Below are 144179 nucleotides of genomic sequence, written 5' to 3'. Positions count from 1 at the left end.
GATATAAATAATAAGGGGAGCTCGAATATAGATTAACGCTTCAGATTTACAGCCATTTCAACCTCATTACTGCGGCAGGAGCCTGAGGAGAGAACAGAAAGTCATTGTAGAAAATCACGAAAATCGGGCAAGAATGGAAATTAAGTTACAGTCATAGGAAAGTAATGGTTGTGGGGAATGGATTTTGGATGGATAGTTGACACTGAATAATAGAAACGAGTTTTTATTATTATCATTATATTTTATATCATCTAAGAGGGGGATTCAAACAGATTGCGAGCAGAGACTTGATGATACGAGTGATAAGGAAAGGGAAAGATCAGAAGATCAAAGAGTCGAGTTAAACAGGAAAAGTTATTTGGAGACATTGGAATGCTAATCTCTGGACTGAAGCAGGAAGCTGAAGTTGAGTGAATTAGGTGACAGATATATAATTGGATTAAGAGAAGTTATATGAAGGTATGCCGTGGATAGGAAAAAGAGTTTGAATAGTTTCATCGCTGTTTAAGTAACTTACACTCCCCCATTTTCTCTTCCATGAACATGAGCTGATCACTCAACGATTCCACCTGATCCAAACTGCGGATTCTTTCCCAGAATTCCTGAACCTGGTCTGGTCGGATTTCTGACAGTTTAACAGGGAAGAGTCTCTGTACTGCTGACATGGTACTGTCTAACCGCTGAGAAAGAGTGTGAAAAGTAACAGATTAAACAAGGCTGAAACAACTGACGCACATCAACAAACTACTAGCCAGCGACATTGTGAGCAGACACCGAGCCAGGGGAGTACAGCCCGGTGTGGCGTCATATCATGTTATGAAACGTCTTATCATACAGCTCTCACCTGCTCTAGGGAAGTTACGAGACTGCGCAGGTCCTGAATTTCATTCGAAAGTCTCTGTGAAGCATCTGGAAGGGACATTGAGGCAACAAATTAAATTAATAAACTTGGTTTCTTCAAACAAAGGACTTTCCTTCTATCAAAACAACCTAATTTTAATGCCCCTGGGTGCTGTTTTACCTTAAAGGGATACTTTAATGTATAGTTTAATGAAGCAGTTTTGGTGTATAGAAAATCACAAAAATCAGGGATCATGCCCCTACAGTCTCACTGCTCAATTCTCTGCCATTGAGGAGTTAAATCACTTCTGTTTCTGTTTATTTATCAATAGTCACATCTATCCTTAACTTGCTTAAGAAGTTTTATCTCCTGCTCTGTAAATTGAACTTTAATCACACATAGGAGGCTCCTGCAGGGTCTAGCACGCTATTAACAGAGCAGGAGAGAGGAAATTCTACATTAAACCAAATGTGCAATAAAGGAAGTATAACCATTAGCTCTCACTTTACAGGAAGTGTTTAGGAAGGCTGTGTAAGTCACATACAGGGAGGTGTGACTGGGGCTGCACAAACAAAGCGATTTAACTCCTAAATGGCAGAGAATTGGGCACTAAGACTGAAGGGGCATGACCTGTTTACCAAAACTGTTTCATTAAACTAAAGCTGTTTAGATGCCTATATTGTCTATTTAATCAAACACACGAGGTTCCTGTCGACTCTAGAAGGCTATTAGCAGAGCAGGAGAAAGAAATTCTAGATTAAACAGACTATGCAACAAAGAAACTTAAAATATCTAGGTTCCTTTTCAGAAAGTGTTTAGGAAGGCTGTGCAAGTCACATGCAGGGAGGTGTGACTAGGGGCTCTGTAAACAAAGTGATTTGACTCCTATATGGCAGAGAATTGAGCAATGAGACTGCAGGGGCATGGCCTGTACACCAAAACAGGGGTAAATCATTTCTGATCATTTCAGATCAGTTTTTAACCTCACTATTTGGTCACCGGCCTATGACCGCTGTACCTCCTCTTCCTATTCGTCTGCTCCTGACACTCTCAGCCTATCATTGGCTGCCCTTACAGAGTTACAGTGCATACTGTACTTTAATTATTAATAATAAGTATGGTGTCATCAAAACATTTGTTTTGTTAAGGAGCATGATGGTATTGAATAGATATTGTAATTAGTGCCAGTCCTTAACCAAGAAGAATACATTTTCCTTTCACTAATGTTTACATGTATCCTGGTATATAGATGTTGATCCTGCTGGGAATGAAACTTGCTGCTGAGATGTTTGCACCTGTACTTCACTTTAACTGGCAGTATCTTTTAATTTTTACTAACAACATGCTAATAATTTCAGGAGTCATTTTGCAATATTGTTGGTAACTGAGAGAACTGTCTATAGTGCTTAGGGGTTTATGTCATTACGTACATTTCGCAGATATGGAACGCTAATGAATGTAGCAGCTACAGTGTATTGACTTACATCTTTACCTTACTTATTGGGGAAGCTATTTAATACTGAGTCAGGTTAGGGCACTCACCCTGAATATTTCTAAAGAATTAATACTAAGATCATATTTTCCAGTGGTGATTTGCCCATAAATGAACTTGCAATCACAGCTATATAGGGCTAAATAAATAATCAGCTATATAAATAATAAAGATATTACCAATTCAGCTTGCCCATGGTCAGACTCACAAACATATTAATAACTAGTTATGAGAATCAATGTATTGTGAAAAATGGAGGGATTAAAAAAAAAAAAAAAAAATCAGATTGAAGAAAGAATTACAAAACACAACACCGAAGCCAAAATGGAAAGTTCTCTATCTTACAACAACTTTCGGCCTATTGATTTCTTATCAGTTCAATATAGCGAAGAGCCTTTGTGGAACACGATTTGAATCTGCTGAATCCAGTGACTGATTTTAGACATTTGATCACACAGTAAATCTTATCGTGTTGTGGGCCCTATCAGTGTTACAGAGGTCCGGGCCTATGTACATATACGCATTTAGTCTCCCCCTAAAATCTTCTTATTCCTCCCTCAGACGACTTGGGATGTGAACTCGTAGTGTCTGAATCCACTTGCCTCAGCCGCACACAGTGTCTTATGAAAATAGGTACCTTCGAGTTAATTAGAGCAGACTGTACAGGAAATGCCTGACTGGGCACATTAAGAGGCTCCATTCAAAGACACAGTCACTGTTTCTCCATTTCAGGAAACTGTTGCAGGAAGGCTTCCCGGTACAAATCTCCACCGTCATCACTGCTTCAGAAGGACCAGTGAAGATCCCACATAGATATGCCTTCTTGTATATTCACAAGACTCTATTAATAATAGACCACAATATATAAATTGCACACATAACTGTAACTGTATTAGTAGCACACCAGAGAGCCAGACTGTGAATTGCTATATACAGGCCTTGGTTGGGTCTTGCAGTGACTAAAAAAGGTCCTTCCAACACCATCAGCAGATAGACACAACAGAGGGTATTTGGCAATACCTGAGCACTATGAGAAGAGCACACTATGGTGAGTATAACTTATAGTGAAAAAGGAAAAGAAGACATGGTAGTAGTCCATTGCCACATCTAAGATCGATCACCACCTCTAGATGCATCTGTGCATTACTAAGCAGTCCAAACAGTAATACTGGGTCTTGGAACCCTTTGCTGACTGTTGGAGTGTTGACGCTCACAGGGGTCCTTCACAGGATTAGATACAGTTGCATTCTGGGTTTTCTGAATGTGTTGAGAATGATTTTTGGGCCTGGTGCCAACCTCGTTGCAAACCTTGCCTCCACCATGTGACGTATATTGGGTCTGTGAAATCTTTACTGTTTTTCTGTCTAACTGTCTTTGAAATTATTTCTCAGTAGAATTGTTGTTGTTCTGCATTCAGTCTATCTCTACTATGTCCTTATCGTTCTCTTTTCAAATTTATCCTCTGGTATCTTGAATTTTGTTAACTTCCAGATGGCGTATGCGAGTGTCTAGCTCCCTTACTGGGAACCATAAATTCAAAGGATTTTCCAATGGCTACTTTCCAACATATTTGATACCAGATAAGAAGAACCGTGTTAAAAAACAGTTGTTTTTCTTTAGCACTCACTTTGTATCACGTTCCAGCTCCACTGATACCTCTTCTGCGTCAGTACTCTGTAACTCTTTAAAATCCTGGAACTTGTTGAGAAGAACCTCCGAGAAGAACCGGATTATGGATTAATTAATCTTGTCTATTCCTGCTTATGACCGAGGAAATCTCCTGCATTATAAATTGCCAGGCAAAACAAAAATAATAACACTGACTGACTGGACTCCCTGTGCTATTTTACTAAATGATCCATTAAGTTTCACATTTGGACAATTGAATATACATACTGTAGGCCAAATGACCTGCAGCTTAATTTTATCAAATTTCCGGAGAGAAAACCTGTAATCCACACCTTCTGGGAACTAAACGATAACTGGACCACAAAAGGCCTTTAGGTAGATGTCTATGTAACTATGATAGGATAAAGAAAACACACTTTAGTGTTACCTTGGATTCTTAAAAAAAAAATATTGGAATCACACAATTAAATACTGTAAACACTCATTGACCACGTATTACCATGAACCAACATTTCTTTATCTCATATTAATTCATATGCGTTTACCTTCAGCTTGCTGCGCCGGGATGGGTGGAGGAGACTTGGTTTTCACACAAGACTTTCCATCCTCTTCGAGAGTAAATCCAGAATGACATTCACAATGGAAACTGCCCCGAGTATTAATACACCTCTGGGGACAGACTTCATTAGGACGGCGGCACTCGTCAATGTCTGCAAAAGGGTAGAAAAGTAGAACTGGTCTTATTTTAGAGAACCGTGACAGTTGCCAATCTGTTTAGGGAACACAGCGATGGTATGGCATGGTAAGAGAAAGCTAACAGAGACCTGATAGATGGTATATCTGTGGCAGAAAGTGATGGGGTTGTTGCCCAATAACAACTAGAAAGTAGTATCTAACTTACCCACATGGCAATGTCTCCCTCCCCAACCAGCACGGCAGCGGCACATGTTAGGCTTAATGCATGTACCTCCATTCTGACAAGGCTTGCGACACACGGCTGGAAATTGGAATTAAGAGATGTGATTGAAGACAGATTGAATTAATAGTACAGGGTGTGGTGGAGCTAATGTGAAAAGGGCAAGAAAGATTGCATTTAGAGACTAGTAAACATCCTGCGATTCTTTTTACACAACGTTTTGTCTGAGTAAACTAAAAGTTCTGAGTTGCTCTAATTGCTTTTATGAAATTTACCAAACTGGTGACACAATCTGATTCTTCCGATAACAAATGAGACAGGATAAAGGGGCTGGTTTATTTGTTAAATGTTAGTAGAATAAGCTTCACGTAGTTTAGGGTATGGTACATTCTAGCCCAGGCAACACAGACCATTAAAATGTTGGGAACAAAAGCAAACAGGGTTGCTAATCCATCTGTGCCAAACACAAATCTGTTTAGCTTCACAAGACTAACAGAAATTGTTGGTCCCTCGGGACTGAGGCACAATCACTGGTACACCCTCTATAGTTAGGATTGCCTGGTAGAAATAAACCTCAATAGTAATAAACAGCTAGTTTATTATCTGCTGGTACCAATCCACCCTCTGCTTGTCTGGTCCATACTGAGCATCCAGACTAGGTTGGGCAGAAGAAGACTTTTCAGCATTCTACCCAACTGGGTGTCCATTGTGACCATGGATGGTGCTCCAATATATTTCTTTGGGGCTTTTTGAAATTCATATCTAAAGATTCACATATTTTTACCACAACATTCACTTTTACAAAACACAAGTGAGTTGTGGTAAACTGCAAAAAGTTTGTTTTAATAGACAGCATATTTTCCAGATAAAGACTATCTTTAATCTCTCCCCACCAGTTGGGGTATTTCTCACCTTCGTCGCAGGAGTCTGAAGAGGGGTCATTTTTCTTCCACCCTGGACAGCATATAGTCTTTACTTGGATTACCTCTCTCTTAACCTGCCGGATGGACACCGAGTATACCGTCCTGAGTTGAAGGGAGGAGAGATGAAATATAAATGACTGCAGAACTACTTATTGTGCAGAGACTCGTCCAGCAAAGTGTGGACAGCTAAACACATGCCGATTACACTCAATACACTCCACCACTCTCAATAAACAGCAGAGAAAGGACAAGCCAGAAACACGTTTTGCTTAAAGGACCACTCTAGGCACCCAGACCACTTCAGCTTAATGAAGTGGTCTGGGTGCCAGGTCCAGCTAGGGTTAACTAATTGTTTTATAAACATAGGAGTTTCAGAGAAACTGCTATGTTTATCAATTAGTTAAGCCTTCCCCCTAATCCTCTAGTGGCTGTCTCACTGACAGCCACTAGAGGCGCTTGCGTGATTCTCACTGTGAAAATCACAGTGAGAGCACGCAAGCGTCCATAGGAAAGCATTATGAATGCTTTCCTATGTGACCGGCTGAATGCGCGCGCAGCTGTTGCCGCGCGTGCGCATTCAGCCGACGGGGAGGAACGGAGGCGGAGAGGAGGAGGAGAGCTCCCCGCCCAGCGCTGGAAAAAGGTAAGTTTTAACCCTTTTCCCCTTTCCACAGCCGGGCGGGAGGGGGTCCCTGAGGGTGGGGGCACCCTCAGGGCACTCTAGTGCCAGGAAAACGAGTATGCTTTCCTGGCACTAGAGTGGTCCTTTAAAGTGTAGGCTTCACCACTAACAATTTAGGGGGATGTTTTCACTGCCGGGTGCTTATGTCCATCAAGGGAGAAGCTTCCATGGACAGTAGGAGATTTAAAATAATGTATTGAAAGGTCCATAGAATAGGACATTTTCATTAAGTCCCTTCTCTCTGATCCAGTAATAATAAGAAAACATCAGAAACGGAGAAATATGAATGGGATTTAATCTGAATCGGAAAACCAGTTCTTAAAGTGGACTGTCACTTCTTTACAAATGCCATCAGTGAATTCCACATCCCATTTAACCCCTTAAGGATCAAACCTCTGGAATAAAAGGGAATCATGACATGTCACACATGTCACGTGTCCTTAAGGGGTTAACTTGTGTTAACCATTATTTTATCTGATGATCCGTTTACCTTCAAACGTATATTAAACATTTAGTAACTGACTCATGATGCATTCCAGTTCCAGCCCACGTTGCGTTCGAAGAGGAGAAACTATACTTTGCTGTTTCTCCTCCTCCACTTACTGTGTTCCCTCCGGGTGATAGACCATCTCAGCCTCCATGACGCTATTAGATATACAGGTGTGAAAAAGCGATTGTGCAAAAGTTCTATTTAGTGCCAGGTGGATTAGCTCTGAAAATGGTGAGTGTTCCATTTATACTAGGGATCTCTCCCAGTGTTATAAAGTTTCTACACTATTGTGTGTCATTTATATTTTAAAGGTTCACATATGGCGCTACAATAATCACGTTATAAGATAAGTGTTTCTGGATTTTTAGAAGTGACACTAATAAGCACTGTGTTGCACTTTATTGTTTGTGTATATATAAGCAATGCACTACTTTCTGTTGAAGTTGTGAAAAAAGCCTCTTTGCTGACTAATGGGTGCAAATGGTGTTTTTTTTACAAGATAAAAAAGGACAGCGCTAATAAAAATAAATAATTGAGGCACTGAGATCCAGGTAAGTACAGACTGTGAATTTGTACATTTAATGTAATTTTTCACAATTTACAAACCTATATTTATTAAATAATAAGTGGCAGTTCCCTTTAAGATTTTTCCTCTTTATCTGTTTTCTAATTACTTCTATTGATCTGCCACTGCACCCTTCCTTTACCTGTAGGTACTGCAGGCTCGGTTCCCCCGGCAGGTAGTCAAATAGGGTTGGTATACTTGCTGAATGAAGGTCTCATTGTATAGAATCGGGATTTTTTCCACCTCCTTGGAACACACTCCTCTGAGAAACCAAAACAAGAAAAATACAATTACCACTACTTTATGTAAACATTTATTTCAATAATATTAGAAAGACAAATGTAACTGTATTTTAAGTACACTTTATCCTAACCCAGTGATAGCTAACCTTTACACCCCAGATGTTTGAGAGGATTATGGGAAACGTGATATTGAGACATCTGGCGTGCCAAAGTTATCCGTCACCAGCCATCATCTGTAGTCATCTAGTGACCTAGATAGGTCTTACTCCTGCTGTAAGCCATAATCTATATTACTGGCCATCCCGCAGAATATACACTGTCTGCTGAGGCAGGTGAGGGTGAAAAACAGATATTCTGTTAATATTTTATATTTAAGGCCAGTTTCTAAAATATATTTTTTTACAATGATATAATACAAATATAGTATTTTAAGGAAGGGTCAGGGGTCAGAAATATTAAGTAAAGGCCTGGCCACCTGTCTCTAAAACGTGCAGTTTACTGTAGTAGAGAACTTAGATAGTCACAGCTCTCTCTAATTGTGTGATCTAGATCAGGCAGATTGAACGGAATTTCTAGCGAATAATCCCTGTTTATGTAAGTTACAAATTTCACAAATTCTTACTCACATACATTGTAAACCTGATACATTCGCTCAGTGCTGTCTTGTCAACCTAGCACAGTGAATGTTTAATCCAGACCAGATACATATCCCCTCAGTATCTAGAATTAGCATTAGCCAGGTCCGTGCCATGTGCTATTATCATCACAAGTCTCAGCAGAAGCCTGGGAGGGAGCAGACGGCTAATTATTGCACATAAGTATTTTCTGCAATAGTCCCAATACAGTGACTTGTTACATACAGTCTGACACAAAACAGACAATATACATCAAAATATATAACCTGGAGTAGGAGTGCTCACTCATGGTCCAGAATTCTTGGACTTGTAGTCTGAGAAAAGTTGGAAGACTATGTATGTACATCCCTCCAGGTATTGACCTGACCTATTCAGATCTATAGGATTCAAATACCCTCACTCAATAATCTTTAATTCCTCCCTCCCCCATGCTGATGATGTCCTAAACTGTAATAATATATATAATTACAGTTTGCGTCACTTTGTTGAATAAACATCTTATCTTCATAAGACTCTTTTAGTGCAATATTAAACATGCCAATAAAGCAGAACTAATTCACATTATTTGCTGCATATTTTCATTGGACGAATAGCCAGATATTGATATTTAATGCATTTCTAAAATGGTGCTGAATATTAGAATATTTTATAAATACCACACAATAATTTTATAAGAAATCTCTCATTAAATCATGTTATATTATTGATATTATAGTTTGCAAAAATGCTTTTTTTTAACACAATCCCCATTTAACCATACGAGTCTGATGCTTTATATATCTGATATAACATCCGTCGGATTATGCTACCATTACAAAGCTGTCATAACGTTGACAATAGAGACAGTGTTATGGCCTCACCTGATTTGGCTTGAAACTGGCATGGGTGCGATCACTCCTGCTATGAGAACAATCAGAACCCACGAAGACATGGTGAAATGCACAAGGGTCAGATTTCGAACACCTGACAACGACAAGTGAACAGACACAATGTATCTGTGTGTTTTTGTGTGTGTTTGTGTGTGTCAAGCAAAATAAACACATACTCGCACAGTATGCTGTGCACAGTTGCCATAATTTACTGACAGGTTTAAATTCTAAACTTTTTGGAGGTCAACGAATATTGTTGTCTTGTTGTGTGCAGAATGCGCATGCTGCTTGAAATGAATCAATGAGTTAGGTATCCAATAGGAACTTTTTGTGGTTAATGAATAACTTCCCCCTGGCAGCATGTGAAGTCTGCATACAGATGGACAGCATTTTTCATGAACCTCCCACCAGGTTGTGCAATTTATAGGCAGACTTGTTCAAGGTGGCAGCTCTAGCACGCAGGTATAAATGCACATAGACACACAATCAAAAACGTCCTCATACACTGCTGCACAAACAATATTTAGAAATATCTAGAATCAGCCACAAACTCACTGTGAGAGCCCAGAGTCCCTTCGATTCATAGACCAGTCTCATGCTGAACACAGGACACTGGAGAGGGAACGTGTGGGAATAGGAAAGCACGCCCCTGGAACACAATGACACCCATCTATTATTGCAGAGACACCCCTTCCCGTTTCGAGACTCCCCTACATTATCCGAGAGACACCCCTTTCCTGTTGTAGACACCCCTCTGCTCTTTCAGAGACTCTCCTTTCCTTTCTAGATACTCCTTACTAATCACAGAGCACACGTTTTCATGTTCCCAACCTTCTCTGGATATTCTGGAGACCCCTCCAAGCACCTGCTGGTTATTCTAGAGACTCCTCTTTCATATTCCAGACAGACATCTTTTAGCAAATCTTAGACTCTGCAATTCTCCTGGGTTATACCGTAGAATCCTAGTGAAAATTTCCGTATAGCTATGCTTTCCAAGAAATGCCCTTGTAACTAAAAGTATATTTATTAAATAGTCACTCGTTTCTCTGCCACCATATAAATATTTGAATACCAATCGGAACATACAGACACAAACTTATAGTCAGAACGCACAAATATTTTTTATAAACTCTGGAATATGATTATGTTATAACTTCTACATTTCAGTAAACAGAATTATACATATACACATATAAGATGATATATAAAACTCTAAATATAGATAAAACTATATGACTGTTTCCACTGTGTTGGTATCCTGAAAAAGGTATAAAATCAAGAATTACATTAGAAATCTTGTACCTTCGTCTTAGTCAACAAAAATCCTATCTGACTATATTTAAAAATTATCTGAAATATCTAAACCAATTCTAAAAAGGACGTGATGATATTTCTCTAACGTAAAGCCATTATTTGTGAAAGATCTCCAGAAAAATTCTTCTTATATACCTTAATAAATGGAATACTCAAAAGTGTCTAAAGTAATAGATGTCGGACTAAAACTCCTTCAAGATCTCCAGAACAATCCAAGCCGTATCCAGAATAACCAGGGCAGTTGGTTTTGCAGAGTTTCCCCAGTATAGTGCTGCCCCTATCCTTCAGCATGTCTGTGATATCGCTCGTTGAATGAGTCTGTGTGTTCTGGGATATTGCAGTATATCGTCATGTAGCAAGTGGTCGATTGGTGTCTAAATGTCTTGATGTGTCAGCTCCTCTTTACGAACACTATCTGGAAATACATCCCTTTCCTGCTCTCTAGAACTTCACACAAGCAGCCGGAACTTTGAAAAAAAGAAAAAAGTGAAAGCGATGAGCTATACAATGCCTTGTCTGATATATTTACTAGGGGTGCACTTCCTGCAGAGCAGCGAGGCCTATTAATGAAGAATAATAATATACACTTGTATACGAATTCTACTTTGTGCACACTATTTCTTTGCTCTTCCAGTCGCTCTCCCTCCTTCCACTGTCACCCTCCTATAACCCCTTATAACTCCTCACATTCTCTGTACTGTTTCATACAGTAATACAATAATTCTCCTTCATTTACTTTATCTTGTTTCTAGCCCGATTTCCCCTTATTCTCTCTGCCTTTTTCATCAGTGCCTCTCCTATAGCCCCTAATAACCTTTCACATTCTCTTTAAATTTGGGAGGGGGGGGGGGTGCCGATTTGTACAGTATAATAATTTCTATTCACTTTCCTGAGTCAGGAAGGTCTTTGGGCCTTTTTGAAGACTAGTCCGATGGATAACAGTAGCGGGAGGGGAGGTCAATACCAGCCTATGCCCCTTATGTCTGGAATTTTAGCACAGGGGGAGATGAGACAAGGAAATATGTTGTGAGCTCACTGTGGCAACGAGCCCAAAATCTGCCCCCGGTGCCATGGCCAGAAGCACAGATCTTAAACACATTACTGACCTTACAACTCGCGCACTGACTGCCCATTGTCAGTAAACCCCCACCCACCCTTTTATTATTGCTCTATATTCACCCCCTCGTACAGTTTCTCACCATTATCCCGGCATTAGTTCTAGCAGGCTTTTTTTATATTGTATTTACCGTAAAATGATAAAAGTTAAAAAATAATTCTACAAGAATATAAGTTCCTTATCCTTAGAAGGTTGCCTCACTGGAAATATTGATGTGCGAAAAATCTTTCAAAAATTAGTTTGTACATACCAAATCAGCCATCCGGTAATCACTATAAACCCCATTCAACCCGTTACTGGGGTGTCCTCCCATCATTCAAAACAATAAAACGTCAGAGTATTATAGGTTACACACTTTAATAGCAGTATAGTGTTTTTTGACAGCATCAACTGCCCGACCAATATAGTGTAGTTAAATGGCACCAATTATCAGAGCAAGAGGGGCGGGGCCTGACAGCCAAGATGGCCGGTCGTGTTTTCTGAAGGCTCCTGCAATTGAGGGCACAAAAACGCCAATCTACTGGTGCCAGCAGCAAACGGAGACCAGAGAACGAAACAGGACCACACGGGGCACACAATGATACTTGACCCGCATCGAAATCACACGAACATACCTGGACCACGAGGCCTACTTCAGAGCGGAGCCTGCAGCTTGGGGGTGGCGGCCGATCCACCGACACAGGACACGCTCGCAAGCAAACAATCGACACGGCACTGCAACCCCCCCTCTGGACTTGTGGGAGATATCCCGGTCCTCGCTGGGGGCGACTACCCCCGCACTACAGCCTGACACGCAACGGCTCTGGAATGCCCCTGAAACTGAGGCGAGGATGGCGCCCATGCAACCCGGAGAGAGCACAAAGGAGCCAAACACAAGCTTTACTAACCAAGCCGACTACACAGCACGGCTAAACAAAATTTTCGCAGCATTCTGGCGCAGGCTGGCATGGCGCCTACACATTCAAGCCGAAATCAATCGTGAAACTCACCCCTCACCGCAACCACGAGGAGGGCACAAAATGGCCGACGCAAAGCGAGCACAGCAAAGCAAACGCTCCTGTCCACCCCAACAAGTCCGACAGCGATCCCACTTAACCGCTCGGAGCAACAAATCTCCTTCTGGGCAGGGGAGCATACCGTAAGCAAAATCCGACCCACCGTCCACAAATCCAAAGGTACATCGGGAGAGCGAGGCTCCAGAGGGCCCATGGTCCCCCCACGTATGGGAGAGGGACCCGAGGACACAGGGAAGTGCTCTCCGCTACAACCCGGGCTGGAGTATCCGAGCATGTGCAGCCCCACCATGACAGCCAGTCGGGACGGGACCGACCAAGGAATCCCCACAATACACCCACAGCACCCCAGAGATTACTTACCCAAGAGACTGTACTGCCCTGCACGCAGTCGACCATAGCGGCTCCCAGCCAGACACCTTCATCAACTGCAACACCCCCGCAGAAGCGGGGCATCGGCTGAACGAGCCACACTAGCGATGCACCAGCCCTCCACCGCGAGGCGCAGGCAGGTCAGAAGACTGACACGCGAGCTATACATACTTGCACACCGGGACTTTCTCCTGCAGACACCGCTGACCACGTCTTACTTAGTATGCACCCCTCAGATGCATCTGAACTAATGTTACTTTATGTTATTTATTTTTATTTTTTTAATTCTTTATTTTTGTAGTGCACGTAAAGGAAACAGGCAAGCTTGAGGTGCCCCAAAAGCAATCCTCAGAAGATTTCCACGCTTAACATGCGGGGTATACGATTAACTGGCACATTTTTATATTTTATCAGGCTTAATGAAGTAGCTTTAAAACATCAGTTGAAATGTAAGTATATTATGTAAACAGGATTGGTTCATGCGTGAATTAGGTTAGTGGCAACATAGATAGTACAGGTAGTGTAGTAAAACGCTAGTGATAACATTTGGCATATATATATGTAGCTGCGTGATATTAAACAGGTCGCTTATATAGTATAACCAGCTAGGGCAGAGTCGCTTATAAGTATACTAGTTGCACTTATGGTTATAAATACGTGTCTTGCATTTAATGTGATATGTTCGCCTCATGCGCATAGCGGTGCGATTGACATGTTGCGATGCAATGCAAACTAGTAGTTATGGTACATGTTTAACTTGCGCATTAAACAACATAAAACTAAATAGCAAAATTAGGCAGAGTAGAGCTAAGCACAGGCAAACAAGCGTAGTGAGTCTGGCATAAAGTGAGCTTTAGGAACGCTCTGTGTGGTAGGACTTAAGGATCTGGCATTTGCGTAGGCTGTGGAGGGAGAGAGTCTCTGCATAATGTGCAGGGTCTTGGGTTGTGGGCCTCACCCCTTGTCTGTCTAGATTGCCTCAGCCGATGCCCGTCCTGGAGGCCATACGTACGACATACATTTAATATTATAAATTTTTGACACAAAACCCTGCAGTGGTCTAGAATAGCTGTCCGGCTAGTGCATAACCAGGAAGAACTGAGGGTACAAAACTCTGGATCGTAACAGCCGAGTTATAATAAAATTTGAACTTGAAGAGTCATTGTTCCTGGGTTGTGCGGTCGGGTGTTGCGTTACTACCATGGTGGGTGGTGTAAGTTCCCGCATTTGGTTGTGTCTGGGGTGCCGCTTCCTCGGGTTGCTTTTGTACGTCGGGGCGTTTGGCAGACATTGATGAGCTTTCGCCCGTCTTTCGTTTTGGATGTTGGGCTGGGGCGATGTTCTGCGGTGTGCCGTACCTGTCATCGGATGTAAAGCGCCCCCTCTCCTCCTGTATGGCAGGCATATGGAGGCGTTCTGCTTGCTTTGTGGCGGTGAACTCCGAAGAAGGCGTTTTGTGGCTTTCCGTCTGCGGGGGTGTTGGGCTATTGCCGCTCTTCTAGTGGGTCTCTGCCCCGGTGGACGTGCCGTTGTAGCTGTTACCCCCTTTGGCGCTGTCTCGCTGAGTCGGGGCTTCTGCCGCCCCAGTTCAGGTTGTCGCCAAGTTTCCCGTGCTTTCTGAGCCTCCTGCGCCGCCGCTGTCAGACGGGCTTTCCATTTTGCCCAGAAGCACTCAAAGGCGGTGTCCAGTGCTTCCGCAGGACCAGAGGTGGGTGAATCGGGTGCCCATGGTTTTGCAGGGCCGGACCTTGCTTACTGTCGGCGGCCATCTTGGCTGGGCCTCGCAATTTCTGCCGGTCCTGGTTATGTCCTAGAGCGTGCCAAGGGTGAGCGCTCTGTGCGATTATGTGGACCGGGATGACCCCCTCCGGTCCAGGGGGGGGGTAACGCGGGCCCGTGCATTCCGAGGTAGCCAGTCTTGGCGGCGGGAGAGCGGCCGTCCCTCCCGCGCCTGCCATGTGAGTAGGCCTCTGACGCTCGAGCGGATAACTTTTTCCCTGTTGCTTGAATGGTGTCATAATGTTCCGCTCGGTGTCCCCTCTGATTTGGTGGCCTTTGTGCCACGATCGATCGCCGTGTAAGGTATGTAAAACCGATTTGTTTGTCGTTTGTTGCAGGAGCTCCTGAGGTTAACGTCTCCTCAGCTCCATGCACAGGCCCCGGCCCCCACTTTATGTTATTTTATATTTTAAGTTTGCAGATTTTACATGTCCAGTTAATAACAATATGTCGCTGACTTAATACCATGCCTACAAGGAACAGTGTTCACACTTTCAACCAGCCAGGCAGGGTAAAAACAGATCTAATTGCACATGTTAGACTTAAAGCTTGTTGATAGACCGACGCAGGGTGACCCTACCGTAACACAACTCAGTGGATGGGCGATGCTAGCCAGCACTCAGAATGTTTATGTACCTACAGCATGTTACTAGCCTATGTTTTCCATGCCTACTAGCCTAAACACCTACAGCATAAAGTGTCTAAGCATAGTTATGTAAACTTAAGGATATAACTGTTCAAGCCTGTTTATAGCATAACTTCACTATTGACGACAATGCTTAAAGGACATATCTACTAATGCAGATACTTGCATGTCATATATCACTAGATTGTCTTACAACGTTTTAAAAATGTTTTAAAATGTGCTTTCACCTCAATGCCACATGTGTATAAATCTGTGATATTGCTGTGATTATGTTTGCTGTTGTGGCAACATATATCATCTTGTCAAACCATGCACAACAAAAAAAAAAATTATAATATATATTTTTAAAATCAGTACCATCCATGTTACTTATAATCAGAGTATATTCACACGCCACCAACTGCCCGACCAATGAAGTGTTAATAAATAGCACCGAATATCATAGTAAGAAAGATAAGTACCATACATGTTATTTATAATAATAGAGTATATTCACACGCAATCAACTGCCCGACCAATATAGTGTGATTAAACAGCACCGAATATCAGAGCAAGAAAGACGAGTACTGTCCGTGTTATTTATAATAATAGAGTATATTCACACTCCACCAACTGCCCGACAAATACAGTGTGATTAAACAGCACCGAATATCAGAGCAAGAAAGACGAGTTCTGTCCGTGTTATTTATAATAATCAGAGTATATTCACACGCCACCAACTGCCAGAGTAATATTGACGTAGGCACATTGACTTGAAAGAGTGATCTAGTGCAGTCATTCATATCATATCATAGTCATATCAACTGACAGAATACCCCGAAGGAGTCATAGACTGTGATCTGCCCGAGCAATTGTCGTACTCGTACACCAAACACAATGTGTCGAGTCACTTCTTCCATAATGTGTCAAAAGCCACGATAGACTGACGTCTGCAAACTGTGCTAAGCTGTATTTATTGTAGGCAAACTGGTAAAAATCATTATCTGACGTTTTCATTGACGGGATTTTGGTTCATGTGGTGTTTTGCACACCAGCTGTCCATAAAATGAACATATTATATACTTTTCCATATATTAGGTTGGCTCTCTCAGTTAATCACATGGCACAGATGGCACACAATGCCACCATTGAAGTGGGCAGTATGTGCATGATTTATATATGAATTTCCTATCTGATTCACCAGCTTTACCCTCTAGCCAGAGGTCTGTTCCCTGAACTCTGTGCTTCTCGCTTTCCCTCTCTCCTCCCCGCTCTCCCCCATCTCCATCTATCGTCCAATATAAAGGTCACAGTCTCTCTGGATTAAACTCCTTCTTTGTCTGGTTCACAATGGAAGTTTCCCTGCATCCTCGTGTCTGAGTAGATAATCATTTATTATATTGAAACAGAGCTGAAATCTCCCACAGACACAGGTCACTGGCGGGACACAGACACACACAAGCAGGGGCACCGTAATACTACCTCTACAGACAGTGAAAACAAGGCTGACAAAATGATTACACATATAGGGACACAGGAAGAGGGACTTGTGACATTCTCACTCGAAGGTTCACGCAGAGAGAAGGAATATTAACTGCATAAGGTCATGCAAGGAGAGGGACAGTAATATTCCTATTTTATGTGGGACGTTGCTTCGGGTAGAATTAATAAAATGAAAAAAAAAACGGCTGGGGCACAACATATCATGGTTCTAGGTATTTTATTTTTTCGGAGGGATTTTCTGTTCTAAACTAATTGGGGTGATGTTTCTAATGCTGTGTTTAGTAAATAAAGTACAAGTGGAACCTGACCTTCGTGGGTTTTAGAAAGTTCTTTTAAGACTTTAATACAGGCCTCGATAAAGGCTGTAGACATGGTGAATACTATGGCAATATACCATGCTCCATATTTCTGCTCAAACATGTTCGACCACTGCGAAAGAAAATAGCATGAAACAGGTAGACCTATCTCACACAAATCCCATTTAATGCCGGGTGTGCATGAATGTAACCACGTTGAGATATTTCCATGGAAAAAAATCGCAAGACTTGTTTGAGCGTTACTCTTTGATGTAAATTGGTTTAATGAGTCAGACTGTTGGGTCACAGTAGGTGAATTGCTTGTAGTTATATGACAGATTATAATATGTACCAAACGAACACCCAACACAGCAGGTTCAGCTATTTTGTCTTCAGATTTGAAATTAACTTTAAATTCACTTCAAATTCACTTGCCACACTAGGTCACAAGCTGAACTCGACCATTCTCAAGTGGTGATGTCCAAAGAGTCTTCTCTACATGAATCATGAGCTTGTCCGATGGCCACCGGCTAAAATATACAACTGTAGCTGACTCGAAGAATTTTTCCAATTAGCTATTGTGTCCTATAATTTGAAATGCATTTTGTATTTCTGAAATCTACACTGTGTAAGTATATGGAGATTTAGTAGTATGCGTTTGTGCAATATTATTGGACTTGTTTTTGAAGTTTAGAGATGGAGGTTGCGATCCCAGGGAAGAATTTTTTTTACATTTTTTTTTTTATAAAAGTGGGATAGACTGTGACCACGTTACTCGCCGCACAGAATGGGAGGCCAGGTGAACCAAATGTTATATTTTAGCAGAAATACTCCTTCCATTCTGGTCACAATGTTTAAGATGTTTGGTTCTGATGGTCAGTATTTGTGGCCAAAGATGACAGGGAAACTCTTTTCATGTTTCTACCCCCTTTGTTACCCTTTATAGAATATTGACCATTGGAGACAAGATATGTTGATACATAATTGTACTGTCAGTATGAACAAATGTATGTATTCTGCTTGGAATAGTACTTAATGTGTACTGATGATCACCCGCTGTCAAATGCCTTCATGTGTTTCTTTAAATAAAACGTTTTTAAAAAAAACCTGCTTCTATATAGCTGCTTCTATATAGGTATGTAATATTGATAATTCACAAAAAGTACAAATGACTCATGGTAATATTAAATGTATGCTTACTAATGCAAGGAGCCTATATAACAAAATGGGGGAACTAGAGGCAATAGCATACACTAAACAATACGATATAATAGGCATAACAGAAACATGGTGGGATGAGACACATGACTGGGCAGTTAACTTAAATGGGTACACGTTATTTAGGAAGGATAGGAAAAACAAGAAGGGTGGTGGGGTATGTTTGTATGTCAGCCGTGAGTTCAAGTCAAATCTTAGGCATGTGGAGTGTGACGAAAATGTGGAAGCTTTATGGGTATGATGTGGGATTATTTAAAAATCCTTATTGTACTTGTATTCAATAATTGCACTAACTCCATTTTAACTTTATACTGTGACAATCCTCCATTTTGTCCCCCTAACCTGACTTCTTCAATCCTCCATTTTGTCCTCATAACCTAACTTGTTCATTTTAAAATCACCTTACATGACAGAATTTCCCAGCACATCTAATACAATAGAACAAAGACTGTATTTTCTATAAAGATATGATTAACACAGGAATTGCTGACTTTTCCTTAGATTTGCAACAAAGTATAATTTGAAGGCCATGCGAACACAGTAGTAATGAAATGTTCTATTCATAAGAGACCTTGCACCTGGCCACGAGGCCTGAGATCACCGACCGTGTAAAATGACGCTCAAGACCCCTTGTCCCCCACCCGTGTCCAGAACAATCCAACCTCTTGGTGGGTGGACACGGGATTAACCACTTAGTCTTTTGAGCCAATTAATAATATTGATAGGTGGACACTAATCCCGACACTTGACAATTAATCCAATTAATGATGTTTATTTACTGATATTCTAATAAGCAATGATGACGTAAAATGTCTCTTAAAAGGACCTGCGTGTCCGCTTTTTAATCACTTGCCAATAAATTTTCTCGAAGTTATTTTAACCTGAACCTTGTGTGTCAGACTTAATTACTTCAGCGTATATACGCAATTTATTTTATTGATTTGGACAGGAACAGATAGACATTTAAACATTTTGGTTTACTGCAAAAAGTACCATAACAACTTGGCGCCCAACGTGGGGCATCGGGCTATGTCCGGCCGGTGAGCCGTCCTAAGGAAGACAAGGGTGGACGGAGGAATCCAGGGGGAAGGAAGGGAGATTGATCACCTCCAGATACACGGTAGAGACTTCTGCAGAGCCACCGGTACGTTCCGGCCCCTTTGATTGACCCGTCCACGTGTCTGTGACTGCTTCCCGGGAGGACATCAAAGACAGGTAATATCTTGCCCGGTGTCTCGTTACTCATTTGTTTACCTGCATTTTAGTCTATCTGTTGCCTGGGTGTGTTTGAATTGTGTTTGAATTGTTTGCCTGTTTCCCCATTTTGAGATAAAGGGGGGGTGGACCTGCAGGGGATTTGCCTGGGGTTCTGTCTTGCTTGTTTTCCCCTTTTTGGGATAAAGGGGGGTGGACCTGAGGGGATTTGCCTGGGTCTTCTGTTTTGTCTGTTTATCTGTTTGTATTTTGCCCCTTTTGGGATAAAGGGTGGTGGACCCGAGGGGATTTGCCTGGGTCTTCTGTTGCCTGTTTTACTCCTTTTAGGAACCACGGTGCCGTGGTTGTAGGGAAAAAGGGGGGTTGACCTGTGGATGCGTTCCTGGGGGTCTTCTTTGCCTGTTTACCTCTTTTAGGAGCCTCGTGGCTGTGGCTGTAAGGAAAAAGGGGATTGTTGGAACTGTGGATTTTGTGTAGACTCATAATTTCCTGTGATCCTTCTCGTGACACTCTGAGAGCTTAGCTAGCCTCATTGTGCACGTGGTAACCCACAGTTTCGAGTACTGGGGCTAGTGGAATTCCAATTTTGGTAACCACTGTCCCGAGTACCGAGGCTGGGGGGATTCCAGTTTTGGTAAACCTCAGCTTCGGCTGGGGGGATTCCAGTTTTCTCTTGGTAACCGCCGCCCTGAGCGCTGGGGGCTGGTGGAATTCCAGTTTTTCTGTTTATTTGTGGTAGTGAGACTTATAAGTGGGTTTTATAGGGGCACTACGGGGGTTGAGGGAGGTGACTTTGGGATAAGCACATGAGTAAAGGAAAGGAATTACTGTTGATTTCATTTGAACTGTGATGCATACACTGTATTTCAACTGTATTGTTGTCTTGTTTGTTTAATGAGGAGTCTCATGTACTCCTGTGTCTGTCTCTAAGGATTTTTCCTTGCCTTTCATCTTTTTCTACACTTTCTATATTATTATACTATCCACTCCCATTCCTCTTAAAAGGGAAGTGATTGGTCACACACTTCTCACCTCGCTCCAATCCGTGTCTACCACCCCGGGTAGGCGGATTCAGTGACTAGTCTACGTTTTGGGAAGACGCACCTGAGAAAGTCCCACGATTCTCGGGTGGCAGTCGAGCATTGTAGACGTTCGTGTTCAAATTTCCCTCTCTCTCTCTATATCTAGGACGCTGGTATAGGGGTAAAGGGACTATGGGACAGGATTTAGATAAGCCCAGCAAGGGCTGGTTAGCATGTGATTTGGTAGAGAACAGAGAGGGTGAAGAGATGGTTAAAGGTGTTGAAAAGATTGCAAAAGTATGTAAAATTGCTGTACCGACATGTGGGAGATTGCAACCAGAAAGTTGGCGCAAGTTACTAGCAGAAATGAAAGGCAAGCTTACAGATAATGGTTTATTAAAGACTGCTGAAGCATGGTACAGAGTAGCGAAGGCTATTCAGTTAGAAGGTTGGGTTGAGGAAGAAGTAAATCACAAAGGTGTAAAATTGTTTGTGTATCATAAAAATTGTGTTGCTGGGGTTTACCCTCAGCCAGCGCCCCAAAATGGCGCCCAGGGGATGTCCGTCCCCAAGGTTCAGTCAGCCATAGGTGATAGCCAGCTGACTATGTTCCCCACTCCCGATCCTCCCGAATCCCATCCCATCACCTCCCCTGTCTGCCCGGTCCTGAATTCTGATGGATCTTTCTTTACCCCTTCCCTTTCTCTAACGGTCTCATCATCCTCAGCCATCCCCACGCTTCCTTCCATGCCTAATCCTAACATCTCATCTGCCGCCTCCTCCCTGCAATCCCTCTCTATGGTTAATCCCCTTCCATCAGCACCCGTCCAGCTAACTACCCCTCCCTCCCATGCTACGACTCCTCTTTCTGCATCCATCCCTACTAATCCTGTCCTGTCTCCTCCGATAACCAGCTCCGCCCCAGTCCAATATCCTACCTCCTTAACCGTACCTGCCCACCCTACTCTTTTGCCCTCCCCTGCCTGGCCCTACCCCTTCCCATATCCCATGGCCCTGCCCTACCCCGGTTACCCTCCCTTTCCCCAAGCCGCTCCCCAGGTTCCGGTCATGCCCAGTCCGGCCCAATCTGCCCCGGAAGTGCCCATATCAAATATGGCCGCCGCTTCTTCCCTTAATCCTGAAGCAACTCCTTTCCCCGCCTCCAATATGGCGGCTCCCAGTTCAGCCCTGATGCCAGTAATTCCCGGCGACTACCTGTCCCCAGGTTACGACTCGCTAGCCACCCCTGCATCTGGGGCTCATTCCCAGCCACCGACCCTTTCACCTCACGCGGGACCTGCACCGCGTAGAAGAGTCAATATCATAGAATTCGATGATGACGAGATGGACAGGGTGTCCCATGTCTCATCGGAACTTGCTGCGGGAGCCCCATCTCATCGTTCTATCGATGATCCCTTCGGCCACAAGGGTCGGGGAGAACAGGCCCCTCCTAAATATGTAGCTTTTAACCCCACTCAAGCTAGTGCTCTGATGAAATCACTCCCGGACCCAGAAAAGCAGCCTATGCCCTTCTACCGAGGGATAGTTCAAATTCAAAAGACTTATTCAGCCGCATGGCGTGATTTATTGAGCATTTGTGCTATTAAAGCAGGGGATGCATATTGGCCAAGTATGGCCCGACACCTCAGTACAGATCAGCTCAACAGTGATGTTGATTACCCCTCTGGAGTAACTTTTTGCACCCAATTAAAAGAATGGGCTAAGGACAAACTTGCAGATCAGGCTGCTGGCCTTACTGATGTTATTCAAGATAAAGGAGAATCAGTGGAAAGGTTTCATGCAAGACTGTATCAAATGTTTACAGATTTGGGGTTTGATCTTACTGACAAGATTCATTCACAAATGCTGTCAGGTGCGTTTGTCCAAGGTGTTAAGGACTCTATACGCAAGGGAATCATTGCTGCACGCCCTGAATATAAGGTTGTTCCCCTGGACACCCTACTTTTAGTTGCTAGAGGTTTGGAATCCGCTCAGACCCCAAGAAGATCCACTTCAGCGCCTCTCATGGTATCCCGCTCCACCCCAGTCCCAAAAGGTACTAGACCGGAGGAGGGGGGACATTGTTTTAATTGTGGAGCCAAGGGGCACTTTAGAAGTGACTGCCCAGAACCTAAAAAGGAGCCAAGGGAGCCCAGAAAGCCCTCCAAACCTGCCCCAGCTCCCAAAGCCACCAAACAGGTTCCGATAATTGAGGAACCAGATGATTAGGAAATTGGCAAGCCTGTGTCTGCAACCCCTGTTATGGCAGTGTCTACAGGGGATAAGGGGGGGCCACTTGCCACAGTGACTTTGCCCATTGAAGGCCACCCTACCACATTTCTAGTTGACACAGGTGCAGCCCGTAGTGTTCTGCGAGAACAAGACCTGCCAGACCCATCCTTTCTGTCAAATATTGACGTCTCTTGTGTTGGAGTGGATGGCCAGCCAAGACATAGCCCTCTAACAACTCCATTACGAGTTGGCTCTAGCCTGCTTGCTCGCTTTGTGGTATCCTCCACATGCCCAATTAACCTATTAGGTGCTGATGTTCTCTCACGCCTGCAAGCATCCATCACCTTTACCCCGGATGGGCAGGTAGAAATGTCCACACCTCTATCTGAATCAGACACCTCAGCCTTGTGCTCCTTGCCTCTAATGCTGCATTTAGAAAAGCCCCGTGAGAAAGCAGCAGAATTAAGGTCCAATTTCCCAGAGGCATTAAAGATACAGGTGCCCGCCAAGTTATGGTCCTCAGGCCCAGAGGACATAGGTCACCTAAATGTTCCCCCTGTGGTGGTAAAGCTCATTCCAGGAGCTAAATTACCAAGAAAACCACAATATCCATTAAAACCAGCACAGGCCGCTGCCATTTCTACCCACATCAAGGCACTCTTGGAGAAGGGTGCCCTGGTGAAATGTAAATCTGAATGTAACACCCCATTATTCCCTGTGAAAAAGAAAACTCCAAAAGGTGAGCCAGAGAAGTACAGGATGGTTCAGGATCTCCGTGCTGTCAATGAAGCTACCGTCCTGGACACCCCTCTTGTACCAAACCCCCATACTCTGCTCTCTGGAGTCCCACCATCTGCAAAATTTTTCACAGTCATTGACCTAGCAAATGCTTTCTTCAGTGTCCCACTGGACCCATCCTGCCAATACCTGTTTGCTTTCACACATGAGATGCAACAGTATACCTGGACTGTCATGCCCCAAGGGGCACAAAATTCACCAAGTCAATTTGCAAAGGCCATGGCCACCATCCTTGACCCATGGCAAGCCGAGCACCCAGAAGTTGTTCTGCTTCAGTATGTGGATGATTTGCTGCTCTGTGGAGATGATATACCCACTGCTGAAAAGTGCTCAATTAGCCTGCTTTGTTATTTGGCAGAACAAGGATGCAAGGCTTCCCTCATCAAGCTACAGTTCTGCCAACCCTCAGTAATTTTCCTTGGACATTGCCTATCTCAAGGTACCAGACATCTTACCCGGGACCGGGTAAGAGCCGTACTGGATATTCCAACTCCACGAACTTCAAAATCTCTCCATGCCTTCCTAGGCCTTATTTCCTACTGCAGAGCATGGATCCCAGAGGCCTCCCTGCTCATGCAACCTCTCTATGACGCACTTAAGTCTGACCCTTTCTGTTTAACTAATGAAGCAATAGACAATTTCAATGCTCTAAAACGTGCCATTGCTTCTGCTCCTGCCTTGGGCCTGCCTGATTACTCCAAACCTTTCAAATTATTTGTCTCTGAAAGACAAGGCCATGCAACAGGAGTTCTCACCCAAACTAATGACTTAAGAGGCCGCCAAAGGCCTATTGGATATTTCTCATGTCAACTGGACATTGTGGCCAGAGGGACCCCTTCCTGTCTCAGGGCTGTTTTTGCTGCAAGAGAGCTCATAGAAAGAACCTCAGACCTGGTCCTTGGCCACCCTCTGGTTGTTTTGGCCCCTCATGACATCTCTGCCATCATCAACCAAGTCCAGCTCAAGCACGTGTCTCCTGCCAGACACCTACGCCTACAGTGTCATCTTCTTCTACCTGACAACATTTCCATTCAAAGATGTCAAGTTCTTAATCCATCCACTCTTCTTCCACTCCCTGAGGGGGGTATCTATTATGGATTTGTCACAGATGAAACCTACATTTACCTGCTTTGTGGATGTATCAAGAAAGTCATGCATCCACATTTGACATTTTATGAAGATGAGAAGCCTCTCTGTGAAGGCCCAGATTACGCCTTCTGTACCATGTGGTACAAACCAGACATTACTCCCGAACCTTGCTATGAAGACGAGCTTTACCACTGGACTGATGTGAAGCTCACTGCTCAAGATTTCTATTGTGACTCTGAAGGCAATAGCATGGTCTTAATCCAACTACCTCAACAACTTAACTACCTCTACCGCCATTGGGATACTGCTATCCCACATATTCCTGTTACCAAATTGAAGACAAGGTCATGGAATGACCTTGGGCCCATGGCAAAGCTATGGGCCACCATGGATGAAGAACAGCTACAGGAAAATGGTATTGTCAAATACCCAACAACTGACCTTCTGGAAGCATGGCCGCGCCACTTCCTAGAAAAGGAATTCCAAGATCTGGTCATAGTGAATGATTATGACCCCGAAACACCTCATGACTGTTTTGAACAGATGAAAATGGAGACAGTACACCTACCAACTGTGCATGAGAATCCATTACAAGATCCAGATTTTACCCTGTTTGTGGACGGCTCAAGATATGCTGATGAAGAAGGAAGATATCATACAGGATATGCCGTAACCACAACAGACGAAGTTATCAAATCATCATCCTTACCGCCAGCAATGTCTGCGCAAGAAGCTGAATTACAGGCTCTGACTTCAGCATGCAAAATTTCCGAAGGAAAACGTGCCAACATCTATACAGATTCAAGATATGCTCTGGGTGTGGCACATGACTTCGGCCTAATTTGGAAGACAAGAGGATTTCTTACCACCGCCGGTACACCAGTCAAACATAGTACTGCAATTAAGGAGCTAATGGACGCCCTCCTACTCCCTGAAGAAGTGGCCGTTTTGAAGGTAAAGGCCCATGGGAAACTGGATACAAATGAAGCAAAGGGCAACCATTTGGCTGATCAGGCTGCTAAGCTAGCAGCCAGGGATCTGCAGGAAGTGGATGAAGAAGTGTCCGGACAAGAAGAAGAAGAAGAAGAAGTCCCTATTTTTGCTCTGCAAACTCTTCCTACTGATTTGCGAATTTTGCGGGAACAGCAAGCTGCAGTCACTCCTGAAGAAACCCAAAAATGGAAAAATAAAGGAGCTGTCCAAAAGGACGGAGTATATTACAACAACTTCAAATTTTGCCTTCCAAAAAATTTATATCCAGCAGTTGTCCAATGGGCACATGGGCCTGCACACCTGTCAAAGGAATTGATGGCCGCCCTCATACAGAAGTATTATGAAGCACCCGGAATCACAACACTTGATCAGCAGCTTCTGTAAGGCCTGTGTTATTTGTGCAAAATGCAATCCAGGAAGACCAATCAAGGTGCCTGCAAAACACCTGGCAAAGCCCATGTACCCCTTCCAGCGAATTCAAATTGACCACATCCAAATGCCCAAGAGTGGGCCCCATGAATATGCACTAGTCATAGTAGACATGTTCTCAGGATGGCCAGAGGCCTACCCAGTGGCCAATATCACTGCGAAAACAACCGCAAGACGCCTACTTACAGAGATAGTATGTAGGTTTGGACTCCCAGAAGTCATTGAAAGTGATCAAGGCCCAGCCTTCACAGCAACAGTGACTAAAGAAATTTGGACTGCTCTAGGGGTGACCCTAGCCTTCCACACCCCTTACCACCCACAAAGTAGTGGTAAAGTAGAGCGCATGAATGGCACTCTAAAAGCCAGAATGTTAAAAATGTCACAAGAAACAAAGATGCCCTGGCCAGAAAGCCTGTCAATAGCTTTATTTAGTGTTAGGCACACACCTAGAGGGAAGCATTCACTGTCCCCATATGAAATTCTATTTGGGACAGCACCCAGACTAGGTTGTTATTATCCGCAGCAGTTACAGCTCCAATCAGATGTTTTAGTAGATTATGTAACTGAACTTGCAAGTGCCTTGAACAAAATACATGCCCAAGTTTTCTCTTCAATTCCAGATCCCGATTTGGATACAGGTACCCATAACCTGCTTCCCGGAGATTGGGTTCTGGTCAAGAAGTTCGTGCGGAAAAATACCCTGGAACCAAGATTTGACGGTCCATTCCAAGTTCTCCTGATTACCGCAACCTCCGTCAAACTGGCCGGCAGGCCAAATTGGATCCACGCTTCCCACTGCAAGAAATCTCCAGCCCCTGAGGAAGCAGATACCGCACAAGCATGTACCTCTGGTACACCTTCTCCTTAATCAGCCTTATAAAGGCCCAACAAGTAGCCATCACCAAAGATATTAGTGGGTATACCTTCTGGTACAATTCATCATGCACCCATGTGGCTACTTATACCTTTGACTATTGTGACATTGTAGAATGCCCGTTCCCCACATCACAAATCCAGAGTATTTACAGAGATATCCCTCATTCAAAAGACCCATATGTTTGTGTAGTTGACAAACAATGGGGGCACAATTGTAATCATTGGGGGGCAGCGGGATGGAATGCCGGGCCTGCCTGGGGTTACAAACCAAAAAGTGCCTTATCTAAAGTAGATGAACAAGGTAGATCCCTTCTCCAGAGAATGACTTTGAGAAAGCCTGGGGGAGGTACACCAATGAAATTAATCCTTAACATTGAGCATCCAAGCCCAACGGATGCCGACCAGTATGTGATGGGAATGTATTGGAAAAAGGGTTCCTACCGTAAATTAGGGCATTTCTTCCTAAAAGATATGTGCAACTCTTCCGAGTGGCAAGGGGCCACCCATATGGTCCCTAACCCATTAAAACCTCATATCCAGACCTTTCAAGACATGATGGCCATTGCTAACCCCACCTTTGAAGATACCATGGCCGCTGAAACAGGTTTTAATGATGTAAATTTATGGTTAGAATGGATGAAATATAATGCTAATAAGCATAATAAGACTGCATGTTATGTGTGTGGTGGTGCCCGGCCTCACCTGGGTACCGTACCTCTAATCCTGCCAGTAGATATAGAGGAATGTGTTTTAAGCCTTTTTGCCTATCACTATGATTTTAACAGGTCCATATGTAGTGCATGGACAAAGGAGTATCCTCTCCTAACCAAGGATGTCAAACCCCCAGACGGTATTACCGTGTATAAAGGTAATTACACTTGTTATGCTAATTATGATGGAATTGGTAGATTCTTGGGTAACTTCTCTAAGGGATATTGTGCTACCTACAGGAGTGTCTCTATGGACTTGTTGCAGTTTCACACCAGGTCATTAGGGGATATCTACTGGTTGTGTGGGGATTTACAGCTGAGATCCAGAATGGACAAGGAGTGGTGGGGGGAGTGTACTTTGGCTAAAGCTATTATGCCTATACATATTATCTCTGACACACACCTCGTCACCCATGAGTCCAGGCACACTAAGGTTAAGCGTGACGCCCCAGTGAAAGGAAGTTTCGATCCTCATGTTTATATTGATGCTATTGGGGTGCCTAGGGGGGTGCCCAATGAATTTAAAGCAAGAGATGAAGTTGCTGCAGGATTTGAATCACTTTTTGCCATAGTTACCACTAACAAGAATTTAAATTGGATCAATTACATTTATTATAATCAACAGCGTTTTGTTAATTATACCAGAGACGCCCTCCAGGGGTTGGCCGAACAGTTGCAGGCCACATCCCAAATGGCTTTCCAGAATAGAATGGCCCTAGATATGATCTTAGCCGAAAAAGGAGGGGTTTGTAAAATTTTACCTGACACCTTGACCTGTTGTACCTACATCCCAGAAAACACAGGCCCTAATGGTAAAGTTACATTAGCCATAGAAAAATTAAATGACCTGTCTATAGAGTTGAAAAGGAATTCTGGGATACAAGATCCCTGGGAAAGATGGTTTGGTTGGATGACAGGATGGCAAACGGCTTTAATGCATATTGGTATGGCTATACTAATTTTTCTTTTTCTCTTTGCTCTTCTCTTTTGTTGTATCCTCCCATGTCTGAGAAAATCCCTCCTGAAGACTGTTGACCAAGCGGCACCCACTTTCACCCATCTCGAAGTTGATGACCAAGAGCTCCAAGACATCAACTCACCCTGTCTGCCGCTGCAAACAATCCCTTTTGTTGATAAAGTGCAGGAATTCTAGGAAGGGACTAACTTAGGGACAGCATCTGTCAGTGAATGGTAAAGACCCCGTGTTGGAGAAGTGGTGGGTTAGCTGCCATGGGATACCCATGGGTGTGAAGTGTTCGAGAGCCATACTGACGGATGAGTTAGCCTATCAGGGTCAGAACTAGGGACAGCCTTGCACTTTGCATTAACACCTAGCTAGCGGCCACAGGGTTTCTGTGCCTTTGGGTTAACACGTCTTCCTGGTACTAACTTAATAAAGTTTTTTATCTCTTAGAATCTAACATTTCATAGGGGGGACTGATGTGGGATTATTTAAAAAACCTTATTGTATTTGTATTCAATAATTGCACTAACTCCATTTTAACTTTATACTGTGACAATCCTCCATTTTGTCCCCCTAACCTGACTTCTTCAATCCTCCATTTTGTCCTCATAACCTAACTTGTTCATTTTAAAATCACCTTACATGACAGAATTTCCCAGCACATCTAATACAATAGAACAAAGACTGTATTTTCTATAAAGATATGATTAACACAGGAATTGCTGACTTTTCCTTAGATTTGCAACAAAGTATAATTTGAAGGCCATGCGAACACAGTAGTAATGAAATGTTCTATTCATAAGAGACCTTGCACCTGGCCACGAGGCCTGAGATCACCGACCGTGTAAAATGACGCTCAAGACCCCTTGTCCCCCACCCGTGTCCAGAACAATCCAACCTCTTGGTGGGTGGACACGGGATTAACCACTTAGTCTTTTGAGCCAATTAATAATATTGATAGGTGGACACTAATCCCGACACTTGACAATTAATCCAATTAATGATGTTTATTTACTGATATTCTAATAAGCAATGATGACGTAAAATGTCTCTTAAAAGGACCTGCGTGTCCGCTTTTTAATCACTTGCCAATAAATTTTCTCGAAGTTATTTTAACCTGAACCTTGTGTGTCAGACTTAATTACTTCAGCGTATATACGCAATTTATTTTATTGATTTGGACAGGAACAGATAGACATTTAAACATTTTGGTTTACTGCAAAAAGTACCATAACAACTAGATATCTGCTTGGGGCAAACAAAGGGAAATACGTTATTGTTTGGGATATGTTATAAACCACCAAATGTAAATATTAATGAGGAAGAACTGCTGTTAGAGCAAATTGGTAAAGCTGCAAATCGGGGTAACACGTTAATTATTGGAGATTTTAATTACCCGGACATAAATTGGGATAGACGGACTAGTACTTCAGCAAGGGGAATCCGGTTTTTGAATGTGTTAAATGACACCTTTATGTCACAACTGGTACAAGCACCAACTGGAAAGGATGCTTGTCTGGATCTCGTTATAACAAACAATGTTAATCTTTTAACCAACATTCAAGTAGGGGAGCATTTGGGAAATAGTGATCACAATATGCAAATTTTTGAAATAAACTCAAAAAAGCAAAAGCATGTGGGGTATATTAAAACGTATAATTTAAAAAAAGCCAATTTTAATAAGATAAGGGCAGCTCTACAACATATCGACTGGCATAAACGCCTTAGTGATAAAAACACTGAGGAAAAATGGAAACTATTCAAACAAATATTAGAAAGGTACATTTCACAGTATGTACCATTGGGTAATAATATAAAAGAAACAAATTAAAACCAATGTGGCTTAGTAGAGAAGTAAAACAAGAGATTAAAAATAAGAAAAGGGCTTTTAAAGCATTTAAATCGGACCAATCAGAGGCATCCTATATAAGATAGAAGGAAGCCAATAATACTTGCAAAAAGGCAATTAAAGTGGCTAAACTAGAAAATGAGAAATTGATAGCCAAAGAATGCAAAACCAACCCCAAAAGTTTTTTCAAGTACGCCATGCTGCGCCAGTCAGCATTTCCTTGAATCAATGCATCTCAATGGGGAGCGTTCATCGTCTCCATGCAGAGTCTACATAGCAGGGTTAAGACGGCCTCTAGTGGCTATCTACCAGACAACCACAATTGGTGTTTCCTGCTGTTTTTACAGAGTTTGCTTCAGTAAAACGACGCTGGACGTCCTCACCCTTAGCATGAAGAATCAAATCCCCCTTAGGAAAACATTGAATTAAATGCGCTCACCTCCTCCACCCCCCACCCCCCCACCACACCTCCCTCCCCACGCCATTAGGGGCACTTTAGCGTTAGGAGTATAGTTTTGTCTTTCTAACGCTATAGTGTTCCTTTAAGCTGTAGTGTTTCTGGTGACTACATTGTCCTTTTAAACAATGTTCTGTTTCATTTGCCAATTCATTAGTAAAATCAATCCCACAGAAGGGCAAACAGCAGACATCATGGACAGAGGGGAACAAAATGGCTGCTCCCATATACTGATATATGGAAGGAAGAAAAAGAAATAAAGGAAGAAAAAACAATAAAATTAAATAAAGGCAAGCGGCAAGGAGGGGAGTATATTCATTAAGATACAGAGGGAATAAGGAAAGGAAAACGGAAAGAAAAAAAACATGGTCACTTTAAGTGATAACTACTGATAGCTAAGCTGACACGAATGGTCACAATGACAGGAGTGACAGAAACTGCTGGTGTCAGGTGACAGGAAAGAAATATTATTACTATATTTATTAATAAACTGAACTTGGCCAGGGAGAGCGTCTTGGTGATGTCATTGGCTGAGGAGACCTCATTGTTCCCAGGGGAGAAGTGACATCATGGGCCTGAGGTGTGAGACAGGAAAACCAGAAGGAAATTAGACAATGAGACACGGGGCCCACCGCAAGGACGCCTTTATTACGGGGGCAAGAAACGGACATGAAATCAGAGGCAGGACAATTAAGAGAGCAGTAACTCATGGAGTTTCCCTAGCATGCGTATAATGAAGTCGAGGACTACAGCTGTGGCTCTAGAAGCCGTCCTCTGGATACCGATAACATTCAGAACCTAAAGATAGCTCTGATTGAAGAGAGTGCGACCAATCGCAGATAAAGTGACCACATTATCCTGTTACTAGAGGAAGGGAGGACACAAAATAATCCACCTTCAAACGCTGTTTTCAAAGCTGTTTGTGTATACCCATGGCAGGGTCACCTGGGGCCTAGTCACTAAACTGATATGTACGAAGAGCCGATAAACCGTTTTAGACCAAACTAGCTGATTTGGAACAATTTTACAACAGTTTTCTTTTTGTGCAGCTCAGCTATTTTGGCCTAGAATTTCCATTTCTGTTGCCAGTTCTGGCTTCACAGGAGTTTTGTAGCTAGCCTATTACTAGGTTTCCGGATCACGGTTTTGGAAGACAAATATGAATGCTTCTTGATGTGGGGCTGTGCATGAAAAGGGCTTCAGGTCGCATGTAGCATTCACATACTGTAAGTGTGCAAAAACGTAATCTATTATAGCAGGGATACGAAAGAAAGTTTCTCCTGCAGCATATAAATGCTACATACGGCAGGAAGGGCTTTGCAAAGTCCCTGGGCACAAAAAGAAATCCAAAAAAATCCTACAGAGAGGAAAAAATCCTAAAAAAGAGTCCTACAGCAACACAGGGGTTTGGCAATTCTAATTCTATTGACAGTGTCCATCATACCAGTTATGGGGCGTATTCACTAAACATACAAATGTAGTGAATTGAAAACCGAATCTCAGAATTGACTGATTAAATACAAGAGGCAAAGCGTGATTTGTGAGCAAATACAGTTCAAAGACAGAAACAGAAAACAGTTTTTACATCGGACAGTGATCGGACAGGGACTTGTGTTTATTATGCCTACATCAGTGCAATCTTCTCTAAATAAAAAAAAGTAAGGTTGGCCTATGAGATTATCAAATGTGGCCGGACAGGGAGGGGGTAACCCTCAGGGTATGAAGTGAAAAGGGAAGAAAAGACTGTCCTTCTGATATAACTAATATAAGGATGTAAGTAATAGACAAGATCTTCCTAAATTGTTAGGAGCCACAAAGTATTTGGGGTTATTTTTCCAAAGGACTTTGGTGTATTAAAGCAAAAAAAGGGGAGTTAAAACAATACTTTAATAGGGAAATAAACGATCCTAACTGACACAGTCACCAATATAGATAGCAGTAGTGTGATGGTTAGCTAACAGCTAGCAACCAGACTTCCTAGCATAGAAAAAATCGGGATGTATAGGTAGGGGGGTAGACATGAAGGGGAAGACACAACTTAAAATGTGGACACAGGCTGTGTGATGATCCAACCCTGTGTGCACAGATATATATAATATTAGTTCCTAGTTAAGGTCAACAAGTGGAATATCAGGCTACACTGTAAGTGAAGACAAATGTCAAACAGGTGTAGCGCACTATACTTGTAACTAGGTAAATACTCCAATGAATGTTTCGAATAAGGTAATGTATCAAAAAAACCTTTGCCGAAAACAGATAATAATAATTAATAATAACAGATAAAAATAATTATCTGTTTTCGGCAAAGGTTTTTTTGATACATTACCTTATTCGAAACATTCATTGGAGTATTTACCTAGTTACAAGTATAGTGCGCTACACCTGTTTGACATTTGTCTTCACTTACAGTGTAGCCTGATATTCCACTTGTTGACCTTAACTAGGAACTAATATTATATATATCTGTGCACACAGGGTTGGATCATCACACAGCCTGTGTCCACATTTTAAGTTGTGTCTTCCCCTTCATGTCTACCCCCCTACCTATACATCCCGATTTTTTCTATGCTAGGAAGTCTGGTTGCTAGCTGTTAGCTAACCATCACACTACTGCTATCTATATTGGTGACTGTGTCAGTTAGGATCGTTTATTTCCCTATTAAAGTATTGTTTTAACTCCCCTTTTTTTGCTTTAATACACCAAAGTCCTTTGGAAAAATAACCCCAAATACTTTGTGGCTCCTAACAATTTAAGAAGATCTTGTCTATTACTTACATCCTTATATTAGTTATATCAGAAGGACAGTCTTTTCTTCCCTTTTCAATCTTCTCTAAATGTTGCTCAAGGAATCAGATATCAGCCCTATACTGCCACCTAGTGACTATTATAAGAAAATGACAACAAAGATTCAAAGGGATTTGATTTGTTTGTTCAGCTGAAACTCATTAGTGCACAAGTCTAATGACTACCCCAAGACAGTGATTGTTAAAAGACCTCTGAAGCACCATAACAACTGATGAAGCTGTTTTAGTGCCTGGAGCGATCCGTTAAAAGCAGTACTCATGATCTGTGTGTCCCAGTTTGCATGCTCTGTTACACGGTCCTTCGTTATTCCACTGCCTCTTCAATGGAGCCAACTGAGAAAAGTCCCCAAACTTCACAGCTAGATTGTCTCATTTTGCCGGTATGACACCGTATCTGCATAGTGTGCACTGGGAGCCCTGGGTTTTACTTCATTAGACTGTAAGCTCCTTTGAGCAGGGTCCTCTTCAACCTATCGTTCCTGTAAGTTTTCTTGTAATTGTCCTATTTACAGTTAAATCCCCTCCTCTCATAATATTGTAAAGCGCTACGGAATCTGTTGGAGCTATATAATTGGCAATAATAATAATAATAACAATAATTAGTGATGTGCAATGTGGCCATATCCCCTCCCTCCTGAGTTAATATCTCTCAGAAATGATAAACTGGATTTCCCAGGGTGCTTTGCCAGCCGTCATGCAGTCAGAGTATCATGGGATACGTAGTTTACACACAGACGGATTGCCAAGGCTATCTATCACTGCCCTCACGTTAATTGGTTTCCATCCTAACTAGAGCTCCGAGGGATACAAGTGCAGATTAGATGCAAATATGGGGCAAAATTCAGCTCGAAATAGCAACAGATAACATTTTACATACAAAGCAAAAGGATGGACTGTTTAGATTAAAGTGGTGCAACATTTTGATTTCCTTTTGTTGTACACAGAATTTTTTTTTTTTTTTTTTGACAATCTTTATTTTCCTTTTTCATGTAACATATGTACGGTATAGAACAACAATGTCGAATAAACCTTTTGGCATTGTTACATCTCGACTGTCAGTATACCAATATTCAAACGAAAAACATAGGAAAAAGAAACTTTGTTAGAGGCCGGGTGTGTTAATACAATTGAGCAGTAAGCAATTATGTGTGTTCAGGCCTTCAGAGCGCTTGGGCAAAAGCCAAGCGTGCCCATGCAGATACTGTTTTTCTCTACCTTGGGTGTGTAGAAGTCAGAGGAGATGTTGACATGCTTATCTGTATAGCTAGACATATGTGAGGGTACGCTGGGTACCAGTCAAGGTTGTCAGGTGGTACGCAATAGTGTTGGCGTCAACATTTTATAAGGTCTCAGTTTCCTGAGTGATCTATTAATATGCTTACTACCACTGTGTAGATAAATGTGCCCCTATTCCGGGCACGTCTGGGTCAGTCGTCCGGGGTTCGTCCGTCGTCCAGTCGTGGAGGGGGGTGGGAGGTAGGGGACAGAGGGGGGGGGGGCTGATAGAGAGATTAGCTCTGTATACGCCGGCTTCCCGCGGGCCCCTGCGGTGCCACACTCAGGTGTGCTGCTCTGGTGGCTAGGTACATTTCCCAAGGGTACCAGGTCCGTGCACATTGCTCCTGTCTATCATGGAGGTCTGCAGTTAGGGATTCCATTGAGTGGATGTCTTCCACCTTTGTCACCCATTGCTGGAGAGTAGGCACACCCTTCTGTTTCCACATTACCGGGATAAGGGCCTTAGCTGCGTTGAGCAGTGGCAACGTAAGGGATTTCTTATATGCTTTAGTGGGTGTGGGGGTGTGGTGTAATAACATCGTTAAGGGTTCTAGGGGCATCTCTGCTCCTGTGATTCTGTTTATCTCTACCCTAATCTTCTCCCAGTATGTGGTGATCATGGGGCATGTCCACCAAATGTGGTAGTACGTGCCTATGTGTGCTCTGCATCTCCAGCAGGTGTCTGGGGTACTCTCATTCATGCGATTAAGTATGTCAGGTGTTCTGTACCAACGGGTTAATATTTTATAATTCAGCTCCTGGAACTTTGAGCTGATAGAGCTTTTATGTGTGAGGGTGTAGATCTTGTCCCAGTCCTGTGAGGTAAGGATTTCCCCTGAGTCTCTCTCCCAGTGGTCCTTAAATTTGAGCACCACGTCCCTACTGGTTTGGGTTTTGAGCATGGTGTACAGGGTGGAGATACCTCTGTGTACGTGTGTTCGGTGTACGCACAGGTGTTCAAAGTAGGTGAGGGGTCTAGTCAGATGCCCTCGTCCAGGTAGGGATAGGAAGTACGTCTTTATTTGGTGGTATCTAAATTGTTCAAGTAACGTCGGTAATCTGTCGGGGCACAGGTTCGCTAGTGGTTTAAGGCCCTGCGTGCCGAGCCATTGGTGTAGGTACATCCAGTCTGCCTGCTGGAGGCCTGCTAGGTCTTGTGGGGTTAGAGCGTCGGCCAGGTCCGGGTTATGCGTGATGGGTGTTAAGGGGCTAGGAGAACTGGTGAGTTGCAGTCGGTAGCGTATAGTCATCCACACACGGAGCGTGGCGTCGATTAGGGGGTTCTTGGTGTGTAGGTCAGTGTATGTGGCTGTATGTAAACATAGCCTGGAAGGTAGTTTCCTGTCCGTTTGTTCCAGTTCCAGGGTCACCCATTGTTTTAGTGGTAGTAGTGCGTGCCAGTCCGTCAGTCTATGCAGGTGTGCGGCGCGGTAATACATCTCTATGGAGGGCAGTCCCGTGCCCCCCATCTGTTTCGGTAGTTCCAGTGTTGATTTTTTTGTACGGGTTGGGCGGGAGTTCCAGACGAATCTGCGGTTGTACACAGAATTTAATGCATTTACTGCAAAATGATCAAGTTAGAAAAATATCTCGTATTTGATCCACTTTGAGATTGTTTTTTCTAACTTGGTTATCTTGGTCCCAGTTTTTACAAGCTGATCGTCAGTTCGTGACAATTCACTGTTTAGTGAATAAGTCCTTTTCGACCCTGACTGACGCAGAGCAGCAGTGATTTCAGTACAGCCAGGACATTGGTGATTGTGTCTCTGAATTCCTGTGTTCTGTTACAGAACCAAAGATGCCGGATGACGTGCCGGTTTGGCTCAATCTACCCATGATTTGGTAGAGTAGGTAGTGAGTGATTATAGAACTCATCCCCCATTAACGTAAACACCAGCAGTGAGCATCCGGATACTTTTCTATAATGGAACGTTCTAAATTATGGTAATAGCTGCTTGATCCAAGGAGACATCTGACTGCTATTTTGGGGTCAAGAAGGAATTTTTTCCTAGTTTGTTGCAAAATTGGAGGCACTTCTTTTTTTTTTTGCCTTCTTTTGGATCAACAGCAAAAACATATATGAGGAAGGCTGAACTTGATGGACGCAAGTCTCTTTTCAGCTATGTAACTATGTAACTATGGTCTCTTTGTACCAAAGGTTTCCAGTACGGATCATTGGTATCTATTGGGTATAATGGACTTTCAGGGTTATTCACTAAAGTCCGAATGGCCACTAACCGAATGGGTCAAAACCATCCGGCTGAATTGAAGACATGGAGTGGCTGAGGGAGGAAATGGGACACTTGGAGAGGCTGGGAAGGGGGGAAATGGGAGATATGGAGAGGCTGAGGGAGGAAATGGGACACTTGGAGAGGCTGGGGAGGGGGGAAATGGGAGATATGGAGAGGCTGGTGAGGGGGAAATGGGACACATGGAGAGGCTGAGAGGGGGGAAATGGGACACTTGGAGAGGCTAGGGAGGGGGGAAATGGGACACATGGAGAGGCTGGGGAGGGGGGAAATGGGAGATATGGAGAGGCTGGTGAGGGGGAAATGGGAAACATGGAGGGGACATGGAGGGGGAATGGGACACACGGAGACCATGGGGAGGGGGATGAATTAGCACATGGAGGGACTTGAAGGATGGGACACATGGAGGGGCTGGAGGGGTGAATGAGACACATGTAGGGTTTTGGGGAGGTGAATGATACACATGGAGCAGCACTAAGAGACACACTGAGGGGCACAAAGCAACACACAGAGGGGCTGGGGGCACAAAGAGATACACAGAAGGGTTTGAGGGACAAACAGACAAACACAGAGGAGTTAGGAGGACAAGGAAAAACACACACAGGGGCTCTAGGACAAAGAGGCACACAGAAGGGCTGGGGGGGACAAACAGACCCCATAGGCTGGTGGGGAGGGCAGACACACACCGGGGAAGATGAAAAAGAGACACACAAAGGGGTTGGGGGAACAGGAGCACAAAGGGGCAGGGAAAAGTATGAGGCATGCCACACCAATCTGACAGCTACAGCTGCAGCCAGCCAGCCAGCAACAGTAATTAAGGTTACAAGAGCCAACTTGGGCTAGATATCAGAGACAACTCCATTGTAATCTCTAATGTGGCCTTGAGGGCACTCTTTTTAACATACAGGGTCCACCCCGGGTGCCAAATGCTGTTTGTACATCTTCCAGTATCTGTGTCAGTGCTGTACTTTAGCTCATGCACACTAGAGTACAGCACAGAGGTCTATGGAGGCTCCATAGTTCCCGTTTCTGCTGGGATTGGATGAACGTTAACAGCAGAGTTCTGCCTTTTGTAAATCTCAGGCCTTTACTATAAAAGAAAATAATCCTATTTTGTGCTATGGAATCTTTGAATTGAGTTGGAATTTCAGTGACATTCCACCATAGTCAGCATCAGTATTTATTAAAGTTTATACCTTTGTGAAATACAGTGAAGAAGAAGTGACACGCAGGCTCTCTTGTTAGGATGGAGGGTTATTAAATCGTGTCCCAGATGCCATACTATTTGCTGTACAGACGTTTGTTCAGAATAAAACGTGGAGAACACAAAGCAGTGTTTATTAATCTGCTGTTGAGTTACATCAGAAGGATATCAGTTAGCGCACATATTAATTACATTTAGAAGCTTACAGTTAGCACAGATCACTGGGACAGTAGGATAATGAAAAGGAATTGAACAATAGGAACAGTCAGGCGCCAGTTTACAGTCATGCGGAACACACACCAACTGTAGTACTGAATTCTCCTGTCCTGTCGTCACCCCATGATACCCACGGAAAATGTCAAATGTTTATTTTATCATCTTTTATATCCTGCTGCCCACTTAAACCTTCATCATCCAGATCATTGTCAATTTAAAATTTTTTAACTTCCATTATATTACCTTCAGAGGCCTCTGCCCATTGTAGCACTCTCCATTAAATATATCTCTACATTCACTTATTTCCCGATTAATAAATGTATCTAAGGGGTGCATATTGCATCTTTTCCTATCTGAAGAGTCCTATGTCCTATATCCAAAAGGTGCCATCTGAGTCTAATTGTATCAGGTGTCAGAGAGGCAACTCCATCTCCAGCGTCATTGGGGCATCATTAGACTGATTGCGATGGCTAATGACAGTTCTTGCACATTGGATACTAGTCGTCAGCACGTACAGCATGCTAGCAACAGGCGCCAAATGGTGGCACGCCTCCTCCAAGTCCTTCCTTCAGCCTGTTCTCCCCTACCACCTTCTCCTGGCAGCTAGGGGGAGTGACGTTATAGGAGGAGGCTTTGGCTGAAGGAAGAACTTGACCTCGTTGCTGGAACAAGGGTCATTACATGCTTTTCTTTAAAAACAAACAAACCATTTTTAACCAGCATGGGGAGCAGGGTAGGTTAGGGTACTCGAACCGTGGTTGGAATAACCGTTTAATTGATATGAAGTTGTTTTGAAGAAGGAGAGTCCCTTTAAGTCGTGTAATATTCAGAGATTTGTTTTGTTAATAAACCTAACAAACCATTTTTACTCCATGTAGGCATTTTATCTTTACCTTTTGTGACATTTTGCCCTTTAAATGGTAAACTAAGCTGAGAAGGTCCCTCATTACGGCCCTCAAACATGTCCCGTTGCAATAAATTGTCTCTTCACCCATTGTTTAACGCTGCACACAATATTGTTGTTTTACAAGTCAGAATAATACACACGACAAGCAATAGTTAAATGACTCTTGCGTTTGGGCTGGAATAGGAATGCCAGGAGTTTGAGAAAAACATTTTTTTTTTTGTTCTTGTGTTCAGTCGATGTCTAACTGAGGACTTAACTAATATTTGCTTTTTTCCACTTGATTTCTGCAATACCACATGATGAGTTCCAGTAAACGCTCTGTGTGAACTCAAGGGGGAGGGGGAAGGTCTGGAAAAGGGTCTATCCAAGTCTGCAGGGAGCAACTGAGCCTCAGCAAGTTTTTGGAATAAAATGTCGGATTTTATTATATAACCAAAGGGGAGGGATGCGAAGATACATTAAACAATCCATTATTACAACGAATACACAATATTTCGTACATGCTGTTACATAAGGATTAAGATACTAACATTTCTAACCTAGAAAGGGAAGAGATATTCAGGGAACATTTCAAGGAACCGTTAGTACCAGGGGAAGAAAGTCTCAACCTTGGAGGAATTTCTGAAATTAGGCAATCTGGATGATTGTTTACCTTTCCGAGCTACAGTTATTTTCTATGATATTAACACTTGAAGAATTTATATTTAAATAACATATTCTCACAAGGCTGTGTTTCACATGTTTGTGCGTACATCTTGGATGTCATGAGAAAGGCAAGAAGGGATTGCTGGTATAAAACGTCCGCACCAGGCTGAGATATTAGGGATTAATATTGGTTGCAGGTTCTTCTGTAGTCCTGTACTGGTGTTTTGTAAATCACAGGAGCTGTGCCAGGTGTTAGGAAATCACTCACGGTCAGCATATTGCCAAGCTGTGCAAATTCCCAAAAGGATTGGGTAACTGGTTAGAAAATAACAAAACAAAGAAGGCAATAATTCATATAAACCTCCAGCGTGAAGCGTATGAAAGATTGTACACCCACAGGAAAATATTGCTGAAGTTCTCGTTTCGGCTTGTGCAATTAATTTTGTTCCCAATTCGGACAAATTCAGCAATTTGGAAACTTGCAAATTTTCTAATTCTTTAAAAACCGAAACTAACTGAAATCGAACAAATTCAGGACAAGTCTAAACAAATTATTCCAGATCTACAAGGATCCATTGGGATAGCAAATTAGGGACTTGTCTACTAAGCAACTTAAACAGCAAAATTAACAAAACTGACTTTGTCTTAAGTTTGCTGTTTCAGCTGTTTAGTAGACAAGTCCCTAATTTGCTATCCACGGGTTGGATTGTCATAAATAATGACATTAAATTAGGGACTTATCTACCAAGCAACTCAAGCAAATTTGAGAAAAACAAATTTTCTTTTTTGTTTTGCTCTTAAGGCTGTTTTGAGCAGTTTTACTGAAAATTGTAATTTTCAGTAAAGAAAATTAGGGACATATCTGCTAAACAACTGAAAAAAGCAAATGTAGGGGGCGGAGCCAAACACCGTACCAGAGCAGTCGCCATTACTCAGAGCTCCGATAAAAATCGTCTAAAATCCGCTGACATCGGGTCCACACAACGAACCCGGTGATCTCAAAAGGCAATGCAGCACTCAGACCACCCCTCCAATAAGGCTGATGCCGTTCTTTTCAACACCCGGCACGAAAACTCGTAAACGAGGCGGTAAGGCCTACCGTGCGGGCGGACAATACGGAGAGCGAGAGGAGAGGGACTGGCCGTGGCAAATTTCTGCCTTTGGAGACCTGCAGTCATACCAGCTTAGGGCAGGTGAGATGGGACGAAAAACCCCAAAACCGACCCCGGCCGCCATGAAACCACGGCTGGACATCAGCCAAATGCTGCAAACACCCAGGGTATCCCAGGCGCCCACCCCCTGTGGGGCCTCACCAGTGCCCTCGGAAGAAGAACTCACATATAACAGCCCCTCACCTGACCCCCATGGTCCAGAACCCTCACTGGCACCAAAGGACTGTACCCCTGCCACGAAAGGGGATATTCAAAGCATGCTGGCAGGCCTCCAACACAACCTTAAACTAATGTGGGAAGCGGATCTGGCAGCGCTCAATACAAAAGTCCAAGCAGTGACCGCACGCACTCAAGCCACGGAAGGGGACATAACAGACTTGAAACACAGCATCCACACAATGGGCGACAAGATCCAGCAAATACAAACTGCCCAGGAAAATCTCTCTAACCACGTCCACCTACTGGACGACAGGAGCCGGCGAAAAAATATAAAGATCAGAGGGGTACTAGAATCTGTGCCACTGGAGGAACTGCCCCACTATGTTAGACGCCTAGTGACAGAGATACTGCCGACAAAACAGGCTAAATCTTTTCAATTTGATGGGGTGTACAGAATCTCCAAGTCGCCGCAGGCACCCAACACAGCACCACGAGACATTATACTCAGATGTCAAACAATGTCAGATAAACTAGGGCTATTGGCTGCACTTCGGGGGAAGACCCCATTGGAGTTTGAATCATGTCGTCTTTCATTCTTCCAAGACCTAAGCAGAGCCACGCTCCTCTGGCGCAGGGACATGCAAACGGTTACCAAACCGCTACATACAGCTGGAATTACCTACAAATGGGCAACCCCCAGAACTTTGTGGGTGACTGCAAATGGAGAACAACACAAAGCCACGAACCCCCAGGATGGCCAAAGTATACTGGACTTTTTGGGACTCTCACGCCAGAGTAGCGCGACGGCTACACAACCTCACCCTCAATCGGCGAAAGCTGACAAAGCTCCAATCTTCCGGCCCAGAGAGGCGAAAACTCCAAAGACATGAACTGAGACCCTTCATCGGCTCCCTTTCCTTGATCCAGTGGTCCGGTACCAACCGTACGGACCTGTCTTACCTCTCGATTATGTTTAATACGTTTATTATCAGTTTATATTAAGTTTGGTTATGATTCAGAAAATGCAAACACACTGATCCCCTGGGGCGGAGATGGGACCCTCACGGGGATGCTCTTAACTGCCCTGGTAACGACCCCCCCCCCTCACCCCTAGGATATGGGGACATGCACACAGAGAGCCGCCAACATTTAATCCACACCAGACTGCAACTAGCGCCATGGCGCTATACAGCAGCACACATCAACCTAGGCTCTACACTACTACATAGGATTGAAATAGATGTGCCTGTTTAATGGCGAAAAATAGCGCTAACACTTGGCCACAATATATTATGAGGGTGCGTGTGCGTATCGCCCTCAAGGCCATCACTCGTTATGACATCCCAGAATGTAATGTTATGTTCTCTGTTATGATATATCTTATGGTTCCATGACATGTCACACAAATGGAGAAGTTCTCTCACCCTAACTAGCCTTGCTTCCCAGCAGCACACATACTCACTCTATTCCACTGTGAAACCAATAACACTAGACTAACTCACTGTGACGCGGCTTCTCGTGTAAACGCGCACAGGCTCCCGATACACTACATGGAAAAGTACCATGCTTAGAGTTGAATCAAATGTTATGCTGTATTTTGAACCATCATATAACAAAATGTGCCACTCTTATTCATGCTACACTGCTGTTTTATTCTGATGTACTTGAATGTGTCTGTTCAAGCTGTGTTGGCAATACAGACTTCACAGTATTTACCTGCATGTCAAAATAAAAATTTACAACAAAAAAAAAAAAAAGAAAAAAGCAAATGTAATTTACATAATTGAATAAAACTGTAAGATATTGAAAAAAAAAAAGTATATTAAAGATTTAGTAAATAACATTGTAATCCCGTTCAAACAAGGCAAAGCCAGGGAAGAGGAGAAATCGTAACAAAATGCAAAATATGAGCTTATAACGAGGATTGACAGAGAGCTAAAATGGCGGCACCCAGTTGCAGGATAAAGAGTTGGAATTTCTACATTTATTTTTATTTTTTTCACATCTCACAAATACAATTTGTTAAAAATAATGATTAGTAAATATCATATTAAATATCCCGGGGAGTGATAGCACCCTTTCAGGATCTTGACTACAAAGGTGAGGTGAAGGCCTGCAAACCAAGCTTGCAAACTAGAGGAAGTGGGGTTAAGCAAACTCCAGAGAGTTGCATGAAGTAATAACACCCTTTAACATGCGCCAAGCACAAAGTACAAAGTCTGCTGTTACCAGGAACTAAGGAACTTGTGCTCTATATATGTAGTCCCAGTGGGGTAGTAAAGCACTTTGTTCTGATTATGTTATGTTTACTGAAATGGCTCTGTCAATAAGAAGTATTAGGCTTATTTATCATTACAAGACGGACATGCAGGGGGTCATTTAACCAGGCTATTTGATTTATTTACGTGATAGTCTGTGTGTCATTGCCTACTTAGGGATATGATGTACAGATATTTTACACATTACACACTACCCTGTTCATTTAAATAAATGGCAGCTTTATAAATACGCTCTAGTTTCTTATTTGTCTAATCTAATAATAAGAAATGATATATATTAATATAGTGACATAGTTTTCCATGTTTCTCGGGGTATTAAAGGAGAAGTGTCACTTTTAATATCATGTTTACCTCTCCCAGTTTATAACGTAAATATGTTTGTGAGGGCTGAAAAGAAAAAATGAAATTTAGAAATGCACACTGCAGCCCATTTTTATACACTGACAATGCACTTGTTCCTTTTATCTTGTGGAGCTGATCAGTACCCTTCATGCCTTATGTATATTAATGTCTCACTGATATTAAAATGGAAAATTTAGTGAATCTTTAAATCTGTCAAATCTGCTTCAGACGCCTCCATCTTGGCTGCCTGTCAATCATTGTTATAAGCTCCGCCCTTCTCATCTGGCAGCCAGTCAGCATAAAGACATAACAGAGACAGAGGAGGAGACCCAGAAACAATGTATCTCTTTCTACTCCTATGTTACGTGTGCCTTGGCTGTGCCAGGACCAAAATGGATTGTGATGTCAATTGATAAATCTTTTCAACATACATTTAAAGGGAAACATACATCACTCTAGTTATGGGTAATATTCAATGTTTTATTCAATGAAGTCATTCCCTGAGTAGTCATGATTTTGTCTAATTTATTGGACAGAGCTATTCTTTCCAACCAGTATTTTTTGTCCCCCATTTTATTTTTGAAATCAGTAAATAAATATCCCATGATTAAAGACAGGTGTATAGATCTCTATTGACATTATTGCACAACTAGCTTTTTTTTAAACTGCTTCAGCAGTTCCCAAAAATGTTCGTTTCACTTTCAATTCCTGCTGTGTTTGGAAATTTAAACTCTGATTCCCCTTCTCCCTCCCCTATTGCATTCAGTCTCTCCCTTATCTCTCGGCCCATCCTCCCCAATATATTTCTTTATCTATCACTCTCAAAGCCAGTCTGCCATTCCTCCTTCTCTCTACAGGGATGGCGAGACCCCTTCTCCTGTGCTGCCTTGTGTGGGCAGCCATATTTTCCATGACAGCAGGACAATCACCCAAGTGAGTACAAAACCCATAATACACCTTCATTACCCCATTACCCTTCTCGTTGTGTTCTATTGCTTCAGTCCCCCGCTCCCTCTTTAACATTTACCTTCCCAACTATTGTTCTTTTAAATTCATATTATTCAACTAAGTAATGTTAAATTAATATAGTATTATAAACTAAATCTAACCCATTACACCCCACTTGGATACCCTAATTAAAACGTTCAATGTAACAGTCTGTGAGTGTCCGCTCTCGTCTTTCTTTTATCATTATATATAATTCATATCTAAACTCATAGATAGCCATAGTCTCTTTCTTTCTCATCCACATTATGTATTTCTTAATTCACTGCATTATTTAACCTTTCTTTTATTTTAATTCTCACCCTTTTCATTTTTTCACTGTGTTTTTGGCAACCCTTTTAGCTTCCTGGTTGTGGCCCCCCGATTGATGCATGTGGGGGTTGAAGAAACAGTCTGGGTGCAGCTTGAGTGGCCACCAGGATCAAAGCAATCCCCTGGTGATGTCAAAGTTGAGATCTTCCTCCGGAATCAGATTACTACACAGAGTTGTTCAAAAAATGAGATCATCATGCTGAACAACCGGAATGATTTCACAGCTTCAAAAACCCTGCAGGTGAGAAAAACATGAAAAAATACCCAGAACACACACAAAGAATTATAGCGGGCCATCTAGGGCGACTGTGATACTCTAGGAATAATAAAAAAAACAACAAAGGGTTAATATTGAATGCCTACAGAAGTAGTAGTCGGGCATCAGTAATGGGGGAAAGTATGCAATCAATACAAAGACTGGATTAAAGGTTTAGAAGTTAACCTTCCATTGTCCTGAGCCAGTTCACGTTTAGGAGATTTATTGTGGTAAACATTTATCCTAAAGGATATGCTCTCTGTCCTTATTCTATGCTATGTTTAGTTATTTAGATTGAGAGAGCAGAAATGGATAAAACTCAATAGGAAAATGTGTGTGTGCTTATATATATATATATATATATATATATATATATATATATAGTTAATACAATGTTAAACAAAAATCTGCACACCAGTCAAGCCATAAGACTTGCTTTTCCCACAGATGTCACACATTTGCAGTGATGTTACTACCGCAGCTTTGGAACACAACTTGCCAGTAAAAATATATAAATATAGATAGTACTTCTGAAACCTACATTTAAAAATGAAATCAATATGATTCCTGGTGCCTGGTGCGTAATACAGGTTAAAATAAACACACTAAAAATGATAATACGTTTGGGATTTATTTTTTTTTAACAAAAAAGCTTACATTTTATTTGTCAGTGTTTCAGTGTTATAAACCACTTTCATCAGGACAACATTAATATTTTCACTGCACATGTTTATACCTTTTACAATAAACAAGAAACAAGTACTCACCCCCAAAAGCTCAGCGTGCCCATAAACATTGGCACACAGCCAGCCCACCTGAGGACTTGGGAGTGTCCCCCCCACCAAAGTCTGAATTCACGGCGGTTTGTGTGCCTGCTGGTTTCCATGGCATCGAGACACTGTCTGCCCAAGTAGGGATTAGAAAAAAAGTATTATTTTGCAATCCACTGAAAACAAAGTAGCAATCTATTGTAAAAAGCAACATCAATTAATATCTACCATATACCAATACAACTATTAAAAAGCCAATAATGACCCCTGATTGTTAAATATTTTGCTTGTTAAGTGAATGCAGACATGGTGAAAGGTTCAGCTGTTCAAACCAAACATTAGAATGGGGAAGAAATACTTTGAAGTGTCTTTGGTGATGGAATGAAGGTTAGTGCCGAACGAGGAGGTCAGAGTATCTCATGAACACAAACAACAGTCTCTAGAGTATATGGAGAATGGTGCATAAACAAACACATACAAAGAAATCAAACAAACAAACAAACAGGAATGTGACTGAGTGGGAAATTCAGCAACTGTGCAATACTCTCATGTTGACATAGACTAGAATAGAACAGAATTTAGGCTTTTCTGGAGTCCCAGTAGACTTTTACCCACTATTAGAAAGGCCGAAAAAGTGGTCACTGGGTGTAGATTGCAGTATTGTTTATATATTGAGTGTTATGTCGTAGCATGTAAATACAAAAAATAACAAATAAACATGTAAAATACAATTTATTTTAGTAGTAATTGTGACATTGGTGCCGTTAACCCTGAGTGTGTGAGTTTTTACATCTGTATCTATATAATTGTGTTAATAAACGATATATTTTGTTTTATGGTTGACCCTTTGGGTACAGGCGACTGTGTGCTGGGCCCGGCTGGAGAGATGGATGATATAGGCTTCAGTATCTTAATTTTATTCAAAGACACACATTAGTATAAGTACACAAGTGAGGAAGATGGGCACTCTGTCAGAAAATGCTGGGGGCAGTGTCCCAAATTCCCAAATAAACACACAAAGAAGAAATCAACCTGGGTTCTTGGATACATCAGAAATAAACCAGGCTGGTACTGCGCTTAAAATGAGGTTCATTAGTTCATTAGTATTCCACATAACTACCAACTATGGATGTTCCTGTCCTACTGTCCTGTTTTTTCTCTCCTAATGTCCCATTTCTGGTGACAGGAGAGAAAAGTCCACATAAAGTGATTGAGAACGTTCTGTCCATACGAGATGGCAGCGGTAGCATTCTGCACATGGAACTCCCGATTTGGCTAGCTGTTATGCTGGGATGACACCCTTTTTACTTCCCAGAGCATCACCAGAATAATGTCACTGGAATGACCCCATGCTGGCCCATCCACATCCATCCTGATGTCATACTCCTAAATATAGGCACCTATGTAGCATGGTGATGTCCTACCAGGAGTCTAAAGCAGAGAAGCTTTTCTCTTGTTCAGGTTGGGCATTTGGGTTTGGATATTCCTATAATCGCCCAGTGTCAGGGCATAATAATGTGACAAATCATATTATACAGCACTTTAGAATACACTGCTAGTGGTTAATTAATTAGACTCATTGGTGGAATATCTTATTAGTGTAGTAGTGTGCTTTGCATTGGTTTATAATAATACACCAACATTCACTCAGTGACTATATCCCTACTATTAGGTATGGTCAGGGTCTTGCCTCCCGTCTAACTGTGTGTGACCCAGCCTCTGTCCCTCGATCTTCATTCTTAAAATGTTCATGTTCTCTGTAAACCTAGCTCACCCCTCAGCTGCTGAATACCTGCCAGTTGGACAAAATGAAGAGTGACAGATATGTGCAGTTGGTTGCAAAAATGGAAACTGTATTTGGAAAAGATGCAAAAGTGGTCAACATCCCAGTGTCCTATAAAAGAGGATATATATTTATACAGACAGACAAAAGTATCTATACTCCAAAACAAAAAGGTGAGCCTACTAAAACTTTGGTGTCTGACATATATTGGTATATTGCCCAGTCGGAAGTCTATTACATTTGTAAGCCTTAATTGCAGAGAAACGTAGGAATAGGGGGTAGAGTGAATAGAGTTGTCCCACCCATAACATGTCTAGAAAAATAATGTCCATCTTTATAAGAGATACGTTATTCCCTACATATGTTTCAGGATTTACATAGACCTCATTGGGAAGTTATCTAATTTTGTTATTGAGAGACAGATGTATTCAGTCGTCAGATGACCCATTGATTTATAAATCTGTTCCATCATTGTTTGGTGTTCCTGACAAAACTCCATCAGGTAGCACAGGCCAGATCTAGACATATACGTAACCCCTGGCTATTTTATTTCAGTACAAGCTAGACTGTACACTTTAGATCATATGATGAGACCGACGGAGGAACTCGTCACTGTTGCAATCACTGTGAGTACACATTCTCCCAGCCAAAGTCATGATGCCCAATGTTTATTTGTACAGTATTAATCTACCCGGACTTGACTAAATATATCAATTTTATGTGTATTATGTAGACATAATGTGCACATGGTAATTAGGAGTAAACCTTGCTGGTCATGAAAAAGATAACTCTTATGACGTTGCAGACAAATTGGACCAGTCATGATTCCAATCTCAAGAAAATCCTCTCACAGAGTTTATAGTTTAAACTGTAGAGCGGAATACAATATGGGGGTCATTTTATACCGGCACCTGATCATTTTCTTTTATGTTTCACCAACTCCCAGAATGCACAAGGTATGAAAGTGAGGGGGATCTCACTTCTTTCCAAGGGAGCAGTTGTGACGCTATCTGCTCTTGAGATTCCAGATATTGCAAAGTAAGTAATGATCTCAAATGGCACAACGATTAAAAGGCAATTACCATCCGCGTCAAATAATCTACGACAATACAGTTTAACACAAAAAAATATCCTAACGAAATAACCTACCACGAACATACCAAATCACAAAAATATACTGCCACAGAAATAAAATATCTCTGAAATACTCCAACACAGAAATACAATATCACATAAATATACTACCATAGAGATATTACATCACAGAAATATAATACAATTCCTTTACCGTAGCAACCACTGTACCCAGAAATGTCAGACCACAGAAGGAGCTCCCACAGAATTATTTCATCGTTATCATCCTTTAACCACAAATTAACACAGGAATACTTTGCCCGTGAAATATTCTGCTACAGTGGGTCAAGACTTGTTACATTATATGTCCTATTTTATTTAAATCATATAAATGTTGTGGGTTCACATTCAAATTTTCTACGTTAAAATGTTAGTAGGGTTATTTACAAAGGTGGGAATTCCACGTGCATATCTGTGAAATGCGTTGGCAATTGCCTTGCAAAAACGTCTCATTGAACTGTGATTGGGACGTCTGTGATTGGAGCTTTTGCAAACAGTTTTTAGAAATATCTCCAATGAAAAAATGAATACATAAATGCATGCATGTTTTCATTTGGGCTATACCTACGAAATAGTGATCTATCTATTTATTGGACCGTGGCATGTCCCTTTAAAGGGACTAATTCATTTTTTTTTCTGAATGCCTATTAATTGCCCTTTTCCTTTTAGTGCCCCTTCCTTTCATCTGTCCATATTTCCATCCATACCATTGCAAAAATCTTATCATGTCACTCATTATGATTGATTTTTGTTTATCAAGGTCTGGTGTCTGGAGAATCTCTGCCTATTTCAGCTCTGCCCCAGAATCAAATTTTACAGCTGAATTTGAAGTGAAGAAGTACGGTAAGCTTCTATAAACTTGACACAAAGAATGTTCATTTTTTCGTCAAAAAATTTTAGTCAAATTTAGTCGACTAAAACTAGACTAAACCTAAAACAATTCAGATAACTAAAATACGACTAAAACTAAAATGGCTTTTTAGTCAAAAGACTATGACTAAAACTAATTGAAATTTGCTGCCAATTGCCACAGCCAGGCTCACTTTTTACTTTTCGTGTACTTTTCGTGTACTTCACATACTGTCTATGTTTTACCCAATATTTCTGTACAATAGAAACAAATAAATGAAAAAACAAAACTGTGTGAACATACGTCATTTTAAATGTTTATATATCATTGAACATCAACCTTTAAGAAAACTGCTATCTTGTTTCGACTCAAACTAAGCATTACATGTATTTAAGTTACCGATATCATCAGTGAAAGGAATAAGGTGGAATGCCTTATTTAATTTGTTTTATATTTGTATTTGATAACCTTTGTTTTTCTTTTTTTTTTAATCTATCCTCTGTTCATCCTGTTACATTTCCCCCATTCCAAACATTTTCTGCAGTTCTCCCTAATTTTGAAGTGAAGATAATTCCAGACAAGCCTTATTTCCTGATATCCAGAAATGATTTTACTTTCACTGTGCAGGCCAGGTAATGTGTTCGTGTGTGTTCATTGTGTATACGTAGCTACTGATGATGTTATCGCTTGCCCTGTTTTTAAAGCAATGTAGCTAAATTGCTGATTTTTGGAGCTCTGTTCTTGTATTTCTTTGTATAGATCAGTGATTAATAGTTCAACCGATTCATAGTTTAAAACGTATAACAATCGCATTTCTGGGGGGTTCTTCCTGTTGTTGTATCTTAGTTTATGCATAACCGGCATCAGTTCTGAAGCTGATTCTCTTTTCTGATTGGCCCAGGTACGTTTATGGGGAAAATGTAATTGGCACGGCCTATGCACGTATAGGCATTATAAATAAAGAGGGACAGCGAACCATGCTGACCGGTCTGGAGCAGCAAGTAAAGGTGAGGAAGGAAGATGGAATGCAGAATGTAGAAGACAATCAGTGGTTGGCTATACGGAGATTATTCCAAGAAATTGTGTTTTTGCCTGGAAAGTAAACATGACGGTTTGTTTTGGGCCGAACTACTATTCGGTCAAATATGGGCCAATCGAGTGATCAGCAAATGCTTTGATTCATGATTCTGAATTCCGCCAACGGCACCCAAAAAGAGTTGTTTGATAGAAAAAAAAAGATAATTAATTGCTAAGAAACAGCTGCTATATGATTTTGTTCACAGACCAAGTGAACAATAGAGGTAAGAAGAGGAGGAGTAAATATATATATATATATATATATTGATACACAGTTGTAATTCAACCCCCATTGAAAATAAGGTTTATTGTCAAAATGTACAGACTTTCAGCTGTTTGCAATGAATAAATCAAACGAAAGCAGTTGAATTACCTCAACACAATGAATGCGTCAAGTGGTTTCCCAAATTCAGCTGAAAATGCAACTTATGACTTCTCCAGTCTCAAAATGATTTAACACCCTAAATAGAATCCCTCACAACTGCACAAATATGCAAAACAGGTGTTACCTCAAGCACACTTGATGCAACTAATCAAGGGCTTCATTAGTTGCACTAGGTGTGCTTGAACTGGAACACTTGAAATGCCTGAACTCGCTAGGGGTTTGTTGAGTGTTACATTTGATTGCATGTTAGAAATATGGCTAAGTCAAAAGAATGGTTAACAAAGTTAAGAGAAGAGATTGTTGCCCTTCACAAATACGAAATAGGATTAAAAAAGATAGTGAATGCACTGATTGTTCCTAGAGACACAGTTGGAAGCATAGTTTGCAATTTGAAAGTTGAAGAAAACTGTGGTTACACTAACTGGATGGGGAAGAAAAAGGAAGCTATCAATAGCTATCAAGAGCTGCAACCAGTTTTCTGAGAAAGCCGGTTGTGAAAACCCCTCAAGTGACTGCAAAAGACCTGCAGCAAGACTTGGTGGTGACAGGCACTGAGGTTACACAGTAAGGAGCGTACTAAATACAGAAGATTTCAATGCCAGAACTTAAAGATGTACACCACAACTGACCCAAAAGCACAAGAAAAGCAAGCTCCGATATGCTCAAAATCATATAAATATCACGGAAGTATTGGGGTTTTGTTCTGTGGAGCAATTAAACAAATTTGGAACTTTTCGGCACAATGGATCAGTGGTATGTCAGGAGGAAGAAGAATGAAGTATGCTGAAAAGAACTCTCTGCCTACAGTGAAGCATGATGATGGTCCAGTGATGCTCTGGGGTTGCTTTGCCTCCTCTGGCACTGGAAACCTACAGTGTATGGAAGGCAAGATGGATTCATTGAAGTATCAGGAAATCCTAGGAGAAAATGTAATGCCATCTGTGAGGTTGAAGCACGCATCACATTCTACCAAGGCTTGGTTGCAGAAGAAGTCCTGGAAATTTCTACAGTGTCCATCAAGTCACCTGACTTGAACCCCATAGAAGATCTCTGGGGAGATTTGAAGAAGGCGATTGCAGCACTCAAACCCAAGAACATTACTGTACTGAAGGTCATTGCTCATGAGCAATGGGCTAAGATTTCTGAGGAACGCTGCCAGAAGCTGGTGTCTGGCTATTCTCCTCGTTTGCAGCCGGTCATAACAGCAAAACAGTGCTCTACTGAGCACTAAAGATTCTTGCCATGAAGGAATTGAATTATTTTGAGACTGGAGAAGTCTTCATAAGTTCCATTTTCAGTTGAATTTGGGGAAACCAGTTGAAGCATTCGTTGTGTTGAGCTATTTCAATTGTGTGATTTGTTTATTGCAAACAGCTTAGAGTCTGTAATTTTGACAATAAAATGGGGGTGGAATAATTCTGATTACAACTGCATTATATAGTTAATAAACATATAATTTATAAATGTAGATTAATTTTTTACCCTACTCCTATGTCTGTCCAATGGTTACTTTTTCTCACTTCATCTGTGAACCAAACAGAGTTAAAATGATCCTATCAGTGTTCTGCAAATTATATACAGAATATTATATTATCAGTGTACTGTAACAGAAATCATTAATATTATGTATATATTGTGCAGCATACCGAGTGACCTCTTTTCATTCCTTTCTTGTTCTTCTGATGCAGTTCCCAAATTAAAACCTCGGTTTTCAAATTCTGCCAATTTTCTCGCCATGCACAGTTATAGTAGAGAGTAATGATCAGAACATTGTAGTATTACTGTTAATGTTGGGAAGGTAAATGACATCTGGGACAATAATCAATGATAAGTTAACCGTTAAACTTTAAACTAACATTGGCATTTTGTTACGGTAAATGGGGTGGTGTTGCAACCCTTCTTGCTCTCTGTGTCTCCATTCCTAGCAACCCTGCCGGCCTGTACCGTGCTCAGTTCTAGGTAATTCAACGCTCTTGCTTTACACTGCCACTCTTTCACATTCCAGTATTATAACCATATAATCATAACCCTCAGATATAGCTTTTGTCATTGATTTCTCTAATCAGGGTCGGCCTTAGGTGTCTAGGCGCTCTGTGGTGCCCCCCACCCCCAACCTGTCTCTGTTTGGACCCCTTCAAACTATTTCAGGAGCATTCACAATCTGTTGCCTCCACCCCCTTCTACAAAACCCCTGCATTTCTTAACCAAAACCCCAGGCCAGATCTTCACCAAACCCCTGGACACCACTTCATCAAACTCCTGGCCACCCCTTACCCTTCATCAATCCCCTCCCACCCTTCATCAATTCCTGCCACCCCTTCATCAGTCCCCTGCCCCGCTCATCAATTCCCTCCCACCCCTTTATCAGCCCTCTGCCCCCCTTTCATCAGCCCCTGACCCCCTCATCAAACCCCTCCCACCCCTTTATCACCCACCTGTCCCCCTTTATTTAGCCCCATGCCCCCCTTTTCAATCCCCTGGCAATTAATCCAACCCCTGGCCACCCCTTCATCAATCCCTGCCACCCCCTCATCAGTTCCCTGCCCCCCTTATCAATTCCCTCCCACCCCTTTATCAGCCCTCTGTTCCCATTCATCAGCCCCCTGCCCCCTCATCAATTCCCACACAAACACCTTTATCAGCCATCTGTCCCCATTCATCAGCTCCCTGACCCCCTCATCAATCCCCTCCCCCCTTTTCTCAGCCCTCTGCCCCTATTCATCAGTCCCCTGACCCCCTCATCAATCCCCTCCCACCCCTTTATCAACCCTCTGCCCCCATTCATCAGCCCCCCAACCCCCTCATCAATCCCCTTTATCAGCCCTTTGCCCCCATTCATCAGCCCCCTGACCCCCTCATCAATCCCCTCCCACCCCTTCATCACCCACCTGCCCTCCTTTAATCAGTCCCATGCCCCCCTTTTCAATCCCCTGCTCCCCTTCATCAGCCCCTTAATACATCCCCTGTCAATTAATCCAACCCCTGCCCACCCCTTCATGAGTCCCCTGCCCCCTCATCAATTCCCTCCCACCCCTTTATCAGCCATGTGCCCCCATTTCATCAGCCCCCTGACCTCTTCATCAATCCCCTCCCACTCCTTTATCAACCACCTGCCCCCCTTCAACAAAACCTATTTAAAGGGACACTATAGTCACCTGAACAACTTTAGCTTAATGAAGCAGTTTTGGTGTATAGATCATGCCCCTGCAGCCTCACTGCTCAATCCTCTGTCATTTAGGAGTTAAATCCCTTTGTTTATGAACCCCCCTGCATGTGACTTTCACAGCCTTCCATAAACACTTCCTGTAAAGAGAGCCCAATTTAGGCTTTCTTTATTGCACGTTCTGTTTAATTAAGATTTTCTTATCCCCTGCTATGTTAATAGCTTGCTAGACCCTGCAAGAGCCTCCTGTATGTGATTAAAGTTCAATTTAGAGATTGAGATACAATTACACTCACAGTAAAGGCTGCTGCTCCCTGAACCGAGCTGTCAGTTCACCTCTCCGCTGATTGAAGAGCACCGAGCGCAGCCTTCACTCACTGAATTGGATCCTTCTGCGGCTCCCTCTGATGACAGAGCACGTCGACATCACGCAAGTACGCGGCGTCACGCCACCACGCTCCTCCTCCACACTCCATACAGAAGTGAATTCCCAGCCGCGGCTCTCTGCTTATAATTTGCAAGTCAAGTGCAAAGCAGTATTATGCACTGTATTGCTCTGCACTTTAAATACAGAACTCGGCCGGCCTGCGAGCTGTGTTGGACGCCCGGTAGCCCTGTTGCCATGGCGCCCTGTGTGGCTGCACAGCTCGCACACGCCTACGGTCGGCCCTGTCTCTAAGCACACACAAAAAAAAAAAAGAAGAAAAAAGTTACTTGTACATTATCCCACATCCCTGTGCATATTTACATAGCTGGAGGTTTTAGCATCCCTCCAATGGCCATTTAAGTGTAAGAGGGTTTGCCTTGACGTGGCAGGTGAGCTTACACTTTAATGGCCATTGGAGTGATACTAAAAAAAAATAGTTACATCCATATAAATTTAAAATAAAATGGAGCTTGTCATGAAGAAAATAGGTAAACATACATTGTGGGTGATTTTCAATATTTGATACAGTATTATAAATGCTAGAAAAGTCAGTTACCTTTTAACCGCGTCATCCCAAATGTCTTCGATCAACATATTTGTTAGATTTAGACATCAGTCCTTGACACTAACAGGGTTATTACCTAAAGTAAATACAAATATTGGGCATTACTTTCAGGGATAATTAGTAACATGATAATTTAAATTGAATCTCAAACTTAAGGTCGAACTTGAAAAATTCACTAAATCAACTGTGATTTCAGTCTGGCTACTTTGGCCCTAAATTTGACATTTACTTTGAATTCACTTTGAATAACCATTTTAGTAAGTAACCCTGAGAAAATTGAAATTACCAATATTTGTATTAGTAAACCTTACACGCGTCCCCTACACAGGGCCGGATTAAGAGTCCAGTGGGCCTGGTGCTGACAATTATGATGGGGCCTAATTACAGAATCTTATCGACCAAAAACACTAAAACAGTCATACCTCCCAAGCGTCATGTATCTGATGGAGTTGGTGTTGGAGGGAAACTCAAAGGATGCAGCTATGAGAAAACACATACTCTAAGCTAATCTCTCTCTAATCTAATCTTTCAAGTAAATCCATACCCCCTAACAGCAGTGTCCAGTGAAGCAGGAAGTCAATGGGCGGGGTAAAAGGATGGGCCACTGATGCGAGTCACGTGACCAAAACTGCCAAAAGGGGCGAACATGCCCAAAAAGGGGGCATGTCTGTTTAAAGAATTGGAAGACCAGCCTGGCATCAGTGTCCCTATGTATCACAGTGTCAGTGTCCCCATGTCGCCCAGTCCCCTACCAGGGATAGGCAACCTTCGGCTCTCCAGATGTTTTGGACTACACCTCCCATGATGCTTTGCCAGCATTATGTGTGTAAGAGCATTATGGGGGATGTAGTCCACAACATCTAGAGAGCCGAAGGTTGCCTATCCCTGCCCTAGTCTCCCAGTGTCAGTGTCCCCATTTCTCCCAGTGTCCCCATGTCTCAGTGTGTCCCGTGTCACTAGGATACTAGGGGAAACTGAGAGACCGGGGGGCACTGAGAGACCCGGGGACACTGTGAGACATAGGGGCACTAGTGCATACACACATGGGGACACTGGGAGACATGGAGACACTGAGACATTTGGGGACACTGGGAGAAATGGGGCCACAGACACTGGGAGACATGAGGTCACAGACATTTGGGGAAACTAAGACACCAGGGACACAGAGACATGGGAACACAGACACTGGGAGACATGGGTGCACTGAGACACTAGCTGGGAGGCATGGGGACACTTGGGGACACTGGGAGACATGGGGGAACTTGTGGACATAGACATGGGGACACTAGGAGACATGGGAACACAGACATTTGGGGACACTGGGAGACATGGGGACATAGACACTGGTAGACATCGGGTCACAGACACTAGGGACACAGAGACATGGGGACACAGACATAGGGACACTGGGAGACATGGGGACACTGAGACACTAGGGACACTGGCTTGGAGACATAGGGACACTGGGAGACATGGGGACACAGACATTTGGGGACACTGGGAGCCATGGGGACACAGGCACTGGGAGCCATGGGGAAATTGGGAGCCATGGGGACACACAGAAACTGGCCAGGAGACATGGGGATACTGGGAGACACTGTGTCCCTTGTGTCTCTGTGTCCCAATGTGTCTACCTATGTCTCACAGTGTCCCCATGTGTCACAACGTCCCCATTCTCACAGTGTCCCCTAGTGTCTGTGTCCCCGTGTTTCCCAGTGTGCCCTAGTGTCTCAGTGTCCCCTAGTGTCTCAGTGTCCCCATGTGTCCCCTAGTGTTTCAATGTCCCCATGTCTCCCTGCTGCCTTTCCCCCCATCGCTCACATATCTGAGCTGTAGTCTGTCTCTGCAGACTGGGAGCTGCTGTCTGGACTCTCTGTGCTGTGTAAATGCTCCCCCGCGGAACAGTGATTAGAGAGAGGCAGGGAGATGCTGTAACTTCCTATCCCTCCCTCTCTCCATACACAGTGATCCCTACTGGCCGGTGCTGGTATTGCAGAGTAATCTCCGTTTCTACTGAGAAAAATATTTGCATTTGTATTGCCGGTATTACTGCAATACCGTCAGGGCCAGGCAGCCTCAAATACCGGTTCTGCGTTAAAATACCAGTCAGGTGGCAAACCCAAAAGTAGTGTGTTTAAAAAAAAAAAAAATAGTGAATTTTTTTTTTTTTTTTTTTAATGGGCCTGGGCCTGGTGCTGCAGCTCCATCAGCCCCTATATTAATCCGACCCTGCCCCTTCACCTCTAGCATATTCATTATTTTCGTACATTACTGTAGTGACTGGTATTTTTATTAGTGGGTTGGGAGGAAGCATCCAGTTAGATGATTATTACAGAACCAGGTAATATCCCACTAAATGTCTCTCTTGTCCATCTTGCAGTTGAAAGAAGGAGATGCGGTGATGAAGATAAATATGCCGGAAATTGTAGCAAAATCAAAGGAGCTCAAAGTGGCTTTAGAGGGTTATACGCTATACATTGCAGCCAGTGTGGTAGAGTCAGCTTGTAAGTACACATTTAAATGATTAATAACAATGTATGTATCTCAAATGTAATGTAGAACAAAACCAATTAATCTTATTTATACAGGCTTAGGGGTATTATTGCTGCTGAGCTCTGTTTACACTCAGACACATTACTGGGAGTATTATTGCTGTGGAGCTCTGTTATACACTCAGCCACACCAACAACATGGAGCCTATGAAAAATAGGAACATTAGGACAAAAAAGAGGGACAGAGGGATTTGGGTCCAAAATAGGGACTGTCCCTCTTCAACAGGGACAGTTGGTAGATATGTTTACAATCCCTTTGCTAACACCAGTAATACTTACTAAGCAACCTTCGTGGGGATCAGAATACATGTGTATATTGCTCCAATGTGACATTTAGAAGCTGCTTGTGCTGGATGAATTGGGAGCTGGATAAGAGGGATCTTCATTCTCCTCCACATACGATGAATGTCAAATTTCAGATGCTCTATAATAGAGATAAAAAGTTCTGCGTTATACAATCTGACTTTCTAACCCTGTTCCATGCCTGTCTGTAGCCGGCATTTTTGAAGAGAAGGAGCTCACCTCAGTTAAGATTGTGACTTCTCCTTACAAGATAAATCTATCCAAAACTAAAAGATATTTCACCCCTGGGAGCCCAACGCCAATTGTGGTAAGCATTATATGTTCTTTAGATGATCTTCAGGGATCTTTTTGTTTATGTTATTTAGTTGATCCGAACAAGTCTGGAATTGTTCCTGCGCTATTTCACTACAATTTGGGGTTTCTGCAGACCATTCAGTCTCAATAAGGGCAACATTCTCATCAATATGCTTTTGTATGGCATAATTTCAGTTAAATTCAAATAACAGAATATTTTCTTTTTACACACAGACACACAAACACACAGATAAAATTTGTATCTTGTAATACTTTTTTTATTGGACTAACAGAATTTTTTTAATGACAAGCTTTTGGGAGAACCTCCCTTTCTCAAGTCTAAAGCATTTCTGAGCAAAGACGACACATAGAATTCAAAGTTGAGTTGTAATACATGTATTGGTGCTTGTGTGGATGTGTAGGTTTGCATGTACATATATTTGTGCATTGTGTTGTATTTATATGTATATTGTTGTATGTACTTGTGTATACTTGTATACATATACACTATGTGTGTATATGTATTTGTACATGTACGTGTGTGTCTGTGTATGCTGGATATAGACATTCATACCTATCCTGTAACTCTTGGATGGGAATTCACTCATTCTTTATATTGATACGCCCCCCTTCTGCACTGTTCGCTTGTTTTTCCCCTCTCTATCCCCCCTCACTCTGTGACCTTCACACAAGATATTTACGACCCTCTGCAAGAATGGTGTCTATGTTCTATCAAACCTGTGTCTTATCTGCACTCATGTCGCTTTAACCCCTGCATCACCACTCAACTTTGAATTCTATGTGTTGTCTTGCTCAGAAATGCTTTAGACTTGAGAAAGGGAGGTTCTACTGAAAGCCTGTCATAAAAAAAATGTTGTTAGTCCAATAAAAAAAGGTATTACAAGATTTTTAAATATCCATATATACATGACTCCAGATTATGATTAATCCCTTTCTTTTTATGTCCTCTGTCATTGAATGTTAAATTATTCTATCTTTATTGTGTTATTCATGCATTGTTTTTTTTACTTGCCAGTTCCTGGTGCCCTTCTCTCTCTTTGTACCTGACTCTTGTACCATCTCCCTCTTTTCTATGCTTTCTTTTTTCTCTAGAACTCTTCTTTCTGCCCTTATTTCTTCCACTCTGCCTCTCTCTCACCCACCTTCCCCGTACTGCTCTCCTTTCTCTTTTTTTATCGATTTATTCCACCTCTTACATATTTCTCTCTATATATCTTCTGATCCATGCATTTCATCCTCTCTTTCCTACATTCTATTTTTCACTTACTCTACCACATCTCTCTTTTTATCTATATCTAACCCCTTTACCTCTCTCTTGTTCTTTCTTGGTTTCTTTCAATGTGTGTCTCTTGATGTCTCTCTCTGTATTTATTCCTCTTGTTCTCTCTCTTTCTTCCTCTGTCCATCTATCTCTCCCTCTTTTCCATCTTTCTACATTTTCCTCCCTGCCTCTCTTACTTGTTTTGTCTCTTACTCTTTCTATCTATTTCTAACTATCGATTTCTTTCTTTTCTTTTTCTATTCTCGTCTCTTCCCCTCTCGTTATTCTCATCCTCTCTGTGTCTCCCTCTCTTTCAGGTAGAGGTGTCTAACGTGGACGGTTCCTCTACAGGCGTTGTAAATATTGAAATCTCTCAGCCAAAAGGTGAAAAGCAGAAGCTTAGATCAGACAGCAGTGGAGTTTTGTCATTTAATATAAACACAAGTGATAAAGATAAAACCTTGGATATTGAGGTAATGAACACTTTAGCTGCAAATTCTGACAACATGTGTATCTTAGAGTAAAACTTCACATTGCACACCCATTGGCATGAGACAGATTGTTTTTATTGTTATCTGGAGCTCTTAATCATTTTTATTTTACATTTTCTAACCTGTGCGTGTATGTCTTGACCCTTCAATACTTAAGGCTTATGGCTCTCTCCGTGTCTTCTGTTAAACATCTTCTGATCTCTTCACAGGTTGCTGTAGTCGATAATCAGAATTCTGCAGTTGAAAAATTAAGCCTCATTGCCTTTTCTTCTAAAAGTAACAGTTTTCTTCACATGAGTGTTCCGTATCAGGTTGTGAGCCCCGGGGAGGCGGTCATGGTCTCAGTATCGTTAGTCACAGCAAACCCCGAAAATGTGAAGAAAATACATTACATGGTGAGCAGTGTTAGCAAGGGAGATTAATAATAAGACCTCCATATGATTTACCCAGAAACCTTCCGATTATGCTGTTTCTCTACTTCTTTTCTTACTCTTCTCTTCACTTAATTACAATTATTTATATATCGCCAACATATTCTACAGCGCTACAGAATAGGAAACAAGACACCCGTTTAATTTTAACAAAACATGTATGAAATGCGGGAACAGTAGGTGAAGAGGGCCCTGTCCAGCTTGTCCAGATCAGCTTACAATCTAAAGAAGTGAGGGGAACCCTTGTGTTTCTCGAAGTTTCACCATGAGTCTTTGTAACTTTTCTCTCGATCTTTGGGCTAAACAACATTCATTCTTCTCTGACATATTCTCCTCCTTTATCCTTCTCACACATTCCCTCCTACTTTCTCCTTTTTTGTTTGATATTCTCCTCGTCTCTGTTTGCATTCTCTCCTCCTCTATCCTTCTCTCTCATTCTATAACGATTTCTCACATTATCTCCTGTTTATCCTTCTCTCACATTATCTACCACTTTATCTTTCTTTTCATTGAGTTTTCGTTCATCCTTCCCTTTCATTCTCATTCCCTTGATCACTCATATTGACCTCCTTTTATCAATCTCACTCACTGGCTCTCTCTTTCCTTCTCTCTCTTTTATTGTTCCTTCTCATTCCTTTCCCTTTTATCAATCTATTGTGTTTTCTTCACCATTATTCTTCTCTTGTTACCTACTTTATAATTCTCTACCCCTTTACTCATCTATTCCCTCCATCTTTCTTTCACCTCTCTTCTCCTAGATCCATGACTCTATATCAGGTTTACCTAGATATTATAGACTCTACCCTTTCCCTTTAGAAGGTATAATATAAGAAATGTAAGCTGAATACAATACATTCATTTATAGAACTTCACATATTTCCACTATCTCTAACTGCATATTGTGCACTCTAACTCTCATCTAACCACATTTGTTTCTAATACATCATATTTCATAAGAGTCTTGTGTCATAACTATATGCCAAGTGGTTTAAGGATGGACTATCGAAGAGCCCCATATCCTGTTGTGCTCAGAAAGTCATGGTGCTATATAGAACTTTATAAAATGCTATGTTAAAAGCTTAGCATCACTATGTAACAACCAATATAATAAATGTTTATGGTCACTTTTGAATTATTCAATTTAATTCTACCCAATCTACTTTGCTCCCATAAAGGTACTGAACAAGGGTCAGATTCTCTTCCTAAAGTCTATGGCCAGAACTAACCTTATGACTATACAGATCCCTGTGACCCCTTCCATGATTCCCTCCTTCCGTGTCATTGCCTATTATTACCAGAGTTCTGATATCATCGCCAACTCAGTTTGGGTGGACGTGACTGACGTTTGTGAGGGCAAGGTAATATATGACAGTATGTCGCTTGTTTTATATTCTAGTACATACATCGTAGATAATAAAGCTGACTTGAATCTCATCGTGCAGTTGGTGATAAGAAATAACGAAAAACGCGAGATTCAGCCACGGGGACCCATCAAACTGGAAGTGGAAACAGATGATGCCACCACAGTGGGTTTAGCCGCCGTAGATACAGCCGTATACGTTCTGAATTCCAAGAACAAGTTGACACTAGACAAGGTTAACCATTATCTTCAATCTTGTTCATGTAATTTCTAATATAATCCGTGTGTATAAGTTAAATGTATTTATGTGTCAATAACTGTTTATATGTAACTGTGTTCGTTTTTAGTATTGGGAGAATGTAATACATGTGGTATGTTTATATGTTTCGAGTGACCACCTTAGATGTACTTTTAATTATATCAGTACTGATAAAAACATATCAAATACACCACAAGACAGGGAATAAGATATTAACATCATAGCCACCCCTCCACAGCCCCCACCATACAAGAAGACACCTTCCTACACACTTTCTCATTCAAGATTCTGAACATAGTTTGGGAAGTGGACTGACTAGAAATCCTCCGAAGAGTTCTGCCCCCTGCTGACTAAGGTAGTCACCACTTTTATCAGAATATAAGGGAAGGAAATAGTGTTGTAAAAGAGAAGACGGCAAACAGAAGAAAGGAAAAGGGACGTAGAGGAAACCTTAGAAGACTGTAGTTAAGCAGTAATTAAATAGTAATCGTATCTGGCTAAGGGACCCGGTGGGATTAAAAAAAATTGAGATCTGATAAAACAACACAATCAATGTAGTAATTTGTAAGTTATGTTATTTTTCAGAAGTACCGTATTTATCGGCGTATAACACGCCCCGGCGTATAACACGCACCTCATTTCCAGAAGGAAATTCCAGGAAATTCCCCCCCCTCATCCCATAGTGTTCCCCCCCCTTTCCATAGTAATCTCCCCCCCTCCCATAGTATTCTCTCCCCCCTCCCATAGTATTCTCTTCCCCCTCCCATAGTATTCCCCCCCATAATATTCTCTCCCCCCTCCCATAGTATTCTCCCCCCCCCATAGTGTGTCCCCCCCCCCCCCCCCTCCCATAGTGTCCCCTAGTGCACTTTCCCTCTGTCCCATATTTACTTACCTGTCTTGAAGCGTGGGCCGGCTTCACAGCGCGCACCGCGGAACTGGAACTTAAATTTCAGGTTCCGGTTTCCGGCGGGACTGAAAGGAAGTGTGCACACAATAGTGTGCACACTTCCTTTCAGTCCCGCCGGAAACCGGAACCTGAAATTTAAGTTCCAGTACCGGCGGGACTGAAAGGAAGTGTGCACACAATAGTGTGCACACTTCCTTTCAGTCCCCCTGGAAACCGGAACCTGAAATTTAAGTTCCAGTTCCGCGGTGCGCGCTGTGAAGCCGGCCCACGCTTCAAGACAGGTAAGTAAATGTAGGATATCGGCGTATAACACGCACCCATGATTTTCTCCCTATTTTCAGGGAGAAAAAGTGCGTGTTATACGCCGATAAATACGGTACTTTTGAAAAGTCAGGTGGGGAATAGATTCCCACTGTTTTGCTATCTTTCTAGTAGCTATCAGAGCAATCCTTAAATACAAACACACAAAATTAAGCCCTGCACTCAAACTCCCACTACTTCAGGGCGACAGCAAAGGCTACAGTATACATCAGTCCAAATACATAGAATGTTGCACACTATCCCAAATCCCTATGCACAGTTAAATAACTGGAGGTTTTTAGTATTACTCCAATGGCCATTAAAGTGTAAGCTCATCTGTCCTACGCTAACAATTTACCTTGCTGCTATCAGCTAAAAGGCAAAATCACTAATGAGACAGTTATTTTGTAAACCCATGCACACTTATTAACCCTTAATAGGGAACACATGGAGTGTGCTCATGACTGCACAAACCCGTAACAGGTCTGGACAGTATCACCTGAGGATGCCTTATCTTCTATCTCCTCCAGATGTTCAAAGCTATGAATGGTTATGACTTGGGCTGCTCTCCAGGGGGAGGCAAGGATTACAGCCATGTGTTCACAGATGCTGGACTGGCATTCGTTTCCTCTGCTGGATACAGTAACTTACAGGGTGAGAAGACTTTGTAGCCAGCCATGTCTAAACAGACAGCTCCTTATCACAGGTCAAAGACATGCTTTATGTCTGTCTGTTCCAATGTTCCGAACTATTCAAGGTCTTAGGTTCCACTATTTCTCAGCCTGATTCCAGGGTGCACATAGTTGGATTATTATTTTATTTTTTTTCTTAGATCCAAACTAGCTTCCTGTCAGGCAGAGTGGATTATTCTGCAACAGAATAAGATATTTAGTCTAACTATTGCTTAAAGGACTAGAAGAAATCACATGCAATATTATTTTGTTAAAGGTGGAGGAGAACTCAACTAGAAAATGCGTAATTTTTCCACTTCTGGGATTTGTGAATGAGGTTTTGTCTATGATTTCAGAGATAATGCATGAATACTCTGCAAATCTGTACAATAAGGTTGCTCAGGTGCATCAATAAAAAAAAGATTCACTGACTGCTCTTAAAGGAACATATTCATTCTCCATATGAACCGTTTCTGAGAGTCAGATAATGCTCTCACTGGATTATTTACTAAAGTGAGAATCATCAGGAATTGAACGTGAATTTAAAATTTAAGGTCAAAATAGCCGAACTAAAAAAAAAAAAAAATATCCAAGCTCTATTTCAGCTAATTTGGCCTTAAATTTGAAATTTCCCGACCAACCTTCCTTATACTGTGGCCGCCGGGAGGAAGGAAGTGAGGTCCTGGGTGACCGACTTTGGAAAACAGATTAACCCCTGGTGGTAAGAGAATGCCCAGACAATGTTACAGTGGAGACAGTCTTACCTTTAGGGGTTAAACTGTTTTTTAACCCTGAGGTTACCTCCAGCAGCGTTTACAGCTGACACTCTCAGCCAATCAGTGACTCCCTATTCACAAAACTGGCTTGCAAAAGCTACATTTCATTTCAGACCAGTTTAGCTCCTCCAGAGAGCCTCCTGGCACCATAGCAACTTCATCTAGATGAAGTTGTTTTGGTAGTTGGAGTGTTCATTTAAAGATGGCTGCTTCTACCAAGAGCAAAGGTAAGCCAGGAAATGCACTAAAAAAAGGCAGCATTTCCTTTTATAAGAGCACATACATTTAATTTTTTGTGATTATTATTATTCCTTTTTGCAGTTAATTCTCAGTGTGTCATATCTTGATATGTTGATTTGGGTTTCTATAGTAAATGCTTTGAAGCTGAAAATGATTTTGTACATCTGTCTATGGCTAACTTGTGTCTCTTTTGTTGTTACTCTGTGTGAACTTGTAGATTATGGATGCAGAGTTCCAAATCGTAAGAAAAGATCAGATGAAGCCAGTAAACTTGCACAGCAAAAAGGTAACACAAGAACAAGTTTAACAAAAAAGTGTAATTCAATCAAAAAAATAGTTCACTAAAAAATATAAAAATTTTCACAAAAAGTACTGTAACCTACAGTAGCGAAATCTTGGAGGAATTCAGAGTAACTCAGATCCTCTGCACTATGGAATGCTTAATAAATTGAATTCCTGGTTTTAAGAGGTCTTCTCAAAAGAGCTCAACTTTGGAAACAAGCAGCAAATTACAGGTTTGAACCTGGTGGGTTTATTGTTAAAGATTTATTCTCTGTTCACGTTGGTGTATAGTGAACAATTTTTGTTTAATTTTCGTTGATCAGCTGTATATACAAAATCTCAGCGGGTCAGAATTTTGGACTCACCCAGCGTGCTTCAACTTCATTTTAAATGTACCTCTTATATTATGCTTTCATCCTAGATCAAAAGTCTTCATACTGGTCCTTAAATACGTTCCATAATGTGTTGTCAGATGAGTATTCATAAAAATCTATCTTCCTTTTGCAGTTCGCTCCTATCCCACTGGGGAGCAGACTTGCTGTAAAGATGGGATGTCTCTTCTACCTAAAGGCATGGCACGGGATTGTAACAAGCGTGCTAGTCGTGTGCCATCTCCTGCTTGCCGGAATGCATTCCTTAATTGTTGTCTGTATGCAGAGGATCTACGCAAAACGTACAAACGTAAACCATCTGGGGTTGCAAGAAGTAAGTACAATACATCACTCCACTGATATAATATCATAGTGTAGACACCAGCACACCTTAATGTTACTACCTTTCCTCAAAAGAGACACACCACTTCCTTTCCCAATAACCTCGCCACTGGCTTTTGGAGAAGCCTTTTTGCCAGCCTCCTGCCCTGTGACTATGGCCCCTGTAATAGACTTTGGTTAAATACACCATTTGTGCCTTTTGTATGGTTACACTTCGAACTCTCGAAGCGGTTCGAAGCAGCACTTCGAACTCCCGAAGTGGTCTGAAGCGGTCAACTGGCATTTGAACACGTGGTGGCGTCCATCTTAAGCCGCAAGCACAATGAGCGGTGTTTGGTCATCGAGTGTATGGAACTCAAATAGGACACCGCTAAACACATACCTTCCAGATACCTTGTTCGGCTATTTGAATGGGAATCGAATGGCGTTAGGTGGGAATAAACTCCCGAGCGAGAGACATAAACCGAGCCTACTCCCGAACCTATATGTTCGGTATTTCATATTCTTCTTTGAATCCCCAAGGTAGACCGTGCAAAGAGCCTGATTTCCTGGAACTCTTTTTGGACAGTCATTTTGTGTGCGGTCGGTTAAAATAAGACCTCCATGGAAATCCTGAACCCCTGAACCGATCTGGGTGATTTTTGGATATGTTGTTCACCCAGATCGGGGCTATCAGGGGATATTTTATGGGGGTTCCACGAGTTTTAAATGTACTTTTGGGGTTTAATAAAAATATGTGTTTTTTCTGCCTGGAGGTAATTGAGTTAATACAGTATCTGACTCAATTATTTCCCAGACAGAGGGGAGGGATTGTATGTTTGTATATGGGACATGGGTCCCATATACAAACATGGGTCCATGTGGGAGTGTACATGTACATGGGTCCCTGTGGGAGTACCCCTTGCATGGGGAATTGCATAAAAGGCCAGTGTGACGACCAATATATGAGTTCATGTTTACCCTCAACATAGAGCCTCATGTGTGGAGGAAATGGCTGTATCTACCCTGGGGATTGCTATATCACTATACTCCTCTGGGTAATAATCACTTGCTCTTGTAAGAGCTGCCTGCTACATTCTCTGGAGTAGGAGAGGTCTACCCACTGGAAGCTGGATCCTGGTCTTGGGTACAGGGTGGGTGGAGGACGGTGAGACCCCAGCCAAGCTGTAACGGTGGAAGTGGGGACTATGGTGTTGATGGTGTCTGGTGCGGTGCTTGTGGTACTCAGTATACACTAGGAAGCAGCGATTGGCAGAGGCACCCAGTCGGGGGGGGGGAGGGGGGGGGGAGGGGCAGGCGGTCCGCCACAAGACACAACCTTCTTGCTTCCCCAATAGAGACTCATACTGCTTGCTTCCCCAGTAGAGACTCATACGGCTTCCTTCCTCACTAGAGACTCATACTGCTTGCTTCCCAGTAGAAACTCATACTGCTTCCTTCCTCAAAAGAGACTCATACTGCTTGCTTCCCCAATAAATAATTGAACTGTTTCCTTCCCCAGTAGAGACTCATACTGCTTCCTTTCTCAATAGAGACTCATACTGCTTGCTTCCCCAGTAGAAAACCATACTGTTTTCTTCCTCAGTAGAGGCTCATACTGTTTCCTTCTTCAATAGAGACTCATACTGCTTCTTTCACCAATAGAGACTCATACTGTTTCCTTCCCCAATAGAGACTCATACTGCTTCCTTCCCAAGTAGAGACTCATACTGTTTCCTTCCCCAGTCGAGAATCATACTACGTCCTTCCCCAATAGAGACTCATACTGCTTTCTTTCGCAACAGAAGTTCATGTTAATTCTGTCCACTGTGGAAAGTCACGCTGTTTCATTCTTCCCCTCTTCCCCTTCCCCAGTAGAGGCTCATACTGATTAATTCCCCAGTAGAGGCTCATACTGATTCATTCCACAGTAGAGACTCATACTACTTGCTTCCCCAGTAGAGACTCATACTGCTTCCTTCCCCAATAAAGACTCATACGGTTTCTTTCCCCAATAGAGACTCCTACTGCTTCCTTCCCCAATAAAGACTCATACTGCTTCCTTCCCCAATACACACTCATACTGCTTCCTTCCACAGTAGAGATTCATACGGTTTCCTTCCCCAATACAGACTCATACTGCTTCCTTCCCCAATACAGACTCATAATGTTTCCTTCCCCAGTAGAGACTCATACGGTTTCCTTCCCCAATACAGTCTCATACTGTTTCCTTTCACAGTAGAGACTCATACTGTTTCCTTCCCCAGTAGAGACTCATACGGTTTCCTTCCCCAATACAGACTCATACTGCTTCCTTCCCCAATACAGACTCATACTGCTTCCTTCCCCAATACAGACTCAAATTGTTTCCTTCCCCAGTAGAGACTCATAAGTTTTCCTTCCCCAACAACGACTCATACTGCTTCCTTCCCCAGTAGAGACTCATACGTTTTCCTTCCCCAATACAGACGTCTACTGCTTCCTTCCCCAATACAGACTCATACTGTTTCCTTTCCCAATAGAGACTCATACTGTTTCCTTCCCCAATAAAGACTGTTTCCTTCCCCAATACACACTGTGGCTTACTGTGCAGCTTCCTTCCCCAGTAGAGACTCATACTGCTTCCATCCCCAATAAAGACTCATACTGCTTCCTTCCCTAGTAGAAGTTCATGTCAATTATTTCAATTGTAGAATGTCATGCTGTTCATTCTCACTGCTGGGATTGCTTTCTGTCCTTGCTGTATATCTCTTTACAATGTTGCCGGTTATTCTTTGCTGACTATCCTTTGAATTTGGCTTCTTAGCTCAGGAAAATGAAGGGGATTTGGATTTTGCTGATGAATCATCCGTTCAGGTTCGTTCGGCTTTCCCTGAGAGCTGGCTATGGAGGACGATCACAGTGAACAAGAAGCACAGGTGAATTCGTCATATATTGCTCTATGTGTAAATTTAAAATGTTACATTTTTCCAGTTAGTTATTCTTATCAAGCAGTTCGGAATTTTTCTGAAAAGGGACATTTTAAACTTCCGATACAGATGGGCAGATTAACATGGTACCCAGTGGCGTACATACCAGGGTTGCAGGGGTCGCGGCTGCGACTGGGCCCGGCCCACCAGGGGGCCCGGCCGCCCCTGCGACCCGGTATGTACCCATTGGACCAGCCTCTTCTCCAGGGGGGCCCAGGAGCCGGGCACCTCAGGGCCCCTCCGAGGCTGGCCCTCATGTAACCCCACGTCCGGTCCTGCGGGCGCGCGAGGGAGCACTCTCCCCTGAGTGCTTCCTCTTCAGCTCCCTCGCGCGCCGCGTACTGTTACCGGAGCCGGAAGATGACGTCATCTTCCGACGCCGGCATCCCTACGTGGCGCGCAAGGGAGCTGAAGAGGAAGCACTCAGGGGAGAGTGCTCCCTCGCGCGCCCGCCAGCCTGCCTGCCCGCCCAGTGACCGGCCGTCCAGGAGCCCAGCAACACCACTGGACCCCAGGGAATCCGCTCAGCACTCCAAAAGGTAAGGAGGCTGGGGGGATTAAATAAAAAACAAACAAACGTGTGAGTGTGGGTGTGGGTGTGTGTGTTGGTGTGAGTGTGTGTCTTAGTGTGAGTGTGTGTGTTGGTGTGTGTGTTGGTGTGTGTGTGTTAGAGTGTGTGTGTCTGCTAGTGAGTGTCAGTGAGTGTGTTACTGTGTGTCTGTTACTGAGTGTGTTTGTGTGTGTTAGTGAGTCTGTTTGATGTCTGTTAGTGAGTGTGTGTTTGTCAGTGAGAGTGTATGTTTTGTAAGTGACTGTGTATGTATGTCTGTCGCTGAGTGTGTCTCTGTCAGTAAATGTGTGTGTCTGTTAGCTAGTGTGTATGCGTCTGTTCGTGAGAGTGTGTGTGTGTGTCTTCAGCACTTACTTTTCTCCAGCGCCAGACTCCCATGGCGCTGGGGATCCCTCTGCCTCTCAGCTCCGAATGCGCATACGCGGCAAGAGCCGCGCACGCATTCAAACCGCCCATAGGAAAGCATTACTCAAGTGAGACAGCCACTAGAGGCTGGATTAACCCTCAGTGAAACATAGCAGTTTTCGCACCGGGGCCCCATGGGTCATGTGTACGCCACTGATGGTACCCCATCGTATCGTATAGATGTATGGAAAAAGACTGCCAACAATCACATTAGTGTAAGCAATGCAACCGGCCTAGACACCAAACACTACCATTTTTACCAATAAAAAAACAATGGACTTAAAAAATGTGCTCTGCTAGCTTCAGCTTGCAATATATAAGCTACAAAATAACTTATCACATGCCCAAATAATTATCACATGCCCAGAATCTGCTAACCTGAACTACACTTCTTGAGGTTGAAAAAAAACATATTTATGCCTTAAATCCTCACTAAGCATTCACAATGTAAATATGAAAAGCTGTTTGCCCTCCATTAGGGGGCAGTTCCTTATTGCACAGCTTATATGACAACCATACGCACCCAGTCCATTTAATCTCTATGATATGGTCTGTGTGCAGAGGTCCTGTATTTTTATAGCCCTGCAATGTAAAACATAGCCATTTGCAGATACAGCAATGTTTATACCTCTAGTTGTATGGCTTATTGTACAGCTCGTTGTTTGTCTTATTATACAGCTCGTTATATGGCTTATTATGCAGCTCGTTGTTTGTCTTATTGTAAAGCTCGTTGTATGGCTTATTGTGCAGTTCGTTGTATGGCTTATTGTGCAGCTCGTTGTATGGTTTATTGTACAGCTCGCTGTTTGGCTTATTGTGCAGCTCGTTGTTTGGCTTATTGTACAGCTCGTTGTATGGCTTATTGTACAGGTCGTTGTATGGCTTATTGTGCAGCTCGTTGTATGGTTTATTGTGCAGCTCGTTGTTTGGCTTATTGTACAGCTCATTGTATGGCTTATTGTGCAGCTCGTTGTATGGTTTATTGTGCAGCTTGTTGTTTGGATTATTGTACAGCTTGTTGTTTGTCTTATTGTACAGCTCGTTGTATGGCTTATTATGCAGCTCGTTGTTTGCCTTATTGTACAGCTCGTTGTATGGCTTATTGTGCAGCTTGTTGTTTGTCTTATTGTACAGCTCGTTGTTTGTCTTATTATACAGCTCGTTGTTTGGCTTATTATGCAGCTCGTTGTTTGCCTTATTGTACAGCTCGTTGTATGGCTTATTGAGCAGCTCGTTGTTTGTCCTATTGCACAGCTCGTTGTATGGCTTATTGTGCAGTTCGTTGTATGGCTTATTGTGCAGCTTGTTGTTTGTCTTATTGTACAGCTCGTTGTTTGTCTTATTATACAGCTCGTTGTATGGCTTATTATGCAGCTCGTTGTTTGCCTTATTGTACAGCTCGTTGTATGGCTTATTGTGCAGCTTGTTGTTTGTCTTATTGTACAGCTCGTTGTTTGTCTTATTATACAGCTCGTTGTATGGCTTATTATGCAGCTCGTTGTTTGCCTTATTGTACAGCTCGTTGTATGGCTTATTGTGCAGCTCGTTGTATGATTTATTGTGCAGCTCGTTGTTTAGCTTATTGTACAGCTTGTTGTTTGGCTTATTGTACAGCTCGTTGTATGGCTTATTGTACAGCTCGTTGTTTGTCTTATTATACAGCTCGTTGTATGGCTTCTTGTACAGCTCGTTGTATGGCTTATTATACAGCTCGTTGTATGGCTTATTGTACAGCTCGTTGTTTGGCTTATTGTACAGCTCGTTGTTTGGCTTATTGTACAGCTTATTGTATGGCTTATTGTACAGCTCCTTGTATGGCTTATTGTGCAGCTCGTTGTATGGCTTATTGTGCAGCTCGTTGTATGGCTTATTGAGCAGCTCGTTGTTTGTCCTATTGCACAGCTCGTTGTATGGCTTATTGTGCAGTTCGTTGTATGGCTTATTGTGCAGCTTGTTGTTTGTCTTATTGTACAGCTCGTTGTTTGTCTTATTATACAGCTCGTTGTATGGCTTATTATGCAGCTCGTTGTTTGCCTTATTGTACAGCTCGTTGTATGGCTTATTGTGCAGCTCGTTGTATGATTTATTGTGCAGCTCGTTGTTTAGCTTATTGTACAGCTTGTTGTTTGGCTTATTGTACAGCTCGTTGTATGGCTTATTGTACAGCTCGTTGTTTGTCTTATTATACAGCTCGTTGTATGGCTTCTTGTACAGCTCGTTGTATGGCTTATTATACAGCTCGTTGTACGGCTTATTGTACAGCTCGTTGTTTGGCTTATTGTACAGCTCGTTGTTTGGCTTATTGTACAGCTTATTGTATGGCTTATTGTACAGCTCGTTGTATGGCCTATTGTGCAGCTCGTTGTATGGTTTATTGTGCAGCTTGTTGTTTGGCTTATTGTACAGCTTGTTGTATGGCTTATTGTGCAGCTCGTTGTATGGTTTATTGTACAGCTTGTTGTTTGTCTTATTGTGCAACTCGTTGTTTGTCTTATTGTACAGCTCGTTGTATGGCTTATTGTGCAGCTCGTTGTTTGTCTTATTGTACAGCTCGTTGTATGGCTTATTGTGCAGCTCGTTGTTTGTCCTATTGCACAGCTCGTTATATGGCTTATTGTGCAGTTCGTTGTATGGCTTATTGTGCAGCTTGTTGTTTGTCTTATTGTACAGCTCGTTGTTTGTCTTATTATACAGCTCGTTGTATGGCTTATTATGCAGCTCGTTGTTTGTCTTATTGTACAGCTCGTTGTATGGCTTATTGTGCAGTTCGTTGTATGGTTTATTGTGCAGCTCGTTGTTTGGCTTATTGTACAGCTCATTGTTGGGCTTATTGTACAGCTCGTTATTTGACTTATTGTACAGCTCGTTGAGAATGGGGAAAAATGGATTTACAATAACCACTACAGGAGGCTACAAAGCTGTAGTGGTTATGGTTATTGGAGTGTTCAGTCCCCTTTGCTCTCTCTTGGTTGCTATAAATTGCTCATAAGGTATATGCTAAGAAATAACTCAGCAAAAAAAAAAGTTATACCAACACCGAATGAGGAGTAGTGTTGGATCCACGGAATTCCAGTTAGTGAAATGTAAGGACCCTCGGTTACCCCGACTTATAATACACGATGGAAAATCAACCAATTTACGGTATCAGTCTCTTACAATGAAATTATTTAAATTAATTTATAATTAAACTAGGATCAATCAAATATTGGTTTTATAAAAGAGTCTGTCATAATGTTTCTCTAGGGAAACCGTTTATGTTCCGGACTCGATCACGACATGGGAGATACAGGCTGTAGGCATGTCTAAAGGAAAAGGTAAGAGACATCACTCCAATACCATACTACAGATCATTACTCTATTTAATCCCACCACAGAACATCGCCACACTACGCTGCAACAAAACGTTACTTCATTGACCCCACTGCATAATATCAATTCACTAAATCAACTCTCCACTTACTCCAAAGCAGAATATCACTCCCTTAGCCCCACTGCAGAGCGTTTCCCCACTATCCACACTGCGTATCATCTCTCCACTAAATGTTCTGCAGATCATTCATATATAATCAGAGAGAGCTTACTGGTTATTGCTTTATTTATTAACCCCTCGTTTCCCCAAATACTGGTGAAAGTAACAATCAGAAAGGACAAACAGAGCTCAGTCCCTTTACCCGTCTCCATTTACAGGTTTCTGTATTGCTGAACCCATCAAAGTAAGAGTGTTTCAGAGATTTCACATTCACATGAGAGTGCCTTTCTCCATAAAGAGATTTGAACAACTTGAGCTCAGACCGGTTTTATATAATTACGATGATAAGGAAATAAAGGTAAGGATACAGCTTCTTCACTCTCATCCACTCTGCCCTACCTGCAAACTCTACTGGTACAGAATATTGCTGTAAAAGTCCCATTATCCCTAGTCAGTAATCACACTATGCTACCTGGGGATGTGAGATTTTATGGACTCAGTGGAGAGATATGGTTGTGTTCTCCATGCTATGCTTTTAAAAGGCACACATTCCCCTCTATACAACGGACATCCCTGGCCTGAGCAGCATACATTCTGCAACGTTGACAAAACAGGGAATGTTAGTGTATTGTCCAGAAAATTACAAATATTAGGTGAAAATATAGGATGGAAAAATAGATATGCTCTGATTTGAGCTAAGATTTAAAATTCCATAGGATGTTCAATGAATAGACCCGTTTAATATTGCCGGTTAAACTCTTTCTTTCTACATTGCTCAGTTAATCCTAGATATGAATTAATGTCCTATTTCCCACATATTACTGTTCTTGAAAACGTTGTACCATGCTACACCTGGTCAAGACATTTCCTGCCAATAGTTCATGAATATATGAACGAAATACAATTTATTTGAATCCTGGAACTCCCTTAGATAGATGTCATAGCCCACCTGTTGCTGTCCACTATAGCTATATAGATAATAGTTATAGCTATAGTTATTTTATAATTTACATTAGTTGCAGAGGAGCAAGGTGACTGAACCTCGAACATCAGGTTGTTCAAGGTGACCACCTAGTTCTGCTCTATGGTCCTTACTATGGCCACTCACACAAGTCTTTATTGCTTTGCCCCATGCAGGTGAAAGTTTACATGGAGAAGGAAGACACGATCTGCACACCTAGTCTCTATGAAGAAGGTTCAGGAGGACAGATTGTGACAGTGCCTGGAAACTCTGCCGTTTCTGTCCCATTCACTGTAGTGCCCCTGGGAAAATCCAACACCGTAATTTCAGTGATCGCCTTAGCAGGAAATGGTGTCTCCGATGGTGTGAAGAAGACACTACAGATTGTGGTGAGTCGATACTATTCTAATATACTTCTTAAATTTGTTTCTTTCATTCTCTTGCTACTGTTTGCAACCACTCTTCGTGTTTATTTCCATTCCTTCCTATACTATTACATTTCCTGTTGAACTGAAACACATTCTCTCACTCACTTCACAATTAACTTTAACCTTCTCTGTCTCCTCAGAGAGAAGGTGTCTCTGTTGTTGAAGAGAAAACTTATCTCATGGATCCTAAAAGTAAGCTCTGGAATAAGATGAAAATTGATCTGGAATGAAATACAACTGTATTTCAACAAAGTCCTTTTCTTTGTCAATAAGAGTCGTCTTGATAATCCACACTTGATTTTTGTTTTCTTAGAGAGTTGTGCTTTGTGAAGCATTCACACGCTCAGTAAAGACATAGGATATAGTGGATAGATGGTTGAGTCAGCAAATTTAGTAGATACCTTGAAGGGATAGCTTTTATCTAGGTAAAGTTTGTAGAACTATAAAAAAATAAGAACAGGTTAAGTGTTGATCCACTGATAAATATAACTGTCACGATGTTCTCAAAATTTTTACTACAAACATACCATATTTTGGTTATGCCTTTCTTAATCTGCAGAAGTATTTTTTATGTGAACTCTCTGTTCACCACGCACATGAGTGATGATGCAGCTTTGGAGTGAGTTATAAAATAAACAATTTATATACTCAACCCTTAATCTTTTTCTTTTTTCTCAGACCCCGCTAGACGTTCTATCTCAATAGACGAACCTTTGCCTACAAACATGATCCCAGATGATACATTCCGTTCCACCATCAGAGTAACCAGTAAGTAGAGAAGCGTCCAAATGATGGACAGAACAAATATTTTGATATTTAATACAAAATGTTTTTCAAGAAAATGAAAAAGAAAAATAATGGTAAAATGGCAATGGGAGTGAGAAGAGAATGCTCCCTTTCTCCACGATGAATAGCTTCCATGTGACATCTTACCCCCTTGAATTGGGCAGAACAACGAATTAATGTGTATCCCAGTAGGATGAGAAATGCTCTGGGTGACTAACTCATATAACAATGGCACTGGCCCTGCTCCAGGGTAACCTCATTTGTCATTTATTTTCCCAATCAATATATAGTATAAAGGGGATTTGAATAGAGCAAATTTCAAACAACATAACTACTACAGCCCATTGTGGAGGTTATGGTGCTCTGGCACCACCCTAGGTTCAAAGTAAAACTGTTTTAGAGCAGGGTGCCCCCAACTGACACACTTAGTCTATCATTACCCTCCAAATATAGACAACATTGATATCAATAATGAAGAAATGTAAATTCTTCATTGTCAATATGACAAGCAAGAGGGCAGGCTACAGATGTCTGGGGGAGACCCTGTTTTTGTCAGGCCACTTTAAATGGTTTGTTGCAGATGATGGGTGGTGCCTATAGTCTACTAGCACTATAACCACTGCAACAGGCTGCAATGGTTATGGTGCTGTAATGGATATTGAGCTTTTAACAAAACTATACCTAAATCAACACACTTTATACACGCATTAAAGGAATACCTTAGTGCCAGGAATACAAGGCTGCATTCCTGGCACCTATCACTCCCCCTGCTTCACCACTACTTCCTGGTAAATAAAGAGTTAAATAGCCTTTATTTACTTACCTTAGTAAGCATGGGAAAGCATTTAATCAATGCTTTCCTATGGGGAAAAATCTGACGCTGGAGGTCCTCATGCAGAGCGTAAGGATGTCCGGCGTCAGATACCGGACCAAAGGTCCGTTTCCAACTAGGAAGTCCTCTAATGGCTGTCTGATAGACAGCTACTGTGGGCAGACTTAGAGCTACAATGTAAACATTGCAGCACCAGGAGCAAAATGGACACTGCACTCAGACCACTTCAATGAGATGAAGAGGTCTGGGTGCCTACAGTGTCCCTTTAACAAATTACATGTGGGAATGTTCATGCAGAAGTACAATACACTACATATATGCACTAATATATTATGTATTTTAGCCATACTATACTAATGCAATTATGCTACATATAATTATATATGCACTACATACATACAGTTTTAGTGAATGTAAATATATTTTCACACTACATACATGGATTTACAGATAAGCATATACATATACATATAATGCCAAGCATTCACACAGAAACACATACATACATCAATGCACACATTAAATTATATTTACATTCAAGAGAGGGTTTTACAAATGCTTGACAGAGTTTTACTTATGACTGCAACATCAATAGTAAATATGCACGTACTGATGGCTTTATTATCTAGTTTATATCATATGTAAGATTTAATATATGCATACCATGTGTAGCTTGTCTTACAAAACAGTTTTATTTATAACAACATTTTAATATTTGTAGAGATGGTTTTCTATGTTGAAAGCCAGGTTTCTGGGTTCTGTATTTTACATTGTGTTTCACTCTTTGCATATCCCATTGTGTTTCCGTATGATTTTTATATTTGCTCCATTTCTGCTGATTTGTAATCTTTTTCCCTGTCCTCTCACCTACAGTTGACTCGGCTATGAACACAATAAACAACAGCCTTGACATTGAAGGGATAAGTCGCTTAATCCGCGTCCCGAGGGGCTGCGCTGAACAAACCATGATTTTAACCGCACCAGGGGTGTATGCACTCCGTTACCTGGATCACACTGAGAAATGGACATTACTGTCACCTGATCGTAAAGACCAAGGTCTGGCTGTTATGAACCAAGGTGAGAGGTTTCTTAATGATCTAACACAATGTCAAACATAATTACACAACTGGTGGAAGAAGTGGGATACATAAGGCAGTTTACGGGTATATGATATCTACAAATGTTTGGATATCTATGACCCTTCCAGGCAAGGAGTACTAAGTAATTGATATGATTTGTCAGCCAGCAAATTCATAGATTAAAAGATAAACGTACTATTTTACTATATCAGGGGTCCTCAAACTCCGGCCCCCCAGATGTTGCTGAACTACAACTCCCATGATTCTCTGGCTACCTATGTAATTCAAAGAATCATGGGAGTTGTAGTTCAGCAACATCTAGGGGGGCGGAGTTTGAGGACCCCTGTACTATATGCTGCCTACAGTTGGTGGAACTAAGGTAAGATGTCAAACAGTTTACAAATGGAGGGCCCAAGGGCAATCCTGGCGCCATTATCACTACCAGGAGCTGTAGTAGTTATAGTGCCTAGACTGTTCTTTTAATGTTTTTACAGTTGGTGATGTCACAAGGTGCTGACTGTGCCACTGTTAATGGTGTCAGAGATACTTTCATTAAGCAAAAGACCAGTTTGCAACTGGATAAATAAAGTGTCACAAACTCTCTTAGATTAGAACACAGGCATTCTTGCACTGAAATACGTCATGAATGTGATATTGTTGGCATAAACTCTGGGTGGAAAATAAATATCTCTCTATGCATAGATAGTGGCTATCAGACAAGAACCACCATAGTGGTGATCCATTAATCTTTATCCTGTTTAAAAAATAAATACATCACAAAATATATTTTAAAAAAAATTAAAAATAATGCTCAAATTGTCAGGAAAATAAATTGTTGTAAAGACTAAAAAGCCCAACGCATTTCATGATGCATTTGTTCACAGACTATTGTTCTATCTCTAAAGCTTAGCTAATCATAGCAGAAAGAACCACTATATGGAGATTATAAAAATAGCGTTCCGGGTGGGTTATAATGCATAGTTTATAGGTGCTGACATAATGTAAATGTAATTTACTCTATATATGTCTATCTGGTCTTTCTTTTTAACAGGAATAACAAGGGTATTAGAGTTTAAGAAACCCGATGGATCTTATGGAGCGTGGACGCACCGAGCTAGCAGCACTTGGTCAGGGAACAAGTTCTCATCACTTTCTTATTCTTGCAAACCCACTCACCCTCTTTCTCTTTCTGTGTTTATCTTACTAAAAGTTGCTGTTTAATTCATTAATCTTTCTCTTTGTGCCCAGGCTTACTGCCTTCATTGTAAAAGTGATGTCGCTCAGCCGCAAGTACATAGACATTGATGTGAATGAACTACGCTTGTCTACGGACTATCTATGTACTAAGCAGAGAGACACCGGGGCCTTTGAAGAAATCATGCCAGTGATTCACCAAGACATGCAAGTAAGGAGACGCTAGTCAATCCCATTGGTTTCTTCCTCACTTGTATATTCAAATGACCTACTACCACTAGCCCATATTTTCAAACCAGCATCATGGTAAGGAAGGATATGCCCACTTTAAAAACTTCCCTTATACATTTATCTAAAGTTCATTTTCCCAAGAATAGTTTTCTATTTAACACAGATATCAATTTAGATAATTTTATTTTAACTTAAAAAAGGTTATAGATTGCAAAAGTTTGTAAATTGCAAGCTCTTTCGAGTGGAGTCCTCACCAACCTATAGTTCCTGTAATATTTTGTAATTGTCTTATCTATTATTGAATGTCCCTGTCAGGGTTGTATATATGGAATCCCAAAATTAACAACTTGCAAAAAATAACAAAGAAAAGTCCAAGACAAACAAATCCAATCGGGCAAAGCAAGCAAGGTCAGACAATCCAAAGATCAAATCCAGGCAGCAACGGTGAGGCAATCCAAGGTCAGGTAACAGGTATTCAGGAAAACAGGTAACAGCAGGAAGTAGCACAGAACAACTGAGCAATGAAGGCTCAGCTGTTCCAGGTTTAAATAGGGTGTCAGACGGAAGGCACACCTACTTTTGTCATTTCCTAATAATTTGTTCCAGCCGCGCTGGTCTGCGGTGTGAAACGATCGCGCATGCTTCCCAGTGTTTATGGCTGCATTATGTTTCTATGTTCTATGAAAAGAAGAAAAAACTACCACAATAAGAGGACATAGTCTTACATTAGAGGGGCAAAGGTTTAAAAATAATATCAGGAAGTATTACTTTACTGAGAGGGTAGTGGATGCATGGAATAGCCTTCCATCTGAAGTGGTAGAGGTTAACACAGTAAAGGCGTTTAAGCATGCGTGGGATAGGCATAAGGCTATCCTAACTATAAGATAAGGCCAGGGACTAATGAAAGTATTTCGAAAATTGGGCAGACTAGATGAGCCGAATGGTTCTTATCTGCCGTCACATTCTATGTTTCTATGTAATGCAGCCTTCGCACTCCCAGTCCCCCCATGTAATGCAGCCTTTACACTTCACTAAATAATTTGTAACCTGCAATTTTATATATTGGCATGTGGCTGATGAGTGGATAACTCTGTTAAATGGGCAGTAGTATTGGTGTGCCCTGTGCCTGTCCCATAATCGGTAGACAACCTGGTTTTGGATGGTTTGACATTTACCATGATCCTCCTGACTATTCTCCTCTTTATATCACTAACTTCTAATGAATGTAATAAGGGGGCTTGTGGCACCATAACTACTACAAAGTGGCTAACAATGAGGAGTCCAGCATTTGTTGTAGCACATTATGGCACAATAATAAGCTGTAGTGGTTATGATGCCAAGGCTTACCCTTAAACCTACTTTTTTTTTTTTTTAAATTCTTTATTTTTGCACACGATAGGTAAGGCAAGCATAATACAACCTTTTGGCTTACGCAGAAGCCTCAATATAAATCAAACTTATAAACAGAAGAATTGGCATCAGCCCATAAGATAAATCGTTTTATACATTCTGAACAACTTGCCTCCCATCGAGGATTTTATGTTTTTGTACAGCTATATTATCGAATTACCGTATGCTCATAGAAAATAGGCATAGCAAAAGTAACATGACCGCGTGGCTTGCGCAGAAGCCACCGTGCAAAAGATCAGAGTTGAGTATATAACATTCGATATCAGCCCATATTCCCAGCCTCAGCATGTAGGTCGTTCAACTTGCCTCCCCTCTAGAAACCTACTTTTTTATTGTCTCGTTTTTGTTTTTTCCCAGCAAATTTCAACTAGAGTGCCATCCTCCAATCGTCCCTTTACTAACTGGCCTTTTTCATTCCAGGGTGGCGTTAGTGGTACCAATGCTGAGGTGTCTCTCACAGCTTACGTTACTGTATCTCTTTACCATTCCTTGAGTGCTCTCTCTGACAGCACAAACGTAGTAAGTAACTGACTCTTACTCCTTAATAATCTATGATCTCCATCATTCTTTATTATTTTTCTTTTTTTTATCTAATTTTCCTCCATCACTCTTTTCTCCTGTTTTTCCCAATTTCCTGTTATTTCTAGTCTTTTTTTTTTATCCACTTTTCTTTGTTGCATTTCATAGAAGACCAGTATAAATAAAGCGATAGAATACCTACGTACCAAACTGAAATCCTTGACGGAACCATATCCCATCGCTACCACTGCGTATGCGCTCGCACTGACCTCTCATGATTCCGTTTTGAGAGACGAGGCCTACATGATCCTCATGTCTCACCAACAAGGAGATCCCAGTAAGTAACACAACTTGCAGACCTTTAAAGAGTTCTAAAATTGTCCAAAATGTTGGGTATATCCAAACCACAACCTATTCATACAACAACCCTAAAATTAATGCCTTTTCCTATCCCTATTCTCTGAGGATAGGAACGTTCTTTGATGTTGAAATGTTGAGGGTTTCTGTGTTCATGTGTCCAGCTCTGGTAGGCTTTCTGTAAATGAATGGCAATTGCTTTTGTATTTAAGCCTTGGTTACCTTTGTAGTTATAATATTGTGCGTGATTATTGTACATGTTTTATTCTTTAAGCAATAAAGATTATTTGGTATATGATCAAATGTGAGAAAGGCTGAACTTGATGGATGCATGTCTCCTTTCAGCTTTCATGGAACCATGAAGTAAGAATAGTTGGCATGCATCCTTTTATTTATTGATACTTTATTAGTTGCCAGTTTCCTACATTTTTACATTCTACTCTGTTTAAAGGGACATTTCTGTTTAAAGCATTTAGCTTTCTCAGTTTACAAAGGGTGCCGATTTTAATAGAAATTGACACTTTTATAAATTAACCATGTTACACACCCTGGCTGTCAATCAGACAATTGGTTCTATTACTTCCTGGTTGATTAGCTCCGTGGAGCTAAACTCAAAAGGCAGCAATTGCCCAGAGCACAGGCCTTGCAAAGACTTCTCAGTGAGCTGCATTGGGAAGTAGAAAGTCTGGGCTGGGGAAGAAGGGAAAGGCTTGCAAAGGCTACAGACAGGAGATCTACAGCTCTTGCAAGCGGTTTATAAATACACCCCAATTAAAAAATTATTAATTAAATACATGCATGTTTTTACTTGGGGTACCGTATATACTCGAGTATAAGCCGAGTTTTTCAGCACATTTTTTGTGCTGAAAAACCCCAACTCGGCTTATACTCGAGTCAATGTCTGTATTATGGCAATTTACATTGCCATAATACAGACTGGGGGCTGGCAGAGAGCTCTTACCTCTCCTGCAGCTCCTGTCAGCTCCCTCCTCCTCCGCGCCGGTCCGTTCAGCACCCCTGTCAGCTCCCAGTGTAAGTCTCGCGAGAGCCGCGGGGTCATAGTGCGGCTCTCGCGAGACTTACACTGGGAGCTGACCGGAACGGCGCGGAGGAGGAGGGAGCTGACGGGAGCTGCAGGAGAGGTAAGTGCTTCCTGCCAGCCCCCTCCACTGAACTGCCAATGCCACTGGACCACCAGGGAATGAGAGCCCCCTCCCTGCCATGTAGCAAGCAGGGAGGGGGGATGAAAAAAAATAATAATAATAAAATAATAATAAAATAATATTAAAAAATTATAATAAAATAAAAAATAAATAAATAATATAACAAAAAAATGTAAAATAATAATTAAAAAATAATAATAATAAAAATGCCCACCCCCCACCAAGGCTCTGCAACACATACACAAACACACACTGCATCACACACACTTACATTCATACACACACTGCACTCATACACACACTGCGCTCATATACACACACTGCACTCATACAAACTGCACTCATACACACACACACTGCACTCATATACACACACTGCACTCATACACACACACTGCACTCATACACACACACTGCACTCATATACACACACTGCACTCATACACACACACTGCACTCATACACACGGCACTCATACACACACACACGGCACTCATATACACACACTGCATTCATACACACACACTGCATTCATTATATACACACACTGTAAATAAATATTCAATTAATATAATTTTTTTAGGATCTAATTTTATTTAGAAATTTACCAGTAGCTGCTGCATTTCCCACCCTAGCCTTATACTCGAGTCAATACGTTTTCCCAGTTGTTTTGGGGTAAAATTAGGGGCCTCGGCTTATATTCGGGTCGGCCTATACTCGAGTATATACGGTATGTCACGGGTTCGTGAGTCTGTTACTGTTATTCCTTCAATCCTCCACTAGTCCTAATTCCAGATGTGCTGAATATAGTGAAAGTATTCCTGTTGTGTAGAGTTTCCCAATAAAATGAATGCAACCAGTCGTGTTGGGGAAAAGAAGCAATCTGAACTTTATTAGGCCACACTCGGCTTTTTATGCAGTGCCCCTAGCCTGGGGTTTCCAGAACAAAATCACAGGGGTTTCCTTCCCTCAAGCCATTGTGTTTGAGAGATAGTTTAGCTCAATTTAGGCTAATCCAATTATCTCTCAAATAGGAAAGCTTGCATACAATTTTTATATATCACAAAAATACATGAAAACAGCATAGGAAAATAATTCTGAATAGCCCCGATCTGAGCGCACAACATATCTAAAAATTGCTCAGATTGGTTTAGTAAAACTAAAGTTATGTTCGTGCAAAGTTTTGCCCGACCGGCCATGACGTGGTAGCCCAAAACAGTTCCAGAGAATTGGTCAGGCTGGCCGGTCACTTTCGGGAGTTCCATACGAACAAACTGACGAACGCATCCCCTGGCTGTTAAGAAATGAATGTTTCCCCCGTTCTCCTAGCTGGTCGAGTTGAACGGGCAGGGGTACAAGTTTCCATGGGGTTTGCAAACTCGCGTAGTTGTATACAGTTCCATGTTGTCGACGACCATGTACCGCTGCCCACGTTTGGGAGACCAAAATGGCCACCATTTGTTAGCACACGTGCGTTCGTATATACGAATGGCGGCCACCCAGGGAATGCTTGTTTTGTGGTTAACACACAGGTGTGGTCGGGGGTTATGAGGTGTTAACAAGGGACCACACAGAATCTGTTCGGTAACCGAACAGAAGGGAACCATTCCATTTGAATGCAGGGAAACATTAGACAATTATTAAGGGAACACGTACGAGGAGTCCCATCTCCCGTGACAGGGTATATCTACTAAACAGTTTTTTGAATTTACTTTTGGGGGGGGGGGGGGCAGAAGAGTGTCCCTTTAACCCCTTAAGGACACATTACATAAATATTCCATCATGATTCCCTTTTATTTCAGAAGTTGTGTCCTTAAGGGGTTAATATATTTTTTATATCAAGCATATTATTGTATTATTTTTTATTTTTTTTTAATTCTTTATTTTTGAGTGCAGAGCAAATTACAGGCATAAACACTGACTTATACAACACATGGGATCAGCATAAACGGTTAGTACGGATAGTCAAGAGATGCTGCACTATTTTTTTATTTTTTTTAACCCCTTAAGGACACATGACATGTCTGACACGTCATAATTCCATTTTATTCCAGAAGTTTGGTCCTTAAAGGGTTAAACAAGTTTGAGACATGAGGGAGCCAAGAAAGTGATATAGGGAAGATTTGCATATTTGCTTAAGCTAAACATACACATCTAATTTCTTTATCAAGGTTACGTTTATGCTCAGAATACTTGCTAGGTATGAAAGGTCGCTTGATGCATCTAGATAGCAGTAGTTTTACAAACAGGCTAGTGTAGTTTGATCATATTTGATATTCAGGCTGGGTCTTGTGATGTCGCTTTGATGCCGTTTTCACCCCGGCCGTTAGAAGCTACCAGTGCTGCCTCTGTGGGGAGCCGTCGTTGTGGTGTTGCTGGGCCTCCAAGACAGGGGGAGTTCTGTTGCTGTCCGGTGCTTGCTCCGTCCGTTTCATGCGGCAGTGGGTGAGTGTCCACTAGAGCAGGCAGCAAAACACAGTCCAGTCCAGCCCTGCCGCACTCTGAGCCGTTCGCCGGCTTCCCTGGTGTTGCAGCCGTGATGCGGAGTGCTTGTCTCGCTTCCCTGGGCAGGGTCTGAAGGCAGGGGTTACAGTGTCGGCTGAGAGCGCTGGGAGTGAGTTGTTTCTCCCCATGTCTTCTGTGCACATGGCATCCGCCATCTTGGGCCTGGCTGTTAGGCCCCACAGCTTCAGTCGCCATATTTTCGTCAGGGCCTCGGGGTGAGGACCGGGATCACCCCCACCGGTCCAGAGGGGGGGGGGAACGGGGCCTCGTTCACGCTCGTTTGGGCCCCAGGTTGGATTCTGTTAGGCAGGATAGAAGGGCAGCGGCCGTCTGCCCCCCTTGCCGCCGGAGTAGGCCTCGATTGGGGCATCCGTGCCCTTTCCTCCAGGGGCCTGCTGCTCGGTGAGCCAGCCTCACCCTGGATCCAGTGTCCGTTTAGCTCAGTGGACCGCCGCTGGTGATTGGTTCTGGAGCTGGAAAACCTGAATTCAAAGCATAAAGTTTGATGGCTTGCAGGAGCTCAGCTTGCATGCTGCCATCCAGCTTGGCGGTCCGGCCCCGCCCCCCATATTATTGTATTATTTACCTATTATTTATCCCCCTACCCCCAGTGCCTCTTCTTTACTCCTAAATATGTTATTTTGGAAGTTATTATTTTAATTTGTGTTTTCAGTATAACTCATGCCAATTGCCTTTTTATACTCTTGACAAAGGCGCAGCATAGCGCCGAAACGCGCGTCATGGATGATGCCAATTCTAGGTGGTTTACTATTCTTATTATTTTAACAGGGTTTCCTAGGTAGCCTGCGAGTATGCACAGTAGAGGCTATATTTCTTAGTGCTGCCTCGAAGCAGCTAGTTACTTTGTGGGTAAGAGAGAAGCTCGTGTGGGGCTTATTATTTATTTGTTCCATCCACAATGGTAGGGACTTACTTAGATGCCTTAATATGAGAGGAAGGTCTATCTTATAAGGCTTACAGACAGGTATCAAAATAGGGACTTTATGTGGTATGCTTTCACCCTGGTTCAGGTGTCTTTTGGACACAGTATCTATCTAGGTTAGCTACTACTTGTACTACTCCCAGATACCTTTCTTATACTCTTTTGATCCAGCTTAAAATTGAGGGTTTGTGTGGTTTTCCTCTCTCTACTTTTGGTATTCTAACTAGAGTTTTGTTGTTTATTGAGGTGTGGGTGTGGAACCATTATAGACCCCTACCCTCATGTTCCTTCTAATTACAACCAACAAATTACTGCAGATTAAGCATTTTTGAGTGGGGCTGGTTTGATTATAAAGGTGGGGGTAAGGTACTATCTAAAATTCCTACCCTCCTGCTCCTTATAATCAAATGTCACTAATCGATCTCTACTGACATACTTACCTCTACTGAATTCTTACCTGTTCTAATATTTCTAAATATTTTGAATTTTAACCCCTTAAGGACCAAACTTCTGGAATAAAAGGGAATCATGACGTGTCAGACATGTCATGTGTCCTTAAGGGGTTAAGAATATTTCTAAAACTTCTAATATTTTAAATAAACGCCTTGCTCTATCTTCCTGGTCTCCTTAGACTGCTGTTATTCTGTCTAAATAGCTCAATTTTAGCCATCCACTTGGAATAACATTGTAATGGTGAACAGCTGTTCTTTTAAAATAATTATTCATCCTTTGATTTGGGTTGATCAGGGATTAGTACATTTATGCATGTTTAGGCTACCTATTAACATACAAGACGGGTTAGGCAGACTACCTAGGTTTCTCCATTTAAAGGCACCTTACACAATCAAATTTTTTCTCACTTGTTTTTTCTTCACTGTGTAAATATTAATAAAGATTATACCATTTTTTGTTTTTTATCGATTACATTGAGTTGCATATCTCTCATGTGGGTAATCTTATCTTTTTTTGAGAGTTGATACCCATAGTATTTGACTTGGGTCCCTTTCTCTCATAAAGAGATTAATTTTTCTAATGCCAATTCCCATTCTTTGCCTTACCTTATTCTGCTTTCTTGTCCCCCCAACATTTTTGTTCCCTCTAACAGTATATTGAGAGGTTGAAACACACTTCTAATTTATCGCTTTGCCTGTTATCCAATTCTTCTTAACACAGAGAAGAATGATATGTATTTTGGACCGAAAACTAGTGCCCTCGCTGTAGAGACCACGGCCTATGCTCTGCTGACTGCTCTACTCCGTAAAGATATGCCCTCTGCCCATAGGATGTATACCTGGCTAACAGAACAGCAGAATTATGGTGGGGGCTTCAAGTCAACCCAGGTGAGGGAAGACATTAAAATGGAATATGATGGTGAGAGAATTAGCAAATGTGTGCTTGTGTGTTTTCAAAAAATAATTTGCAGACTTTTTGAGCGTTCAATATACCTGTATCTCAAAGTGCAAAAAGTATCAATCACTGTTTGTTAAAGATAAGGAAACAAAATTCACATAATTTAAAAGTTGCCAATTTCTATCATGCATTTAACAGCCAAGTGGGATCAACTAGCAGGTATAAGAACCTAGATTTACCTAGTGTTTCCAAAAAGTACCAAAAAGTGGAGCATGGTGGGGGGAAATGGGGGGGTTTCATTGAATGAAGTGGTCTGAGTGACTTTACTGGTCCTTTAAATCAGTTTTTTTACCTGTTGTTATTTGTGTGCTCTTTCATTTGGAGGAAAGGAAAGGAGGGGAGGTCTGCTTCCTGCTGGTCCCTGGCCCCTAAGTGGGCAGCAGAAGCTCGAAGAGACAAAGTCCCATATTTTGTTGAAGTGAATCATGTTGTCATGTATCGCTGCAGAGAGTTTGTCCATCTTTTTTGCATCCTACACTTTTTGTAGTACCGCGCTTAGTGGTGGGATGTCTGCCCTTCCCCAGTTTTCTGCAATTGCTCTCTGTGTTGCTAGCGCAACAGAGTTAACTATCTTTTAACTTCGCAATAATTAGTTATTCACTTCCTTTGTTCATCTTGAAGCTGAACTGTCTGATGGCTCTTTTGACTGGTGACAGGTCCAATGGCTAAATTAATGCGATTCTTTAGTGTAAGGAACACAAAGTTGTATTCCTAAAGTTGTGTTCCCTCTTCTACCCCACCCTCTAGCTCAAATGTTTTGACTCTAGCTCAATTCCAGCACCTATCTCCCTCCGTGCTGAATCGGTACTCTGCCTCCTCGGACGTCATCCAAGCGCATTGGAGATTTTACTTTACTGGATGTCCTCAGGCAACCAAAAGCCGCTTAACTACCAGGAAATGCCTCTAGTGGCTCTCTGATTGACATCCACTAGAGGCAGTCTTTGTATTGCAATGTTATCATTGCAGTTTCTAAAAAACTGCAACGATTTGCATTGCAAAACTAAGAGAGACAGGGACACTGCCCCCAGACCATTTCAATAGGCTTAAGTGGTCTGTGCGTATAGTGTCCCTTTAATGTAACTATGAGATGTTCTTTAATTTTTCATATTTATATTTGTAGATTTACATTTTTAATTCACATTGCATGTCGCTCTATACAGGCATACATATCCCATGTAGATTTTGATCAAGGCCAATATTTTATATATTACACATAAATCTGATATATCAGAAACACAGTGAAATAGGCATTATCTAGATATATTCAGCTATTTGTCCAGCAAAGTTATTTTGAACTAAAACTTGAAATGTATTTGTTAATTCACAATTCTCAGTTTTGCGAACAGGCCTGAAAATGATTTGTGGAGAACAAAAAACTAAATTGCAAACATCTTGAATGTCTGCCTTTCTGTGATTTGTTAGCATGATTAAAATCCTTCATTTTTTGTTCATGCAAAAATCATTTATCATCAACAAATTTCAAATACTCTATTTTCATGGGCATGAGAACAGTTTCATAGATCGTGTATCTGATTTTAGCTATTATATTTACATTGATTAGAATTAAAATAATTAAACACATGGAAATAAATAAAGAGTTCAATAAGGAAATAAAAATAGTACAGAGAATCGGCATTGTAGAAGAAGTGGAGGAGGTTTAGCGAGAAGAAGGCAATAACTGTCCAAATTTCGTTACGTGTAACCTGTAGGACACCGTGATGGCCCTTGAAGCTCTCTCCGAATACTGGATTGTCACTAGCAGCGAAAATGAGAATTTTATAGACGTGGAAATAAACTCATTAGAACGACAGGATCGTAGGCAGAAATTCCATCTGCGGAATGAGGACAGCATTGAGGAAGAGATGGTAAGAGGGGAGAAGATGAGCGGTGTAAATGGGATACTGGGACAGACAATGATAAACTGATGATTGTGAGAAACGCAGAGTAACAAAGGTGCGTTACGATGATTGGATAGAGATTGGAGGGAATAGTGAGGGGTGGCAATAGAAGGAAGAGATACAGACGGGAGTTAATGCAAATACGTGTGGAATGGAATGATAGCGTAACAGAGGGGAATGGACATGACGAAATCGAGCATTGGAGATAGAAAAACACTGACAGATATTAACCCTTATTTATTTATACAGAAGTCATTCGGAAAAAGCTTTGAAATAAAAGTTACTGGCAAGGGAAAAGCAACTGTAACAGTAAGTATTAATTCCATAGTTATACAGTTGGGTATTATGTGGAGTAAGGCTAAAAAAACAGAAGCAAACCAGAAGACTATAAATCATACAATTCCACAAATAGAATATCCCAATACAGGGCAACCCCTTCCCAGAATCCTTTGCTATAAAAGATAGCATTGCAGAGCATTGAGCTAGATAAATCTCATTTTACATCCAAGGAAACACATCGGATAAGAATTTTAGGACAGGGTATCAGCCACCTTCCAATTGTCCCACTGCTAACGTAAGGCATGATGAGGCTGTACGACTACACTGCCTCCTCCTGTGAATATGGTCTTGTCACCGCTTTAGAATCTGCGTGCGCAAATTGGCTGCTGGTATATGCCATCACACCTCTGCAACAACAGAGCACGTGCCAACAGATAGTATATGAAAGGGTTAATTACTAACGTAAGAATTGCCAGGGATTCAAAGGGAATTTAAAATGTAAGGCTAAAATATACAAACTGAACACAGCATTGGCTTGGATAATATTTCTAAATCAACTCATTTGGCCTAAATTCTGAACTTAATTTTGAATTCATGATTTAGTGATTAAAGCTGATATTTGTGACATGGCAGTATCACTAAACTCCAGGTATTTACTAAACAAACTCTTGCCCCAAACCATCCGTCACATCAAGCATGTGAAGATGGAGAGAGAGAACCAGCTGTGTATTTTTATGTGTGGGCCTCCCCTGACTCCGAGTTATGTCATATGAATCAATATTGTATCAAAATGAAATCTGCTTTAATTCTATACTGATATAGACATGTCCAAGCCCCCATAGCTGTGTGATGACTAATTTTGAAAATTTCTAGGTTCTTACAGTGTTAGAACCAAATTATGCCATATAATCAGATTCAAAAGCCAAATAATCTGACCGTAGATTCCAACTCCACCAATGACAAGGTTCTGCGATTGTGTCATTGTTTGATTTGATGATGTGATTTTGTGTTTATGCTATTGTGCAGTTATCATTGCTTACAGCTGCCTGGTTGTATTGACCTGGATCCTGATGGTGATGTTTGTGTGACTTTTCTCAGGTGCTGAAGTCATACAATGCCATGCAGACAGAGACATCGACCTGTTCAAAACTGGGACTCGAGGTGACATTGCAGGAAGTGGATGGTAATGCAGGTAGGGGACTTTAAAGTATAAAGCAGTTGTTACTCTATTTGTAATGTTTGAATGTTTTGACTGCCCCCCATATCGGCTCACAAGAGGCATGAGGCTCTTGCTGCACCTTACAGCACACGGATAAGCAGCATGCCCTGTAAGCAGCATAGTAACAACAAGAGCTGAATGGATTTGAGCAAGACAGGGCTTAAAGCGACCCTACTGCCACCAAAACAACTTTATCTTAACAAAGCAGTTTGGGTGTATAGTTCATGCCCCTGCAGTCTTACTGCTCAATTCTCTGCAATTTGGGAGTTAAATCACTTTGTTTATCACACAACCTCTGCTTATGTCTACACTTTTCTGAGATAGATCTAATGTTTAAATGTCCTTTATTGCACAGTGTGTTCAATTTAGAATTTATTATCTACTGCTTTGTTAATAGCCTGGACACTAGGGAATATGCAAACATAACAACAGAATGAGAATAGAGAACTATCAGCAGTAAATGCAACAACCAAAGTAAAACTAAAATCTCGACCTAAAACCACACCTCTAGTCTTTCAGCATATTACTATTTGTATTTCCAGTGTACTTGCTTATATCCCCTTGTATCTCTTCATCCGCAGTGTTTGAAAGTACAGAGGACTATGAATATGAGGACTATGGGGAGCAGTTGGCGGATGAGCCCAGGGATAACATCGATTGGCAGGACAAGCGAACTAGAGCTCAGAGAGACCTCGCTTGGCACGACATGCGTACAAGAGCACGGAGAGAGGCGTCTCAACCAAAAGCCAATGACCCAAAGGTGTCCTACAAAGTGTGTTTGTGGTAAGGAAAAGGAGAGAAAAAGACAGATTGAGAGACCTCATTATATTTAGCCATCAACAAGAGAATATGATGGGTAAGGCAGGGCAAACATTAGAACAGGATAACACGTTAAGTTTGGGGTAGAATTTTATTCATGCATTGCCTCTTATACAGCCATAAGAATGGTGCTATTAAAACTGATGCAAAGTTGCTTCACATTAACGTAGCTAGAGAGAACAATGGGAAGAGGTATTTTGGGTGAGCACAGAGAGTAATGGGAAGGCTATTTTTTTATTTAAGTATCACTTTTCAATATATTATTATTACAAACATAAATTTTTGAATTTTATATTTAACTTGAGGTATCTTGACATTTTAAAGTTTAAAAAATGGAAATATCCATTTATTATAAAACAAACGTTCATTGAAAGTTTGACAAAAAGAATGGTGAAATCTGTATTTCTTTTTATCTCTTGCCTTATGTCTTCTTTTGCGTCTCGTGACCCCCATCCCTTTCTCTAACCCTGCTTGTCTCTATTTCAGGAAAAAGCCAGACGCACATGTTTCTGGAATGGCTGTTGTTGATATTACAATGCTAAGTGGTTTTGAACCCAACACACAGGATCTAGATATGGTAAGAGTTGACAGTATTTGAAGAAAACATGCTTTACAGTTTTTTGTACCTTTTCCATCGTTCATAGTGGTCGGGGTCACTGTAAAGTCCTACGTAACCTGGTAAAATCTACTGAGCATGGTGCCTTTTACTTAGAAACCGTCACCATCCTGAAATTTATTACTATAAGACACAGTTGTGCTTTGTTTCAAATTATTTCTGTGTTTTTATTCACCTTCCCTGGAATTCTTACATGTCTTGTAATGAGTGCTCTGTGTCTCGCAGCTGAAAGGAAGCAACGAACGCTACATCAGTCACTATGAAAGCCACCCCGGGAGAGTTGTCCTGTATTTTGACAATGTAAGTTAAAGTTACAGCCAAGGGATATATAGAGGGTAGATATAGGGGATAACAGTAAACGGAAAAGTGGGGGTTCGTTTCGCAGATATCAATAGAAATGAAGACCGGGAAAAATGCGCTTATAGGAGCTGTCTCGATAAGTACGGGCCCTAAGCTGAAACCTCTTTCCTCCACTATTACAATCTTGTACCCACAAGGCTGGCAGTAGAAGGGAATGGAGTTTGGATTTTTTGGGGCATTTAGAAGAAGAGTTTAGAATAAGGGGTCCCCATGACAGCTGCACCCACCCTTGATCCCGCATTGAACATATGATAACATATGATTGGTCTGTTTCCCCACTTCTTATTTTCGCTATTTGCCTTTGCAGACTGTATTAACAATCTCTCTCTGTCTCTCTGGACATATCTCAGGTCCCAGATACTGTGGAAGACTGTGTGGTTTTTGAAGCCATTCAGAAAGTTCGAATTTCCCTCCTCCAGCCTTCGTCTGCCGTTGCTTATGATTTCTATGAGCCAGGTAGCATCAGAGATAAATTAAAGGCACATTGATCACTAAACATTTTAATCTGTCTCTTTCTCAACTTTTTTTAAGCTTTCACAACCAGGTTGTTCATTCCTTTTATCTCATGTAATCTGTTGTTTCTCTTTAGTTTGGTTGCAGCTCTATTGTACCGTGCTACTAAATATGTTCATGCCATATAAATACTAAGGTGCTATTGTTAAAATATTTGTCCCCACAGAGACCCGATGCACAGCTTTTTATGCAGCACCCAATAAACCACAATTCATTAGCACTCTATGCACAGGGGAAGTTTGTCAGTGTGCAGAGGGTAAGTATTCACCAGAACTCAAGCATTCCATCTCAATATTCAGGTGACCAAGCACAGTCTCCCCTTCATTGAAATGTGACTGCATGTTCATGTGAAGCAGCTAAATGTGTGCACATGGAATTGTATGACCCCCAAATAAAACCGTGCCCCCAAAAATTAACTAGAACATTTCTTAATGCAGTCTCGTCCCAAAATGCAGTCCATTAAATTACATTTTATTATATGAAGCATGATTAAAATTCATGGATGTTCTACAAACCAGTAAGCCAACAATCCGGATGTACAGTATAGTCTTTTCATTATCTTGAAAAAAACAAAAGTTAGAAGGCCCCTTTTCTGGACTTGTTAGAGGTATCTAAGAATAATACATGCAGTTTTCAGAGACTGTTAATAGCTTTTAGACATTGTGTTGTTTCTCCTAATTATATATAAAATAAACATTTTTTTTTTTTACAAACATGTTGTACTTTTATATTTAAATACAGGTTCATGCCCTGAAAAACGGTTTATCCTGATCAAGCGTGAAGATAAAGTCCTAACGCTAACGGGTCGACAAAACTTTGCCTGCTATGATCCCATAGTTAAGAATGGTGAGATGTTCTACTTAGAAGGGTTGTGGGTGGGAATGGGACAAAATGTGAGTGGGAAGACACATTGGTCAGAATAAAAATCAATCAGTAGGCAATGAGAAAATCTGTGGGCCCAAAGTATAAAATGTTGGCGGAAAAAGAGACAGATATGGGTGGGATTAGAAAGTCATGCAGTTGGGATTACATATTATTTAGAATAGAAGTAGATGTTATAGACTCATGGAATGTGTTGTGAGTAGGAATGAGATGATATGTTGGGGGAATGGGCCGGGTTGTAAAAAGGAGGGTTGTGTGACTGTGAGAATGAGAACATGGACAGGTAGGAATGATAGAGAATAATAGAGAATGATAGAGAGAATGCCAGAAATATATAGAGAATGCCAGAAATATATAATACTAATGGGACAAGAAGAAATGAGGGTGAAATGGAGCGAATGAGAATGACAAAGAAACCGATACAGGAAAGGGAGAATTTGAAGTGATTGGGACTGTAATAGCTAGCACAATTCTCATTAAAAAAATACATGTTAAAGGAAACAATGTAGGTGAATTTACAACAAGGAAATTAATAATTTATTATGCATACTAGTAATAGAAAATAATGTATATATCATACTTCCTTTTAAATAGTTTAAGAATCAGGATTTCCCATGTGTGCCATTGAGCCTCAGTAACAGTTGGTAATAACACATATCTTCATGGCACTGTATGTAATGACCTTAGATACAATACAATACCAGTGCTAGTATGAGGAAGAAGAGCTAACAGCTAGTTGTTTTATCTCCATAAACACAGGTTACCGTGTGAAGGTGGAGGCCGTTACAGAAGAAGACGCGTTTATAGTCTACAAAGCTAGGATTGCGGATGTTCTACAAATCAGTAAGCCAACGATCCTGATATACCGTATACTCTTATCTAGATCAGGGCTTGAAAATTTCCATAGAATCTATAAACGGGGCAGAAGAAAAAGCTAGGAGGCCCCTTTTTGGGAGTTTTGTGACATTTCACACAATATACGCAACTACTCAAATATGTAGGAAAATTAATTGTGCTCTGCCGCTGCCCCACTCCCCAACTCTATAAAGTTCAAAAACATGTGAATACAGACTCAGTGTTAAACGATCACAGGAAATCCAGTGGTGCGTCAACCCACATTCCTGAGTATCCATAAAATAAAACCACAGCAACAGAATTGATGCTCATAGTGTGATCAAGCTGAATCTACAGAATCAAAAGGGAGGTCCATGAAAAGTGCTGTTTTATTCGTGCAAAACATAATACGTGCAATACAAGAATGCTGGCGTACTAGTTACATTATCTGCACAAGTTCAAAATAAGTGGAGAGAGGAGAGCAGGAAAAAAAAATTAAATAATGCCCAGAAAAAAGAGACACTGTCAGTGTTTTGTGTTGAAAACGAAGCTTTCTCTGCAGCTACCTGCCTTATATATTACAGCTACCCATATATTAATTGGATACAAAGGAAAGCCCAGAAGCCCTGTCTGCACCTTAAAAATAACATGTTGAAGTTTCCAATCAGAAATTGGGAGATTATAGCTGAACAACACAAAGAAAAAAGCCAGAATTGCTAGCACTAAATAGGCTCTGGTCCTTTGGAGGTTAATGAAAGATGACATACCCCGACATAACCTAATTAAAAATTTTAAATAGGCAAAGGAAATTATACACACACATATATGTGATTAACCCATTTCCCCAGAATCCCGTATTTCAATAAATTTAAACTATTTATAAAGGTTTAAAAAATATCCAAAATGAATGAAAAGACAAGAAAATGATTCAGGTGGAGAACAGTTTTTAGAAATGGAGAGTGACAGAAAAGTAACAAGATAGTGTCAAGCAGTTAAATCAACATGCATTTTATAAACGGATTTTAAAAAGTTTAAAGGGTTATTCTAAGCATCGTACATAGCACACTGTAGTGGTTATGATACCAGAAGTACAATGGCCGGTCGCCTGTAATAAGGCAAACTGTTACTGTTCTGAGGCTCGCTGGTGGTCTGGTGATGCGATTCCATCGTCTGCAGAAGCCGCCGTCTTTGACATTCCTTGGCTGACAGCATCAGCTGTTGGCTCTCAGCCAGCGACTGACTTTCTATGCAATGAAGTGACATTAGCCAGCCCACTGCTGGAGGTGGAGTTACACCTTTTACAACAGAGGCGTTAAACTCTGTATGTGCAACGTTTCAAAGCAAAATACTGCACATACAAACTCCAGGCACCATAACCATTTCAAATCACTGAAGTAGTCATAGTGCTTGGAGCAAACCTTTAACTAACATAAGTGTTTGGTGGCAGAATTACTCTTCTTATTTTTTTCCTGACGTATGTCCATCTGTATGTTTCCAACTCTAGCCGGAGATGAGGACATTAAACCTGGTAGTATTCGGTTATTCTATCAACGCAAATCATGCAAAATGCGTTTGACGGAAGCAGACTATCTGATAATGGGAAGAGATGGAGAGACCAAGGACTCCGAGGGAAGGTAAAAGGGGAACGGGTAGAATATCCTCCCAAATGAGCCAGGCACAATTCAGTCTTTAAGTCATTCACTTTCTAATTGTCCTATATTTGGAATCTTATATTTAATTTGTGAAGTATATAAATGTTTTCTTTACGATGCTCCTGTTTTACTAACATGTTTCTATCTCATCTCCTGTCTCTCACTCTCCATCAGAATGCGATACTTTCTGGATAGCAATTCTTGGGTAGAGGAGTTGCCCGGCCCACAAGTATGCTCTGCAACCCGTTTCCGGAACCAATGCTTAGATTTGACAAGCTTTATGGAGACCTATAAATCCAATGGTTGCCAGGTGTAACCTGAACCTGTTTATTGACAAAAATCTGTTTAAAATTCGATTTAAAAAAAATGCTGCTCCCAGTATTCCATCTGTACACATCCACTGCTTGCGTTTTATTTCTATTAGTATAATAAACACACTGTGAAACTCACTGGCCGTCTTTAAGTTATCTGAGATTTCTCTGAATGTTCTTGATGTAGAAGGGAGATTGGTTGAATTCTAGAAAATCATTCTTTTTTGGCTAAAGCTCAGCACTTCCATAGGATTCCTGTACATATCTCAAGTAATGGCACAGATTACAATTACAGGGTTATTCACTAAACAAATTGGTGAACATGACATTTATGATCAGACTGACAATTCTCATATTTACTAACGCCATTTCCGGTCGAAATTTGGTCAGTCCAACTGAATCTGTATTATTTGGTCAGAAACATTTGGGGTGTATTTTCAAATCAATACTTTTCGTATCTAAACTCTACACAAAGTAAAGGATTCAGAATGTACAAAGGTGAAATCAGGTACACATTCACAAATGATCGTTCACTCGCTTTTTGCAAGCGAACAATATTTTGAAGCACTATTGGAGAATCTTCCTATGGTCAGTGGCGGATCCAGGGGGGGGGCAACGGGGCAATTGCCCCCCCCGAGATTTTCCCCTGCCGGCTAATGCAGGGCTGACATTGCCCAAGTGCCAGCCCTGCATTGTGCCTGCAGACCGGGGAGGGAGATCAGTGATCTCCCTCCCCGGTCTGCAGGCACATTACTGACAGCCGACCGGCAGGGGAGGGAGAGAGGACCCGGGAGCTGTTACCAGCAGCTCCTCCGGGTCCTCCTCTCGCGAGATTTGGAGCGTTGCCGCGGTTACCACGGCAACGCTCCAAATCTCGCGAGAGTGAACTCTAGCCCTGGAGCGCGGGCTAGAGTTCACTCCTACCACTGGGACCACCAGGGAATCCCCACTGGGACCACCAGGGAAAGAAAGATGTCCCCCCTCCTCCCAGTAAAGGTAAGAAGGGAGGGGGGACATAAATTATATATTAATTTTAATTAAATGTTAAAAAAAAAACACACACACATTAAAAAAAAAAAGCCCCCCCCCCCTATCCTTCTTCTACACACACATTGCCCCTGCCCCCCATACACACACACACACACATACACACACATTGCCCCTGCCCCCCATACACACACACACACATTGCCCCTGCCCCCCATACACACACACATATTGCCCCTGCCCCCATACACACACACATTGCCCCTGCCCCCCCCACACACACACACATTACCCCTGCCCCCCATACACACACACACATTGCCCCTGCCCCCCATACACACACACATTGCCCCTGCCCCCCATACACACACACATTGCCCCTGCCCCCCATACACACACACATTGCCCCTGCCCCCGATATACACACACATTGCCCCTGCCCCCCATACACACACACACACACACACACATTGCCCCTGCCCCCCATATACACACACATTGCCCCTGCCCCCATACACACACATTGCCCCTGCCCCCATGCACACACATTGCCCCTGCCCCCCATACACACACACACACACATTGCCCCTGCCCCCCATATACACACACATTGCCCCTGCCCCCATATACACACACATTGCCCCTGCCCCCCATATACACTCACATTGCCCCTGCCCCCGATATACACACACATTGCCCCTGCCCCCCATACACACACATTGCCCCTGCCCCCATACACACACATTGCCCCTGCCCCCCATAAACACATTGCCCCCACATACACACACTGCCCCCCATAAACACACTGCCCCCACACACATACATTGCCCCACACACACACTGTAACTGTCACACACACATACTGACCCACACACACACTGCACCCCTGACATATACTGCCGCCCTCACGTACACACTGCAACCTTCACACACACACACTGCTAATACACTGTCCCCCTCACACACACACACACACACACTGCACCCCTCACACATTGCACCACTCACACATACCACTGCTCCTCTGCCCTACTACAGCCCCATTCCCCAGAGGACCTCAGGTAAGTTGTCAAACAGTTCTTAAACAGTTTGACTACTTACTCTGGGAGGGGGTCTTGGCATTATTGGCACTATAACCACTAAACTGAGCTGTAGTGGTTATTGTGTCTGGATTATTTATTTAAATAATCTACAAGTGCCCCTCCCGAGATCAGGCTCTGGATCCGCCACTGCCTATGGTAAGTCTCACGAGAAAAAGAGTGAAAGCTTAAACTCCACATGGTTTTATATTTGTTGTGGTAGTTTTATTTTTTTGTCAGATTTTTTAAAATGCAGTTCTTTTTTTTTATAGTACATCAAGAATTAATGTAAAAAATGTTTAAGAAATGTTTAAGAACATATGTTAAAGGAACACTATAGTCACCTAAATATCTTTACTAAATAAAGCAGTTTTAGTGTATAGATAATTCCCCTGCAATTTCACTGCTCAATTCACTGTCATTTAGTGACACTTTTGTTTCTGTTTATGCAGCCCTAGCCACACCTCCCCTGGCTATGATTGACAGAGCCTGCATGAAAAAAAAAATGGTTTCACTTTCAAACAGATGTAATTTACCTTAAATAATTGTATCTCAATCTCTAAATTGAACTTTAATCACATACAGGAGGCTCTTGCAGGGTCTAGCAAGCTATTAACATAGCAGGGGATAAGAAAATCTTAATTAAACAGAACTTGCAATAAAGAAAGCCTAAATAGGGCTCTCTTTACAGGAAGTGTTTATGGAAGGCTGTGCAAGTCACATGCAGGGAGGTGTGACTAGGGTTCATAAACAAAGGGATTTAACTCCTAAATGGCAGAGGATTGAGCAGTGAGGCTGCAGGGGCATGTTCTATACACCAAAACTGCTTCATTAAGCTAAAGTTGTTCAGGTGACTATAGTGTCCCTTTAAGTATGACTTGTTTTTCACACGTATTAGATTTAATAAGTAGCCCCCACCACCTGACCACAGGTTGGGGCCCAGGGGACACTAGGATATCTTTTAAAAAAAATGTATTTAGTAGCTCCCCCCATTGCCCACCCCCTTCCCGCTTACCATACATTGAGGAGGTAGACAGTAATCTAAAGGACAACATTTAATGAATAAAGAGTTGCAGACTCTTCACCTTTTCCTGATGGGTTCCAGTCCTTACTTCCACTCTTGTCATCATTGTGCGTCCGCCGCTTAACGTCATGACGTTATCGGGATAGGAAAGTAGTGACCAGAAATCCACAAACAGACATATTTGAAAGTCCGTTCTGGACGGTGGTTGAATACGGAAAATTGCAACATGCTAGCACTTATATTAATAATCAAATTTAACAATACAAATAAATATTAGAAAAAAAGTATTTATAGTCTAAATTTTACTTAAAACAGCACAAGAAGATATGAGAAAAAAAGGGGAATAATTAAACAAAACAGGAAAATAAGAGCATACATAGATCTCTTGAAATAAAATACCATAAAAAAAAAAACAGAAAAACCTGTATAAAATAATAAGAACATTTAGGACATTTTCATATTCAAGAATTAATCTCAAAATCGGCATTTAAGCCGTGACGTAGCAAAGTGTCAATGTTAAAAATCCACCTCATTTCTGATTTGCTGAGGAGACTTTCAATGTCCCATCCCTTCCAATGTGCTTTAACCACTTTAATCCCCAATTCTAGTCCACTAGCATCCCCACCATGGGCTTCCAAAAAGTGTCTGGATACGCTATGCTGACAACATTTTCTGCTGAGGTTATAAATATGTTTTCTAATACGTATTTTCAGAGCCCGTGAGGTTTTGCCAATGTACCGGAATCCATAGGGACATATCAGCATATATATATATATATATAATGTTCTTGGAATTACAGGTTAAAAATGGTTTAATGTTATATTCTTGCTGGTTTCTAAATGAGGTGCATTTCTTCCTCTACAACTCATTTTTCCCTTTTAAAAAAAGATGGTGTTTTATTAATATTTCTTGATTTAAAAAACTCAGTGAAAATTTGTTTCAAATTATTGGCCCCTCTAAAAATATTTTTTGTTTTTTTTCCTAAAAAAATATTAATATCCTTATCTCACTACGGTGGATTCTTTTAGATTAGGACCAATGTTGTGTGTTGTTAATCTCGCTTAGAAAACTATGTGAGGTTGATTGGGGGAATTCATTTGAGCACGATTCAGCTGGTTTCTTAACTAGCCTCAGGACAGCATCTTCATAAACAGCATTTTATCAGATGGCTAACTTAGACTTACTCGGTCAGAACAGGGAGATATCTATATACTTTCTCTTATATCCGTAACTGCCTTGAACCTACAAAATACTGAACACCTCTTTTTTAGGTAGGTTAATGTCAGCATAGAAGCTTGAGCAGGGATAATTCTGCTGGAACCCTGCAATGTAACAGAGTTTAACTCTGTGAAACAACGTTGGATGTCCTCACACATTTCATGAGTACGTCCAGCATCTTCAAAATCTCCACAGTAAAGTTCTGATTTAATGCTTTCCTATGGGAAAGGCCTAGTGCTTGTAGCACTCACCTTGCATGTATTTTGGCTTCCCTACATGACCTTGACACCGAAGGAGGGTGAGACGGAGCCAGCACTGAGGGACATCGGCGCTAGAAAGAGGTAAGTGAATAAAAGGGTTTTTAACCCTTTTCCAGCTTGCGGTAGGGTGGACCTAGTATGTTAGGGATATGGTCTTACTATAGGGTCAGGAATACAGTTTTGTATTCCTAATGCTAAAGTTTTCCTTTAATCTCTATTTGCGCCATTTTATTTCCCTGTCTACATGTCCCATGTTTATATAAAGCTATATCTTGGTTATATTGTTGGTGTGCCAGTCTCTGAGCGGGTACAAGGATGGGACGTTGAGAGCTCTTTTAGCTCCTCCAGGTGAAAGTAGGTATTTGTAACATTTTATCTCGGGTTATAGTGTGAGGCTATTTGCTATTCACCATATAAATACTATCTACCACTGCTAAGGATTTCCTCACAATCAAAACAGTGGTCAGCCCCAATTTTATCGACATGTGCAACCTTCCTAAGGATGGAAAACATGCTCGTAAATAAAGCAGTGAACATTGATTTTAATGGTTTTACATTATGGTGAATTTCATTTCATTTATTTGGTCTTTCATTGTATTAGTTCAGAATGATTTCGTAACACATTTATTGTAGTTTAACCCCTTAAGGACCAAACTTCTGGAATAAAAGGGAATCATGACATGTCAGACATGTCATGTGTCCTTAAGGGGTTAAAGACACATTGTATTATTGCTGAGGAGCTCTGTTATACACTCAGACACATCAACAATATGGAGCTCCTATAAAAGAGGGACATTAGGATTGAAAAGAGGGACAGAGGGTTTTGGACCCAATATAGGGACTGTCCCTCCTAAAAAAAAAAAAAAAAAAAGGACACTTGGCAGGTGTGCAGGTAGGTCTCTAAATATAGAATAAAGTCTACAGCCATGGCTTGAAATGCCCAAGGGCGCGATGACATCAGAAGAAGCGGAACCAGGATCAAAAATCGGAAGCGGAAAATATCAAAATTCATTGAATACAGCTGAGGAGAACGAAAGGACCTATCGGAATGAAGCTGGACAAGGGGTATATAAGGGCTGGGTTGGGGAGGAGGGATTTGTATGCACTTTGTACTCTGTATTCCATTTGAAAAGCACAGAATTGTACCTGAGAGTCTCTAGGTGGGACGAAACGCGTAGGACTAACGGACATGCTACATCTACTGTTACTTACTTCTATGTAAGTTAATACATTTTCATTGTTCACTTTATTTGGTCGCTATTTTATTGGATTGAACCTTTTCTCATTTTGACATAAATAAAGCTCAAGACCTGGAATAGATCCACATCTATTATACTGAAGGCTTTTTAATTTTATCAAAATTGTGAGTGGCAATTTGGCATACAAAATTAAATATTACTCTGCTATACAGTTTTGCTATAATGTTGTGCCATTTCTTCTCTGGCAGGACAACCCCTAATTTTATATATCAGCATTTATTACGTCAGGTTCTATTGTGATCACTAAGCTGCTGTTCAGAGAACCTTGTTGGTTCTACCAGCATTTCAGAAGCATTTCCGATGCAGTGAGATACTTATGATAATACTGAGTGAATGGGAAATTTTATTTCTATATTTCTAAGCCCCCTGGTTTCACGGCTGTGGGGAATTCAACCACCATCCAGGAGGGTCTTTACCAAAAAAACAATGACTAACACAGCCAGAGATCCAGCCTTCGATGGCCAGGTAAGTGGCTGGTTGCAGCAGATATCACTATATGGAGATTTGTGGCGGTGGGCGTTTTAGTCTAACAGGGTTTAGAAAGTTGTGACTTTATTGGTAATCAGTTTTATGAATAGCACGGCTTCCCTTTACAGTTCAGTAGGCTCAATATGAAATCAATGAATGGTAAATATAGGGATAAAAAAAGATCAAAATGAATAAAGGAAATGACATAACAAGAATTTTAATGAGTCTAACAGGATTTTACAGCAATGACGGCTTTTCTTATTATCCCCTATACATACACTTATTGCAGAAACGTAACCTCTGGCTGTGAATTTTGTGACTTCAATTATCGTGTTTTCTTTCTTAATTAGGCTACCTCTAAGAGCAAAGGTCCTAAGCAAACCTCTGAGGCATAATTTGTATCCAGGACAGAGCCGTGGGTTTGTGCAAGAGGGTAATAGAGAACTAATAGAGAAGGTGTAATAAGTGTCAAACAATTAAGTGGGCTACAACATACGTCCACAAGCGTCCTAAATTGAGTGTAAGCTCAAAATCAGAAAAGTATGTGCGCTCCTGGAAATACTAAAGTGACACTTAAAGTACAAATGTATATTTATTAGTAAAAAACTCATATAAATCTATAAATCAATCGGATCACGAATAAAAACATGTCTAAATTGATCTGTTGCTGAAAGGTACACAATAATGAAAAACAAATAAATAATAAATCATAAATGTGTAGATCCTGACAAATGTAAATGCCAGAATAAACACTTAACAGACACTAAAGATTTGTGCAAGAGGGTAAAACATCTCCTTATTGCAATAAAAACATCATAAGACTTTGCCCGCGTCCTTCTGTGACTTCCAAGGAGGACAAAACACCCAATGCTTACTGGAGCCATGTGAAGGCTGAGCCATGGACCATCAAGTGCTGTCCTGAAGTTAAAGATCAGACAAGTGTTTGGAAGCTCAGGTAAATGTAGCACGACACAAAATGACTGACTATAACAACATAAGATTAACCAAACAAAACAACAGTGTCCTCAGTGAACCACAACCCTACTTCTAACACTGATTGTCTGTGTAAGCAGAGTACAGAATAGTATGAGAGAAGAACAGAGTATAAATTAAATCATTTCTATAAAATCTATAAAAGTCACATATTATTTAGGTACTACAGCAACATGACTTGGCAGACATTGCCTTATTTTATTATGGAATTTATTTATAAACAGAAAGGTTTAGAAGGAGAAGAATGGGGCATTCAATGGATAGAGAGTAGGGATGGGATGGGATGGATGATGTGAGGACGAGAGAGAAAGAGAGAGGAAGGCTATGAATAGAGAGGAAGGAAGGACCACAACCGCTGACAGAATTTTAACATTTCCAATTTTACATGCAAGGACTGACTCCGTTTTTATCTAAATGTTAAACCTAACTTCTTTAGCAATGATGGCTTTTCCTATTTCCTACACCCACTTATTCCTGAAAAATAAAATCAAGCGAGTGAATTGTGTGACTTCACTTATCACATTTTCTTTTTTAATTAGGATACCGCAAAATGAGGAAGAACCCCAAAGCACAACTCTAGGGGGGAAATGGTATCCTGGACAGAGCCGTGGGTTTGTACAAGAAGTTCTACAAGCTTGTTATTCTGCTACTTCCAAAGATGAGAACATACTCAATGTTATTCCAAAAGAGGCCGGAACGACACTAGAGGCTACAACTGCCCAAGTTAAGGCCGTGGAGGAAAAAGAAACAGAAAAACGAAAAAATGCTAACTGGAGCCACGCGAAGGCTGAACCCAAGCGCTGTCTTGATGTTAAAGATCAGACAAGTGTTTGGAAGCTCAGGTAAATGTAGCACGACACAAAATGACTGACCATAGCCCTATAAGGTTAACCAAACAAAACCACAGTGTCCTCAGTGAGCCACAACCCTACTTCTAACACTGATTGTCTGTGTAAGCAGGAAGCCATGAGAGAAGAACAGAGAATAACTTAAATCAAACTCTAAATCAAAGTCACAAATTGATGGAGAGTACAACGGTAACATGACTTGCCAGACATTGTCTAATTTAATTATGGAATGTATTGTAATATAAACAGAAACTTGCAGGTTGCAGAAGAAACCATTCAGTAAAAACCACACAACCAGAATGTGAGCAATGAAAACACAGGTGCTATCATAATGTTATCATAAATGGTGGATGATTGACGATGGAGAAGGAGGATAGGGCATAGAATGGATGGAGAGTAGGGATAGGATGGATGATGTGAGGAAGAGAGAGAAACAGAGCGAAAGGACTGACTGATGGATGGAAAGGAAGAAAGGAACACAACCACTGACAGTTTTGGTTTTATTGTATTTTTTTTTAACAATTTCTTCATTGAAATGTTTTGTTCACACACAAGGATAAGTCAGTACATGTGGCGAAACCGACCTCGCCACGTGTCCTTGGAGGGGGCTGATTGCCCGCCTCTTGCCTTTGGACTATGGACCAGACTTTATGTGAATGTGATACCCCAGATAGCCATACCATGGAGCCTATTCATATAATGAAAGACTATGGGAAAGACTTTAGCTCCATGGCAATTGTACTGTGTGAGTAGGATCTGCGCACCATTCGGTAGCTTTGTGCGCGCAGATCCCAGCTATCTGGGGATAGGTGAAATGTCTGTGTGTTATGTATAAATGTGACTTTATGTATTTTAAAGTGTTTTATGTCGTTTTGCAACCATGTGGTTAATGGAGTCTGCCTCTAGTCCTGGATAATTGGATTACTTCTCCAATTAACTCCAGGGCAGAAGGGAGGAAACCAGGGTGCATTGTGGGGATGTTTTTTCTGCCAGACAGGAGGGACAAAAGATACTTTTAGTAACTTTTGAACCCCTGGTCGGATTCATGCCATTTTTTAATATGTTGTTCCCCTGAATGGATTGATTGTGGATATGTATTTTTATGTGAATGTGATGTATGGTTTTAAAGTTATGAAAGTTGTGTAAAAGTATATTTTACACTGTATGCATAATGGGATTATGTGTCACACTAAGGGGAGGGGATGTGTGGGAGGTAACATCTATGTCATTGGTTCTTTTATGCCTCCCCCTGGGTGTGACCTGTATGTGTGAGTTGGAAATAAAAGCCAGGCTGGATGAGCCAGTCCAGAGTTCCTGTTTTACCCTCAAAGTGAAGTGTCGTCTCATTATTGGGGGAAGGATTGATTGCATGCTGTTCCAGTTGACTGCTAGGAGTGTAAGCCTATTCGTATGGTTCCTATTCAATGGTCTACAGCATTCATATGCTTGGGAGAATTTAAAAGGTTTCTCGGATTCAGTGTTCGTGTGTCTCCAGTCGGGAGAATGGTGTTTGCAGTAGCTGCCTGTGCATCTGGAAAGGGGATTATCGCCTAAACTGGGTTTTATCCTCTTGTAAGTGAAACGGTCCGTTACAATTGGTGGCAAGCGGCGGGATCGTTCCTACAACCAGAGGGACAGCTACAGACAACACCATTCCTGGATTACAAAGTGAGGGCAACGCCAGTACCCGTACAGCGACCCTATCTACGAAGGATTTTGGGGAAATGGGCAACACGCACACCTGGGCAACACACACACCTGAGGAAGAGAGTGAATTAGAATGGAGAGATAATGCCCGGATAGAATTATGGTATGATGCCCTGGAAGAAGTCCAGTATCAACGGCAGCAGCGCTTTCCTGGTGCCGCATACCAGTTGGAGGAACAAATGGCCTGGCGGATGCCGCTTCTGGGGGACCAACCCGGAGGGGAGCGGGTAAGACAACTTGAGTACCTCGTGGAAAGGGAACTGAGCCTGGACGTCTCATACCGGGCACTGTGGTGGTGCACTGTCCAGCCAGAGACGTGGAGGGCAGAGGGCATCCAGCCGGAGGGGGATCACTACACTAGCCCTGGCCTGTTGTGGAAGGCCCTAACAGAAGACGTTGACTTCGGCAGTCCAGCAGAGTCACGGTACTGGGCTATCGTGCATTACCGGAGTGAGATGTTACAGGGCCCGAGATCTATTGGACTAGGACAAGACCTCCGCCGTTTCGCTGGCATGGAACAAGGGCTGGAGATGGACTATGTAGAACTATTAAATTCCGGCCAGCCGCAGAGCAGGGACGCAGACCGGGAAAACTGGGTGGCAGACCCAGACCTGCTAGCCTACAGCTGGGAAAACGGGGCAGAGGTACCTCCTGCTTCACTACCAGCTGCAGAAGTGGGGGACCTCATGGACTGGCCCTGGAGAGACCCACAGATGGCTGGGGGAGATGGGACCGAGATCTCTCTACCGGCCCTACAGGGATGCTGGGCAGTCGGCCCAGATCCCCAGCGGCAGTGTGTGTCCCAGGGAGCAGAAGGTGCAGTCCTTCCTCCCCAGCGGCAGTGTGTACCCCAGGGAGCTGATGGTGTCGTCCATCCTCCCCAGCGGCAGTGTGTACCCCAGGGAGCTGATGGTGTCGTCCATCCTCCCCAGCGGCAGTGTGTGTCCCAGGGAGCAGAAGGTGCCGTCCTTCCTTCCCAGCGGCAGTGTGTACCCCAGGGAGCTGATGGTGTCGTCCATCCTCCCCAGCGGCAGTGTGTGCCCCAGGGAGCAGAAGGTGCAGTCCTTCCTCCCCAGCGGCAGTGTGTACCCCAGGGAGCTGATGGTGTCATCCATCCTCCCCAGCGGCAGTGTGTAACCCAGGGAGCGGATGGTGTCGTCCTCCCTCCCCAGCGGCAGGCTGAGTTACAGGGGGCAGAGGTTGTTGTTCCTTCCCCCCAGCAGCAAAGTGATATGCCAGGAAGGCAGTGTGAAGTGAAGGGAGAGGAGAGCAGCGTCCTCCCTCCCCAGCGGCAGTGGGTGTCCCAGGGAGCAGAAGGTGCCGTCCTTCCTCCCCAGCGGCCGTGTGTACCCCAGGGAGCTGATGGTGTCGTCCATCCTCCCCAGCGGCAGTGTGTCCTGCAGGGAGCAGAGACAGTCAGTCTTGCACCCCAGCAGCAGGACAAGAGAAGGAAAGGGGAGACAGCTGGTCTCCTTTTCCACCAGCAGAGAGAATGGCAGGGAGAGGAGCCTGCTAGCCTCTCTCCCCAGCGGCAGTTTACCGTCCCGAGAGAGGAGCTTGTTACACCCTCTCTCCAGCGGCAGCCTAACCCACCAAGGGGAGATGTTAAGCCCCGCATCCGTGCAGATGGGACAGTAGTCTCTGCACTTACAGCACCAGGGGTAGGGACGGTCGGTCCTGTCCCCCAGCCACAGAGCGATATATCCAAAGTGGAGACAGTCAATCTCCAGCAACCAGGCTCCAACCAGGCTACTCCCGTGGTAGTGCTGGCACCAGGACAGAGTACCGCTGGTCTCTGCACCCTCAGCAACCCACCAAGGCAGCCTACCAGTCCCCCACACAGCCGTGGTAAGGCACCTGGACATGGACAAGATTCTCCCTTACCCAGGTGTAGCAATGGTTTATTGTGGGTGGGCTGGACTGCTGTTTCTGTCTTGTGGGTGGGCTGCTGGACCAACAAGGGCACTGACCGGCAGGAGGTCAAGTACCCTGTTAGTCTGGGGGGTAAAGGGGAGAAGTGTGGCGAAACCGACCTCGCCACCTGTCCTTGGAGGGGGCTGATTGCCCGCCTCTTGCCTTTGGACTATGGACCAGACTTTATGGGAATGTGATACCCCAGATAGCCATACCATGGAGCCTATTCATATAATGAAAGACTATGGGAAAGACTTTAGCTCCATGGCAATTGTACTGTGTGAGTAGGATCTGCGCACCATTCGGTAGTTTTGTGCGCGCAGATCCCAGCTATCTGGGGATAGGTGAAATGTCTGTGTGTTATGTATAAATGTGACTTTATGTATTTTAAAGTGTTTTATGTCGTTTTGCAACCATGTGGTTAATGGAGTCTGCCTCTAGTCCTGGATAATTGGATTACTTCTCCAATTAACTCCAGGGCAGAAGGGAGGAAACCAGGGTGCATTGTGGGGATGTTTTTTCTGCCAGACAGGAGGGACAAAAGATACTTTTAGTAACTTTTGAACCCCTGGTCGGATTCATGCCATTTTTTAATATGTTGTTCCCCTGAATGGATTGATTGTGGATATGTATTTTTATGTGAATGTGATGTATGGTTTTAAAGTTATGAAAGTTGTGTAAAAGTATATTTTACACTGTATGCATAATGGGATTATGTGTCACACTAAGGGGAGGGGATGTGTGGGAGGTAACATCTATGTCATTGGTTCTTTTATGCCTCCCCCTGGGTGTGACCTGTATGTGTGAGTTGGAAATAAAAGCCAGGCTGGATGAGCCAGTCCAGAGTTCCTGTTTTACCCTCAAAGTGAAGTGTCGTCTCATTATTGGGGGAAGGATTGATTGCATGCTGTTCCAGTTGACTGCTAGGAGTGTAAGCCTATTCGTATGGTTCCTATTCAATGGTCTACAGCATTCATATGCTTGGGAGAATTTAAAAGGTTTCTCGGATTCAGTGTTCGTGTGTCTCCAGTCGGGAGAATGGTGTTTGCAGTAGCTGCCTGTGCATCTGGAAAGGGGATTATCGCCTAAACTGGGTTTTATCCTCTTGTAAGTGAAACGGTCCGTTACAGTACACAGCAACAATAATGTATTTTCCACTTAGGTGTATAAGAAACAGTGCTTTCTTTCAAACATAACAGAAAACAAAACAGAAATAATAAGTAAAATGTACATTAAACCATCTAAATTTATGAATGCCTGCCATAGTGCCACAATCATGTCTCCTACTTCCTTCCACGTTCTCTGAAATATGTTCTGGGAATAAACAAACTCAACAAAACCCTTTCCTATCTCCATTGTACCATATACGGGTACCCATTTTGGCTTAATATCTGGCTGTATTACCTCCAACAGAGCCTTGACATATTTGAATACGTTTGACTCAGTTTAACTGTGGTTAAATGCCATCTATTTAACATTTTTTTAAGTAATTGGTGGTTAGTACTCCTAGTAATCCCCTTCGTGTTGAGGAATATCTAGTTCCTCTGTGTCCTCTAACGTCCTACCCAATTCCCATTCCCATTCAGTCTGGAAATGTAATGGACCACTACGTTTCCAGTCTTGAATGATGCTATCACATTTGGAATCTGCTCCCTTATTTATCTAAGGATGAGCATCTGCCAGTTTTACAGAAGTCATTGTGATTAATGACAACTTGTCCTTTAACAGTGGGATTGTAATTAAAAGTCTGATTTGCAGAAATCTATAAAATCCCTGTTTCATCAGTTATAATTAGCACTTAAATCCGTAAATGAAATTAGGGGATGTCCCTGAAATAACATCCCCACAGAAGTAATACTCGATAAATGTAAGTTAGGAATCTAAAAGCATTTGGAAAAGAATGGTTATCTGATGGTATTGCACTAGGAGAAAAACACCCGTGCCACCTTTCAATCTATTACAATATAAGATTATTTTAGCCACTCTCTGTTTTTTATGGCCCTTAAACTGTCCCAGTATTTAATTTTTTCAATTTTCAACATGTCTAGATGTTAAACCTATTTTTTTTTTTTTTAGCAATGATGGCTTTTCCTATTCCCAACACACACTTATTCCTGAAAAATAACATCAGATGAGTGGATTGTGTGACTTCACTAATTCCTTTTCTCTTTCTTAATTAGGATATCGCAAAATAAAGAAAAAACCCAACGTACACCTCTTGGGGGAAAATGGTATCCTGGAAAGAGCCGTGGGTTTGTACAAGACGTTCTACAAGCTCATTATTCTGCAACTTCCAAATATGACAAAATACTCAATGTTATTCCAAAAGAGGATAAAGCAACTCAGGAGACTGCAACTGCCCTAGCCAAGGCAGTGGAGGAAAAAGAAACGGAAAATGAAAAAATTGCTTATGTGGATTTTCATCCCGAGGCAGGTATTCTAGATCCTGAGATCACCGGTCTAGAAGAACATATTCCTCTTGTGGGTCCACAGTTTGTTCTCCTGAACCTTTTAGTAGACGATCAGAAGAGCTGCCAGTAAACTTTTCACAGCCACACTCCACTTTGGTTTGCCAATCTGAGCCAATTGATTTAGATCGTGAGCTGTCAGTCACAGCTGTAGAAGAAGATATACTTCTAGATGTCCATGTTTCTTCTACTGAACCTCACACAAGTGGATTAGCAGAGGAGATGCCAGTAAGCTCTGATCCACCACAGTCTACTTTAGTTTCTCATCCTGAGCCTACAAATCTAGCACGTGGGCAGTCAGTCACAGAACTAGAAGAGCATATTCCTGAACAGAAGTATACTGAGGAGAATTATACTGCAATGAAAGTTTGCCAGCTATTAACTGCAGATCAGCCTGTGTCAGTTTCTAAGTCCAGAGAACATGGAAAAGTGAACAATCTGCTAAGACTCATGTTTACCCAGAGCAGACCACAGAGAGCCAAGCACAGACTGCTGCAACTGCTCCTCAAATAGTAAAACAGCAAATATAAAAAGGATATGCTACAGCCGTGAATTTCTGCTCAGTTTACGGTTTAGAAAGCAAAAGCCAGAGAGCCTTCTGACATACACCGAGATTCGGTTAAGAAAACCAAACTGCCGCCACTGGATTCAACCCAACAGGCTAGTAATAATTTTACACCACCGCCAACTACAAGATTCTGCCACGCTGCTGGGGCTAAACCTAGACTTCCCCACCCTCGAAAAATAATTACATTAAATCAGAATATTCACCTAAATAAAGCTGAAAATGCTTGGAAACCCGCTACAAGACGGACAAATGAAAATTCCACTAGTATCCAGGATCAGGAATTGTTCCCCAAAGTGCGCGGTATCCTGAATAAGGTGTCTCCTGAGACATCTAAGCAGCTAACCAAACAAGTGGCAGACCTCTCTGTAGACACAGAATATCAGCTCAAAGGTGTCGTACAACTAATATTTGAAAAGCAATATCTGAGCCAAATTTTCATGTATATATGCCAAGATGTGCCACTGTCTAATGAGGCTAGAAGTTCCAGCAGATGTAAATCCTAAAGTCTGTATTAAGTTCCGCAGACTGCTGCTAAAGCTCTGCCAGGAGGAGTTCGAAAAAGGTGAAGATGGTAACGAGCAAATAAAAAAAACTGAAGAAGACATTGGAAATGGCTAAGTCATCTAATGAAAAGGCTCAAGTAAAGGAGGAATTGAGCGATGCTCTTAATAAAGCTCGCCGGCGCTCTCTAGGGAACATCACATTTATTGGGGGAATTATTTAAATTGAAAACGCTCTCAAAAAACATCATACATGACTGTCTTGTCAAACTTCTGAACAAACAAAGTGAGGAGTCAATGGAGCGCATCTGTCTTTTGTTAACATCAGTTGGAAAACACCTGGAAGTCGGACTGCCTCGTATGGATGACTATTTCGGCCACATCGATAAACTCAAAATCAAAAACAAGAAAACATCTCACCGGATTCGATTTATGGTGCAGGATGTGGTGGATTTGAGGATGAACAACTGGGTGCCTCGCCGTGAAAATCTGGGTCCAAAAACAATGGCTGAGATCCATAAAGACTCAGAAATGGAATCGAGACAGATAGAAAAGTGCAGTGACCCAATCAAATAAGAACTTAAAGCGGCACTGTCATGGCCGAATCATGGCCGAATTTTTTTTTTTAACCCCCTTCCCGACTCCAGTACATCTAACTGACCCCCTAGTCGCCCCCAAATGCCCCTAAGTCCCCCATATTACCTATTTTTTATCTTTATTTTCTGCCCCGATCTATATTCAGGGCGCCAAATTTGTGTGGGTAGAGGACGTCCCTGTGGGACACGTCATCTGCCCACACTAGATAGACTGTGAGATTCCCGCACATGCCCAGTTAAACACATGCAAACGGGAATTTCATCTATTTATTCATTTGTCAGACAGACGAATGAATGAATAGAAATTTCAGACGAACAAACTAGCACTGAATATCAGTGTTCATTTGTTCGTTCAGTTTATTACAAGGAGGGAGCTACCAGCTCGCAGCTCCCTCCTTGTAATATGTAAAGATAGAAGCGGCAGGGAGCAGTGCTCCCCACCACTTCCTAAGCCCCCCCCATGTCCTCCCTCACTCTATGGGGGTTAATATGACCCCCATAATAGCATAAGGGAGATTAAAATCTCCTGAATGCCCCTACTCGTTATACCGCGAGTAGGGGCATGTATACTAAACAGTGAGCAGCCTGTCCCTCCCCTCCCCCATTGTGATTTATGGCCCCCACCCACTGTGCAGGGGTGGGGGCGGGGGGGAGGACAGTAGGTCCCCCCCCCATTATCATTATGGCCCCCACCCGCCGCTCAAGGGTGGGGGGATCCCTCCCCTCCCTTATTGTGATTTATGGCCCCCACCCACTGTGCAGGGGTGGGGGCTGGGGAGGAGGACAGTATGTCCCTCCCCTCCCCCATTGTGATTTATGGCCCCCACCCACTGCGCAGGGGTGGGGGCTGGGGGGGAGGACAGTAGGTCCCCCCCCTCATTGTCCTTTATGGCCCCCACCCACCGCTCGGGGTAGGGGTGTGGTAACCACTCGGGGTGGGGTTGGGGGGGAGGACAATAGGTCCCCCCGCCCGATTATCCTTTAGGGTGCTAGGGCTTTTTTGGTCTTTCAGCCTTTTGGAAGATAGCTCCCTATTACCAAGGAAATAAGGGAGTTATCTACTAAGCAGCTGTTCTCATTCTGTTAGGACGCAATTCGCCAGTTTTGCCGGCGTTCTGTCTAAGTGACAGGACGTTCGGCAATACTGACATGAAGCATTGTGGGAACAGGGAGGAAAGCTAAGGATTGTGGGGAAATTGCTCTGACCACCGGAAACGCACACTTTGCTCCTCCGCTGGTCATAGCTGGTCATGGCGTAGGAAACCTCCAGAAGAGAAATAGTCCCCTACTTTGTCTTATATTTTAAAGAAAACTAGAGCAGACAGGAAGAAATGAATAACAGATCCTGAAAGAGGGAGAGAAGAGGAATGGATTGGGGAAAGGTAAGTTCGGCATGACAGTGCCACTTTAATCTGTGATAATGCGCCATTTTCAATGCAATGTCAGCTGCAACGGAGCTCTTCTTACTCTTTTTACTAGGGATGGACCAATCCCATTTCAGCCAAAAATGGGTCAAATTTTCCCTTTTACTTAAAAAATTTTTTTTTTTTTTACTTTTTTCATTTTTTATTTTTGTAGTGCACAGTTTAACAGACATGCTTTCACTGACAATTCAGATGATTATATATCACAATGAAAGATAGTAATGATAACATGAAAAGTCAAGAATACTGCATGGGACAGGGGAGGGGGGAAAGAGAACTAAGGGACAATAAAATTCCTGTTAATCGTTACTGGAACGACTTGATTCCGAATCGCTCTCTGCTTTAGAGATCAATTAGATCAATGATTAACAGGAATTTTATTTGGACAAAGCTAATTCTTGCACATTTCTACTTTTCTCAAAAGTGTGACCCCAGAGGAAAAAAAACAGGACATCAGGACGGCAGAACTAAAATTATGACTGTTCCACTAAGTTCAGGACTATTGGTAAGTATTCTGAATGGGTTTCACTTTCTATGATTTCCTCCCAACTCTGAATCTGTTTTGAAATGGCATATTAAGTGAAATGCCATAATCTTTAATATGCGTCAGAGTCCATACAAAGACAGTCCATACCTGCTTAATCTTCAAATATTGGCCTATATTTTGCAAACTAACTAAAGAAAACGTTTATCTGTCTCTATGTACACACCTACATTTATATTATTTGTCTGGAGCCAAAGAGATTGAAAGTAAAGGGTTAACTGGAATTCCCCTAGTGGCGGTTATACACACTTATACTCCGATCCCACCGTTAGCACATATTTCTATATATATTGTCAGTGTTTGCGCACACACGTACCAGTGTAAATACTGTTTATTTATTTTTTTAAAAACTATAAAAAGTCTAACATTTATAAATATAATAATGCCGTTAGTTTCTTCACAGTCAGTGATCCGGAGACAGATGAATGAGCTCTGCATGGCCATGGCGTGTGATATGATAGCGTTTATGCATTCGGATGTGTGTGTCATGTGGATTAGCAGAAGGTGAAAGTGAAAGTAACTTTTACAATACGTTTTAGGAACCAGACAAGAGACAAGGAGAAATAATAGGCAGAAGACAGAGACAGCACAGTGAGGCAGTGGCCCTGCGAGACTGCCAAGAGACAACTTGGTAAGAAAGAGAGAGAGGTGAAAAGAGAGTGCATGAAAAAGGAACGAGATAGGAAAAACAGATAACGATAGTGAAAGTAAGTGGAGCGGAGGCGTGACACATAAGGAACCCCAAACATTCTAATAGACAGCTTCAGTTAAGCTTGCACTCTCATCATGCAGCCTGCACTCTCTGTATCTCAGCCTCTGGAAGGAGGATTCAGCTTTGAGAACTGTCTCAGGTAAGAGACCCCAACCTCTATACAACCACCTACCCAATAGAACCTCATTAATGCAATAACACTATTCTCCCCTCTAAACCCTGAATGACAACAATGATTCTGAGGTTTATTCAATAAATTGTGCAGAATTGACAAGAGAATTGCAAATTGTGACCAAAAATAGCCGAATTGCAAACTTTACATCCTTGTTGTTAAGCACCTCACCTATAGGGTAGTGTCATAAATTGTAATATTTGTGGGTACTAGAGATAGTACTCTAATAATCGGCCATTTTGAAAGTTAATGCTTATGACTGATATGCATGCTTCCGTATAGCACTGGTTGAAACGTAGCCCTGCAGGCTGTATGCTTCATGCATACCCTCCTTAAAATGGTTGATTATGTGTCTCTATGATAATAGCAATTATATCCAAAAAGTACCAAGATAATCCCAATATTATGCGTTCTGCCAGTAAATAATGACACATTACTAAGTATTGTGAATTTTATGGTATTCCATTATTCAAATATGGCTCCTGTCATTTATAATTACCCCGTTTAACACGTAGAATTATAAATACATGCGAACATTGGGGTTGGGAGTATAAATGCATGAACACGCAATAATATTTGGCCTTTGTACTAAAAAACTAATAAAAACATAGACAGAGTGTCATACATTGATACATATCAGTATAAGAGAATTGAAAGGAATCTAATCATGGAGAATAAGAAATAATGATGGCTGTGAAGAACGAGCGCAGTGTTTTACAAATAAATTTACACCGGGCAAAAGGGGCAGTTTCCCAGGCACAAACAGACTCAACGGCAGACAGGTGCCCTTTTCTCTTGTGTACTCATTGAAAGTGTCCCAGGTTTCCGCAATAAAACTAAGTGTATGTTTTATGGCCCTTAGATCTTCCGATCTTAGATTGTAGAATATACTGGTGTGTAGGTAGATGACATCTGAAATGTCAATAAGGAACTTGGAGTGCAATTCATTTTTTAATTTGGTTTCTATCATTTTACTGTTGGATTAGAGCACCATGCCGAGCACGGTTACTGCCAGTCCTTGAGTGCAAGTCATTTGGAGTTACATATTAATATGTAGCTGACATTTAGATGGCAACGTTGGCATCAAGGCAGCACTTAAAGGCAGAATAGCAGTGTGAAAAAGAAAACAGAAATGTAACCAAACACAATAGGCTGCCGGCACACAAGCCTGTATTGTGAGGCATATCTCTGTAGTAATCTCCTAACACTCCAACGCTGAGCATCAAGAAGCTATTCAATAAGGAGACATTTTCTATTGTACCAGGAATTCCTCCTTGGAAAAGCAGGGCTCCGCACTTTCCCTTCAACCCCCAATACCGCGCAAGACTGGGACCACCATCGCTGGACTCATATATAAGGTACTGAATGTGGGGGAATGGTAGATGAATCACCACCAATGAAGAAAATGCTAAATAATTATCACTAAATTCCACCAGAATGTAAAACATGGACATTACATTGTGTTCTTCACTGGGCGATTTACACATATTAACGACCAAGTCAGTGCTGTTTGTATTCTTTATACACGTTTCATAGAATCTCCCCTGGTGTTACAGTGATTATACCTCTAACACCCACACACATAAAAGTCCCTGGCAGGTCTCCAAGCACTGCACTTCCTCCCTCCGACAGCCAGATAGAAACCCGGAAATGATCAAATATCTCCAAATGGGTGTCAATGTTTGAAATGTTCAAAGAACTGGGCCTCTTGCCTCTGTATCATAAACCAGTTATGGCAAACCACCAGTGGCAATTAGAGGGCTCTAATGTGGCACTCAATGTCTATGCCCGGTATATATTGCATGGTCGGGTGCTAAATGTAATCAACAGATAAGCCTGTTAGCTGAAGGTAGTAAGTAGAGTGGACTGCTGGAGGAAATAATTGTTTAATTCATATAATAAATGCACATTTTAGTGATTTATCTTCCAGTTCTCACTGCTAATTATTTGTCGTCCTCTAAAAAGTGTAATTGCTTGTTTTTGTATAATCCCCAGTTTATTGTAATTGATATTTCTTTGTGCTCAGGATGGGGTCATACTTGGAGCTGACAGAAGAGCTACTGATGATATGGTCGTGGCCGATAAAAACTGTGACAAGATTCATTTCATCACCGACAAAATATAGTGAGTTCTGTCACCAATTACTCAGCCTATCTGTAGATCTATCTACCTCCTTACTAGTCTGTGTGTTCCATCATTAGACGTGTAACCATGGACAATGTCCATATGTTTTGGGTGCTTGGGGTACAGTGAGCCACTGAGAATTCCTTACTCCTTTGTCCTCTTTTCCCCAATGAATGCATAGATAGCAGTAAATACAGATACAATACAAACTAGAGTATGTGGCGAATGATTAGGAAAAAAGGTCTTTCTGGTCTCTCACCAGGACCAGGTTAATAAAGACACAGGGAAACTTGGCACCTTGGGACTCAGTATAGCAGAACACTGACTTCAGCCGACTCAATTCAACTGAGCTAGATAGGACAACTAATGGAGAATATGGAATGCATATAATCCCACAGGGTTATTCACTAAACATGAATTGCCAGGAATTTTACGTGAACGGCAAATTGTAGGCAAAAATAGCTGAACAGAATACATAGCTGACTTATTCCAATTTAGCTGTTTTTACATCAAAGTCTACTCTGAATGTCATACAATTCACATTTTATTGAATAGCCTTGAATGTCTATTTATCTTACTCCCACTGTATTGTATCGTTCACTTTAATCTACGTCAATGCACCATTCTCTTCCTTCTGCTGCGATTAAATAGCTAAATCACTGACTGTACCCCACTAGCTGCTGTGGAGCTGGGGTGGCGGCAGATGCAGAATATGTGACTCGACTTCTGTCCTCAAAGCTGCATCTCCACGCAATGTCTACAAATCGAGAACCACGAGTGTGCACTGCTAACAAAATGCTGAAACAGATGCTTTACAGGTGAGGCCACACGTGTGAACAGCTAGCTGATATCCTACTGGTAAAGCCACACGTGTGAACTGTTAGCAGATAACATACTGGTAAAGCCACACGTGTGAACTGTTAGCTGATACCATACTGGTAAGGCCACACGTGTGAACAGCTAGCTGATATCATACTGGTAAAGCCACACGTGTGAACAGCTAGCTGATAACAAACTGGTAAGGCCACACGTGTGAACTGTTAGCTGATAACAAACTGGTAAGGCCGCACGTGTGAACTGTTAGCTGATAACATACTGGTAAGGCCACACGTGTGAACAGCTAGCTGATAACAAACTGGTAAGGCCGCACGTGTGAACTGTTAGCTGATAACATACTGGTAAGGCCACACGTGTGAACAGCTAGCTGATAACAAACTGGTAAGACCGCACGTGTGAACTGTTAGCTGATATCATACTGGTAAAGCCACACGTGTGAACAGCTCGCTGATAACATACTGGTAAGGAGACACGTGTGACCTGTTAGCTGATAACATACTGGTAAGGAGACACGTGTGACCTGTTAGCTGATAACACACTGGTAAGGCCACACGTGTGAACAGCTAGCTGATAACATACTGGTAAGGTCACACGTGTGAACTGTTAGCTGATAACATACTGATAAGGACCAAAGAAAAACAAGTTACCTGCGCTCTCTCCTTAATCCCTATGTAATTTTAAACAAATGGAGGATTTTTAGTTACCTCCAATGGCCATGAGAGGATGAGCCCACCTGCCAACGTCAAGGCAGACCCCCCTAGGGGGGTCCTAACTCTAACCATTCACCTTGCTTCCTCGAGCCTCTGGCAAAAATCTCTACTGAGACAGAAAGGGGTATTCCTTATATACACCCCTATACATTATTAACCCTTAATAGGGAACACATGGGATGGGCGGCTGCATTGTAACAAGGCTGAGTGATACAAAAAATGGATACAAATGCAGAAAGAAAAGTCCTGCGCTCACTCCCATCACTGGGCGGCTGCTATTGACTACAGTACACATCAGCCCCAATATATAGTAAAAACCAAAGAAAAACAAGTTACCTGTGCTCTCTCCTTAATCCCTATGTAATTTTAAACAAATGGAGGTTTTTTAGTTACCTCCAATGGCAGCCGCCCATCCCATGTGTTCCCTATTAAGGGTTAATAATGTATAGGGGTGTATATAAGGAATACCCCTTCCTGTCTCAGTAGAGATTTTTGCCAGAGGCTCAAGGAAGCAAGGTGAATGGTTAGAGTTAGGACCCACCTAGGGGGGTCTGCCGTGACGTTGGCAGGTGGGCTCATCCTCTGATGGCCATTGGAGGTAACTAAAAAAACTCCATTTGTTTAAAAATACATAGGGATTAAGGAGAGCGCGCAGGTAACTTGTTTTTCTTTGGTTTTTACTATATATTGGGGCTGATGTGTACTGTAGTCATTTGCAGCCGCCCAGTAATGGGAGTTGAGCGCAGGACTTTTCTTTCTGCATTTATATCCAATTTTTGTATCACTCAGTCTTGTTACAATGCAGCCGCCCATCCCATGTGTTCCCTATTAAGGGTTAATAATGTATAGGGGTGTATATAAGGAATACCCCTTTCTGTCTCAGTAGAAATTTTTGCCAGAGGCTCAAGGAAGCAAGGTGAATGGTTAGAGTTAGGACCCCCTAGGGGGGGTCTGCCTTGACATTGGCAGGTGGGCTCATCCTCTCATGGCCATTGGAGGTAACTAAAAATCCTCCATTTGTTTAAAATTACATAGGGATTAAGGAGAGAGCGCAGGTAACTTGTTTTCTTTGGTTTTTACTATATATTGGGGCTGATGTGTACTGTAGTCATTTGCAGCCGCCCAGTTATGGGAGTGAGCGTAGGACTTTTCTTTCTGCATACTGCTAAGGCCACACGTGTGAACTGCTAGCTGATAACACATTGGTAACATCTCCACATGTGGCCTGTTAGCTGATAACAAACTGGTAAGGCCACACGTGTGAACTGTTAGCTGATCACATACTGGTAAGGCCACACGTGTGAACTGCTAGCTGATAACATACTGGTAAGGCCACACGTGTGAACTGTTAGCTGATCACATACTGGTAAGGCCACACGTGTGAACTGTTAGCTGATAACATACTGGTAAGGCCACACGTGTGAACTGTTAGCTGATCACATACTGGTAAGGCCACACGTGTGAACTGTTAGCTGATAACATACTGGTAAGGCCACACGTGTGAACCGCTAGCTGATAACATACTGGTAACATCTCCACGTGTGGCCTGTTAGCTGATAACATACTATACTGTACAGGTGAGGGATGTGTCCTTGCACTGTTAGTGGTTATTGTACTAGTGAAGACAATGTGTCATCTTTAGTTGATGATACAGAGGCCAAGACAAGCAGAGTAAAAGCTGGCTAACGTTCAGGGTATATTAAGCAAGAGACATAAAGCTTGAGTAAGATTTTTCTAAAGTGGTTGTCCATCAGCCGCAAATCTAAATCACATCAAAAATAATGATAAAATCAGGAGATAAGAGAAACAGAAGGAAAGGTGCGGAATGTGTGTAGAATACCTGAATTAGCGAGAGAAGGAGAGAAAGAGGTAGAAGAAAATGGTAAAATCCCAGCTAAAATAAAAACGAGTGAGAGGGAACTGCCGTAAGAAGGTGCAGATCAATACAAAATTTGAAAAGTATGACAGTAAACATTCTAACATCTTACTTGTTCTTCCAAATATTTCAGATACCATGGTCACATCGGAGCATCTGTCATTATAGGCGGTGTGGATTTCCGCGGCCCACATCTGTACAGTGTACATCCTCACGGCTCTACAGACACCACCCCACACACTGCACTGGGTGAGCAAGTCTTTCTATTAGCATCGGACCATCTAATGACCAGTCATAGTACATATAAAGCATGCATAGAGCCTGGGTGGCTGAATCCTGGTCTAGCGAATAGTCTAGTTTAATGGCCCAACAATGAGTTGTCTGAAGTATTTTTGCTACATAATAATCATACGTCACAGCAGTCTGAATGAATATTTCCAGATCACATACACCTATTCTGCTGTGTATTACATTGCTTGAGATAATAGTACATACCTGAGAAATACAGATGACCAGAACAGGAGAGAGGATCCAGCCAATCAAATGTACCGGATTCCATGTGGCCATACTTGGAACTGCAGGCAAAATAAAACAATTAAAAACATTTACTTTGAAGGGTGGTAAACATGGTATTCTACTAATTTCCTATGTATAAGCACATGCTTTATTCTTAAAGGGACATTGTAGGCACTGTATCTGCTTCATCTAATTAATCTGGTTATAGTGTCTCGAGTTCCCTGTTGCCATAATTTCATTCAGCAGTAAACAGTTTTTAATGTTTTAATATTTTAATACTAAATGAGAGACTCCAGCAGCCCATCCCTTCTGTGTTGCTTTGGAAATGAGGAAGTGGAGCAGTTGGCAGCTGTGATTGGCTGAAAGTGTCAGGTGAGTGTTTTTAGCCTATCAGAACTTCCATTGACGGTAGGACTACAAGGAAGTGTGAAGCCTTAGCCACACCTCTACAAGAGGCGGGACTGTGGCTGGCCAGGGATCCTTATTTAGCGTTAAGCTGCTCAAACATGGTTTATGGATGGAGGGACAGTGCTAAGGGACTCCAGGCACTATAACCAATTCAAAGAGATGAAATAGGTATAGTGACTATAGTGTCCCTTTAAGCTTGTTTCATGCTGAGGAAAGCAGTGTGTCGTTCTCAACTGTTCTCAAGTGTAAAAACCTCCACCACCCCAGCAAGAGGTAATCCACCCACCTAAAACTCTTTTTGTGGTATCTCACACTAATCTGCCACCGTGACTGGTCCCTCAAACTCAGCCATTAACTACTGATCGCATCTTTGTTCACCAGGATCAGGAGCGGCTCAAGCTACTGCTTTGTTTGAAGATCGCTACAAACCAAACATGGAGGTGAGAACTGAGATTCTTTCTGTGTGTTTCAGAAATACTATATATAGAAATCCTGCTAATTGGTTGGAGGTTAAAATCAGCTGAATCTCTGCTTGCTTTCTCGGCTTTCACAAACGGCCTAAATGTAACCAGATCCCCTTAATTCGTTGGATCCCATTTCCCTGATTCAAACCAGGAGAATAAATCTTAAACAATATAATGATAGTCATTATAATACTATCTTTACTCTAATTAGTACCTCAACCCCAAATCCCACCCTTCATCAAACCTAGTGTTACCTTAGTGACACCTCTTATTTGCTAATATCTCGGACATTCGTTTGCCATTCTGTTACGTTTGGTTGGAGCTATTTCACAGAAATCTCACAACAATGAGATCCATTTGAAAAGAGCTGGGACCCATTCAGCTCAATGTTGTTTGAATTAGATCAATAGAGAATAAGGAAATGAAAATAAAGATCGTCCCAAAGCAGACTGTGTCGGATTAAAACCGGGCAACGTTTCGACTCTACAATAGAGTCTTTCTCAAGCCATGTGTATTTCTACCAAACAGAGAAAACAGTCAAACCAAAGAAAAGAGTTACTTGCTGTGACGGTCCAACCCTCTCTGACCGTCTTGGGTTCCCTTTCTCCCAGTAGTTAGCGAATAATCCTTCCAGGCAGAGTGTAGACACAAGCATAGCATAACCCTCCACACATGAGTGGAGGCTTAATGCTGGGTACAGATCTGTTTAATGGCACTCAAAGCAACAGTATTCATGCAGTAAAACCACTCCTGCTCTGAGGAAAACAAAATGACAGTTACAAGGTCAGACGTGGTTTGAATGTGACAGTTATTGGGTCAGACGGTGTTTGAATGTAACAGTTATTGGGTCAGACGGTGTTTGAATGTGACAGTTATTGGGTCAGATGGTGTTTGAATGTAACAGTTATTGGGTCAGACGGTGTTTGAATGTAACAGTTATTGGGTCAGACGGTGTTTGAATGTAACAGTTATTGGGTCAGACGGTGTTTGAATGTGACAGTTATTGGGTCAGACGGTGTTTGAGTGTAACAGTTATTGGGTCAGACAGTATTTGAATGTAACAGTAATTGGGTCAGACGGTGTTTGAAAGTAACAGTTATTGGGTCAGACGGTGTTTGAATGTAACAGTTATTGGGTCAGACGGTGTTTGAATGTAACAATTATTGGGTCAGACGGTGTTTGAATGTAACAGATATTGGGTCAGACGGTGTTTGAATGTGACAGTTATTGGGTCAGACGGTGTTTGAATGTAACAGTTATTGGGTCAGACGGTGTTTGAATGTAACAGTTATTGGGTCAGACGGTGTTTGAATGTAACAGATATTGGGTCAGACGGTGTTTGAATGTAACAGATATTGGGTCAGACGGTGTTTGAATATGACAGTTATTGGGTCAGACGGTGTTTGAATGTAACAGTTATTGGGTCAGACGGTGTTTGAATGTAACAGATATTGGGTCAGACGGTGTTTGAATGTAACAGTTATTGGGTCAGACGGTGTTTGAATGTAACAGTTATTGGGTCAGACGGTGTTTGAATATGACAGTTATTGGGTCAGACAGTGTTTGAATGTAACAGTTATTGGGTCAGACGGTGTTTGAATGTGACAGTTATTGGGTCAGACAGTGTTTGAATGTGACAGTTATTGGGTCAGACGGTGTTTGAATGTAACAAGGTATTAAGGGTTTAACTGGTGTTCGAGGAGGGGGGGAATAAAAGAGTCGGACTAAGTCCATAAAACAGTGGTTTTCTTCAGCCCCCCCCTCCAGAGGCCATAGTCACAGGGCAAGAGGCTGGCAAGCAGGCCTCTCCAAAACCCAGAGGCGAGGTTACATTCACCACACTTGCGCACTATCCCAAATCCCTATGCAAGTTTCAATAACTGGAGGTTTTTAGTATCACTCCAATGGCCACTTAGGTGTAAGTTCACCAGAGAATACAGTGAACCTCAGGGGAGGATTTCTATTAGATATGAATACATGCCTCCAATAATTATTGATATCTTCTCCCAAACCTTTCCCTACTCTTTCCATGCCTCTCTTTTTACTTGTTTCGGATCTCCCCACTCCTCCTCTCTATATCAGTTAGAGGAAGCCATGAAACTTGTCACCGAATCAGTCACCGCTGGGATCTTCGGTGACCTGGGATCAGGGAGCGGGGTGGATCTGTGCATTATTACCAGAGAAGGGGCCCGCAGTCTGCGTGGATACACTAACGCTGAGACCAAGGGAAAGAGGTACACTTCTATTCTGTTACTCTGCTGTCTGTGAGTGTATTTTGTGGGTCCGTGTAAAGCGGCTGGGTGAAAAAACGATATAACCAGCAACTGCATTGGGTGTTAAGATAACAGAGTAAGGTGGAGTGTTTCTTGGAACAATCAAGACAAACTATGGAAACTTTATCTGAATATTTTCATGAACCTGTTCTTTAGAAGGTGCTATTTATAAAACAAAAAGAAAATACGTTTATTCCCTTGTGCAGCCATATACAAGTTAGATCCCAAAACTTTTACACACAACTGATTTTACCTCAGTGTGCTATCGTGTTGTGTGTAGATTGCTTTTCAAGAACTCCTAAAATATTAAAAGTACCTTTTTACAGAGTTTCAATTTTTCATTTAATTACCGTATATACTCGAGTATAAGTCGAGTTTTTCAGCACATTTTTTGTGCTGAAAATCCCCAACTCGACTTATACTCGAGTCAATGTCTGTATTATGGCAATTTACATTGCCATAATACAGACAGGGGGCTGTGTAGGAGGGGGCTGGCAGAGCGTTTACTTACCTTTCCTGCAGCTCCTGTCAGCTCCCTCCTCCTCCGCGCCGGTCCGGTCAGCTCCCCTGTCAGCTCCCAGTGTAAGTCTCGCGAGAGCCGCGGGGTCAGAGCGCGGCCGCGAGACTTACACTGGGACTTCCAGAGGGAGCTGACCGGACCGGCGCGGAGGACAAGGGAGCTGACAGGAGCTGCAGGAAAGGTAAGTAAACGCTCTGCCAGCCCCCTCGTACACAGTGCACACCACTGGACCACCAGGGAGTGAGAGCCCCCCTCCCAGGCCAGCTAACAAGCAGGGAGGGGGGATGAAAAAATTAATAAAAATTTAAATAATAAAATATTACTAAAAATAATTTAAAAAAATAATACAAAAATTAAATTAATATTACAATTATAATAATTAAAAAATAATAATAAAAATGCCCACTCCCCACCAAGGCTCTGCATCACACACACACTGCACTCATACACACACACTGCATTCATACACACACACTGCATTCATTATATACACACACTGTAAATACACATTCAATTAATGTATTTTTTTAGGATCTAATTTTATTTAGAAATTTACCAGTAGCTGCTGCATTTCCCACCCTAGTCTAATACTCGAGTCAATAAGTTTTCCCAGTTTTTTTGGGTAAAATTAGGGGCCTCGGCTTATATTCGGGGTCGGCTTATACTCGAGTATATATGGTACTCATCCTTTGAAGAAATAATGATTATATTATAATTTATATTGTATTCTCTGTCTTGCTGTACAAAACTCTACCAAGGAATTTGCTGGAATTTTTGAAAATGCAGATTCCCAAAATACAAGCAGAATTCCAACATTGCTAGCCGACAGGATAATGGCATAACGGCAAACGTCACAGACATCTTCTCGAGTGATTTACAATAGATATTTATGCAAATGAGAGATAATGTTGATCTGATAATAAATATATCCCCTTGTAGGTATCCAATAGGCCAGAAGCATGTAATGAACTTGTGTGTTTGTAGTAAATGTGGGTCATATGCTATCCTAATATATACATGTAACCTTCTCGTTGCTCTAGGCTAGCATCTTACCGTTACCCTCGAGGAGCCACAGCTGTGATGGGTGAAACCGTTAGACGTCTAGAACTTGTGGAAGAAACAGTCCAGATAATGGATATAGAGTAAACATGCTAAGGACATATTAACAGGATGATTAAAACCATGCTTGCAAATGCTTATAATCAAGGACATTACTAACAGACTATGGGTCTATTCACGATATCATTCGTCTCAATTCTCCTGTATTCGGTTGTTTAAATTTCTATTTGGCTTCCTGTATGCATTAACTATTAAATGTAGAATCATTGGAAAATAGCTGAAGGGAATTGCAATCAAATGGCAGATAAAGGAGATAGAGGAAGACAGGTTTTAGTCTCAGTCATTGGTAGTGAAACTAAATTGCTAAAATAGCTGTGGCTGTAGCTGTCAGCACTTTTTGCCCAAAGTTTGCAATTTGGTTTTAAATTCACTATAATATATTATTTAGCAAATAAACAATGACATCGTAGATTTGCCGAGCAGAGAACATCTGAGCTAATCACGGTTTTGGAAGGGAACACGCTGCCACACGCACTAAATTCATTGATATCACTGTCTTGCTATCTTAAAAGGAACTCTCCAATGTTAAACCAATGCTCAGTGCTCTAACTTTTAGAGTGGTCCTTTAACCCTAACAGTATCAGACACCCACCAAAGCAGCAGCTAAAGGGTTCTCCCCTCTGGATAAAAAGGCATGCATTTAATCTTTTTATCCAGCGGTGACTCCTCTCTGCCCTGAAGGGACTGTCAGATATGACAGTCTTCCCTTTATGTCCGGTGAAAATTGTCGCAGGCACAGCAAGTGCACCAATCAAATGCCTCTTATATGAAAGTATTAACACATTACAGGGTCAATATTTGGTTCCATCTGAACCTATTTCATAAACTCCTGTCCAGCAATGGTTCATAGGTCAACTAGTTATAGGTGCAGTTACACTCACCACATACAACGGAATGTCTCTATAAACAGATATCACTTCTATATCACTTGGCACAGCCTGGTTCAGTTTTATATGACTGTCAAAGCTGAATGTGTGTGCTTGTGGTTCCCTGCCCGGAGAGAGAAAGCTTAGTCTGTATTCTGTGTGCACCCTGTTAAGGCTGCGCATACAGTTTGGACAAAATTAGCACAGGCAATCCGGAACATAGAATTCTTACTGTTAATTGACAGTTCTAGTGGGAGGTGTTACAGCTGCAACAATTTTTCACATTGCTGCACTGAGACAGTATTAGAAATGAAAGTATATGTACTCTCTGCAGCAGCAAGGTATGACAATGCTTAGAGGTAACCCTTTAATAACTGCCTGCTTAGCAGATATGGTTAGTGATTTTTTTCATGAAACTATGAATTGTAGTCTATTGAAATCCGAATGGAAAAATCTAGACTAGGATAGCCGAGCTTTGACTACTGTAGATGTGTTTTTCAGATCATCTATTTATGCCTAAATGTTGACATTCATACTTTAAAGGATCACTATAGTGTCAGGAAAACAAATCGGTTTTCCAGACACTATAGTGCCCTGAGGGTGCCCTCACCCTCAGGGTCCCCCTCCCGTGGTGCTGAAGGGGTTAAAACCCCTTCAGTTACTTACCTTCTTCCACCGCCGGGCTCCCTTACCTCTCCTCCCCCGCCGACGTCAGCTCCCCCGTCTGACGTCAGTGGAGCGGAATGTGCATGTGCGGCATTGCCGCCCGCGCATTCAAAGTGCCCATAGGAAAGCATTTTTTTTAATATGCCTCCAGCGTCGCAGATGCGTCTCTAGTGGCTGTCCGGAAGACAGCCACTAGAGGCTGGCATAACCCCAAATGTAAACATAGCAGTTTCTCTGAAACTGCTATGTTTACAGCAGGCAGGGTTAACCCTAGAGGGACCTGGCACCCAGACCACTTCATTGAGCTGAAGTGGTCTGGGCGACTATAGTGTCCCTTTAATTCTCTAAAATTCTGAGTGGACAATTAGTGGACAAATCCCATAGTGATATAATTACTGTAATGGTTACTGGAAGAAACGCACTCATAGAAAATGCAATTCCTGACTTGGGCTAATGTTAATGACCAAAATACGAGTGTTTTACTTAAGAGCAAGAAAGCCTTCAGCAGACGTACCATACGTTGAACTAAATTAGAACTTACAATGGTGATATTTCCCATGATATTGCCAGACTCCTAAGCACCATCATGGTCCCGTGTCTTTAGCAGCGCTCATTTTTGTAATGTATATTTTGTTTGCACTACTGGTGTTTGCGGTTTAGGGTTTTTTTGTAATGTTTTTCTAAGAAATGGAAATAGGCTTTGCCATTTGGATGCTATAATAAATTGATTCTATGCCATGGCTTGCAGCAATAATTACATGTGTTGTGTGTTTTGCATTTGTTGTGTGTCTGTTTGAGTAATGTTGTGTTCTTACTGAATGATGTCTAAGGGAACCTTTTTATTAATATTATTTAGAACTAGAATACACACTAATAATGCTGTGTTTGTAAAGGAAAGCTACAAACATGACATTTAATGATAAGGGGACAAACAGTTTTGCAAAGCTTTTGCCTCTTACGTGGGTGCTGACAGGTACCAAGCCTGCTCTCACACAGTTGAATGACGGCCAGATTCAGATCCTGCCAATCAGTCATTGGCTGAGAGTTTCACTTTAGTGCTCACATCTAATGAATGAACCTCAATGTACAGGATTAACATTGGATGGGCACATTGAATAATGTCAATTCCCTGCTTCATGCCTCCTCTCCTCTGCCCCACCACTTGCCCGCTCGATCCTGTCCCATCTCACCTTATTAGATCTCTCTCCACTTGTCTCGTGCCTTCTCTAACGCACATCTTCAACTGCTCGCTCTCCTCTGGCATCGTCCCTGCTGACCTTAAACATGCCACTGTAGTACCTATACTAAAAAAACCATCCCTCGACCCATCCACCCCCTCTAACTACCGTCCCATATCCCTGCTCCCTTTTTCCTCAAAGCTTCTGGAAAGACTTGTCTTTACCCGTGTGTCTCATTTCCTCAATTCCAACTCTCTCCTTGACCCTCTTCAATCTGGCTTCCGCCCTCTCCACTCTACAGAGACTGCCCTTATCAAAGTTACTAACGACCTAATCGCAGCTAAATCCAAAGGCCACTACTCCATACTAATTCTTCTTGACCTCTCAGCTGCCTTTGACACCGTTGATCATGCTCTCCTTCTTCAAACTCTTCAATCGCTTGGTCTCTGTGACTCTGTCCTCTCATGGTTTTCCTCTTATCTCTCCCAACGCTCATTCAGTGTCTCCTTTTCTAATGATACCTCCTCCCCTTGCCCTGTCTCAGTTGGAGTTCCCCAAGGCTCCGTCCTTGGTCCCCTTCTATTTTCTCTTTATACTGCCTCTCTTGGCAAACTTATTACCTCTTTTGGATTTCACTACCACCTGTACGCTGATGACACCCAGCTATATCTCTCCTCCCCGGACCTCTCCCCTGCCGTCCTGCAACGTGTCACTGCTTGCCTTTCTTCCATCTCTGACTGGATGTCCTCCCGCTTTCTGAAACTCAATCTCTCAAAAACTGAGCTCCTTGTCTTTCCTCCTCCTAATACTGATCCTCCTCTTTCGCTCTCCCTCCAAGTTTGTGGTACCAACATCAGTCCATCCTTGCAAGCGCGCTGTCTTGGCGTCATACTAGACTCTGGTCTCACCTTTGAGCCTCACATCCAGCATGTTGCCAAATCCTGTAGATTCCATCTTAAAAACATAGCCCGCATCCGCCCCTTTCTTGCACCAGATACTACCAAGGAGCTTGTCCATGCTCTAGTAATTTCCCGCATGGATTATTGTAACCCTCTCCTGATTGGTCTCCCCAATAGCCGTACTGCACCCTTACAGTCCGTAATGAATGCTGCTGCTAGATTGATTTTCCTCTCTAGTCGTTTCTCTCACACCTCACCCCTCTGCCAGTCCTTACATTGGCTTCCTGTATGCTATAGGAGTCAATTCAAGGTACTAACTCACACCTATAAAGCACTGAACAACTCTAGCCCCTCTTATATCTCCTCACAGATCCATAGGTATGTCCCTTCTCGGTCTCTCCGTTCTGCCCGTGACCACCTCCTGTCCGTTGTCCGCACTCGTACGGCCAACTCGCGCTTGCAGGACTTCTCGCGGGCGGCTCCCTTCCTATGGAATAGCCTGCCTACCGCCATCAGACTCTCCCCTAGTCTTGCATCTTTTAAGAAGTGCCTTAAAACCCATCTCTTTAGGAAAGCTTATGGCCTCCAAGACTAACCCTTACCTCACATACCTGTCTCTTGCCCTCTACTAAAGGGCAGCCCACCTTATTTGATTGTAAATTCCTGTCCTAATGTGTTTTACACCCCACCTCCTATAGAATGTAAGCTCGTTTGAGCAGGGTCCTCTTCAACCTATTGTTCCTGTAAGTTTATTTGTAATTGTCCTATTTATAGTTAAATCCCCCTCTCATAATATTGTAAAGCGCTACGGAATCTGTTGGCGCTATATAAATGGCAATAATAAATAAATAAATACATATTGTGTGCAGACCAATGGAGATTCCATGTGCCTGTGAATAAATATGGTACTTGTATGTTAGAGAACAAGGCCAAGTTCTCCAAGCAGCCTGATTCTCCTTTGCTGACTTAAAGGATCACTATAGGGTCAGGAACACAAACATGAATTCCTGACCATATAGTGTTAACACCACCATCTAGCCCCCCTGGGCCCCTCATGCCTCCATAAATATAGTAAAAATCTTACTGTATTCAAGCTTGAAGCTGTAGCTCTGCATGCTGTTAGACTCAGAAAAACAAGCAGTGTGCTGACATCATCAGAAGTGGTAGCCTGATCCAATCACAATGCTTCACCACAGGATTGGCGGAGACTGACAAAGAGGCAGATCAGGGGCAGAGCCAGCATGAGTCAAACACAGCCCTGACCAATCAGCATCACCTCATAGAGATGAATTGAATAAATGAATCTCTATGAGGAAAGTTCAGTGTCTGCATGCAGAGGGTGGAGATACTGAATGTTTGGATGCATTTTAGGCAGCCATGACCCAGGAAGGATCTCTAACAGCCATCTGAGGAGTGGCCAGTGAATTTATCACTAGGCTGTAATGTAAACAATGCATTTTCTCTGAAAAGACAGTGTTTACAGCAAAAAGCCTGAAGGTAATGATTCTACTTACCAGAACAAATTCAATAAGTTGTAGTTGTTTTGGTGACTATAGTGTTCCTTTAACTTCACCTTGCTGGAAGGGGAACTGATGTCAGGGAGGGCAGGCTAAGGGCCGCACAGAGGTCAGGTACTTGCCAAAATTGACTATTAAGTGCCAGCATGCTGAGCGTGCTGGTGTCAGATCCCAAATCTGCACATAATTCACATTAGCTTCCCAGAACTAGTCACTAGTGACTCTCCAGCAGCATATTGTACTACATATACATATAGGATATCACAGGAAGAGGAAGCGTACAGTTAAACAAAAAAATTACTAGAGTGCCCCCGCCCCCCCCCCCCCCCGCTCATTGGTATTAACCAAAATTAAAGACAATTATCTTATGGGTAAGCTAGCTTTGCAGGTCCGTAATACCATAAAAACATTCCAAAAGGTGTGGGCCCATGAGAGCAGTACACAGATGAGACGGGATTGTAGACTAGGGCTCTGGTCCGGTAGGATGAGAGGATGAGGGATGAAAGAGAACGTCGGTTTTAGGTTTTGTTTTACGATTTATGTTTATTTGTTGTTTTTCTTCGATAAAACACATCTACTTCAGATTACATACCGAACATGTGTGCATCGCTCATATGATATCTCCATGGCAGGAGTGTTGGAAACCAACACTCATACACTCTCATACACACTGGAAATTTCTGTAAGTTTACTGTGGAGCTTCGTAAGATACTCATAAACAATGCACATTGCTGAGAATTTACAGCTCTGGAGCTCTGTGATACTCATACACTAAAAATATGAAGTGCTGTGGAGCACTGTGATACTCATACACTGGAGAGATCCATTGCTGTTGAGCTCTGTGATACTCATACACTGGATAGATTAAAGGATCACTATAGTGTCAGAAAAGCAAAGCCGTTTTCCTGACACTATAGTGCCCTGCGGGTGCGCCCACCCTTAGGTTCCCCCTCCGTTGGCGTGAAAGGGTTTAAAAACCCTTCAGCAGCTTCCCTCAATCCAGCGCCGGGCTCCTTCAGCGCTAGTGACCTTTCCTCCCGTCCGACATCAGCTCCCTAGTTGAGCGGAATGCGCATGTGCGGCAAGTGCTGCGCGCACATTCAAAGAGTCCATAGGAAAGCATTTCTCAATGCTTTCCTATGGACGCTCTGCACAATGGATGTGAAATTGAGCTGAAGTGGTCTGGGTGACTATAGTGCCCCTTTAATTGCTGTGGAGCTCTGTGATACTCATACACTGGAGAGATCCATTGCTGTGGAGCTCTGTGATACTCATACACTGGAGAGATCCATTGATGTGGAGCACTGTGATACTGATACACTGGAGAGATCCATTGCTGTGGACCTCTGTGATACTGATACACTGGAGAGATCCATTGCTGTGGAGCTCTGTGACACTCATACACTGGAGAGATCCATTGCTGTGGAGCTCTGTGACACTCACTCACTATACTGATCCATTGCTGTGGAGCTCTGTGACACTCACTCACTATACTGATCCATTAATGTGGAGCTCTGTGACTGGAAAGCTCCATTGCTGTGGAGCTCTGTGACATTAAACAGAGGAACATGTTCGGTATGTTCTACAATGGCGGTTGGTTAGTGTCTGATAACCTGATACTGCACTCGCCTTTTGAGCCGTTATCTACTCTCCCACTCATACTCCGAGTCCGCACTGACTGAAAGTGATGACACTCGGTCCAACCTCCCGTGCCACACTCAACATGGCAGCAACTCGCTCCACAACCGCGCAACACCCCAGCTCTTTCACGTGACTAGCCACTAACTCCTTGACCTTCTCAAGATGGCCGCTACACTGTGCAAAATAACAGCTGTCTTTGTCAATAAAGAGTGTTGAAAGAAAGAAAAAAACAGTCTTTAGGCAGCAGTTGCCTTGGTGCAAAATGTTTTAGTTCAAATAGGCGGACGTGACGTCAGAAGGCGTGCGCGAGATTTAAAAAGCAGCGCAACAAGGTGAGCAATGCCGTGGAGTACTTACTATTATTATATATTGTACTATATTATATTATATGGCAATCAGTTATTATATATTGTACTATATTATATTATATGGCAATCAGTTATTATATATTGTATTATATTATATGGCAATCAGTTATTATATATTGTACTATATTATATTATATGGCAATCAGTTATTATATATTGTACTATATTATATTATATGGCAATCAGTTATTATATATTGTATTATATTATATGGAAATCAGTTATTATATATTGTATTATATGGCAATCAGTTATTATATATTGTATTATATGGCAATCAGTTATTATATATTGTATTATATTATATGGAAATCAGTTATTATATATTGTATTATATGGAAATCAGTTATTATATATTGTATTATATTATATGGAAATCAGTTATTATGTATTATACTATATGACTACCAGTTATTATATATTTGTATTATATTATATGGCAATCAGGTATTATACTATATGACAATCCGTTATTATATATTGTATTCTATTATATGGCAATCAGTTATTTTATTTTGTATTATACTATATTATGTTATACTACACTATATGGCAATCAGTTATTATATATTGTATTATATTATATTATGTTATACTATATGGCAATCAGTTATTATATATTGTATTATACTATATGGCAATCAGTTATTATATATTGTACTATATTATATTATATGGCGATCAGTTATTAGATATTATACTATATGACAATCAGTTATTAGATATTATACTATATGACAATCAGTTATTAGATATTAATGTAATATATACACTCTGCGTGTTATATATCAGTTATTAGATATTAATGTAATATATACACTCTGCGTGTTCTATAACAATCAGTTATTAGATATTAATCTAATATATACACTCTGCGTGTTATATAACAATCAGTTATTAGAGATTAATGTAATATATACACTCTGCATGTTCTATAACAATCAGTTATTAGATATTAATGTAATACACTCTGCATGTTCTATAACAATCAGTTATTAGATATTAATGTAATATATACACTGCGTGTTCTATAACAATCAGTTATTAGATATTAATGTAATATATACACTCTGTGTTCTATAACAATCAGTTATTAGATATTAATCTAATATATACACTCTGCGTGTTCTATAACAATCAGTTATTAGATATTAATCTAATATATACACTCTGCGTGTTCTATAACAATCAGTTATTAGATATTAATGTAATACACTCTGCGTGTTCTATAACAATCAGTTATTAGATATTAATCTAATATATACACTCTGCGTGTTATATAACAATCAGTTATTAGATATTAATGTAATATATACACTCTGTGTGTTCTATAACAATCAGTTATTAGATATTAATGTAATATATACACTCTGCGTGTTCTATAACAATCAGTTATTAGATATTAATCTAATATATACACTCTGCGTGTTATATAACAATCAGTTATTAGATATTAATGTAATATATACACTCTGCCTGTTATATAACAATCAGTTATTAGATATTAATGTAATATATACACTCTGCGTGTTATATATCAGTTATTAGATATTAATGTAATATATACACTCTGCATGTTATAACAATCAGTTATTAGATATTAATGTAATATATACACTCTGTGTGTTCTATAACAATCAGTTATTAGATATTAATGTAATACACTCTGCGTGTTCTATAACAATCAGTTATTAGATATTAATGTAATATATACACTCTGTGTGTTCTATAACAATCAGTTATTAGATATTAATGTAATATATACACTCTGCGTGTTCTATAACAATCAGTTATTAGATATTAATCTAATATATACACTCTGCGTGTTATATAACAATCAGTTATTAGATATTAATGTAATATATACACTCTGCCTGTTATATAACAATCAGTTATTAGATATTAATGTAATATATACACTCTGCGTGTTATATATCAGTTATTAGATATTAATGTAATATATACACTCTGCATGTTATAACAATCAGTTATTAGATATTAATGTAATATATACACTCTGTGTGTTCTATAACAATCAGTTATTAGATATTAATGTAATACACTCTGCGTGTTCTATAACAATCAGTTATTAGATATTAATGTAATATATACACTCTGCGTGTTCTATAACAATCAGTTATTAGATATTAATGTAATATATACACTCTGCGTGTTCTATAACAATCAGTTATTAGATATTAATGTAATATATACACTCTGCGTGTTCTATAACAATCAGTTATTAGATATTAATGTAATATATACACTCTGCATGTTATATAACAATCAGTTATTAGATATTAATGTAATATATACACTCTGCGTGTTCTATAACAATCAGTTATTAGATATTAATCTAATATATACACTCTGCGTGTTATATAACAATCAGTTATAAGAGATTAATGTAATATATACACTCTGCATGTTCTATAACAATCAGTTATTAGATATTAATGTAATACACTCTGCGTGTTCTATAACAATCAGTTATTAGATATTAATCTAATATATACACTCTGCGTGTTCTATAACAATCAGTTATTAGATATTAATGTAATACACTCTGCGTGTTCTATAACAATCAGTTATTAGATATTAATGTAATATATACACTCTGCGTGTTCTATAACAATCAGTTATTAGATATTAATGTAATACAATCAGTTATTAGATATTAATCTAATATATACACTCTGCGTGTTATATAACAATCAGTTATTAGATATTAATGTAATACACTCTGCGTGTTCTATAACAATCAGTTATTAGATATTAATGTAATACAATCAGTTATTAGATATTAATGTAATATATACACTCTGCGTGTTATATAACAATCAGTTATTAGAGATTAATGTAATATATACACTCTGCGTGTTATATAACAATCAGTTATTAGAGATTAATGTAATATATACACTCTGCGTGTTATATAACAATCAGTTATTAGATATTAATGTAATATATACACTCTGCGTGTTCTATAACAATCAGTTATTAGATATTAATGTAATATATACACTCTGCGTGTTCTATAACAATCAGTTATTAGATATTAATCTAATATATACACTCTGCGTGTTCTATAACAATCAGTTATTAGATATTAATGTAATACAATCAGTTATTAGATATTAATGTAATATATACACTCTGCGTGTTATATAACAATCAGTTATTAGATATTAATCTAATATATACATTTTGCATGTTATATAGCAAAGAAAAAAAAGACTGAATAATCTATTCTACAACGATAAAGATGTTCTACAAAAATCGATGTGAAAAGCACAACAAATCAAATGTGTCTTTATTGTACCGAGAAGCTTGTAAAACATGAAAAAAATGGTGTATGTCACGTACAGGTCTAAAAAATCATATCTCGAAATACTATTCCCAAACAAACCTCCATACTATGCCTCCACCTGTAAAGTACGATAAGAACAGAATCAAAAAGGAGACATAGCTGGATGTAGCAAGCTGTCACAATATTACACTCACCACAATGTAACTACATTAAGAATCTGTTGCAATGGGATCTAGTGCTTTTATAGAAGCTGTCAAAAACATAAAATTAAAGTGGATCAGATGTGGATATATTAGAATAAATTATCACAGAATCTATAGTGCTCACGGTCTGTAAGACTTTTTATTCAACACAAGATTAAACACTTACAGGATGGTGAGCATATAACTGCTCATCAGGAGGGTAACGCCTATGTGACGGTCCAGCCCTCTCTGACCGTCTTGGGTTCCCTTTCTCCCAGTAGTTGGCGAATAATCCTTCCAGGCAGAGTGTAGACACAAGCATAGCATAACCCTCCACACATGAGTGGAGGCTTAATGCTGGGTAGAGATCTGTTTAACCCCATAAGGACTTTTATTCCAGAAGTTTGGTCCTTAAGGGGTTAATGGCACACAAAGCAACAGTATTCATGCAGGAAAACCACTCCGGCTCTGAGGGAAACAAAATGACAGTTATTGGGTCAGACAGTGTTTGAATGTGACAGTTATTGGGTCAGACAGTGTTTGAATGTGACAGTTATTGGGTCAGACAGTGTTTGAATGTGACAGTTATTGGGTCAGACAGTGTTTGAATGTGACAGTTATTGGGTCAGACAGTGTTTGAATGTGACAGTTATTGGGTCAGACAGTGTTTGAATGTGACAGTTATTGGGTCAGACAGTGTTTGAATGTGACAGTTATTGGGTCAGACAGTGTTTGAATGTGACAGTTATTGGGTCAGACAGTGTTTGAATGTGACAGTTATTGGGTCAGACAGTGTTTGAATGTGACAGTTATTGGGTCAGACAGTGTTTGAATGTGACAGTTATTGGGTCAGACAGTGTTTGAATGTAACAGTTATTGGGTCAGACAGTGTTTGAATGTGACAGTTATTGGGTCAGACAGTGTTTGAATGTGACAGTTATTGGGTCAGACAGTGTTTGAATGTGACAGTTATTGGGTCAGACAGTGTTTGAAAAAGACCTTTGTTGGTCGAAACGTTGCTTGGCGTTGCATTTTTTCCTAATAAATCTGCATACGGTTTCAATTTGGAGTGCCTGTGGTCCTTTCTTCTTTCGTAGACAGTGTTTGAATGTGACAGTTATTGGGTCAGACAGTGTTTGAATGTAACAGTTATTGGGTCAGACAGTGTTTGAATGTAACAGATATTGGGTCAGACAGTGTTTGAATGTGACAGTTATTGGGTCAGACGGTGTTTGAATGTAACAGTTATTGGGTCAGACAGTGTTTGAATGTAACAGTTATTGGGTCAGACGGTGTTTGAATGTAACAGTTATTGGGTCAGACAGTGTTTGAATGTAACAGTTATTGGGTCAGACAGTGTTTGAATGTGACAGTTATTGGGTCAGACGGTGTTTGAATGTGACAGTTATTGGGTCAGACAGTGTTTGAATGTAACAGTTATTGGGTCAGACAGTGTTTGAATGTAACAGTTATTGGGTCAGACAGTGTTTGAATGTAACAGTTATTGGGTCAGACAGTGTTTGAATGTAACAGTTATTGGGTCAGACAGTGTTTGAATGTAACAGTTATTGGGTCAGACAGTGTTTGAATGTGACAGTTATTGGGTCAGACAGTGTTTGAATGTGACAGTTATTGGGTCAGACAGTGTTTGAATGTGACAGTTATTGGGTCAGACAGTGTTTGAATGTGACAGTTATTGGGTCAGACAGTGTTTGAATGTGACAGTTATTGGGTCAGACAGTGTTTGAATGTGACAGTTATTGGGTCAGACAGTGTTTGAATGTGACAGTTATTGGGTCAGACAGTGTTTGAATGTGACAGTTATTGGGTCAGACAGTGTTTGAATGTGACAGTTATTGGGTCAGACGGTGTTTGAATGTAACAGTTATTGGGTCAGACAGTGTTTGAATGTGACAGTTATTGGGTCAGACAGTGTTTGAATGTAACAGTTATTGGGTCAGACAGTGTTTGAATATGACAGTTATTGGGTCAGACAGTGTTTGAATGTAACAGTTATTGGGTCAGACAGTGTTTGAATGTAACAGTTATTGGGTCAGACAGTGTTTGAATGTGACAAGGTATTGAGTGTTTAACTGATGTTCTGGGGGTGGAGGGGGGGAATAAAACAGTCAAACTAAGTCCATAAAACAGGGATTTTCTTCACACACCCCAAGGGCCATAGTCACAGGGCAAGAGGCCCTCTCCAAAACCCAGTGGCGAGGTTACTTTCGCCACAGCCTATATACCACTTTCGTTTGTTTTTTGGGACTTCTGGCTGGTCTCCACCTTTTTTATTAGAGGATTGGACTTCTTCTAAAACCCGACAGAGTAAAAAAGTTGGCGTTTTTGGCAGGTTTGGTGTGCGCTCCCCTTCTGCGACAATTTCTCTCTCATTTGTGAATAGTGTGACCCAATACAGCCGAAAACTTTTCATGGTTTAGTGGAGTCAACAGGCTTAAGGGCTTACATCGCTTACTAATTGGAAAACTCGACTTGATTTACACTCAATTAAAATCCAAAATATAAAAAAGGGTAAATAGATAAATCCACAGAAGGATCAAATGAGATATTAAATATAAAAAGCCTCAGCTATGACAAATATACATTGTTAGAAAATGCATTATATTAAGAGGTTTATTATCTTGGGAAATGCCATATCACCAAAAACTCTAATTATTTATACACCAAAAATCTTTTATTCGATTTTGATTTGTGTAAAAGGGCATTTTCCTAAATCAAAGCATTCGTATCTAATAACCCTAAAAATGTAGGTAGCATAGAGGTACAATCAAATATTAATCTATATGTATGTAAAACTAGGGCAATAATCAAAACCAGATCTCTCGTATCTGAGATACATATAGCTTTAAAAAAGGAAATCATTCTTTATATGTGGGGAGAGAGGTTATCATAAAAAGACTCAATGTAAGTAAAAAAAAAAAAAAAAAAAAAAACAAACCGAAAAAGTGAAAAAGAATAATGATAGATATATATATATAATAGTAAAATGCATAACATGAAGACACATCAGGACAAACGCGCTGTGGCTTGTATAAATTCTGTGACTGAGCAGTTTTGTATTTTTAGATGGTTACTTGGCACATCGAGAGAGTGTCGGCCTATCTGAGATAGCATTAAAGGACCACTCTAGGCACCCAGACCACTTCAGCTTAATGAAGTGGTCTGGGTGCCTGGTCCCTCTAGGATTAACCCTTTTTTTTTTTTTATAAACCTAGCAGTTTCAGAGAAACTGCTATGTTTATACTGAGGGTTAATCCAGCCTCCAGAGCCTCTAGTGGCTGTCTCATTGACAGCCGCTAGAGGCGCTTGCGTGCTTCTCACTGTGAAAATCACAGTGAGAAGACGCCAGCGTCCATAGGAAAGCATTGTAAATGCTTTCCTATGCGACCAGCTGAATGAGCGCGCGGCTCCTGCCGCGCATGCGCATTCAGCCGATGACGTCTCTGGCCCTTCCTCACTCCAGAGGCCGGCGGGAGGGGGTCCCTGAGGGTGGGGGCACCCTCAGGGCACTATAGTGCCAGGAAAACGAGTATGTTTGTTTTCCTGGCACTATAGTAGTCCTTTAAGACTTTTAAAAGGTTACTTTAAGCACCGTAACATCGTTGCATTTTGGTAAATAAACCTTTATATTTGCGGTCTGCTCAAAAACTACCAGTATTTGAATTTCTTATGGTGTGCGAGTGGTAAACTTTATACTCTGGTAATAAGATGTTTGTCATCCATTATCAGATCAATGTGTAAACAATAAAAACATTTGCTTTTCACTGATAGATATTTTGAACGTAACTTGGAGCCTTGGTCCTTACAACAATGAAACCAGTTGTGAGCTCTCCACCGTCACGGAGGAAAGCACGCCCCCCTCAGCGAAGGTCTCCTCCTCCTCCTTCTCCTCGATCGCGACCCCCTCAGCGAAGGTCTCCTCCTCCTCCTTCTCCTCGATCGCGACCCCCTCAGCGAAGGTCTCCTTCTCCTCCATCACCAGAGCCTTCCACAAGTAAGATAGTGACACTAATTCTGCCTGCGTAGCCCTTAGCCTGATAGAGAATTTGTGGCACTGAGCTTAATAGGTTTTTAATAAGCTAATAAATGGAAAAAAACCTGCTCTGAGTGCTGCCCAATCCTTGCTCTATGGTTTAGACTGGACTAATGCTTGTTTGATTGACAGGTCCTAGGAGAAAGAGAGCTTCTGGTCACAGGAGGCGGTTCAGGCCGGGTACTCGAGCTCTGATGGAGATACGCAAATATCAGAAATCTACTGAGCTCCTCATCAGAAAGGCCCCATTCCAAAGACTGGTGAGGGTTACACAGTGTAATGTGCAGGGCCGAGCCTGAGTTCACTATGTTTTCTTAGCAGCAGTTTTAATGTGCTGCTTTCCCCTAAGATAATCCAATGATCAGGTTTCTATGGTTTGATAGACACCCGCACAGTCAGTTAAACGTTTGCCTTCCTTATGAGGTTTTAATGCAGGTATCACTGTTTTACTAAGAGAAGGGGTGTAGGAACTTGAATATACAATGGGCATGAGGAAAGGAACACTGAAATGAAGGGAGAAAAAAAACAAAAACACGACAGAGCCGCTTTACTTGTTTTTCATATTCTACAGCGCTGCGGAATATGTTGGTGCTATATAAATAATTGTAATTTCCCTATTCTGGTATATATTGTATAGTGTTCTGATTGGTGTCTGTGCAGGTCAGGGAGGTCGGCATGATGTGCACACGTGGGGTGTCTTATATGTGGCAGTCGATGGCAATCTTGGCTCTGCAAGAAGTGAGTACATTCTTCCCTCACCAAACCTTTCGTCTCTCCTCATACTTTCTGTTGAGATCTGGAAATAAAATGAGGCAGGGTCGCTTTCCTGCACCCAATTACATTGTTGCCTTTTTAGACTGAATTAAGATAGATGTTGAAAATTATCCGTCTTCCTACAGAGTGGTGTTATCACAGATTAACCCAAATTTGCAGCGTTTGTACTTCTATATTCTGACACAAATGTTTGAAACCTAAGCCTTACTTTTGTGTACAGGTTTATATTTCTTTCCTTCTCCCCATTCTCTCCTGTCTTCCTGTACCTAGATTTCTACTCTTCTCTCCTCCTGTTCCTAATACTACATTTGCTCCTCTTCACGGTCTCCATACATCTGATTGTGCTCTCTTGCAGGCAGCAGAAGCTTTCCTTGTACGTCTTTTTGAAGATTCCTATCTCTGCAGTATCCACGCTAAGCGAGTCACCCTCTTCGTTAAGGACATGCAGCTAGCTCGACGCATAAGGGGAATCCAGGAAGGACTGGGTTGAGAGCATTACCCTTTCACTTTTACCCCAGAGCATCCCCCAATGAATTGCTCCTTGATGATTCCTTTGTTTCTTAAATATGGTTATCCTAAATAATATGGATCTTAAAATTGGTTGTCTGAAAAAATATGGATCTTATCCATTTGGGTCATAAATAAGCGGATTACATCCTTGTAGTGAGGACAATCCTATACCATCGTTGGACATTTATTTTAAAAAGTGTTTTAATTTATCGGTATTCAAGGATGAAACTACATTTTATTATGTTTGTTTTATACAACGCTTGCTGGGAGAAACATGGTGAGGAAGTATGGAGCTCCTTCTTCACACCTTCACGTGCATGAATTTCATGAGCAATAGCCAAGTCAACCTTGCTATTGGCTGCAGGGCCTGTCTGTTGTGACCTCAGCTGTGATAGAATCTATCATCCGAAGTGGGAAACTCTGTGTCCCAAAAAAAAAGAGACCAAATGTCTTTACCCAAAAAATAAAAATGATATTACAAAGTTTTATATCTTCAATTTGAATATAACTTTTTCTACTGTAGAATAGTGTTTTAATATGTTTTTACAATTCTAATAAACAGAACTATGTATATTAACATGTTTTCAGTATTGGTAATTTGTAGCAAATTTTAAAATGAATCTGTGGTTTTTAACAATGTGTAAAATTGCACAATGCAAGAAAAGCTATGCTCTGTCATAATAAACCTCTTACCTCTGTTTGAAATATAGCATCCCGTACCTCCTATTCCAAATGTTGAGGCCATAAAGAAGTTTAAAATGTTTTTTTTGTTGGTTTTTGTCCTTTCAGATTTTATTTAAGTTTTTTTGCATCTTAAAGAAACCGTTTAGTCACCTGTCCTAGACCACTGCATCTCAATTAAGTTTTTTGGGTGCAGGAGTCATTTAGATTTAACGCTGCAATGTAAATCATTTTACATTTACACATTTTTTTAAAGAAACTGCAATGTTTACGTTGTAGCATTAAATCCACCTCTAGTGGCTGTCTTCATGATAGCTACTAGAGGCACTTCCTCCTACAGGCCAAGAGA

At 41.6% G+C, this 144179-nt stretch overlaps 4 protein-coding genes across 6 annotated transcripts in view; 3 read left to right on the top strand and 1 right to left on the bottom strand.

Moving 5' to 3' along the window:
- EGFL8 (EGF like domain multiple 8) overlaps positions 1 to 11210 on the bottom strand; it is an 11312-nt gene extending 102 nt beyond the window's left edge. The window contains exons 1-10 of one of the 2 annotated variants that reach the window (XM_063431510.1): positions 10734 to 11207; positions 9840 to 9933; positions 9276 to 9378; positions 7681 to 7800; positions 5791 to 5903; positions 4864 to 4959; positions 4508 to 4672; positions 845 to 909; positions 518 to 680; positions 1 to 82 (exon numbers count right to left, since the gene is read on the bottom strand). The exon at positions 1 to 82 is cut by the window's left edge and continues 102 nt beyond it. In XM_063431510.1, coding sequence (XP_063287580.1) covers positions 33 to 82; positions 518 to 680; positions 845 to 909; positions 4508 to 4672; positions 4864 to 4959; positions 5791 to 5903; positions 7681 to 7800; positions 9276 to 9346 — 843 coding nt within the window. In that variant the 5' untranslated portion in view covers positions 9347 to 9378; positions 9840 to 9933; positions 10734 to 11207 and the 3' untranslated portion in view covers positions 1 to 32. Of the gene's footprint in view, positions 83 to 517; positions 681 to 844; positions 910 to 4507; positions 4673 to 4863; positions 4960 to 5790; positions 5904 to 7680; positions 7801 to 9275; positions 9379 to 9839; positions 9934 to 10733 lie in introns of both variants that reach the window. The other variant, XM_063431511.1, reaches the window with a different exon arrangement.
- A 34016-nt stretch (positions 11211 to 45226) lies between these two features.
- Positions 45227 to 97734, top strand: LOC134572506 (complement C4-like). The gene is made up of 41 exons (XM_063431505.1): positions 45227 to 45344; positions 45759 to 45969; positions 48524 to 48710; positions 49093 to 49163; positions 49484 to 49575; positions 50432 to 50514; positions 51066 to 51153; positions 51423 to 51528; positions 58519 to 58642; positions 59185 to 59300; positions 60887 to 61042; positions 61270 to 61455; positions 62667 to 62849; positions 62934 to 63086; positions 64851 to 64974; positions 66225 to 66293; positions 66797 to 66994; positions 69788 to 69899; positions 74170 to 74240; positions 74614 to 74753; positions 75533 to 75745; positions 75925 to 75976; positions 76463 to 76552; positions 78276 to 78479; positions 79533 to 79608; positions 79730 to 79886; positions 81737 to 81835; positions 82004 to 82172; positions 87977 to 88143; positions 89923 to 90078; positions 90361 to 90420; positions 91489 to 91582; positions 92191 to 92392; positions 92915 to 93005; positions 93270 to 93344; positions 93755 to 93860; positions 94084 to 94173; positions 94659 to 94763; positions 95559 to 95642; positions 97138 to 97267; positions 97460 to 97734. Exons 1-41 carry the CDS (start codon positions 45271 to 45273, stop codon positions 97599 to 97601), a joined length of 5106 nt encoding a protein of 1701 aa, XP_063287575.1. The 5' UTR covers positions 45227 to 45270; the 3' UTR covers positions 97602 to 97734.
- Positions 97735 to 115853: 18119 nt separating this feature from the next.
- Positions 115854 to 128377, top strand: LOC134572508 (proteasome subunit beta type-10-like). Its single transcript, XM_063431508.1, has 8 exons — positions 115854 to 116304; positions 117602 to 117695; positions 118364 to 118461; positions 119139 to 119279; positions 122018 to 122133; positions 123190 to 123248; positions 125355 to 125506; positions 127106 to 128377. The coding sequence occupies exons 1-8, from the start codon at positions 116240 to 116242 to the stop codon at positions 127209 to 127211; spliced, it is 831 nt and encodes a 276-aa protein (XP_063287578.1). The 5' UTR covers positions 115854 to 116239; the 3' UTR covers positions 127212 to 128377.
- A 5838-nt stretch (positions 128378 to 134215) lies between these two features.
- Positions 134216 to 143722, top strand: CENPA (centromere protein A). Of its 2 annotated transcripts, XM_063433281.1 has the most exons (7): positions 134216 to 134283; positions 141604 to 141703; positions 141779 to 141826; positions 141998 to 142125; positions 142526 to 142603; positions 142995 to 143239; positions 143286 to 143722. In XM_063433281.1, exons 2-6 carry the CDS (start codon positions 141643 to 141645, stop codon positions 143127 to 143129), a joined length of 450 nt encoding a protein of 149 aa, XP_063289351.1. In that variant the 5' UTR covers positions 134216 to 134283; positions 141604 to 141642; the 3' UTR covers positions 143130 to 143239; positions 143286 to 143722. The 2 variants fall into 2 exon arrangements, with proteins under 2 accessions (XP_063289351.1, XP_063289350.1); XM_063433280.1 differs by having other exon boundaries at positions 141604 to 141826.
- Positions 143723 to 144179: the final 457 nt, after the last annotated feature.

This window comes from Pelobates fuscus, chromosome 9 (assembly GCF_036172605.1).
Source record: "Pelobates fuscus isolate aPelFus1 chromosome 9, aPelFus1.pri, whole genome shotgun sequence".
NCBI lineage: Eukaryota > Metazoa > Chordata > Amphibia > Anura > Pelobatidae > Pelobates > Pelobates fuscus.
This window is presented reverse-complemented; position numbering and strand designations above follow the sequence as displayed.

What these genes read in the sequence shown, in the direction of transcription:
- LOC134572506 (XM_063431505.1), top strand. Translation starts at nt 45,271, where the DNA reads ATGGCGAGACCCCTTCTCCTGTGCTGCCTTGTGTGGGCAGCCATATTT. An exon ending in ACGATGATAAGGAAATAAAG is followed by an intron (nt 74,754 to 75,532) that starts GTAAGGATACAG and finishes TGCCCCATGCAG; the next exon opens with GTGAAAGTTTACATGGAGAA. An exon ending in AGAAGACACTACAGATTGTG is followed by an intron (nt 75,746 to 75,924) that starts GTGAGTCGATAC and finishes CTGTCTCCTCAG; the next exon opens with AGAGAAGGTGTCTCTGTTGT.
- LOC134572508 (XM_063431508.1), top strand. Translation starts at nt 116,240, where the DNA reads ATGCAGCCTGCACTCTCTGTATCTCAGCCTCTGGAAGGAGGATTCAGC. An exon ending in TCGCTGGACTCATATATAAG is followed by an intron (nt 117,696 to 118,363) that starts GTACTGAATGTG and finishes CTTTGTGCTCAG; the next exon opens with GATGGGGTCATACTTGGAGC. An exon ending in GCTGAGACCAAGGGAAAGAG is followed by an intron (nt 125,507 to 127,105) that starts GTACACTTCTAT and finishes TCGTTGCTCTAG; the next exon opens with GCTAGCATCTTACCGTTACC.
- CENPA (XM_063433280.1), top strand. Translation starts at nt 141,643, where the DNA reads ATGAAACCAGTTGTGAGCTCTCCACCGTCACGGAGGAAAGCACGCCCC. An exon ending in ATCACCAGAGCCTTCCACAA is followed by an intron (nt 141,827 to 141,997) that starts GTAAGATAGTGA and finishes TTTGATTGACAG; the next exon opens with GTCCTAGGAGAAAGAGAGCT. An exon ending in CAATCTTGGCTCTGCAAGAA is followed by an intron (nt 142,604 to 142,994) that starts GTGAGTACATTC and finishes GCTCTCTTGCAG; the next exon opens with GCAGCAGAAGCTTTCCTTGT.